Source organism: Elephas maximus, chromosome X (assembly GCF_024166365.1).
Source record: "Elephas maximus indicus isolate mEleMax1 chromosome X, mEleMax1 primary haplotype, whole genome shotgun sequence".
Lineage (NCBI taxonomy): Eukaryota > Metazoa > Chordata > Mammalia > Proboscidea > Elephantidae > Elephas > Elephas maximus.
This window is the reverse complement of record NC_064846.1, coordinates 112362306-112506484: the sequence shown is the minus strand read 5'-3', so window position 1 is coordinate 112506484 and position 144179 is coordinate 112362306. Positions and strand designations below refer to the sequence as shown.

At 40.7% G+C, this 144179-nt stretch overlaps 1 protein-coding gene across 3 annotated transcripts; it reads right to left on the bottom strand.

Moving 5' to 3' along the window:
• Positions 1–43440: 43440 nt before the first annotated feature.
• On the bottom strand, positions 43441–136412 carry LOC126069349 (uncharacterized). 3 transcript variants are annotated; one of them, XM_049872640.1, is made up of 4 exons: positions 136115–136412; positions 134563–134629; positions 90401–90544; positions 43441–43522 (listed from the first exon to the last, which is right to left on the bottom strand). In XM_049872640.1, exons 1-4 carry the CDS (start codon positions 136341–136343, stop codon positions 43519–43521), a joined length of 444 nt encoding a protein of 147 aa, XP_049728597.1. In that variant the 5' UTR covers positions 136344–136412; the 3' UTR covers positions 43441–43518. The 3 variants fall into 3 exon arrangements, 2 of the variants coding, with proteins under 2 accessions (XP_049728597.1, XP_049728596.1); XR_007515913.1 differs by lacking the exons at positions 43441–43522; positions 136115–136412 and adding an exon at positions 92837–92996 and having other exon boundaries at positions 90041–90544; positions 134563–135438; XM_049872639.1 differs by lacking the exon at positions 43441–43522 and having other exon boundaries at positions 90041–90544.
• Positions 136413–144179: the final 7767 nt, after the last annotated feature.

The window sequence follows — 144179 nt, the reverse complement described above, 5'->3', positions numbered from 1 at the left end:
TGGTTTGGTTTTTGCAGATTCCCTAAACTTCTGTTTATCTGGAAATGTCCTAATTTTGCTTCATATTTAAGAGACAGTTTTGCTGGATATGTGATTCTTGGTTGGCAATTTTTCTCCTTCAGTTCTTTAAATATGTCATCGCATTGCCTTCTTGCCTACATGGTTTCTGCTGACTAGTTCAAGCTTATATTATTGATTCTCCTTTGTAGGTGACTTTTCACATATCCCTGGATGCTCTTAAAATTTTCTCTTTATCTTTGGTTTTGGCACGTTTGATTATGATATGTCTTGGTGACTTTCTTTTGGGATCTACCTTCTATGGGGTTTGATGAGCATCTTGGATAGATATCTTTTCATCTTTCACAACGTCAAGAAGTTTTCTGCCGACAAATCTTCAACAATTTTCTCTGTATTTTCTATTATCCCTCCCTGTTCCGGTATTCCAATCACTCATAGGCCATTCTTCTTGACAGAGTCCCACATGATTCTTAGGGTTTCTTCATTTTTAAAAATTATTTTATGTGATATTTCTTCAACTATATGGTTGCCAAGTGTTTTATCTTCAGTCTCGCTAATCCTGACTTCCATCTCCTCAATTCTGCTGCGCTTTCTATTGAGTTGTCTAATTCTGACATGTTATTGTTAATCTTCTGAATTTCTCCTTGCTCTCATATGGATTCTTATAGCCTATTAATTTTTCATTATGTTCTTGAATAATCTTATTTTTCTCAACTGCTTTATCTGTGTGTTCCTTGGCTTGTTCTACATTTTGCCTGATCTCCTTCCTGATGTCTTGAAGAGTTCTGTGTATTAATATTTTGTATTTTACATCTGGTAATTCCAGGAATATACCTTCACCCGAAGAGTCCTTGATTCTTTTTTTTGGGAGTTTGTTGAAGCAACCATGGTCTGCTTCTTTATGTGATTTGATATCGAGTGTTGTCTCCAAGCCTTCTATAAGTTATTGTATTAATTTATTTTGTTTCCTCACTATGTCCTAGCTTCTTGCTTTGTTTTGTTTTGATATACCCAAATAGGCTACTAGAGTGAGCTAATTTGATTATTGGAGTCTTTGAAGCACTAATGTCTTGTCACCATCTGGTATATGGCTAGAGCTGTTACCAGGTATATGGGCCTAGGAGTCCATTTACTATTCTTGTATAGATTCAGCTCAGGTGTCCTGGTAGTCGGTCACCTAATGTGTGGTGCAGGCTCTCACCTATGATCTTAGAGGAGCAGTGGTGACTGGTGTATACACAGGTTTCTTGTAGCAGCAGGGGTCACACTCTGAAGAAGGCAGGGGGCTGACAACCTTCCCCCAAATATCTGTGAGGAAGGCACATCCCTGTTCTCTGGATGGCTCTGTTGAGTGGGTTCTGCAGCCATACCATAGGCATCCACTGCTTTTATCTGTAAGGACTGGTAGGCACCACTTATCCTTGGATCCCTGTCACAGGTGGCTAGGGTGCATAGGTGTAGCCTCCAGTCCTCAGGACACTGCTGTGGGTAGGCAAGGGCCCTGAGTAATAGGCAGCGTGTTACCAAAGTCAAAAACCTGCCTCTCCACCACACAGCTGAAACAGTTACAATCAGACCTAAAACAGATTCATCCTTGCAATATAACAGCCAGATCCTATCTGGTGTAGTGGAGTCACCTGGATCTATGCAGGGGTGAAAGACAAAGTCTGTAGACCACTTGTGCCTTGACTGGAGCTACTTCTGATCTGAGTTTTGTGATTAGTGGAGTCAGCAGAATGTTTTTACCCCATTTGTTAATTTGTTCCTTTTCCACGGCCAGGAGAATGGCTCAGGGAGCGCAGCAGGACCTATCTCAGGCTCAGGGAAATAAACTGTTAATGAAGGCAGCTGGGGCAGAGGGAGGAGGGATCAGATAGATAGGAGAGAGTTCTTTCAAAAGGAGAGGCTATTAGATCTGTGCAGTAAACTAGAGAAAATCACTTATCTTGTGCTGAGGATGCTGTTTTATCTCAGATTCCAAAGATGTGTGTAGATTATGTATTCTGGCTCAGCCTCTGCCGTGGTCGCACCAGTGGGCTGGGGCTGCAGCACCTCGCTTGCCTTCTTTTGCTGACACAGCTGCATCCTATACACCACTGCCAGCCACACCACAGGGTAACAGGGGCTGAGGTGTTGCTGCTGACTTGGCAACTCCTTGCTTCTCCTGCACCATCTCTCCCTCCCCATCACTCAGTCCGATTTCTTAACTTTGCCTTTGATGCTCAGAGTTCCTAGCTTGTCATATATATAATCGATTCACTTTTTTTTTTGTCTTTGTTGTAAGAGACACCACCGGAAGCGTCTGACTACTCTGCCATCTTCGCCCTGCCTCTAATTTCTGAAATTTTATTAATGTTCTGAATTTGTTTGTTGTTCTCTATGAATTCTTGCAGCCTATTCACTGTGGTCTTGTCTAATCTGCTCAAGTTCCTCTAGTGCTTTGTATGTGTGCTGCTTGGCTTCTTCTGTGTTTTGCCTGATCTTCCTGATCTCTTGAAAAGTTCTGTATATTAATCTTTTGTATTCTACCTCCTGTAATTCCAGGAAGTTTTTGTCATCCGGAAGATTTCTTGATTCTTTGTTTTGGGAGCTTACTGAAGCCATCATGGTCTGCCTCTTTATGTGATTTGATATTGACTGTTGTCTCCAAGCTATCAATAAGTCATTATATTTATTTTGTTTGCTTACTCTGTGCTAGCTTCTTGTTTTCTTTTGTTTTGATATGCCCAAATAGGCTGCTCGAGTGAGCTAGTTAGATTATTGGCGCCTTGGAAGCTCTAACATCCTGTTGCCAGTGGTTATGCTGCCACTAGGTATGTAAGCCCAGGAGTCTGTTCACTTTTCTTGTATAGATTCAGCTCAGGTGTTCAGGTAGTCAGTCACTAAGTGTGTGGTGCAGACTGTCACCTACAGTCCTGGATGAGCAGGGGTGATCGGTGTAGGCACAGGTATCTGTGTGTACTAGGGGGTCACATGCTGAGCAAGGCAGGGGGCCGAAAACTGCCCCTGCGTGTCTGTGAAGAAAGCATGTCCCTGTTCCCTACAGCACATGGGTGGGTTTTGCAGCTGGACTATGGGCACCCAATGCTGTTGGCTGTAATGACTGGGAGGCACCACTTTTTCTTGGACCCTTGTCATGGGTGGCTAGGTCTCATGGGTGGAGCCACCAGTCCTCAGGCCCCTGTTGTGGGTACGTGAAGACCCTGCTTAATAGGCAGGGCAGTGTCAAATGTCACAAACCTACCTCTCTACCATATAGCTGAAACAGTTGAAGTTAGACTTCAGGTATATACCCTGTTGTACCGTGCTAATGAGGGCCTATGCTGTTGAAATGAGCCCACACAGATCTATGCAAGGTTGAGAGGCACTCAAAGTCCATGGTCCCCTTATGCCTGTGCATAGACAAACAAGCCTTTCTTCCCTGAGTTCCCAGCTTAGGGGAGCCAGCTGATTATTTATTCCCCCTGTTTGTTAATTCGTCCCCTCTCCAAGGCCAGGAGAATGGCTCAATGTGAGTGTAAGGTCCTTCTTCCAGCCCAGCGGATGCAACCTCCTGGGACCCAGTGTAGAGCTGGAAGGGAGTAGGTAAGTGGGAGAGAGATTTTTCCCAAAGGGCTATTTTAGGATCCACGAGGTAGGTTAAACGCAGGTACTTTATTTATCAGTTGAGGGCTGCTTTTCTCTTGTGCTGGAGAGTTGAACAGACTCTCTGCCGCTTGTTCTTTCCTGATGTGGAAAACACATCCTGAATGGCAGTGCTTGCCTTACAGCTCTCGCACCAGTGGAATTGGCCTGCAGGGTGCCAGTTCCTGCGGGGTCAGTTCTAGCAAGTCCTCGCTGCTTCTGAACCGTTTCTCCCTCCCCCTGCTGCTCATTCCAATTCCTCAACTTTGTGTTTGATGTTCAGGGCTCCTAGCTTGTCATACTTAATCAATTCACTTTTTTTTTTCCTGGTCTTTTATCGTAAGAGGGACAACAGGAAGCATCTGACTACTCTGCCATCTTGGCCCTGCCCCTTATTGGCTAAAGTTTTGTTGAGAATTTTTGCATCTCTATTCATGGGAGATATTGGTCTGTAATTTGCTTTTTTTTTGTGGTGTCTTTGCCTGGTTTTAGTATCAGGGCTATGCTGGCTTCATATAATGAATTCGGAAGTATTCTTATCTTTTCTATGTTCTGAAATAGTTTGAGTAGTACCGTTGCAAGCTCTCCTCTGAATGTTTGGTAGACTTCTCCAGTGAAGCTATCTGTGCCAGAGCTTTATTTTGTTGTTGTTGGGAGTTTTTTTTTTATTATCTTTTCAATCTCTTCTTTTGTTGTGGGTCCTTTTAGATTTTCTACCTCAGGTTGTGTTAGTTTAGGTGGTTGGTGTGTTTCTAGAAATATGTCCATTTTCACTAGGTTTTCAAATTTGTCAGTGTACATTTTTTCATAGTGCTGTGTTCTGATCCTTGCCATTTCAGTTAGGTCTGTTGTAATGTCTCCCATTTATTTTTTTATATGGGTTATTTGAGTCTACTCTTGTTTTTCTTTTGTCAACTTGGCCATTGGTTTGTTGATTGTATTGATCCTTTCAAAGAACCAAATTTTGGTTTTGTTGATTGTTCCTATTGTTTTTCTATTCTCTATTTCATTTATTTCTGTTCTGATCATTATTATTTCCTTTCTTCTGGTGGCTGTGGACTTTTTTGCTGTTCTCTTTCTATTTGTTCAAGTTGTATAGCTAACATTTTGATATTGTCCTTTCTTTTTTGATGTGTTCATCTATTGCTATAAATTAACTTCTGATAACTGCCTTTGCTGACCCAGAGGTTTTGGTATGATGTTTTTCATTCTCGTTTGAGTCTAGGAATTTTATGATTTTGTCTTTGATTTCTTCTAGAGGCATTTTTCAGTTTCCATTTTGTGATTTTTTTTTCCATGCTCTTCCTGTTATTAATGTCTACTTTTATGGCATTGTGATCTGAGAAGATGCTTTGCATTATCTCAATGTTTTGGATTTTGTTGGGGGTTGCTTTGTTTTCTAAGGTGGTCTATTCTGGACAATGTTCCATGTGCATTGGAAAAGAATGTATACTTTGCTGCTGTTGGGTGGAGTGTTTTATATATGTCTATGAGGACAAGTTGGTTGATTGCAGCCTTTAAATCTTCTGTATCTTTGTTGAGTTTCTTTCTCGGTGTTCTATCCTTTACCAAGAATGGTGTTTTGAAGTCTCTTAGTTTTTTACTGTGGAACTGTAGATTTATCTTTTTAGTGCTATTAGAGTTTCTTTTATGTATTTTGGAGCCCTGTCATTGGGTGCTTAGATATTTATTAAGGTTATGTCTTCTTGGTGGATTGTCCCTTTAATCATTATATAATGTCCCTCCTTGTCCTTTATGGTTGATTTTCCCTTAAAGTCTTTTTTATCTGAGATTAGTATTGCCACTTCTGCCCTTTTTGGTTACTGTTTGCTTGATATATTTTTCCATCCTTTGATTTTAATATATTTATGTCTTTGTGACTAAGGTGATTCTTGCAGACAGCATATTGATGGTTCTTGCTTTTTTATCCATTCCACCAATCTGTCTCTTTACAGGTGCATTTAGGCCATTTACATTCAGTGTGATTATTGATAGGTGTGAGTTTATTAGTGTCAAATTGTTTTGCTTTTTTTGTGGTGCTTACATTTTCTTTTGGTATTATAGATTTTGTGTTTACTGAGACTTTATGTTTTTCTTCTTTTTTATTCAGTTGAATAGGTTTCTTAACTTTCCTTGGGGTTACCTTCAAATTTACCCTTATCTTCCTGAGATATCTGCTTGACTTCCTCTTCCTTTGAAAGTTCTATATCTACACCATTTATTCACTCTTTTATTTTTTTTGATGTTGTTGTCATCTACAGATTGATGTCTCTGTTCCCTTTTTTAAGTCTTTCTGCTTTGTTTTCTTTACCTAGGTTGGTATCTGGCTGATGCTGTCCTGCGTCCCAGACTTCAGTTGTCCGATGTTGTTTGTTCTGTAACTGAAGATATCCCTTCAATATTTCTTCTAAGTTTGTTTTGGTTTTTATGAATTTCATTCATTTCTGTTTATCTGGAAATGTCCTAATTTTGCCATCATATTTGAGAGGCAGTGTTGCAGGATATATTATTTCTGGCTGGAAGTTTTTTTTTCTTTCTTTCATCTCATTGTCTTCTTGCCTGCATAGTTTCTGACAAGTAACCAGAGCTTAGTCTTGTTGTTTTACTTTGTAAGTGACTTTTCGTTTTTCTTGAGGTGCTCTCAGGATTCACTCTTTTTCTTTGGTTTTGGCAAGTGTGATTATGATTTGTTTGGGTCACTTTCTTTTGGAGTCTATCCTATTTGGGGTTTGTTTGAGCTGCTTGAATGATCAGCTTTTTGTCTTTCATGATATTTGGGAAGGTTTCTGCCCAAAAATCTTCAACAATCTTCTCTGTGTTTTCCATTTTCTCCCTCTGTTCTGTAGCTCCGATCATGCATCATTTTTTTCTTGATTGTGTCCTACATAATTCTTAGATTTTCTTCATTCTTTTCTTTGACTTTTTCCTCATACAAAGTGGCATCCATGGATTTGTCTTCAATCTCACTGATTTTGTATTCCGTTGTTTCAAATATGCTTCTAAACCCTTCTATTGAGTTATTCATTTCTGAAATTTTGTTGTTTATCTTTTGATTTTCGAGTAACTTTTCTTGTGTGATTTCCAATTATATTGACATTTTGTTCTTGTATTATTTTCCTGAATTCTTCTATTTGTCTTTGTTTTCCTTCATTTTGGCTACATTTTCCTTGGTTTTGGCTGTTTTCCATTATTTTGTCTACTTTTTCCTTGGTTTTGTCTGTGTTTTCCTTGATCTTTTTCTTAATCTCTTAGAGAGCCCCAAGTATTAGTCTTTTGAATTCCACATCAAGTAGTACCACTGTCTTTTCTTCTTCTGAAAGGTCATATGATTCTTTATTTTGGTCACTTGCTGGAGCCACCTTGTCCTGCTCTTTTATGTTGTTTGATATTGTCTTCTGTCTCTGAGAAATTGAGGTGTTATTTTCTTTATTTACTGATTCTATGTCCATTTGTTTCATCCTGTTTCTTTGTTTTGTTTTTGATATGTCAGGGACGGTGGGCCAGACATGCTTTGCTGCTTGCTTGTCTGTGGGCATGATAACTCTCACCCTTTTTTCTTGGTGGGTAGGACAGCAGCAGGCCAGGTGAGCCCACTTTGCTGTACACTGGTTTTGCAAGGTGGCTGAAGGCAGACTGGTGAGTCACTGTCTGCCTCCTGATGTCGGTCCAGGAGTGTGAGAGCATTCACAGCCCCTCATCAGATAGGTGTGGCTGTCACCATTCAGTAGCTGGTCGAGTGGAAATAGTGAAAGGGCAGTGCAAGCGCAGTGTGGCAGTGGGTCTGAGCTGGGGATGCTTTCACTGCAGCATCATGGTGAGGGCTGGAGGGAAAGGGGGGTGGTATAGTGGACTAGGTGGGGGGAAGAAAGAAAAGAGAGAGAAATAAAGAAAGAAATAAAAATTAGATGGTGGGTGGGGGTGGGGTGGACCTGGGAGCCTGCAGCAACTGGGGAGGTGGAGTATGAGGCTGGGTGCGAGGTAGAAAGGAGTATGATAGTGGCTCTCTAGCTACAGTGCTCTCGTGTGGGCCACAAGAAGGGGGGAGGTAGAGTATAGTGCTAGGTTGGAGGGAGAAAAGGAAGAAAGGAAAAAAAATGATGTGGTGGGAGCCAGCGGGTCTGAGTAGGGCAGGCCTGGGATGGTGGTGGCCCAGTGGCTTTGTAGCTGTGGTGGTGGATGTGCCTTGGCAGAACGGGGTAGAGATGGCACACAGGACTAAGTGGGAGAGAGAATGAAAAGGAAGAAAATGAAAAAGAAAAAAAATTATGTGGTGGGTGGGCATGGCAGACCTGGGGTGGCAATGGCCAGTGTCTCTCTACATGTGGCAGTGCAGTATGGCCCAGCGGGAAAGGGTAGAAGTGGCTTACAGTGCACATTAGGGGAGAAAAAAGGAAAGAAAAGGAAAAAATTGGTGTGGCAGGAGCCAGCAAGGGGGGGGAGTGGAACCTGATTGGTGGTGTGCCAGTGGCTCTCTAACCAGGGCGGTGCTGTGTGGCCTGTCAGGAAGGTGTTGGGAAGGCATACAGGGCTAGGCAGGAGGTAGAAAGAAAGGTAAAATAAATGACCCAGCAGGAGCAGGTGGGTGGGGGCAGGGTGGACCCAGGGTAATGGCGGGCCAGTAGCTCTCTAGCTGAGGGGCATAGCATGGCCTGTTGGGAAGGGGTGGAGGTGGTGACCAGGGCTAGGTGGGATGGAGGAAGAAAAGGAGGAAAGGAAAAAAATGAAATGGCAATATCCAGCAGGTGGGGGCAGGGCAGACCTGGGGTGATGGCAGGCTGGTAGCTCTCTAGCTGAGTGGTTTGGCACAGCCTGTTGGGAAGAGGTGAGTGTTGTGTATGAGGCAGAAGGGTGAGGGATAGGAAACATGTTTTTTCAGTTATAGGGTGCTCTATCTCCTGTTGGGAGCTCCGTGAAGTTGCCTTCCTGTACTCCCTGTCTGGGGTCATTGCTACTTATGCTCCAAAAGGGCGATGCTGCGTCATGCTATTGGCAGGGAATCTCCACTCTGTATCTCTTCTGGTTCTGTTTTCCTTCAGTTTCTTCTTCCATTTCGTGTTTGATCTAGTTCTTTATCCCTTCATTAGATGCTTAGGCTTCCAGGATTGATGTTTGTATCTGTCTTACTTAGATTTAGGGTCTTTGCTGCAGAGGGATGGCATGGTGCATCTGTCTAGGGTGTTGTGATGATTAAGATTGTGTGTCAACTTGGCTGGGCCATGATTCTCAGTGTTTATATGTGATCACTCCCATGATGGGATCTACTGTGATTAGCAAATCAGTTTGAAAGGGAGTTTCCTTGGGGGTTTGGCCTGCATCTGAATATAAGCAGACATTCTGCCTTCTTGCTTGCTGTGGATCCTGTGACTGCTTCCTGTTTGTCTGACCACTGGTGATTGGGACAGGAGCTATCAGCTTATCTGCTGATCTTGGGATTCATTGATCTTCATAGCCTGTGGGTGGAGCCCTGCTCTCCAACCTACTGATCTTGGGTTTGCCAGCCCCTACAGCTACTTGAATCAGGAGAAGGCTTGCGGTCTTGCCTGCCAATGTTGGGATTCATCGATAGTCATGGCCTGTGAGCAAGAGCCCTGCTTTCTGACCTGGCAATCTTGGGTTCACCAGTCCCTGTGGCTACATGAATCAGGAGAAGCCTCTATCCTAATCCATGGACTTGGAATGTTCCAGCCTCTACAATCACGTGGGCCATTTCATTGATATAAATCTCTATATATTTTGGAAACCCTGGTGGTGTAATTGTTAAGTGTTATGGCTGCTAACCAAAAAGTTGGCAGCTCGCATCCACCAGGCGCTCCTTGGAAACTCTATGGGGCAGTTCTACTCTGTCCTATAGGGCCTCTATGGTCAGAATTGACTCAACAGCAATGGTTTTATATATATATATGCATATGTATATGCGTATATATATATGCATATATATATATATATATATAGAAACCAAACCAAACCCAGTGCCGTCGAGTCGGTTCTGACTCATAGCGACCCTATGGGACAGAGTAGAACTGCCTCACAGAGTTTCCAAGGAGCACCTGGTGGATTCGAACTGCTGACCCTTTGGTTAGCAGCTGTAGCACTTAACCACTATGCCACCAGGGTTTCCATATATATATATACACACATATACGTACATACATACATATATGTATATATATATCCTTTACTGGTTTTGCTTCTCTAGAGAACCCAGCCTAAGACATTTGGTACCGAGAGTGGTTCTAGAGAAATAAAATTGTAAGGATGATTTTTCTAAATTGGTTCTCAAGTCTGGTTAGTTTTAAAGATGTTGATGACACTGCTTCGAGCAGTAAAGAGGGCACTGGTAACCCATAGAATGAGGTGGCGATACCAATACATGAAATATCACCACCAATAGATCAGATATTAGTGAAAGGCAAGGCTCTGAGTGAGTACCTGTGTCATATCTTTCTACAGTTTTGTCAGAATAAGAAATATAAAGCAGCTGTCTGGTTGGTCCTACTTTCACTAGACAAACTGGTGAAAGAAAAAGGTGTGCTCAGGGATGCAGAGTCAAAGCTCAAGTGCCACATAAATGACCTCAAAGTTTCCAGTTGTGCTTTGAAAGAAAGTCACACTGGCTCATTACATTGATGACATTATGCTGATTGGACCTAGTAAGGAAGAAGTGTCGATGACTCTGGACTTACTGGTGAAACATTTGCATGCTAGAGGGTGGTAAAACAATCCCGCAAAAATTCAGTCACCTTCCACCTCAGTGAAATTTCTAGGGGTCCAGTGGTGTGAGGCATGTCGAGATATTCCTTTTAAAAAGTGAAAGATAAGTTATTGCATCTGGCTGTTCCCACAACTAAAAAGGAGGTACAATGCCTAATGGATCTCTTCAGATTTTGGAGGCAACATATTCCTTATTTGGGTGTGCAACTCTGGCCTATTTGTCAAGTGACCCAAAAAGCTGCTAGTTTTGAGTAGGGCCCAAAGAAGAAGCACAAAGAAGAGAAGGTTCTGTAACAGGTTCAGGCTGCTATGCAAGCCACTCTACCACTTGGTCCATGTGATCCAGCTGATCCAATGGTACTTGAAGTGTCAGTGACAGATGTAGATGCTGTTTGGAGTCTTTGGCAGGCCCGTATTGGTTAATCACAGAGCAAACCCTTAGGGTGTTGGAGCAAAGCCCTGCCATCCTTTGGAGATAAATACTCTCCTCTTGAGAAACAGATTTTGGCTTGTTACTGGGACTTAGTGGAGACTGAATACTTAACCATGGGACACCAAGTCACCATGCAGCCTGAGCTGCCCATCATGAACTGGATGTTGTCTGACCCACAGAGTCATAAAGTTAGATGTGCACGGCAACACTCCATCATTAAATGGAAGTGGTATAGTACGAGCTCGGGCCCGAGCAGGACCTGAAGTTGCATGATGAAGTGGCCCAAATGCACATGGCCTCCACTCCTGTCACATTACCTTCCATCTCCCAGTCTGCACCTATGGCCTCATAGGGAGTTCCTTATGATCATTTGACTGAAGAAGGTGGTCTTATACAATATTTGTCCTTTTGCCTCTAATTTCGCTCAGCATAATGCCTTCCAGGTTCCTCCATGTTATGAAATGTTTCACAGATTCGTCACTGTTCTTTATCGATGCGTAGTATTCCATTGTGTGAATGTACCACAATTTATTTAACCATTCATCCGTTGATGGACACCTTGGTTGCTTCCAGCTTTTTGCTATTGTAAACAGAGCTGCAATAAACATGGGTGTGCATATATCTGTTTGTGTGAAGGCTCTTATTTCTCTAGGGTATATTCCAAGGAGTGGGATTTCTGGGTTGTATGGTAGTTCTATTTCTAACTGTTTAAGATAACGCCAGATAGATTTCCAAAGTGGTTGTACCATTTCACATTCCCACCAGCAGTGTATAAGAGTTCCAATCTCTCCGCAGCCTCTCCAACATTTATTATTTTGTGTTTTTTGGATTAATGCCAGCCTTGTTGGAGTGAGATGGAATCTCATCATAGTTTTAATTTGCATTTCTCTAATGGCTAATGATCGAGAGCATTTTCTCATGTATCTGTTGGCTGCCTGAATATCTTCTTTAGTGAAGTGTGTGTTCATATCCTTTGCCCACTTCTTGATTGGGTTGTTTGTCTTTTTGTGGTTGAGTTTTGACAGAATCATATAGATTTTAGAGATCAGGCGCTGGTTGGAGATGTCATAGCTGAAAATTCTTTCCCAGTCTGTAGGTGGTCTTTTTACTCTTTTGGTGAAGTCTTTAGATGAGCATAGGTGTTTGATTTTTAGGAGCTCCCAGTTATCTGGTTTCTCTTCATCATTTTTGGTAATGTTTTGTATTCTGTTTATGCCTTGTATTAGGGCTCCTAACGTTGTCCCTATTTTTTCTTCCATGATCTTTATCATTTTAGTCTTTATGTTTAGGTCTTTGATCCACTTGGAGTTAGTTTTTGTGCATGGTGTGAGGTATGGGTCCTGTTTCATTTTTTTGCAAATGGATATCCAGTTATGCCAGCACCATTTGTTAAAAAGACCATCTTTTCCCCAATTACCTGACACTGGGCCTTTGTCAAATATCAGCTGCTCATATGTGGATGGATTTATATCTGGGTTCTCAATTCTGTTCCACTGGTCTATGTGTCTGTTGTTGTACCAGTACCAGGCTGTTTTGACTACTGTGGCTGTATAATAGGTTCTGAAATCAGGTAGAGTGAGGCCTCCCACTTTCTTCTTCTTTTTCAGGAATGCTTTGCTTATCCGGGGCTTCTTTCCCTTCCATATGAAGTTGGTGATTTGTTTCTCTATCACCTTAAAAAATGACATTGGAATTTGGATCGGAAGTGCATTGTATGTATAGACGGCTTTTGGTAGAATAGACATTTTTACTATGTTAAGTCTTCCTATCCATGAGCAAGGTATGTTTTACTCCTGCTGTTTTTTGATTGTTGTTTGCTTGATATATTTTTTCCATCCTTTCAGTTTTAGTTTATCTGTGTTTCTAAGTCTAAGGTGTGTCTCTTGTAGGCAGCATATAGGCAGATCGTGTTTTTTTATCTAGTCTGAGACTCTCTGTCTCTTTATTGGTGCATTTGGTCCATTTACATTCAGCATAATTATAGATAAGTATGAGTTTAGTGCTGTCGTTTTGATGCCTTTTTTCTGTGTTGTTGACAATTTCATTTTTCCACTTTTTTGTGCTCAGAAGTTTTTCTTTGTAAATTGTGTGTTCCTCATTTTCATAGAGGTTGGATTTATTTTTGCTGAGTCATTGTTTATCTTGTTTTATTTCAAGGTATGGAATTGTTAGACCTCTTTGTGGTTACTTTAATATTTACCCCTATTTTTCTAAGTAAAAACCTAACTTTTATCATCATATATCACCTCACCTTGTTTTCTTCTCCATATGGAAAATCTATGCCTCCTGTATTTAGTCCCTCTTTTTTGATTATTGTAATCTTTTACACAATGACTTCAATGGTTCCGTGTTTTGAGCATTTTTTCTTTTTTGAATTAATCTTATTTTGTTTTTGTGATTTCCCTATTTGAGTTGATATCCGGATATTCTGTTCTGTGACGTTCTTTTGTCTTGGTATCTGATATTATTGAGTTTCTGACCAAAGAATTTCCTTTAATAGTTCTTGCAGTTTTGGTTTGGTTTTTGCAAATTCTCTAAGCTTGTGTTTATCTGTAAATGTCTTAATTTCACCTTCATATTTGAGAGAGAGTTTGGCTTGATATATGATTCTTGGCTGGCAGTTTTTCTCTTTCAGTGCTCTCTATATGTCATCCCATAGCCTTCTTGCCTGCATGGTTTCTGCCGAGTAGTCTGAAGTTATTCTTATTGATTCTCTTTTGTTGGTGACTTTTTGTTTATCCTTGGCTGCTTTTAAATTTTTCTCTTTATCTTTGGTTTTGGCAAGTTTGGTGATAATATGTCTTGGTGATTTTCGTTTGGGATCTATCTTGTATGGTGTTCGATGAGCATCTTGGATAGATATCCTTTCATCTTTCATGATGCCAGGGAAGTTTTCTGCCAACAGATCTTCAACTATTCTTTCTGTATTTTCTGTTATCCCTCCCTGTTCTGGAACTCCAATCACACGCAAATTATTGTTCTTGATAGAGTCCCACATGATTCTTAGGGTTTCTTCATTTTTTTTAATTCTTTTATTTGATTTTTCTTCAACTATATTGGTGTCAATTGCCTTATCTTCTATCTCCCCCACTCTGCCTTCCAGTTCCTCTATTCTGCTCCTCTGACTTCCTATGGAGTTGTCTAATTCTGTAATTTTATAGTTAATCTTTTGGATTTCTGAATGCTGTCTATGTATTCTTGCAGCTTATGAATTTTTTCACTATGTTCTTGAATAATCTTTTTGATTTCTTCAACTGTTTTATCAGAGTTTTCCTTGTCTTTTTCTGTAGATTGCCTTATTTTATTTCTGGGTTCTAGGTATACCTATTTTATTGACAGCTTTTATCAGGAATGGTTGTTGGGCTTTCTTGAATGCCTTTTCGGCATTGATTGAGATAATCATATGATTTTTTAATTTTATTGATGTGGTGGATATATTGATTCATTTTCTAAAGTTAAGCCATTCTTGTATACATGGTATGAATCCCAGTTGGTCATGGTGTGTTATTGTTTTTTTTAATAAGGTGCTGAATTCTATTGGCTAGAATTTTTTTGAGAATTGTTCCATCTATATTCATGAGAGGTATCAATATGCAATTTTCTTTTTTTATGGTGTCTTTGCCTGGTTTGAAACCCTGGTGGTGTAGTTTTTAAGAGCTGTGGCTGCTAACCAAATGGTCAACAGTTGAAATCCACCAGATGCTCCTTGGAAATACTACAGGGTAGTTCTACTCTGTCCTATAGGGTTGCTATGAGTCAGAATCGACTCGATGGCAACAGTAATGTTTTTTTTTTTGTTTTTGTTTTTGGTTTTTTGCCTGGTTTTGGTATCAGAGTTATGCTGGCTTCATAGAATGAAGTTGGACGTATCCATTCCTTTTCTATGTTCTGAAATAATTTGAGTAGTACTGGTGTAATCTCTTCTCTGAATGTTTGGTAGAAGTCTCCACTGAAGCCATCTGGGCAAGAGCTTTTTTTTTTTTTGATGAGTTTTTTTTTTTGATCTCTTGTTATGGGACTGTTCAGATTTTCGACATCATATTGTGTTAGTTTGGGTAGATAGTGTGTTTCTGGAAATGTATCCATTTCCTCTAGATTTTCAAATTTGTTGAAGTATAGTTTTTCATATTACTCTGTTATAATCCCTTTTATTTCAGTTGCTTCTGTTGTAATATCCCCCATTTCATTTCTTATTTGGGTTATTTGTGTCCTCTCCTGTTTTTCTTTTGTAAATTTGGCTGCTGGGTTGCCGATTTTCTTGATCCCTTCAAAGAACCAATTTTTGATTCTCTTGATTCTATTGTTTTCTATTCTCAATTTCATTTATTTCTGCTCTGGTCTTTATTTCCTTTCTTCTGGTGGCTGTGGGCTTCTTTTGCTGTTTTCACTCTTTTTTTAGTTGTGTAGCAAATGTTTTGATTTTGTCCCTTTCTGTTTTGTCGTGTGCCTCTATTGCTATGATCCGAACTCTGCACACTGCCTTTGCTGTATCCCACAGTTTTTGGTATGATGTGTTTTCATTCTCATTTGATTCTAGGAATTTTTTTATTCCATCTTTGATTTCTTTTATTACCCAGTGGTATTAAGCAGGGTGTTATTCAGTTTCCATGTAATTGATTTTTTTTCCTTGCTCTTCCTGTTGTTAATTTCTACTTCGATGGTGGTGTGGTCAGAGATGATACTTTGTATTATCTCAATTTTTGGATTTTATTGAGTGTTGCTTCATGGCCTAAGGTGTGGTCTATTCTGGAGAATGTTCCATGTGCTTTGGAAAATAATGTGTACTTTGCAGCTGTTGGATGGAGTGTTCTATCTATGTCTATGAGATCAAGCTGGCTGATTGTGGCCTTTAGATCTATATCTTTGTTGACTTTCTTTCTAGATGTTCTGTCCTTTACGGAGAGTGGTTTGTTGAAATCTACTGCTATTATTGTTGAACTGTCAATTTCTCTTTTCAATTCTGCTGGAGTTTGTTTTATGTATTTTGCAGCCCTGTTATTCAGTGCATAGATATTTATCATGGTTATGTCTTCACAATGGATCATCCCTTTAATCATTATGTAATGCTGTTCTTTGTCTTTTATAGTGTATTTTGTTTTAAAGTCTATTTTATCTGACATTATTATTGCTGCTCCTGCTCTTTTTTGGCAGCTGTTTGCTTGATGTATTTTTTTTCTATCCTTTGATTTTTAATAAATTTACAACTTTGTTTCTAAGGTGTATCTGTTGTAGAGAGTGTATTGATGGAGCCTGTTTTTTTATCCATTCTGTCACTCTCTGTCTCTTTATGAGTGCATTTAGGCCATTTACGTTCAGTGTAATTATTGATAGGTGTGTGTTTATTACTGTCATTTTGTAGTGATTTTTTTGTGATGCTGACTGATTCTTTGTTACTTTTACTCTTCTGTGCTGAATTCCTTTGGTTTGTGGGTTTTTTCCTTTTGTTTTCATAGATTTTGTGTTTAATGAGACTTTATTGTTTTGCCCTTATTTTGATGACTAGTTTTGTTAACTTTCTTTGTGGTTACTTTGAAATTTACCCTTATCTGGCTAATTTTGAACCAGTATTTTATTACTTGGTACTTCCTTGATTTCCTTTTCATTTCAAAATTCTATACTTACAGTGTTTATTCCCTCTTTTGTTGTTCTGGTGTTGTTGACATTTACAGATTAACCTCTCTGGTTCCCTGTTGTAAATCTTTCAGCTTTCATTAATCCTTGAGAGTTTTCTACCTGGGTTGGTGTCTGGCTGATATGGTCTTGCTTCCTAGATTCAGGGTGTGGTCTGATGTTGTTTGTTCTCAAACTGAAGAACTCCCATTAATAATTCTTGTAAGTCTGGTTTGGTTTTTACATATTACCTTAATTTGTTTATCTGGAAATGTCCTAATTCCACCATCATATTTTATTGAGGATTATGAAGGATATATTATTCTTGGTTGGCAATATTTTTCTTTCAATGTTTCATATGTGTCATCCCTTTGCCTTCTTGCCTGTATGATTTCTGCTAAGTAATGAGAGCTTAGTCTTATTGTTTCCCCTCTGTATGTGACTTTTTGTTTTTCTAGAGCTGCTCTCAGGATTCTTTCTTTGTCTTTGGTTTTAGCTAGTGTGTTTATGATATGCCTGGTGATTTTCTTTTGGGGTCTATCATATTTGGGTTTTGTTGAGCTTCTTGGATGGCCAGCTTTTCATCTTTCATGATATTAGGGAAGTTTTCTGTCAGCAATTCTTCAATGATCCTCTCTGTGTTTTCTGTTTTCTCGTCCTGTTCTGGAACTCCAATTACTCACCAATTTTTGCTTTTAATTTTATCCCACATCATTCTCAGTGTTTCTTCATTTTTCTTCATTCTTTTCTCTGATTTTTCCTCGAAAAAGATGGTATCCATGTATTTGTCTTCAATTTTGCTGATTTTGTCTTCCAATTTTTCAAACTTGCTTCTCAGACCTTCTATGACACTATCCATTTCTGAAATCTTGTTGTTTATCTTTTGAATTTCTAATTGCTGTTTTCGTATGATTTCTAGTTGTCAATTTATTTTGACATTTTGTTCCTGTATTATTTCACTGAATTCTTCCATTCTTTTGTCTGTCTTTTCCATGATTTTGTCTACCTTTTCGATGATTTTGTCTATTTTTCCTCATTTTTGTCTGCCTTTTCCTTCAACTCTTGGATAGCCCTGAATATTAGAAGATTTGAATTTCCTATCGGGTAGTTCCAGTGCCTTTTGTTTTGCTGGAAAGTCATCTGGTGTTTTATTTTTGATGCATCCTAGAGCCATCCTGTCCTGTTTATATATATATATATATATATATATATATATATATATATATATATATATATATATATATTTTATATTGTCTGCTGTCTTCAGGACATTTGGTAGTTATTGTCTTCATTTATTGATTGTAGATTCATTTGCTTCATCCTGTTTTTTGGTTTCATTTGGTTATGTCTGAGTACATGGCCTGGACATTCCTTGTTGTTTGCTTGTCTGTGGGCACAATACCTCTCACCAGTTTGTCCAATGGGCAGGACCAGTTGCTCAGCTATGTTGCAGCAGGGCAGGTCCAGTGGAAGGGGAGGGGCTGGGATGGGTTGTTTGTGGCACCTATTGGGGCTAACAGGGTGGGGCCAGGGGTTAATGCAGGGCAGGTTCTGGTAGGCTGTGCCTGTGCTGCTTAAAGTTATGGTGTTCAGTGCACAGTGCAGATAGGCAGGAGGGAGGGGTGAGGTTGTGGTGTGTGGAGGTAAGCAGATGTGGGAAAGAAGAGAAAGAGGAGTGAGAAACAGGAGTCAAAAAAAGTGCTGATGGAGGCTGCCATTAGAGTGGTGCAGACCCAGGGAAGCCATGTTCCAGTGGCTTTCTAGCTAGGTTGTGAGGCACAGCCATCAAGAAGGCACATGCTGCTAGATGGGTGGGGGAAAGGAAAGGAAGGGAAAGAGACGTAAGAAACTAGATAAACAAAAGGAGATAGAAAGGCACATGTGGCTGTGTGATCAGGAGAAAGGGATGGAAGGAATGTAGAGAGAGTCAAGAAACTGAGAAAAAAAAATACCAGGTGGTTGGGAGGAAGAAAAAGAAGGGATGTAGAGAGAGACAGGAAACGAGGAAATAAAAGGAAGAAGGACCAAAAAGAATGCCCCAAGGGAGTCCACTCAAAGCAGGTCCCCAGATGAATGGCCCTTCACAGCCCATCCAGAAGGAGCATAAATGGCATGTAGCTTGAGGGGTTCAGTAGAAAGGTAAGGAAGGGAGGTAGAGACAAGAAACTGAGAAAAAAGGAAATACAGAAGAGTAAAATGCCCAAGAGAACCCACCAGAAGTAGGTTCCCAGCTTAGCAGCATTGCACAGCCCATCAAGAAGGAGCAGAGATGGAACACAGCCCCAGGTGTTCAGGAGAAGTGAAAGAAAGGAAGATAGAGGGAGACAAGAAACCAAGAAAAGAAAAGATGCCTCAAAGGATCCCACTGGTGTGGTGGCAAAGACTGGGGAGGTGGGTCCTCAGCTAAGCAGCACTTCACAGCCCATCTAGAAGGATCAGAGATGGCACACGGTGCCAGGCGTTCAGGAGAAAAGAAGGGAAAGATGGTAGAGAGAGACAAGAAATTGAGAAAAGAAAAAAAATCCCCAAGGAAGCCCGCTGGTGTAGTGGCACAAACCAAGGAAGTGGCTCCCAAGCTGCTAGGCACTGCACAGCCTGACTAGATGGGGTGGAGATGGAACACAGCACCAGGTATTCAGGAGACAGGAAAAGAAGGAAAGTAGCGAGAGATGAGAAATGGAGCAATGACGGAAAACAAAAAGAATAAATAAATAAAAATTAACAAAAAAATGCCCCCAGGGGCCCCACTGGCATGGTGGAGTGGACTGGGGAAGTGGCTCCCACGTCAAGTGGCACAGCCCATCTAGAAGGTGGGGAGATGGCATACAATGCCAGGTGTTCAGGAGACAGGAAAAGAAGCAACGTAGAGACAAGAAACTGAGAACTGAAGAAAACCAAAAAGGAAAAAAAAATGTCCCCAGGAATCCCACCAGCATGGAGGCTTGGACTGGGGAAGCGGTTCCCCAGTTGAATGGCACTTCACAGCCTGTCAAGACGCAGCAGAGATGGCACATGGAGCCAGGTGTTTGAGAGAAAGGAAGAATGGTGAGAGAGGGAAAGAAAAAACCAAAAAAGCCAGATAAAGCAACAACAGTATGAAAAAAATGGCACTGAAGGACCTGGCCAGTGTACCCACCACTGCTGTCGAGTCAATCCCGACTCATAGCGACCCTAGAGGACAGAGTAGAACTGCCCATAAAATAGGCAGGGCAAATTCAAGCAGCAGGGAGCCGGTCCCTTCTCAGCCAAGAGACTGCAGCCCTCCAGGAAGCTACCAAGACCAAGCAGGGTGAAGAAGGATAGGGGTTGGGAAAGTGTGTATCACTGGTTACCGGGTGCTGTGTATCCTGCTGGGAGCTCCGTGAAGCTGCCTTCCTGTACTTCCTGTCTGCGGATCTCCGTGGCTGAGTAGTCCAAGATGGTGAATCCCAGCGGCATTAGCTGATAGGAGACCTCCACTTCATATATCTCCTCGCTCTTTTTGTCAGTTTCTTATTCCATTTGGTGCTTGGTTGAGTTCTTTATCTCTTCATTTGATGCTTAGGGCTCTGGGATTGCCCTTTGTCTCTGTTTTACTTAGTTTTTCAGGTCTTTGCTGTGCAGGGATGGCGTGGTGCTTCTGTCTATAGTGACATCTTGGCTCCCTTTTTTCGTTATTGGTGTCCAGCTTCACTTCATTGTGGTCAGAGTAGATTATATGATTTCAATTGTTTTAAATTTATTGAGACTTACTTTGTGACCTAACATGTGGTCTATCCTGGAGAATGATCCATGTACACTGAAGTATAATGTATACTGTGCTGCTGTTGTGTGGAGTGTTCTACATATGTGTGTTAAGACTAGTTGGTTTACAGTGTCATTCAGGGCCTCTGTTTCCTTGTTGATCTTCTTTCTAGATGTTCATCCAATATTGAAAGCTGTGTGTTGATTTCTCCAACTATTATTGTAGTGCTATTTCTCCTTCAGTTCTATCAACGCATGTTTTCTATACTTATGTGCTCCAAAATTGGGTGCATATATATATTTATGATTGTTAAATCTTATTTGATTAATTAACTCTTTCATCACTACATAATATCCATCTTTATTTCTTCTGATATATTTTGTCTTAAAGTCTACTTTGATATTAATATTGCCACCTCACCTAACTTTTTGTTAATATTTGAATGGAATTTTTTTCCATCCTTGTTTTTTTCATTCAACATAATTGTTTCCTTGGGTCTACAGTTTGTCTCTTGTAAATAGCATATTGTTGGTTCATGTGTTTTCATCCATTCTGCCACCCTCTGCCTTTTGACTGAGGCATTTAGTCCATTTACACTGACTGTAATTACCGATAAAAAGTGACTTACTTCTGCCGTTTTCTTGTTTGTTTTTTCTGCATTTTTTGCCTTCTGTCCTTGTTGTTTATGAATATTTGCTTTTGTGTTTTGTTGGTTTATTGTACTGAGGCATTTTGGTTCCCTTTTTCTTTCAGTTCGCATATGTTTTTTAGATATTTTCTGAGTGGTTATCTTGAATATTATTTTTAACAGCTTGTATTTATAACATCTTAGGGTGAGTTGATACAAATTTAACTTTAATAACATTCAAGAAATTCTATATCTATACATTTCCTCCTCTTCTCCTTTCCCATTTTGTTGTTACTATCACTAATTACATCTTTATATTTCATGTGCCCTGTGACATAATTTTATCCCTGCTTATTATAGACTTGTCATTAAAAAGAATGAAGGACAAAACAATTATAATTGTCAAGCATGAATACCTTATTGTTGTTGTTAGGTGCCGTTGAGTTGGTTCTGATTCATAGTGACCCTATGCACAACAGAACGAAACACTGCCCAGTCCTGTGCTATCCTCACAATTGTTGCTGTGCTTGAGCCCATTGTTTCAGCCACTGTGTCAACCCATCTTATTGAGGGTCTTTATCTTTTTTGCTGACCTTTTGGTTTACCAAGCATGATGTCCTTCTCCAGGGACTTATCCCTCCTGACAGCATGTCCAAAGTATGTGAGACACAGTCTCACCATCCTTGCTTCCAAGAAGCTTTCTAGTTGTACTTCTTCCAAGACAGATTTTCTCTGTCTTTTGGCAGGCAATGGTATATTAAATATTCTTCGACAACATCACAATTCAAAGGCATCAACTCTTCTTTAGTCTTCCTTATTCACTGTCCAGCTTTCACATGCATATGAGGCAATTGAAAACACCATGGCTTGGGTCAGGCACACCTTAGTCCTCAAGGTGACATCTTTGCTTTTGAACACTTTAAGGAGATCTCTTGCAGCAGATTTACCCAATGCAATGCATCTTTTGATTTCTTGACTGCTGCTTCCATGGCTGTTGATTATAGATCCAAATAAAATGAAATCCTTGATAACCTCAATCTTTTCTCTGTTTATCATGATGCTGCTTATCGGTCCAGTTATGAAGATTTTTGTTTTTTTTATGTTGAGGTGTAATCCATACTGAAGGCTGTGGTCTTTGATCTTCATTAGTAAGTGCTTCAAGTCCTCTTCACTTTCAGCAAGCAGGGTTGTGTCATCTGCATAACGCAGGTTGTTAATGAGTCTTCCTTCAATCCTGATGCCCCGTCCTTCTTCATGTAGTCCAGCTTTTCTGATTATTTGCTCAGCGTACAGATTGAATAGGTATGGTAAAAGCATACAAGCCTGAAGCCCACCTTTCCTGACTTTAAACCATCCAGTATCCCCTTGTTCTGTTTGAATGACTGCCTCTTGATCCATGTACAGATTCTTCATGAGCACAATTAAGTGTTCCAGAATTCTCATTCTCCACAATGTTATCCATAATTTGTTATGATCCACACAGCCAAATGCCTTAGCATAGTCAATAAAACACAGGTAAACATCTTTCTGGTAGTCTCTGCTTTCAGCCAGGATCCATCTGAGATCAGTAATGATAACCCTCGTTTCACGTCCTCTTCTAAATCCGGCTTGAATTTCTGGCAGTTCCCTGTCGATATACTGCTGCTGCCACTTTTGAATGATCTTCAGGAAAATTTTGCTTGCATGTGATATTAATGATATTGTTCCATAATTTCTGCATTCGGTTAGATCACCTTTCTTGGGAATAGGCATAAATATGAATCTCTTCCAGTCAGTTGGCCAGAAAGCTGTCTTCCAAATGTCTTGGCATAGACAAGTGAGCACTTCCAGTGCTGCGTCTGTTTGTTGAATTGGTATCTCAATTGGTATTCTGTCAATTCCGGGAGACTTGTTTAAAACCAATGCCTTCAGCTCAGCTTAGACTTCTTCCTTCAGTACCATCAGTTCTTGATCATATGTTACCTCCTGAAATGTTTGAACATTGACCAATTCTTTTTGGTATAGTGACTCTGTGTATTCCTTCTATCTTCTTTTGATGCTTCTTGTGTCATTTAATATTTTCCTGGTAAATATAGCAACTCGATGCTTATCATAATACTTTACTTTGTCTTCTTGATTTGCCCTTTGAAATCTTCTGTTCAGCTCTTTTACTTCATCATTTTTTACTTTTGCTTCAGCTACTCAGTGTTCAAGAGCAAGTTTCAGAGTCTCTCTTGACATCCATTTATGTCTTTTCTTTCTCTTCTGTCTTTTTAATGACCTCTTGCTTTCTTCATGTATGATATCATTGATGTCATTCCATAACTCATCTGGTCTTCGGTCATTAGTGTTCAACATGTCAAATCTATTCTTGAGACGGTATCTAAATTCAGCTGGGATATACTCAAGGTCATACTCTGGCTCCCGTGCATTTGTTCTAATTTTCTTCAGTTCCAACTTTAACTTGCATATGAGTAATTGATGGTCTGATCCATTGTCAACCCTGGCCTTGTTCTGACTGATGATACTGAGTTTTTCTATAGTCTCTTTCCACAAATATAGTCAATTTGATTCTTGTGTATTCCATCTGGCTAGGTCCATGTGTATAGTGGATTTTTATGTTGGTGAAAACTGTATTTGCAATAAAGAAGTCATTGGTCTTGCAAAATTCTATCATGCGATCTCCAGCATTGTTTCTATCACCAAGGCCATATTTTCCAACTACTGATCCTTCATCTTTGTTTCCAGCTTTTGCATTCCAATCACCAGCCATTTTCAGTGCATCCTGATTGCATGTTCAGTCAATTTCAGACTGCAGAAGTTGGTAAAAATCTTCAGTTTCTTTGTCTTTGACCTTAGTGGTTGATGCATAAATTTGAATAATAGTCATATTAACTGTTCTTCCTTGTAGGTGTATGGTTATTATCCTATCACTGACAACGTTGTCCTTAAGGATAGATTTTGAAATGTTCTTTTTATCAATGAATGCAGTGCCATTACTAGCCCTCTAATTGCCCATACAATTCCTTTTATTAAGGAGCTTTCATTTTATGTATGTCTTTTTTTTTTTTTGAATTACTTTCTAGTGGTTTTTCCCTTGCATCTACAGAACTCCCATGAGTATTTTTTGTAGGGCTGGTCTTGTGGATATAAACACTCTCAGCTTCTTTTTGTCTGGGAGTATTTTAATTTTACCCTCATTCTTTAAGGACAGTTTCACTGGCTGTAGTATTCTTGGTTGACAGTTTTTTTTTTTTAAACACTTTAAATATTTCACTCCATTGCCTTCTGGCCTACAATGTTTCTGAGGAGAAATCAGCAATTAATCTTATTGGGGATCCTTTGTGTGTGACTGTTTGCTTATCTCTCACTGCTTTCAGGATTCTGTTTTTATCTTTTAGAGAACCTATGATTTGTCTTGGTGTAGGTTTTTTTTTTTTTTTTTTTTTTAATCCTGCTTGGGGTTCTTTGTATTTCTTGGATTTTTAGATTCATGCCCTTTGTTAGATTGGGGACATTTGCTGACATTATTTCTTCAAATATTTTTTCTATTTCTCTCTCTCATCTCCTTTGGGAATTCTTGTGATGCATATATTAGGTCTCTTGTTGTTGTTGTCCCATAATTCCATTAACTGTGTTCAGCCTTCTCGAGCCTCCATCCTTGTTGCTCTTCAGCCTTGGAAATTTTAACTATCTCATCCTCTAATTTGCTGGTTCTTTCTTCCACCTGATTAAATCTGTTGGTAAATCCTTCTATCGTGTTCTTCATTTCATTTATTATCCCTTTCAGTTGCAATCTTTCTTTTTTTTAGATCCTCGTTTTGTCTTTGCATCATTTTCTTTATTTCTTTGAGATCTTTAGGTTTTCCCTTAACTCTTTAATTATGTTTAACATTGTTGTAGAATATTCCTCCATGTTTTTCATTAGTTTGTCATCCCTAGATGTGCTGTCACTCCATCATGTTCATTTGGCTGGGCCATCATTTCTCTGCTCTTTGTCTTGTAATTTTTGTTGTTGAGGCATTGGAATTTTTAAGGGTGTTAACTTCAGCAGTTCTTCCCAGTATTTGGTGTTTTTTGCCGGCACTACTTTCTGCAAGAAACTCTTAAGTGTGCAGAGTCTTCAGCCTTTGCTTATTATTTTCTCTCTCTCTGTGATAGCTCCTTCTCCCTCCCTGGTTCCATTAGGATCCAATAGTTCTAGGTCCTGGTTTTCAAATTTCAATATCTCCCAAACACACCAGAGAACTCACTGTGGTCAATCTGTCTGCCAGTGGGCACCACCACTCAGGTGAGATATTGTACACTAATCAATTTGTCTGCCAGGGGACACAATCCTCTCTCTCTGGTTTTTACCCCTTTCTTTCTCTGTTTCTGCAACCACATTTTCAGTCAGAAAACCCATACTCATCACGTCCTCTTCTGTACTTGCTGTTGCCCTTGGTTTTGCCTGAGGCTTCCTTTGTTGCTCTGTAGCACCTGCTTATATCTGAGCAGGCATTCAGGGGAAGTACGGGCAGACTCTCCTCCATTTATGGAAGAAGAGGGGCTGGAACTCCCCAGAAGGACCTCCAAAAAACCTGTCTTGTTGTTTTCAGAGCCCCAGTGGCCCTGTGGTGGGGGGCGGAGCAGTATCCACTCAGGTGACCCTCCTCCTGGCTCCATTGTAAGGAATCTTCTTTTAAAGTTTGTGTCAGTCCAGAATCCAACTGTTACCACATGGAGTAAGCGTTGTCATTCTCTGAAAGGATGCCCAGGGAGGCCTAACTTGTTGCTATCAGAGCCTGCCTCATAGTATGTTGACTGTAGGTGTAGCCCCCCACTCAAGATGCCTGCTTCCTAGCACACAGCAGCCTTAGTCAGCAGTATTCAGCACAGAGCAGAAGGGGGGAACAGACAGATCCTAATTGTTCCCCATGAGCTCTGGCCTGTTGGTTTCAGAGGCCTGATCTATGCAATGAACAGGGAGGCAGGTGGAGTGCTGATTATGGGAGCAGATTCCACTGCAAAAGCTTTCTGTAGCAGTTTGCAACAGCCTGGCAATCAACAGTTACCAGATGGGGGATGGGATGTCATGCTCTGGTCAGATCCTCAGAGAGGTCTGCCTTGTTGATTTTAGAACAGAAGGTTGGAGTCCTGTCTCTTTGTACAGGCAGGGGATGTCGTGGTTAGGGAAGGTGCGGTTTTGCTAGGGCATCTTTCTCAGTTCACAGCAGCTGGTGTCCCATGTGCTTGGGAGGAGGGGCAGAGACAGTGGGTGAAGCAACTCATTGTTGATCCTTTCCCTTCTGCTGTTCCCTTGCTACTTTCCTCTGCTCCCTGATTCAGAGTCCCTCAGAGTTGAACACCATTTCCTTGTTGTACTTCTTGTATTTGTGGGGGAAGGTCTGAACTCTGGCCTGTTTATGCCACCTCTTCCCAGAATCCAGACCTCATAATTTGAAGTACACAGCAGGTTTTCATGTCAGGGATGTGACCTTCACATGTATTTCTGTCCCTCTTCCAGAGGTAAGGCTTTTTTTTCTCTCTGCCCCCTAATCCCCTCTTGTCTGTAGTGAATATCCTTCAGTATTCACTGTTTATGTCTTTGAACCTTCTCCCTTGTCATTTAAGTCTTTTGTTTTTTCTTTAGGTGAGACAGAGGGGCTGGACAGGGTTGAGTTTCCTGCCTCTTCCCCATCTAGGATGGAATTTCCCTAGTGACTTCGGGGATGATCTCCCTGCGGAAATTAAGCACTTTGTTCCATAAGAGAGAAGGGCCTGGGCCTTCAGCCACGTTGAGCAAAACCTGGGGTTTCCATCTGGTAACATTTCTGGTGAGTCAGCCACCTTGCCAAAGCAAGAAAAGGAACATGATTGCCTAAAGACCATTGACCTGGTGTATGTCAGTTGGCATGACCTCACTTATCAGCCACTCCAAAACCCAGATCTTGAAATGATCACTGATGGAAGCAGTTGCATGGATCAAGGAGAAAGAAAATCTGGATATGCTGTGGTCACTTTGGAGGAGGTTCTAGAAGCTAATGCATTTCCTTCAGGTACCTCTACCCAGAAGGCTGAGCTCATTGCCAACTGCAGGCCATTAAAATCATGAAAGGTAAGCAAGCAACTGTTTATACTGATTCCAAGTACATATTTGGGGTATTGCATGCACACGGGGAAGTCTGGAATGAAAGTGTGTCCCCAACAGCAGGAGGTTAAAACATTAAATATTCTCCAGAGATCTTACAACTTTTACAAGCCATTCTCCTACTCACCCAAGTTGTGGTAGTACGCTGCAGAAGGCATCAGAAAGGGGACACCACGGTAACCAAGTGTAATCACAAAACAGATGCAGCAGCAAAGAAAGCTGCAATCCAACAGAAACCTATCATAGTACCACTCCTAATTCCCCATTTGGAGTTACCACCACCTGACCTTCACCCAGACTATTCCCAACAAGATAAAGACATTGCCAAAACCTGGGGCGGGGGGGGCACTGTAAACAAGGAAAGATGGCTGTACACCCTCATGGAAAGATTTTCATTCCATCAAAACTCATGCACCCTATCCTACAAAGAGTACACCAGTCCACCCACTATGGGTGCAATGGACTATATGATTGGGGTAAGAAATATTTAATTGGACCAAAGGTCCACGTTGCTATTTCAGCAGTGGTAAAGAGCTGACCCACCTGCATGAAAAATAATCCCAGAAACACTGCTGAAGTGCCCTCAGGGGTCCAACAAACTGGGGCAATGCCTGGAGACGACTGGCAGGTAGATTTCACTGAGATGCCTCAAGGAATTACAAATATCTGTTAGTCTTTATTGAAACCTTCACTAACTGGGTTTAAGCTTTTCCTTGCTGGACTGAAAAGGCCACCGAGGTTGTGAAACACCTCCTGAATGAAATCATCCCTCAACTTGGGCTTCCTGTCTCCACTGGAAGTGACAGTGAGCCTCATTTTGTGGCCTTGGTGGTGCGATCAGTGGCAACCACCCTGGACATTAATTGGAATTTACATATAGCCTGGAGACCCCAGTCCAGTTGTAAAGTAGAGTGGCTTAATCAGACTCCAAAGAGACACTTAGCAAAGCTGTGCCAAGAGACCACGTTGGTATGGACAAAGGCACTGCCTATGGCCCTCTTGGGTGGAAACCCTGCTCTCGTAGTGGTTAAGAGTTACGGCTGCTAACCAAAAGGTTGGCAGTTTGAATCCACCAGATGCTCCTTGGAAATGGAATGGGGTAGTTCCACTCTGTCCTATAGGGTCGATATGAGTAGGAATTGACAGCAACAGGTTTGGTTTTTTGTGTCTGTTTTTTGTTTTTTATGGCTCTCTTGAGAGTTCGGTCTGCCCCTAGAGGCAAACTGAAACTTAGCCCATTTGAGCTATTATACAGGCACCCCTTTATTAGAGAACCCCAATATGACCAATACAGCTTGTCTTAACGATGACAAACCTCCCCACTCCACAAAGTTGGAGATGTTCAAGTTATTAAGTACTTGCAGTTCCTTTGGGTGACTCTGTCTTCTCTTCACAGATACACTCATCTGAGGAGTCTACCTGAGCCAGACGTGTCCCTCCATTCATTACAGCCTGGCGATTGGGTCCTTCTAAAGGTGTGGAAAGCCAACCCCCTTCAGCAGAAGTGGACCAGCCCCTCTGAAGTCCTTTTGGATACCCTGATGGCTGTCAAACTCAACAGACTCAAAGCTTGGATCCACCATACTCAAGTAAAGAAAACCACCCTGCTGAATAACCGAGAGACAAACTTGCCAGAACCGTGAGAACTGGACTTGTGAACCAGTCAAGGACCTTGTTTTCCTGACACACTCTTACATGGGTGAGAACCCCCAAAGACTCTTAACACTACTAATAACTTTGGTGTCACTATTCTTTTTCCCATACCTATATACTCTAATGGATTGGATTGCTGTAGACTTTTGAGTGAGCAGAATCAACCATGAACAGGGTGATGTGATTATTCCTAGGAGTCACCTTATGTGTGAATGCTGGATGGGATTTCAAAGTTCTTAATAGGTTGCACCAGGCAGTTGTAAACCATACTGTATGGGCTAACAATTGCTGCATTTGTTCACACTCCCTTTCGTATGTAGGGCAAGGATTACCCATAATCCCTGTACCTCTCCATCCAACTTACTGGCTAAAAGAAGAAGAGGCGCAATTAATAAATAAAAGCAGAACCCTAGACAGAGTCCAATAACCCACTTTGAGGTCTGACTATCCCACAGCTTCATGCATACAGTGGCATCCTCCCTATAATGCCTCAACAGTGAGACAGTGGCCACAATGCAATACTACCTGGGTCTATGCTAACCAAACATGGACTAAATTCAACATCAACATCTATTTTAAATGGGAACAGCACTAGTATGGTTATGTCAGAAAAACTAGAGTACAATGTAACCAATCAAAGCATTATAAAAGCAGTCTTCCAATTTCCCCCTACGGCCTATTCATTAAGACACGAAGGACTTTATTGGTTATGTGGGCATTCAGCCACATAACCATGACCAGCTAATCATACCGACACATGTAGGCTGGGCTGGATATGGGCAGGAAGCATACATTTACTCCCCCTAAAAGTGGTTCTATATTCCACCAGAAGTATCCATAGGTTTAAAAGAGAAACTATAGATATTACTATGATTGCTTGGGGAAAGGCAGAAGGTGCTACTCCCAATGCTTGGGGTTGGAAAGAATAATGATGACATTCATACTCTGTACCAGTTCATTAGGAATGTATCTCAGTCACTTGAGACAGTAGCCAATACCACCAAAAGCTTGACCCAGACTATGCAGTCTGAAGTAAACTCCACTGACACCATGGTCACACAAAATTGAGTTGCCTTGGATCTAATATTAGCTTCTTATGGAGGAATTTGTATACATATCAATGCTAGCTGTTGCTCTTTAGTCAGTGCATTTAGACAGATAGAACATGACAAAGAAAAGCTGAGTTCAGTAGTCAGATAACTACAACAAGATCATGTGACCTCTGAACAATTAATGATGGCTTCAGGTCCTGATTTTAGTTGGTTGACATCATGGTTACCCAACCTAGGATGGTTAAAATCATTGGTTACTTTTACAGCGTTAATAATGGTCGTACATGTAATGCTACTGCTCTTGTGTATCCCTGGCTGCATGTCCTGATTAAAAAGGCCAACTGTTCAAGCTTATGTCCAATATTTACCCACTCCTGGAGAACATGCCAAACAATTCCGAGCTGAGGCTATAGTTCAGAATGGACACTGATCCTGAATGACCAATGTCCAAAAAAAAAAAAAAAATGAGAAAATAATACAGAGGTCTCCAGGCTGCAGAAAATTTCACTGCAGCTTGCTTGGCTGGCCTCAACATTTCCAGTTCCATTGCTTGGCGAGCCTTGCAATTTGCATCAGAATTGCAGTTCCTTTGCTTTGCCTGCCCTATTAAAATCCTGGTGCCTGTGAGGTATGATTAAGGATGTTGTTAACATAACTCCTAAGAACTCCCTACTTATAAACCCCTTAAATGTAATTTTTTTCCCTTACCCTCTCGAAGCAGTCTTGGCAGCAGCAGCCCCGATTGCTTCCTTCCTTGTGCAACAAGATAAAGGCACTTTTACACTCTTCCACCTCTCATTTGTTGGTTGACACCAGTCACGCTGAGCAAAACCTGGGGTTTCCACCTGGTAACATCTTTATCACAACGTTTTATCTACCTAGTAAATATCCAAGCTCTTTAGCAATGTTTTCCTAGGCTTATCCTATGCTTCCTTTTTCATACTCTGAAACTACATGTTTTACTTTAAGAAAAAACTATTCTCTTTCTTTAAATAAAACACATTTCATATAATATCTGGTTTAAGTTACTCAAAGTTTTTGTCTTTAAGACTGATACAGTATAGAATATAAAGATCTTGGTGTACTTTTCAAATAGACCAATTTATATCAAAGTTTCTCCAAGTAGCTACTAAGAGTCTAAATCATAAGACAGACACAAGACACAGTTTATCTGGACAAGGAGAGAACTGAGGCTCTAAGACAGCCTTCAACAATACCACACAAAACAAGGAGCCCTGGTGGCATAGTGGCTAAGAGCTCAGCTGCTAACCAAAAGGTCAGCAGTTCCAATTCACCAGCCACTCCTTAGAAACTTTATGGGGCAGTTCTATTCTGTTCTATAGGGTTGCTATGAGTTGGAACCAACTCGATGGCACCTAACAACAGTTTCTTAAAGCCTATCTAGAAATTTTTGGTAAGATCAACTAAATTCAACAGAAAAAACCAGTTCTAGACAAAATTTATTAACCTGACAGTGCCGCAGATGGAGAAATATTAGACCTTTTGACAAAACTTGAGCATCAAGTAAAGGTTCTCCAGAGGAGGTGGGGCCAAGATGGCAGAGTACGCAGACACTTCCAGTGAATCCTCTTACAACAAAGACCTGAAAAACAAGTGAAAAGATTATGTTTATGACAAGCTAGAAGCCGTGAACATCAAAGGCAAAGGTAGAAAACGGACTGACCAGCAGGGGGAGGGAGAGACAGTTCAGAAGTGGAGAGGAGTTGCCAGGCCTGAATTCCTGGGAACCCTCAGGCACTATTTCCAGGAGTGGTTGTGGTGGGCTGCAGGTAGTATTCGGCCACAGTTTCCTCAGAGAGAAACATCCAGCCACACAGCCTACTCACACCTCTGGAACCAGAGAAGAATGGCACTCTTGGCAAAAGCTAAGTACTTGCGTATATTTTACTGTGCTCTCTGCCCCGAAGCCGGCTTCAGCGTCTGTCAATTTCCCTGGGCCTGATATAGGTCCTGTTGGGTGACCTGAGCCATTCTTCTGGCCTTGGAGAAGGAATAAATTCACAACTGGGGAAAAGATAATCTGCCAGCTCCACTAACCTGGGGAGCTCAGGACAGAAGTGGCTCCTGTCCAAGCATAAACAGTCCATGGTCTTTGAATACATTTCTCCCCTACATGGACCTGTGCAGGCCTATTTCAGAAGAATATGCTCTTGTTAGCAGACTTCAACTGTTTCAGCTGTGCAGGAGAGCAGTGGGTGTTTGGTGTTTGACACCACTTTGCCTATTAAACAGGGTCCTCACCTACCCACCTCACGCGCCTAAGGACTGGTAGCTCCACTCAGGCCACCCAGCCACCTGCGACTGGGGCCCAAGGATAACTGGTACCTCCCATTCCCTACAACCAAAAGCATTGGGTGCCCAAGGTCCATCTGCAGAACACACTTACCTGTGTGCTTTCCTCGCAGCACTCGGTGAATGGTTGTCAGCCCTCTCCCTTGTTCAGTGTGACCCCTGCTGCAACCAGATACCGGTACCTACACCAATCACCCCTGCACCTCTAAGACTGTAGGCCAGAGCCTGTACCACACACTTGATGACCAACTACCTGGACATCTGAGCTGAATCTGTACAAGTAAAGTGAATGAACTCCTGGGATCATATACCTGGTAACAGGTCTAGCCATCTCATGACATGACATTAGAGATTCAAAGCAAAAATATTCAAGCTACCTCACTATTTGGGCACATCAAAACAAAACAAAGCAAGAAGCTATGATACAGTAAGCAAACATAAAATAAACTAATAACTTATAGATGTCTTGGACAACAGTCAATATCAAATCACATAAAGAAGCAGACCATGATTGCTTCAACCAGTTCTCAAAACAGGGAATTGAGGGATCTCCTGGATGGAGGAGACTTCCTGAAATTACCAGATGCAGAATACAAAAGATTAATATACAGAACTCTTCAAGACATTAGGAAGGAGATCAGGCAATACACAGAATAAACCAAGGAACACACAGATAAAGCAGTTGAAGAAATTAAAAAGCTTACTCAAGAACATAATGAAAAATTTAATAAGATCCAAGAATCCATAGAGAGACAGCAATCAGAAATTCAGGAGATTAACAATAAAATTACAGAATTAGACAACTCAATAGAAAGCCAGAGGAGCAGAATTGACCAAGTGGAAGGCAGAATTGACCAAGTGGAAGGCAGAATTTGTGAGATTGAAGATAAAGCACTTGTCACCAATATACTTGAAGAAAAATCAGATAAAAGAATTTTTTTTTAAGTGAAGAAACTCTAAGAATCATGTGGGACTCTAAAAGAGAAATAATCTACAAATGATTGGAGTACGAGAACAGGGAAGGATAACAGAAAATACAGACAGAATTGTTGAAGATTTGTTGTCAGAAAACTTCCCTGATAGCAGGAAAGGTGAGAAGATATATATCCAAGGTGCTCCTTGAAATCCACATAAGGTAGATCTTAAAACAAAGTCACCAAGGCATTTTATGATCAAACTTGCCAAAACCAAAGTTAAAGACAGAATTTTTTAAAATAATTTTTATTGAGCTTTAACTGAATGTTTACATATCAAGTCAGTCTGTCACATATAAGCTTATATACACCTTACTCAATACTCCCACTTACTCTCCCCCTAATGAGTCAGCCCGCTCCCTCCTTCCAGTCTCTCCTTTCACGACAATTTTGCCAGTTTCTAACCTTCTCTACCCTCCTATCTCCCCTCCAGACAGGAGATGCCAACACAGTCTCAAGTGTCCACCTGATACAAGTAGCTCACTCTTCGTCAGCATCTCTCTCCAACCCATTGTCCAGTCCCTTCCATGTCTGATGAGTTGTCTTCGGGAATGATTCCTGTCCTGGGCCAATAGAAGGTTTGGGAACCATGACTGCCGGGATTCCTCTAGTCTCAGTCAGACCATTAAGTCTGGTCTTTTTATGACAATTCGGGGTCTGCATCCCACTGATTACCTCCTCCCTCAGGGGTTCTCTGTTGTGCTCCCTGTCAGGGCAGTCATTGGTTGTGGCCGGGCACCATCTAGTTCTTCTGGTCTCAGGATGATGTAAGTCTCTAGTTCATGTGGCCCTTTCTGTCTCTTGGGCTCATAGTTATCGTGTGACCTTGGTGTTCTTCATTCTCCTTTGATCCAGGTGGGTTGAGACCAATTGATGCATCTTAGATGGCTGCTTGTTAGCATTTAAGACCCCAGATGCCACATTTCAAAGTGGGATGCAGAATGTTTTCATAATGGAATTATTTTGCCAATTGACTTAGAAGTCCCCTTAAGCCATAGTCCGCAAACCCCCACCCTTGCTCCGCCGACCTTTGAAGCATTTAGTTTATCCCAGAAACTTCTTTGCTTTTGGTCCAGTCCAGTTGAGCTGACCTTCCGTGTATTGAGTATTGTCCTTCCCTTCACCTAAAGTAGTTCTTATCTACTAACTAACCAGCAAATAGCCCTCTCCCACCCTCCCTCCCTCCCCCCCCCGTAATAAAGAAAGAATTTTAAGAGGAGCTAGAGAAAAACAAAAAGTCACCTACAAAGGAGAGTCAACAAGAATAAGCTCAGACTACTGGGCAGAAACCATGCAGGCAAGAAGGCAATGGGATCACTTATATAAGTATAGAAGGAAAAAAAATTGCCAGCCAAGAATCATATACACAGCAAAACTGTCTCCCAAATATGAAGGCGAAATTAGGATATTTCCAAATAAACAGAAGTTTAGGGAATTCATAAAAACCAAACCAAAACTACAAGAAATACTAAAGGGAGTTCTCTGGATGGAAAATCAATAATATCAGATATCAACCCAAGACTAGACCACTGGACAGAGCAATCAGATGTCAACCCAGATAAGCAAATCACAAAAATAAATCAAGATTAAAAAAAAAGCTGAAAACAGGAAAACAGCAATGTCATTATGTAAAAGAAGAGCATATTAAAACAATAAAGAGGGACTAAGAAATGTAGTCATAGATCTTTCATATGGAGAGAAAGACAAGGCCACATAAAGAAATAAAAGGTAGGTTTAAACTTAGAAAAACAGGGGTAAATATTAAGGTAACTACTACAAAGGAGACTATCAATCCTATTCATCAAAATAAAATGCAAGAAAAAAATAGAGACTCAGCAGGAACAAAATCAAGAACAAGAAATGAGGAAAAGACAATATATAAACATAAGCTACTCAGCATAAAAAATTAAGTGGGAAAAAGAAAATGTCAACAACATACAAAAGATGACATCAAAATGACAGCACTAAACTCATACCTATCCATAATTACAATGAATGTAAATGGACTGCATGCACCAATAAAGAGACAGAGAGTGGCAGAATGGATTAAAAAACATGATCCGTCTATATGCTGCATAAAAGAAACACACATTAGAGACATAATCAAACTAAAATTCAAAGGATGGAAAAAAATATATCGAGCAAACAACAAGCAAAAAAGAGCAGAACTAACAATATTAATTTCTGACAAAATACACTTTAAAGTTAAATCCAGCACAAAGGATAAGGAAGGACACTATATAATGATTAAAGGGAAAATATACCAGGAGGATACAACCATGTTAAATATTTATGCACCCAATGACAGGGCTGCAGGATACATAAAACAAACTCTAACAGCACTGAAAAGTGAAATAGACAGCTCCATAATAATAGCAGGAGAATTCAACACACCACTTTTGGTGAAGGACAGAACATCCAGAAAGAAGCTCAATAAAGACACGGAAGATCTAAATGCCACAAGCAACCAACTTGACCTCGTAGACATATACAGAACACTCCACCCAACAATAGCCAAGTGTACTTTCTTTTTCAGTGCACATGGAACATTCTGTAGAATAGAGCACATATTAGGTCATAAAGCAAGCCTTAACAGAATTCAAAACACTGAAACATTACCAAGCATCTTCTCTGACCATAAGCCCATTAAAGTAGAAACCAGTAACAGAAAAAGCGGGGAAAAGAAATCAAACACTTGGAAACTGAACAATAACCTGCTCAAAAATGACTGGGTTATAGAAAACATTAAGGATGGGATAAAGAAATTCATAGAATCCAATGAGAATGAAAACACTTCCTATCGGAACTTTTGGGACACAGCAAAAGCAGTGCTCAGAGGTCAATTTATATCAATAAATGCACAGAAAGAAAAAGAAGAAAGGGCCAAAATTGAAGAATTATCTGTACAACTTGAAAAAATAGAAATAAAGCAACAAAAGAAACACTTAGGCACCAGAAGAAAGCAAATAATAAAAATTAGAGCAGAATTAAATGAAATAGAGAACAGAAAAACAATTGAAAGAGTTAACAATACAAAAGCTGGTTCTTTGAAAAAATTAACAAAATTGATAAACCATTGGCCAAACTGAAAAAGAAAAACAGGAGAGGAAGCAAATAACCCGAATAAGAAACAAGATGGCCCATATCACAACGGACCCAACTGAAATTAAAACAATCATATCAGATTACTAAAAAAAATTGTACTTTAAAAAATTCAAAAACCCAGAAGAAATGGATGAATTTCTAGAAACACGCTGCCTACCTAAACTAACACAAACAGAGGTAGAACAACTAAATAAACCCATAATAAAAGAAGCAATTGAAAAGGTAATCAAAAAACTCCCAACAAAAAAGAACCCTGGCCTGGATGGCTTCACTGCAGGATTCTACCAAACTTTCAGGGAAGAGTTAACACCACTACTACTAAAGGTATTTCAGAGCATAGAAAAGGACGGAATACTCCCACGCTCATTCTATGAAGCCACCATATCCCTGATACCAAAACCAGGGAACGGCACCACAAAAAAATAAAATTACAGATCTATATCCCTAATGAACTTAAACACAAAAATCCTCAACAAAATTCTAGCCAATAGAATTCAACAACATTATGAAAAAATAATTCATCTTGACCAAGTGGGATTCATACCAGATATTCAGGGCTGAAGGCATTGGTGAAAAACAAGGCTCCAGGAATTGATGGAATATCAATTGAGATGTTTCAACAAACACATGCAGTGCTGGAGGTGCTCACTCATCTATGCCAAGAAATATGGAAGACAGCTTCCTGGCCAACTGAATGGAAGAGATCCATATTTATGCCTATTCCCAAGAAAGGTGATCCAACCGAATGTGGAAATTATAGAACAATATCATTAATATTACACGCAAGCAAAATTTTGCTGAAGATCATTCAAAAACGGCTGCAACAGTATATCGACAGGGAACTGCCAGAAATTCAGGCCGGTTTCAGAAGAGGATGTGGAACCAGGGATATCATTGCTGATGTCAGATGGATCCTGGCTGAAAGCAGAGAATACCAGAAGGATGTTTAAAAAAAATGTTTACCTGTGTTTTATTGACTATGCAAAGGCATTCGACTGTGTGGATCATAACAAACAGTGCAAAGAATGGGAATTCCAGAACACTTAATTGTGCTCATAAGGAACCTTTACATAGATCAAGAGGCAGTTCTTCAGACAGAACAAGGGGATACTGATTGGTTTAAAGTCAGGAAAGGTGTGCGTCAGGGTTGTATTCTTTCACCATACCTATTCATTCTGTATGCTGAGCAAATAATCCGAGAAGCTGGACTATATGAAGAAGAAGGGGGATCAGGATTGGAGGAAGACTCGTTAACAATCTGCGTTACACAGATGATACAACCTTGCTTGCTGAAAGTGAAGAGGACTTGAAGCACTTACTAATGAAGATCAAAGACCACAGCCTTCAGTATGGATTACACCTCAACATAAAGAAAACAAAAATCCTCACAACTGGACCAATGAGCGACATCATGATACACGGAGAAAAGATTGAAGTTGTCAGGGATTTCCTTCTACTTGTATCCACAATCAACAGCCATGGAAGCAGCAGTCAAGAAATCAAAAGGTGCATTGCATTGGCAAATCTGCTGCAAAGGACCTCTTGAAAGTGTTGAAGAGCAAAGATGTCACCCTGAAGACTAAGGTGTGCCTGACCCAAGCCATGGTATTTTCAATCACATCATACGCATGTGAAAGCTGGACGATGACTAAGGAAGACCGAAGAAGAGTTGATGCCTTTGAATTGTGGTGTTGGTGAAGTATATTGAATATACTATGGACTGCCAAAAGAACAAACAAATCTGTCTTGGAAGAAGTGCGGCCAGAATGCTCCTTAGAGGCAAGGATGGCGAGACTGTGTCTTACATACTTTGGACATGTTGTCAGGAGGGATCAGTCCCTGGAGAAGGACATCATGCTTGGCAGAGTATAGGGTCCGTGGAGAACAGGAAGATCCTCAATGAGGTGGATTGGCCCAGTGGTTGCAAAAATGAGCTCAAGCATAACAACGATTGTAAGGATGGCACAGGACTGGGCAGTGTTTCGTTCTGTTGTGCATAGGGTCGCTATGAGTCGGAACTGACTCGACGGCACCTAACAACAACAACATGCAGGGCTGGTTCAACATCAGAAAAACAATTAATGTAATCCGTCATATAAATAAAACAAAAGACAAGAACCACAGGATCTTAGCAATTGATGCAGAAAAGGCATTTGACAAAGTTCAACACCCATTCATGGTAAAAAAAAAAAAAACTCTCAGCAAAATAGGAATAGAAGGAAAATTGCCCAACATAGTAAAGGGCATTTATACAAAGGCAACAGTCAACATCATCATAAATGGAAAGAGTCATTGGGAACCAGACAAGGATGCCCTTTATCACCACTCTTAGTGAATATTGTGCTGAAGGTCCTGGCCAGAGCAATTAAGCTAGATAAAGAAATAAAGGGCATCCAGATTGGCAAGGAAGAAGTAAAAGTACCTCTAGCTGCAGATGACATGGTCTATATATAAAGGGCATCCAGATTGGCAAGGAAGAAGTAAAAGTACCTCTATTTGCAGATGACATGGTCTTATACATAGAATACCCTAAATAATTCTCCAGAAAACTACTGAAACTAATAGAAGAGTTCAGCAGAATATCAGGATACAAGAAAAACATACAACTCAGTTGGATTCCTCTACACCAACAAAAAGAACGTGGAAGAGGAAATTACCAAATCAATACCATTTACAGTAGCCGCCAAGAAGATAAAATACTTTGGAATAAATCTTACCAGAGACATAAAAGACTTATACAAAAAAAACTATAAACACAACATTTCTCCAAGAGAGCAAAAGAGACTTATAGAAGTGGAAAAACATACCTTGGTCATGGATAGGAAGATTCAACATTGTAAAAATGTCTTTTCTACCAGAAAGGATCTGTAGATACAATGCAATTTCAATCCAAATTCCAACGACATTTTTTAATGAGATGGAGAAACAAATCATCAACTTCATATGGAAGGAAAAGAGGCCCCAGATAAGTAAAGCATTACTGAAAAAGAAGAACAGAGTGGGAGGCCTCACACTACCTGATTTTAGAAGCTATTATACAGCCACAGTAGTCCAAACAGCCTGGTACTGGTCCAACAACAGATACATAGACCATTGGAACAGAATTGAGAATCCAGACATAAATCCATCCACATATGAGCACCTGATATTTGACAAAGGCCCAATGTCAGTTAAATGGGGAAAAGACAGTCCCTTTGTCAAATGGTGTTGGCATAACTGGGTATCCATCTGCAAAAAAATGAAAGAAGACCCATACCTTACACCATGTACAAAAACCAACTGAAAATGGATCGAAGACCTAAATATAAAACCTAAAATGATAAAGATCATGGAAGAAAAATAGGGACAACATTAGGAGCCTTAACACATGGCATAAACAGTATACATAACATTACTAACACTGCACAAACACCAGAAGAGAAACGACAACTGGGAGCTCCTAAAAATCAAACACCTATGCTCATCCAAAGACTTCACCAAAAGAGTAAAAAGATTACCTACAGACTGGGAAAAAGCTTTTAGCTATGACATTTCTGATCAGCATCTGATCACAAATCTACATGATACTGCAAAAACTCGACTACAAAAAGACAAATTACACAATTAAAAATGGGCAAAGGATATGAACAGGCCCTTCACTAGTGAAGATATTCAGGAGGTGAAGAGATACATGAGGAAATGCTCACGATCATTAGCCATTAGAGAAATGCAAATCAAAACTACAATGAGATTTCATCTCACTCCAACAAGGCTGACATTCATCCAAAAAACACAAAATAATAAATGTTGGAGAGGCTGTGGAGAGACTGGAACACTTATACCCTGCTGGTGGGAATGTCAAATGGTACAACCACTTTGGAAATAAATTTGGCACTTCCTTAAAAAGCTAGAAATAGAACTACCATAGGATCCAGGAATCCCACTCCTTGGAATATATCCTAGAGAAATAAGAGCCTTTACATGAACAGATACATGCACACCCACGTTCATTGCAGCATTGTTTACAATAGCAAAAAGATGAAAGCAACCAAGTTGCCCATCAAGGGATAAATGGATAAATAAATTATGGCATATTCACACAATGGAATACTACACATCGATAAAGTACAATGATGAATCCGTGAAACATTTCATAACATGGAGGAGTCTGGAAGGCATTATGCTGAGTGAAATTATTCATTTTCAAAAGGACAAATATTGTATGAGACCACTATTTTAAGAACTCAAAAAATAGTTTAAACAGAGAAGAAAATATTCTTTGATGGTTACGAGAGGGGGGAGGGAAGGAGGGAGGGAGAGGGGTATTTACTATTTAGATAGTAGATAAGAACTATTTTAGCTGAAGGGAAAGACAACACACAATACAGGAGAGGTCAGCATAACTAAGCCAAAATCAAAGAAGTTTCCTGAATAAATTGAAAGCTTCGAAGGCCAGCATAGCAGGGGCAGGGGTTTGGGGACCATGGTTTCAGGGGACAAAAACGAAAAACCAAACCCAGCGCTGTCAACTCAATTCCAACTCGTAGTGACCCTATAGGACAGAGTAGAACTGCCCTGTATAGTTTCCAAGGAGCACCTGGCAGACTCAAACTGCCGATCCTTTGGTTAGCAGCTGTAGCACTTAACCACTACGCCACTAAGGTTTCCAGGGGACATCTAAGTCAATTGGCATAATAAAATCTATTAAGAAAACATTCTGCAACCCACTTTGGAGAGTGGCATCTGGGGCTTTAAATGCTAGGAAGTGGTCATCTAAGATGAATCAATTGGTCTCAACCCACCTGGAGCAAAGGAGAACAAAGAACACCAGAGACCCAGGGTAAGTATGAGCCGGAGAGACAGAAAGAGCCACATAAACCAGAGACTACCTGAGCCAGAGACCAGAAGAACTAGATGGTGACTGCCCTGACAGGGAACAGAGCAGAGAGCCCCTGAGGGAGCAGGAGATCAGTGGGATGCATACCTCAAAGTCTTATAAAAAGACCAGACTTAATGGTCCGACTGAGACTAGGAGGACCCCAGAGGTCATGGTCCCCAGATCTTCTGTTAGTCCAAGACAGGAACCATTTCCAAAGCCAACTCTTCAGACAGGGATTGGACTGGACTATGGGATAGAAAATGATACCAGTGGAGAATGAGCCCTTGGGTGGAGTAGACATATTAGACTATGTGGGCAGCTTCTGTCTGGAGAAGAGATGAGAGGGCAGAGGGGGTCAGAAGCTGACTGAATGGACATGAAAATAGAGAGTGACACCAAAAGTATCATCCACAAAGTAAAAAAAGTGAGAAATTGAATTTCATCAAAATTAAAACTTCCTCTTTGCAAAAATCCCTGTTATCAGGATGAAAGACAAGCTAGAGGCTGGTAAAATATATTTGGAAACCACATATTTAACAAAAGACTCTGTAGAACATATGAAGAACTCTCAAAACACAATAGTAAAGATTCTAATTAGAAAATGGATGAAAGACAAGGACATTTCATCAAAGAGGATATACTAATGGCAAATGAAGATAAGCATATGTGGACATTTGTTATAAGACCTAGCAATCACTCATCTGGGTGTTTATCCCAGAGAAATGAAAACTTAGGTCCGCATGGATGTTCGTAGCAGCTGTATTTCTGATAGCCCAAAACATAAAACAACCAAAATGTTTTTTAACACATGTATAACTAAACAGCCTGTGGTTCCTCCATACTATGGAATTACAGTGATAAAATATAAAGGAAAAAAAAACACTATTGATACATGCAAGAACTTAAATGGATCTCAAGGCCACTATGCTGACTGAAAAAAGCCAGTCTCAAAAGGTCACATACTATATGATTCCATTTACATAATATCCAGTAATTGGCAAAATTATAGCATTGGAGAACATATTAGTGGTTGTCAGGTTACAGTTGGTGGGGAGAAGAGGGCCAAGTATGACTATAAAGGGGTAGAATGAGGGAGCTCTTTGTGGTGAAGGAACTGTACTGTATCTTGATTGTGGGGGTGGTTACACAAATATATACAAGTGATAAAATGGCATAGAACTATACACATACATTGTACCACCACCCACTGCCGTCTCTACCAATGTTAATATCCTGGTTTTGATATTATAACCAGTTGCCACCAAGTCAATTCTGACTTACGGCAACCCCATGTTTGTCAGAGTAGAACTGTGTTCCATGGAATTTTCAATAGCTGATTTTTCAGAAGTAGATTGCCAGGCTCTTCTTCTGAGGCACTTCTGGGTGGACTCAAACTGGCAACCTTTTGGTTAGCAGCCGAAAACATTAACCATTTGCACCACCTACAGAGTCTTTGAAATTATCCTATAGTTTTTAAGATACAGTCATTGGGGAAACTGGGCAAAGGGTACACTGGATCTCTCAGTACTAGTTTTGTAATTTCCTGTGAATCAATAATTATTTCAAAACAAAAAGTTAAAAAGAAAAAAAAAACTTCTCCAAAGAGGAAAAGATAACACAAATCAAAGTTCATTTTCCCAAAGTAGTCACTGAAATTCCAAATATTCTAGTATATTAAGTTTATAGTGTTTTTAAATATGAATCCCAAACCAGTGTCTCGGTAGCAGGGGGGAAATTCAGGCTCATTTATCGAAGATGTTAAGCTCTAAAGCTCAAGCTTTTTGTGTCCTTCTTTTTGAACTTAATTCATTCTGCTGGCTAGAGACCTAGTTTCTTATCTTAAACCTTAAATATACTAGTTCCTCCAGTTTGGAAAGTAGCTACTGATGATTTCAATTTTAACATTGCGATTCTTTATTGAGAAACTATATCATAAAACAGGTATGGCGCTACCACTTCTCCCCATGAATTTCATAAAACAGATCAGGAGCTACCACCTTCTCCCTGAAAATTTGGCAAAACAGGTCAGGAGCTGTCACCTCCCCCTGAAAATTTGGCAAAACAGGGCATCATTTCCAGATTCTCTGAGTTGCAAAAAGAACCCTAATAAGGAATGTCTCCGGGTTTTGAACACTGTTTTGCTTAGACCAATGTGTACCTGAGTTTGCTTGTGGGTGGCAGGCAGCCTAGTGCTCTAGTCTGTCTCTACCACCTTATCCTGTCACAGGAGTCTTTAGCACTCATGATGAGTGCTGGTGACTGCCCTAATGGCTGTTACTGGTTGACACATGCCCAAATTTTGCAGCTCATAGAGACCAAGAGCTCTTTGAAAATAGAATTACCTCTTTAATGTTTCAAATGCCTGAATTTGGACACTAAACTGCAGTTCACCAAAAGAGTTACTAGGTATCACTCTTAACCAAACGACCAAGCAAAAATCTTAAAAAAGATTCTCCTTACTCAAACAACCAATTTTTCAAATAAATATGTGTACCAAAACTTAAGAAACCATGAGAAAGAGAACAAAAAAGAATAAGAAAAGGCTTATTTTCTGAGAGCACTTACCCCGTCGGTGTGGAAGGGACAAGGAGTGTGAATGCTTGAGTCCCGAAGATAGGACCTCTCTCTGCCCGCTTCGCTCTGCAGTCCAGGTCTCCTCAAAGTCGACTGGACTCATGGCTTCAGAAATTCTTGTTGATTATGCCATTAACTGTTGTAAGGTAAAAACATTACAAAGTTTAGTAAAGCAAGAAGAAAGTTTTATTTCGGCATATATTCAAACAGGCAAAAGTGGGAAGCGGACAAGCATGCTGCCAGAGCTAATGTCTGCCTGAATCCAAGGAAATATTACAGAATAGGCAAGAATGGGAAGATGGGCAAGCATGCTGCCACAGCCATGTCTGCTCAAGTCCCAGGGACATTATAGAATCATCAGTATATATTAACATCACAAATGGGTAAAATCATTGAAACCTTCACCTTTTCATCGAATGGCTAGAAACTGTGATTCTACATTTTGAATTGTCTTCCTAACAATCATTGCTACAGGTTTCGGTAACGACAGTCAAGAGGGTCTTCACTGGTCCAACAAATTTTACTATTCATTTATAGCTAATAAAGATATGAGTGGAAAGTATGTGGGACATTTGTGCTGTTTATGCTTTGTTTATGTGAAAGGTTCACTAAAAGATGTTTTCCATGATTGTCCTAGCTACTGTAAAGACAGTACCCAATTGTCAGGACCCAGTTAATACATCCTTGCGGGTCCTTGTGAGTCCAGCTCCAGCTGGGTCACATTTTAGGATGGGGAATAATGGCACCAATATTACCTCCTAAATCATTCTTACATGGTGTTTTTTAACTTCTGGGCAGGAGTAGGGTGTCAAATGAAATTGATCTATTACCACAAAAATCTGACAAACCTGTTGCCATGAGTAGATTCTGACTTATAGCAACCCTGTAGGACAGAGTAGAACCGTACCCACAGAGTTTCCAAGGCTGTAATCTTTAGGGGCGCAGACTGCCACATCTTTCTCCCGCAGAGCTGCTGGTAGGTTTGAACTGTCAACCTTTCAGTTAGGAGCCAAGTGCTCAACCACTGCACTACCAGCTATCTTTAAATTTCTGCTATAAGTAAATTTGAAGAGTACATTTTATTACACTCAGTCCTGTAGCTTGAAAATCTGTACCTGCTACACACATTATAGCAAATATTAGAGACAATAATGTTAATATTGAATTTTACCTGAACCCCGTGATACTGGAAGATAACAATGGTTAAAGAAACCTCCATCCTTTGTTTCAGGAAAACAGCTTGCTGCAGAAAACCACCTTTTCCCATATGACTTAGATAAGACTCCAGGATGCCCCCTTGATTACCTATGACAAGGCCAGACACAAACCCTCCAAATTGCCATCATTTCCCTCATAAATAGGTAACTGAATTGCTTGTTCCCACTGATCAATCAGAAACAAAGCGCTTGTGAACCAAACTTTGGTTAAGCTTCTCTCCTTCCCCCCAAGTCCCTGAACTATGAGCCATCCTCAGGCTGAGCCAACATACTACCCCTCTTTAAGGGCCCCTTCCTGGAGAATAGACTGACCTCAGGGTAAAATATTCTGATCTACTATCCCATGATGGCACCAGCTCATCCTACATCCCCACACCTGGGATTTTTCTAGCCTGTTTACTCTCAGTCTCTATTAAAAAAAAAAAAAAAAGCTTTTCCCCTAATGCTTTGAGACATTTGCAGATCTTATGGTGGGAGTGTTCTCCCTATTGTAGCAGTCCTCCTTCTCTGCTACTACAACAGTCCCTTTCCCTTTTTCTTACTGAATAAAGCTTCTCCTTATCAAAGTCTGGATTTGCTTTTTATTTGAAGATAACAACAATAATAATATAATACTTATGACTGCCAGGCCTCAAACTGTTGTGTTATTTATGCTGGCCACCACCCCAAGATGCAGATACTGTTACTACCCTCCCTTTACACCTGTGGAAACCATGGCACACCAAGGTGGGGTAAATTGCCAAGGGTCTCAAAACCAAAAAAAACAAACCCATTGCCTTTGTGTGGTTTCCAACTCATAGTGACCCTATAGGACAGGGTAGAACTGCCCCATAGAGTTTCCAAGGAGCACCTGGTGGATTTGAACTGCACTTAACCACTACACCACCAGGGTTTCCCAAGTGTCCCAAGGATCCTCAAAGAGGGCACCAAATGTTCAGGTCCCTGCACTTTCAGACCCTGGATTAAATGCGGGTTTGCAGGATGCTTTCCTGCTCAGTGTACAAGGATTACATAAATGATGCACTGGGAAAAGACTATAAGACAGTCAACAAACTTTTTTTTAAATTTTAATAGCATAGTTACTGCTCACAAGAAAGTGTTAAATGGGGGAGAGGAATGTAGGAAACAGCTCTATAGTAGGATTGCAGTATTGTGCAAAGATACATTATATTTACAAAGGCAGCACCTGGAATAAATCAGGTACTTTTTTCCTTTATTCGAGAAATATATATTGAGAACCCACTGGTAGGCGCTGTTTTGTTCAGTGTGCTGAAAATACAACGGAGAGAAACACAAAGCAAAACAAACTTGTTGTTGTTAGGTGCCGTCGAGTCGGTTCCGACTCATAGTGACCCTACGCACAACAGAACGAAACACTGCCCAATCCTGAGCCACTCTTACAATCGTTGTTATGCTTGAGCTCATTGTTGCAGCCACTGTGTCAATCCACCTCGTTGAGGGTCTTCCTCTTTTCCGCTGACACTATACTCTGCCAAGGATGATGTCCATCTCCAGGGACTCATCCCTCCTGACAACATGCCCAAAGTATGTAAGACGCAGTCTTGCCATCCTTGCTTCTAAGGAGCATTCTGGCTGTACTTCTAAGACAGATTTCTTCGTTCTTTTGGCAGTCCATGGTATATTCAATATGCTTCGCCAACACCACAGTTCAAAGGCGTCAATACTTCTTTGGTCTTCCTTATTCATTGCCCAGCTTTCACATGCATATGATGCGATTGAAAATACCGTGGCTTGGGTCAGGCACACCATAGTCTTCAAGGTGACATCTTTGTTCTTCAACACTTTAAAGAGGTCCTTTGCAGCAGATTTGCCCAATGCAATGCGTCTTGATTTCCTGACTGGTGCTTCCATGGCTGTTGATTGTGGATCAAACTAAAATGAAATCCTTGACAACTTAGATCTTTTCTCTGTTTATCATGATGTTGCTCGTTGGTAGGGTTGTGAGGATTTTTGTTTTATGTTGAGGTGTAATCCATACTGAAGGCTGTGGTCTTTGATCTTCATTAGTAAGTGCTTCAAGTCCTCTTCACTTTCAGCAAGCAAGGTTGTGTCATCTGCATAACACAGATTGTTAATGAGTCTTCCTCCAATCCTGATGCCCCATTCTTCTTCATATAGTCCAGCTTCTCGTATTATTTCCTCAGCATACAGATTGAATAGGTATGGTGAAAGAATACAACCCTGCACACTTTTCCTGACTTTAAACCAATCAGTATCCCCTTGTTCTGTCCAAACAACTGCCTCTTGATCTATGTAAAGATTCCTCATGAGCACAATTAAGTGTTCTGGAGTTCCCAGTCTTCCTAATGTTATCCATAATTTGTTATGATCCACACAGTCGAATACCATTGCATAGTCAATAAAACACAGGTAAACATCCTTCTGGTATGATCCTGTCTTTTCTAAGGTTTACCTTGGAGAAAGGAGGTCACCTGGTATTTCTGCTTTTTGTCTCGATTATTAATGTTTTCACTTCTCTACACTGTGCATTGTTTTATGAACAGAAATGAATAAAAATCTTTAAAAGTCTTTTTCAAACTTTTTTTAAATTAATTTTTATTGTGCTTTATGTGAAAGTTTACAAATCAGGTGTGTCTCTCATACAAAAATGTACATACACCTTGCTATACACTCCTAATTGCTCTCTCCCTAATGAGACAGCACAGTCCTTCCCTCCACTCTCTCTCCTCTTGTCCATTCTGGCAACTTCTGGCCCCCTCTGCCCTCTCATCTTGCCTCCAGACAGGAGCTGCCCACATGGTCTCATGAGGTCTACTTGATCCGAGCAGCTCATTCTTCACCAGTATCATTTTCCATCCCATATTCCAGTCCAATCCCTGTCTGACGAGTTGGCTTTGGGAATGGTTCCTGTCTTAGGCTAACAGAAGATCTGGGGACCATGGCCTCTAGGGTCCTTCTAGTCCCAGAATGACCATTAAACCTGGTCTTTTCATGAGAATTTGGGGTCTGCATCCCACGGCTCTCCTGCTCCCTCAGGGGTTCTCTGTTGTGTTCCCTGACAGGGCAGTCATAGGTTGTGGCCGGGCACCATCTAGTTCTTCTGGTCTCAGGTTGATTTAGTCTCTGGTTTATGTGGTCCTTTCTATCTCTTAGGCTCATAATTACCTTGTGTCTTTGGTGTTCTTCATTCTTCCTTGCTCCAGGTGGGTTGAGACCAATTGATGCATCTTAAAGGGCCACTTGCTAGTGTCAAACGATTTTTAACACAGACGTAAACAAAAACCAAAACCAAACCCATTGCCATCATCGGATTCCGACTCATAGCAACCCTATAAGACAGAGTAGACCTGCTCCACAGAGTTTCTAAGGAGCGCCTGGTGGATTTGAACTGCAGACCTTTTGGTTAGCAGCCGTGGCACTTAAAAAAAAAAATCAGGGTAAGTAGTGTTAAACGCCTGAGCTTAAAAAGCAGAATGTTGAAGTCAAGATGCATTATCAGTCTCATTAAGATCAAAATGCACCTTTATGAGTAAAAAAACTCTTAAAAAGTTTATCACAAAATATAATTAATGATCATCGCTGGGTGGTGGGGCTGTAGATAAAAGTAGTTTCGTTTATTGTACTTTTATCGGTCTTCCAAATGTTCTACGGTGCAGTTGAGCAAGTTCTATAATAAAAAGACTTTGTTGATGCAGGGCCATAAAACCCCAAGACAAACGGGGAAAGAGAATGATCAGCGCGCCCACAGACCCAGAAGTACCAGTTGCTAAGGGCCCAAGCAGCTTTTCAAACGTCAATCTGAAAAGCCAAAGGGCTGGCTTTGTCCCCAGGCGGTGAGGTTTTGCTAGCCACCCGCTGGAAGTCTCAGCCCCAGCTCCGCCAGTGCCCCTGGCGGGCGACGGGCAGAAGCTGCCTCTTCTCCCTGGAAGGGCTCCGCAGCATTTTTTTCAAGCACAAGGGGCGGGGGAGGCTCGAAGCACGCGGCCCGGATGGCGCAGCACTGCCATCTACAGGTAGAAGACAGCAGAGTCGACCAGAATCTGGGGGTGGGGTGGGGGGTGGGATGTGGGAGGTTCTTTCCGCCGGTTTTCTGCCTGTAGCCCTGGAAACCTGGCTAAGGAATCAAAGAGGGAGGAGCGTGGAGGCGCGAGAACAGATGGCTGGGGCGAATGGTCCCAGGTACAGGAAGCCTCCCCTAGTTCCGCCCCCGGAACCATAACAACAGCTCGGGGATGGGGGGACATGGTTCCACCCCGCGCGGGACTCTGTCTCGGGGGCGGGGCCGCCTGGGATTGGCGGGTTCTGGGTCTGCGCGTGGAAGCGGAGGTGGCCCATGCCCAGGTCCTTCCTGCTGTCCCCGTGCATGTGAGTGACTTTATGGAGGCCTCTGTGAAGTGACTGGTAAGCGTCAGACCGGGTGGTCCAGCTCTTGCTGCCCGATGGTCCCCGGTGTGGGACCGCCAGCAAGCCCTTGTCACTCTCCTTCAACCCAGCCACCCACCCCAGCCTTGGGACAAGTTGCTCTCCTGGCACACTGAGCGTCTACCTCTCCGCCTTCCCTCCTCTCGTCCTTCTTGGGGATCTCTTTGTCCCGAAGCTGACCGGGCTATCATCAGAGGCTCTCAATCCTCGGGGATGTTCTCCATGCCACCTGAGCCTCCCGCGCTCATAGTCATGCACCCCTCCGTGATCTCCATTTGTTGGAACCCTCCTTTCTCATCACCACCACCACCACTTCCTTTCCTCCCAGCTCACTCCCTTTACTGCTCTTGCATCCACAGTCTTCAACCTCATGGAGACCCCACTCCACACCACGTTCCTCACCATCCCCAGGTCCTTCCTTACCCTGCCTACCCAGAGCTATTTACTCGCCAGCTCAAACACACCTCTTTGGCTCCTTTCTCTCTCCTCTCCTGGCAACCCCCCAATAACTCTGCACTCTCCACTGCTCAAAAACCATCACCCACTCTTCTCATGATATCCACTGATAATTTGTTCAAAAGACAGAAATGATCAGACAGGAACACACACCACTTCACCAAAACCCTGAATCTGCCCTTGGATTCTATGTTGCCCCTCTGGAGGAAGTGAACAGATCCTACTTGAGGCTGGGCTCTTCACCTCTGCTCTGGATTCCATGCCTTTCCACCTCCTCAAAACCAAACCAAACCAAACCCATTGCCTTTGAGTCTATTCCAACTCATAAGGACCCTAGAGGACAGGATAGAACTGGCCCCGTAGAGTTTCTAAGGAGCGCCTGGTGGATTCGAACTACTGACGTTTTGGCTCGCAGCCTTAGAACTTAACCAAGGGTAGGCTTTTGCAATTATCATTCCATCCTCCTGAATCATCACAATCTCCAACTCCACTAGATCATCCCATCATCTACTAACATGCTCTTGTTTCTCACAACTTAAACAACATGAAATAAAATATAAAGCCTTATCCCATTTTCCTCCAAGGTGCTGCCATATTTCCCTGTTGCTCCAAACAGCAAACATGCCTCCACTTAGTCTATAACCATTCTGTTTTTGCAGTTGAGCTTCTAGCCCACCCCCGCCCCCACCACCCTCCCCCCACAAGGAAAGTGCTTTTTTCATGGGCACCCAAGACGTAATTAATCCTCATCATACTATATCACCTAAGTGCCTTTGGTACATTTGACAATTCCTTCCTTCTGGAAGCCTACTCTCCTTCCCTCCATTCCCCCACCCCTCCCTTCCTCCCTTCTTTCATTTCATTTTTTATTTTTGGATTTGTGGCAGTATATTCTCCTGATGTTTCCCCAACCACAATGGCCTCTCCACTCTTTCTCGGTATCCATTGTTTACTCCTCTGTTGCTTCATGAGTTTTAACCAGGCCCCCTTCTCATGCTACACTCTCTGCCTGGGTGATTTCATCTGTTTTGCCATCATACAGTATGTACACAGTGTGATCTTCCAAATTTCTCTCTCATGCAACAACCTGTCTGTTTCCTAAGATCCAGACTTGCCTGTCTCTTTGTTTGAATCACCCAGAGGCATCTTAAGTTTAACATGTCCCAAACACACCTCTTGGATGTGTTTTGTTTTCCACTGCAATCCCTCGGCGAGTCCTCTTGATTGGATCTTTTGAATATATCCTGTTTCCAGCCCCTTCTTTCTTTATCTACTTCTACTGCGTTTGAGAAAGGTCTGGGGTCCTGAGGTAGAATTAACCCTCTTGTTTACAAAGGCTGTAAAAATTCCAAAGCGAACAAGATATGGTGTAGGCCAGACAAGGGGAAACCAGTATCTCAACCTGAGGCTAAATTTTAAAGGATAAGCAACCAGATTTCCCTTAACGCTCCTCTTAGGATTGTTTTTCAGGCAAATCAGCTAAAACCAGAATTCCGTGCAGGCACAAAAAATGATTTGGTTGACCATTGGATGACCCCATCCCGTAATGAGTCCTGCCTAAGAACCAAGAAACTCATGTCAGGGAACTAAAAACGCCAGGCATAAGTCACCAGACAGAAGCCAGACCCAATTCAGAAGCGAGAGGTCCGACACTCACTTCTGTGCTAAGTCTCAGCCCAGCCCTTCTTTTAAATATGCGTGTTATTTCCCAGAAGTTTAATGAATATGTATAACTTTCCCTTGACTGCATAGTATGAAACCTCTCCCAGCCCACTGTTCTGAGAGAGTGCTTTGAGAGTGATCTCCTTGTCTCCTACTCGCTGTAAGTATTAAACTATATCTACTTTAAATCCACTTAACTCTTATTCTTTTTTTGTTGTTTTTTTTAATAGTTTTTATTGAGCTTTAAGTGAACGTTTACAAATCAAGTCAGTCTGTCACATATAAGCTTATATACACCTTACTCCATACTCCCACTTACTCTCCCCCTAATGAGTCAGCCCTTCCAGTCTCTTTTCGTGACAATTTTGCCAGCCTCTAACCCTCTCTACCCTCCTATCTCCCCTCCAGACAGGAGATGCCAACACAGTCTCAAGTGTCCACCTGATGCAAGTAGCTCACTCTTCATCAGCATCTCTCTCCAACCCATTGTCCAGTCCCTTCCATGTCTGATGAGTTGTCTCCGGGAATGGTTCCTGTCCTAGGCCAACAGAAGGTTTGGGGACCAAGACCGCTGGGATTCCTCTAGTCTCAGACAGACCATTAAGTCTGGTCTTTTTATGAGAATTTGGTGTCTGCATCCCACTGATCTCCTGCTCCCTCAGGGGTTCTCTGTTGTGCTCCCTGTCAGGGTGGTCATCAGTTGTGGCCGGGCACCATCTAGTTCTTCTGGTCTCAGGATGATGTAAGTCTCTGGTTCATGTGGCCCTTTCTGTCTCTTGGGCTCATAGTTGTCCTGTGACCTTGGTGTTCTTCACTCTCCTTTGATCCAGGTGGGTTGAGACCAATTGATGCATCTTAGATGGCCGCTTGTTAGCATTTAAGACCCCAGATGACACTTTTCAAAGTGGGATGCAGAATGTTTTCATAATAGAATTATTTTGCCAATTGACTTAGAAGTCCCCTTAAGCCATAGTCCCCAAACCCCTGCCCTTGCTCCACTGACCTTTGAAGCATTCAGTTTATCCTGGAAACTTCTTTGCTCCTGGTCCAGTCCATTTGAGCTGACCTTCTGTGTATTGAGTATTGTCCTTCCCTTCACCTAAAGTGGTTCTTATCTACTAACTAATCAGTAAATAACCCTCTCCCACCCTCCCTCCCTCCCCACCTCGTAACCACAAAAGCATGTGTTCTTCTCAGTTTATACCATTTCTCAAATCTTATAATAGTGGTCTTATTTTTTTTTATATACAATATTTGTCCTTTTGCCTCTGACTAATTTCACTCAGCATAATGCCTTCCAGGTTCCTCCATGTTATGAAATGTTTCACAGATTCGTCACTGTTCTTTATCAATGCGCAGTATTCCATTGTGTGAATATACCACAAATTATTTAACCATTCATCCATTGATGGACACCTTGGTTGCTTCCAGGTTTTTGCTATTGTAAACAGAGCTGCAATAAACATGGGTGTGCATATATCTGTTCATGTGAAGGCTCTTATTTCTCTAGGGTATATTCCGAGGAGTGGGATTTCTGGGTTGTATGGTAGTTCTATTTCTAACTTTTTAAGAAAACACCAGATAGATTTCCAAAGTGGTTGTACCATTTGACATTCCCACCAGCAGTGTATAAGAGTTCCAATCTCTCCGCAGCCCCTCCAACATTTATTATTTTGTGTTTTTTGGATTAATGCCAGCCTTGTTGGAGTGAGATGGAATCTCATCGTAGTTTTAATTTGCATTTGTCTAATGGCTAATGATCGAGAGCATTTTCTCATGTATCTGTTAGCTGCCTGAATATCTTCTTTAGTGAAGTGTGTGTTCATATCCTTTGCCCACTTCTTGATTGGGTTGTTTGTCTTTTTGTGGTTGAGTTTGAACAGAATCATGTAGATTTTAGAGATCAGGCGCTGGTCGGAGATGTCATAACTGAAAATTCTTTCCCAATCCGTAGGTGGTCTTTTTACCCTTTTGGTGAAGTCTTTAGATGAGCATAGGTGTTTGATTTTTAGGAGCTCCCAGTTATCTGGTTTCTCTTCGTCATTTTTGGAAATATTTTGTATTCTGTTTATGCCTTATATTAGGGCTTCTAAGGTTGTCCCTATTTTTTTCGTCCATGATCTTTATCATTTTAGTCTTTATGTTTAGGTCTTTGATCCACTTGGAGTTAGTTTTTGTGCATGGTGCGAGGTATGGGTCCTGTTTCATTTTTTGGCAAATGGATATCCAGTTATGCCAGCACCATTTGTTAAAAAGACCATCTTTTCCCCAATTAACTGACACTGGACCTTTGTCAAATATCAGCTGCTCATATGTGGATGGATTTATATCTGGGTTCTCAATTCTGTTCCACTGGTCTATGTACCAGTACCAGGCTGTTTTGACTACTGTGGCTGTATAATAGCTTCTAAAATCAGGTAGAGTGAGGCCTCCCACTTTCTTCTTCTTTTTCAGTGATGCTTTACTTACCCGAGGCTTCTTCCCCTTCCATATGAAGTTGGTGATTTGTTTCTCTATCACATTAAAAAATGTCATTGGAATTTGGATCAGAAGTGCATTGTATGTATAGATGGCTTTTGGTAGAATAGACATTTTTACTATGTTAAGTCTTCCTATCCATGAGCAAGGTATGTTTTTCCACTTAAGTAGGTCCTTTTTAGTTTCTTGCACTAGTACTTTGTAGTTTTCTTTGTGTAGGTCTCTTACATCTTTGGTAGGATTCATTCCTAAGTATTTTTACCTTCTTGGGGGCTACTGTGAATGGTATTGATTTGGTGATTTCCTCTTCGATGTTCTTTTTGTTGATGTAGAGGAATCCAAGTGATTTTTGTATTTTTATCTTATAACCTGAGACTCTGCCAAACTCTTCTATTAGTTTCAGTAGTTTTCTGGAGGATTCCTTAGGGTTTTCTGTGTATAAGATCATGTCATCTGCAAATAGAGATAATTTTACTTCCTCCTTGCCAATCCGGATGCCCTTTATTTCTTTGTCTAGCCTAATTGCTCTGGCTAGGACTTCTAGCACAATGTTGAATAAGAGCAGTGATAAAGGGCGTCCTTGTCAGGTTCCTGTTCTTAAGGAAAATGCTTTCAGGATCTCTCCATTTAGAGTGATATTGGCTGTTGGCTTTGTATAAAAAGTATAGATGCCCTTTATTATGTTGAGGAATTTTCCTTCAATTCCTATTTTGCTAAATGGGTGTTGGACTTTGTCAAATGCCTTTTCTGCATCAATTGATAAGATCATGTGGTTTTTGTCTTTTGTTTTATTTATATGGTGGATTACATTAATGGTTTTTCTAATATAAAACCAGCCTTGCATACCTGGTGTAAATCCCACTTGGTCATGGTGGATTATTTTTTTGATATGTTGCTGAATTCTATTGGCTAGAATTTTGTTGAGGATTTTTGCATCTATGTTCACGAGGGATATAGGTCTGTAATTTTCTTTTTTTGTGATGTCTTTATCTGGATTTGGTTTCAGGGAAATGGTGGCTTCATAGAATGAGTTAGGTAGTATTCCGTCATTTTCTATGCTTTGAAATACCTTGAGTAGTAGTGTTGTTCACTCTTCTCTGAAAGTTTGGTAGAACTCTGCAGTAAAGCCATCCGGGCCAGGGCTTTTTTTTGTTGGGAGTTTTTTGATTACTGTTTCAATCTCTTTTTTTGTTAAGGGTCTATTTAGTTGTTCTAGTTCTGATTGTGTTAGTTTAGGTAGGTAGTGTTTTTCCAGGAATTCATCCATTTCTTCTAGGTTTACAAATTTGTTAGAGTACAATTTTTTGTAATAATCTGATATGATTCTTTCAATTTCAGTTGGGTCTGTTGCGATGTGGCCCATCTCATTTCTTATTCGGGTTATTGGTTTCCTTTCCTGTATTTTTTTAGTCAGTCTAGACAATGGTTTATCAATTTTGTTAATTTTTTCGATGAACCAGCTTTTGGCTTTGTTAATTCTTTCAATTGTTTTTCTGTTCTGTAATTCATTTAGTTCAGCTCTAATTTTTATTATTTGTTATCTTCTGGTGCCTGATGGATTCTTTTGATGCTCACTTTCTATTTGTTCAAGTTGTAGGGACAGTTCTCTGATTTTGGCTCTTCTTTTTGTATGTGTGCATTTACCGATATAAATTGGCCTCTGAGCACTGCTTTTGCTGTGTCCCAGAGGTTTTGATAGGAAGTATTTTGCTTCTCATTGCATTCTATGAATTTCTTTATTCCCTCCTTAATGTCTTCTATAACCCAGTCTTTTTTCAGGAGGGTATTGTTCAGTTGCCAAGTATTTGATTTCTTTTCCCTAATTTTTCTGTTATTGATTTCCACTTTTATTGCCTTGTGTTCTGAGAAGATGCTTTGTAATGTTTCGATGTTTTGGATTCTGCAAAGGATTGTTTTATGATCTAATATGTGGTCTATTCTAGAGAATGTTCCATGTGCGCTAGAAAAAAAGTATACTTTGCAGCAGTTGGGTGGAGAGTTCTGTATAAGTCAATGAGGTCAAGTAGGTTGATTGTAGTAATTAGGTCTTCCGTGTCTCTACTGAGCTTCTTACTGGAAGTCCTGTCCTTCGAAAGTGGTGTGTTGAAGTCTCCTAGTATAATTGTGGATGTGTCTATCTCACTTTTCAGTTCTGTTAACGTTTGTTTTATATATCTTGCAGCCCTGTCATTAGGTGCATAAATATTTAATATGGTCATATTTTCCTGGTCCATTGTCCCTTTAATCATTATGTAATGTCCTTCTTTATCCTTTGTGGTGGATTTAACTTTAAAGTCTATTTTGTCAGAAATTAATATTGCTACTCCTCTTCTTTTTTGCTTATTGTTTGCTTGATATATTTTTTTTCCATTCTTTGAGTTTTAGTTTGTGTCTCTAAGTCTAAGGTGTGTCTCTTGTAGGCAGCATATAGACAGATCGTGTTTCTTTATCTAGTCTGAGACTCTCTGTCTCTTTATTGGTGCATTTAGTCCATTTACATTCAGCGTAATTATAGATAAATGTATAGTGTTGTCATTTTGATGCCTTTTTATGTGTGTTGTTGAGAATTTCATTTGTCCACTTACTTTTTTGTGCTGAGACATTTTTCTTTTTAAATTGTGTGTTCCTCATTTTCATAGTATTTGACTTTATGTTTGCTGAGTCGTTACGTTTTTCTTGGTTTTTATTTTGAGTTATGGAGTTGTTATACCTCTTTGTGGTTACCTTAATATTTGCCGTTATTTTTCTAAGTAAAAACCTAACTTGTATTGTCCTATATCGCCTTGTATCCCTCTCCATATGGCAGTTCTATGCCACCTGTATTTAGTCCCTCTTTTTGATTATTGTGATCTTTTACATATTGACTTCAATGATTCCCTGTTTTGAGCATTTTTTTTAAATTAATCTTAATTTGTTTTTGTGATTTCCCTATTTGAGTTGATATCAGGATGTTGTGTTCTGTGACCTTGTGTTGTGCTGGTATCTGATATTATTGGTTTTCTGACCAATTTCCTTTAGTATTTCTTGTAGCTTTGGTTTGTTTTTTGCAAATTCTCTAAGCTTGTGTTTATCTGTAAATATCTTAATTTCGCCTTCATATTTGAGAGAGAGTTTTGCTGGATATATGATCCTTGGCTGGCAGCTTTTCTCCTTCAGTGCTCTGTATATGTCATCGCATTGCCTTCTTGACTGCTTGGTTTCTGCTGAGTAGTCTGAACTTATTCTTATTGATTCTCCCTTGAAGGAGACCTTTCTTTTCTCCCTGACTGCTTTTAAAATTTTCTCTTTATCTTTGGTTTTGGCAAGTTTGATGATAATATGTCTTGGTGATTTTCTTTTTGGATCAATCTTAAATGCGGTTTGATGAGCATCTTGGATAGATATCCTTTCGTCTTTCATGATGTCAGGGAAGTTTTCTGCCAGCAGATCTTCAACTATTCTCTCTTTGTTTTCTGTTATCCCTCCCTGTTCTGGGACTCCAATCACACGCAAGTTATCCTTCTTGATAGAGTCCCACATGATTCTTAGGGTTTCTTCTTTTTTTAAATTCTTTTATCTGTTTTTTTTTTCAGCTATATTGGTGGCAATTCCCTCGTCCTCCAGATTTCCCACTCTGCATTCTAATTGCTCGAGTCTGCTCCTCTGACTTCCTATTGCGTTGCCTAATTCTGTAATTTTATTGTTTATCCTTTGGATTTCTGCGTTCTCTCTCTCTATGGATTCTTGCAACTTATTAATTTTTCCACTATGTTCTTGAATAATCTTTTTGAATTCTTCAACTGTTTTATCAGTGTGTTCCTTGGCTTTTTCTGAGCTTGCCTTATTTCATTTCTGAGGTCATCCCTGATGTCTTGAAGCATTCTGTAAATTCATTTTTTATATTCTCTATCTGGTAATTCCAGGATTGTATCTTCATTTGGGAAAGATTTTAATTCTTTAGCTTGGGGGTTTGTAGAAGCAGTCATGGTCTGCTTCTTTATGTGGTTTGATATCGACTGCGGTCTCCGAGCCATCACGAAGATATTGTAGTGATTTATTCTATAATTGCTCACTGAGTCTTATCCTGTTTTGTTTTCTTTCAATATACGTAGATGGGCTACTAGATTGCGCTGTCTTGATTGTTGTAGCCCTTGACTCACTTATGACCTATTACCAGCTGGTTTGGGCTGTTACCAGATATATATGCCTGAGTCCATTCACTATTCTTGAGTAGAATCTGATTTTGGGTCAAGTGTGTGATGCACCCTATCACCTATCCACCTTGAGAAGTAGTTGTGATAGTTGTGTGCACCAGATTCTAGTAGCAGCTGGGGTTCACACTCCGGGGGGGGCAGGATGCTGACAGGCTTCCCCCAAGTGTCAGTGAGGTAGGTGTGTCTCTATTCCTAAAGCACCTTGGTGGGTGGGCTCTGCAACTGTACCTTAGGCCCCCAATGCAAGTACCTCTACAGATTGGTAGGTGTCACCCTCCTTAGACCCCTAAGGCAGGAGGCTAGGTGGTCTGGGTGGAGCTTCAGCCCTCAGTTCCCTGTTGTGGGTCAGTGAGGGCTCTGTTGAATACGCAGAGATATCAGACCTGGGAAACTTGTCTTTCCAGTAAATCCGCAAAAAAAAAATGGAGTCAGATCCCTATCAGAAATGCCTTTGCATTATAATAGCCACCTTGTTCCCTGTAGGGATGAAAGCCCGAGACTGTGGATCACATATGCTTGGCCGGAGCTGGTTCTGTGTTTTTAGTCAAATTAGGGAAGTATTTTTGGTCCCTGGGTTTTTTGTGGTTGCTTCTCTCAGGCCAGAAGAATGGGTTAGGAAAAGACCAAAAAAAAAAAAAAAAAGGAAAAGGAAAACCGCGGAGCAGTTCTCCCTCTGGCTCAGGAAATTCCAATGTTAATGAAGCTGCCTGGGAAGGGGAGGGGAGGGTTCAGAAAAACAGGAGAGAGTAGCACCCCGGAATATAGACAAAGTTACTTATCTTGCTTGGGATGACTGTTTTATCTGAGATTCCTGAGGGGCGTGTCACCTATGTGTGCTGGGTGGGTAGAGATTTCCCCCGAGGTTCAGGCCCGCATCCCGTGCTTGCGCTGTCTCAGAAGCCACGGTCAGTTCCTCTGCTGCCAGTCCAAAGCCCACCGTCAAGGTTCCCCGGATGGGACGCTGCACTCGCAGCTCCAAAAACAGTTGCTGCCTCCTGGTGACTTCTCCTGCCAGCCGTGTCGCCGCGCCGCCTGCGCGGACCAGATGGCCCCCCCCAGGTCAGTTCAGGGGGCTGGGGCTGCGCCCCGTGTTTGCACCGTCACAGGATGTCGTGCTCAGCTCCCCTATGCGCAGTCCAAAGCCCCGTGGCAAGGTTCCCCGGCTGGGACGCTGCACTTCCGGCTCCAAAACCAGTCGCTGCCTCCCGGCGACTTCTCCTCCAGCCAGCCGCGTCTCCACACCGCCTGTGAGGACCAGCTGGGCCCCCTCCTAAGGTCAGTTCAGGGGGTAGGGCTGCGCCCCGTGTTTGTGCTTTCACAGGATGCCGTGTTCAGCTCCCCTGCACCCAGTCCAAAGCCCAGCGCCAAGGTTTCCTGACTGGGACGCTGGCTCCAGGCTCTGAAAACAGTCACTGCTTCCCCGTAGTTGTTCGTTCTCGGTCTCTGTCACTCAGATCAACTCTTTAAATCTGTGTTTGTTGGTCACGGTTCGTAGATTGTCATGTATGTGATCGATTCACTTGTTTTTCTGAGTCTTTGTTGCAAGAGGGATCCAAGGTAGCGTCTACCTAGTCAGCCATCTTGGCCCCCCACCTCAGTTGTACTTTTTAACTCCAGAATTGCAGTTCTTTTTTATTATGTAATTATATATAATTTCTATCTCTTTAGTGATATCCTGTCTTTGGTGAGAGATATTTCCTTTAGTTAATTAGGCATGATTCCATGTAGTTGTTTGAACATACTTAAGATAACTGATGTAAAGTATTTGTCTAGTAATTCCAACGTCTGGACTTCCTCAAGAGAAGTTTCCATTGATTTTTTTTCCTGTGCATAGGCCATATTTTACAGTTTCTTTTCATAAATTAATTTTTTGTTGAAAACTTGACATTTTAGATAAACATTAAAATAATATAATGTGGCAACTCTGGAATTTAGATTTCCCCTTCTTCTCCAAATGTGAGAGGCCAAATCATTGCTATGCAAAAATGGATACACTCTAATACACAGAACCTCTGATTATCCTAGATTACATAGCAAATGGAAATTATGAAGGCACATAGAATCAAGCTTGATAATCTACAGGCCTTAGGTTAGAAAGGTTATTCTGAATTGGCTGATTGGATCTAATGTAATAGCAAGGGTGTGTAAAATTGGAAGAGGGAATCAGAAGGAAAAACCAAAAGATGGCAGTATGAGAGGTACTCAGCCTGATGTTGCTGACTTTGGAGACGGAGAAATGAGACCACAAGACAAGGAATGCAGGTGGCCCCTGGAAACTGGAAAATCTAAGGATGTGGATTCTTCCCTAGAGTCTCCGGAAGGAACAAGTTGTTGACAACTTCATTTTAGCCCGTCGAGACCCAGTTCAGACTTCTGACACCTTAAACTATAAGTAATAAATTCTTTTTTTAAGCCACTAAGTTTGTGATTATTTGTTGCAGCAGCAATAGAAAACTAATATACCATATTTTGTTGCTGTTACTGCTTTTGTCATTTGTGTTGTAACTTATCTGGGCCAGTTCTACAAACTCTGCATTCTTTCTCATGTATAGTAACTGGATTCTGTACTCAGTTTAGTAGTAATCTAATGATTGGGTAAAGATTTCCTTGAATGTTTTGAACCAATAAATCTCTAAGCCTTTGTTAAAAAAGTGTGTGTATGTGTTCAGTTACAACTTCAATGCTCTGGCAGGTAGCTTACATCTCTGCCTTTCACTTCGAGCTTGTGCAGATCCTCAAGGTAAGTCACAGGTAAAAAATTAGGACTTCCTGAGGTATTTCCTGAGCAGGCACCCAGCCCTGCACGTGTGCATGGCTTTCTAGTGTCCCAAGAATATGTTATAAATTTTCCAAGCCCCCTATGGAAATCTCATTTCTGTTTTTCCTTTTAAGTTTTTTGGTCAGACTCTTATTATCCCCAAATTCTAACACATCCCCTCACACAGTTGCTATGTTGAGCAATTTTCAATGATTATTGTTTTAAAAAAATGCCCTGGGTATAAGGTTGTTCTCACGAAGATCTGAGTCATGCAAAAAAAGAAGAAGAAGAAGAAGAAGAAAATTCATGAGAACGGAGCTTTTCAGTGAGCTTTCAGGCATTTCAAATTGTGTCAGTTCTCTGCAGGGAGGTTTTGGCAAGCTCCAAATGCCTTCTTTCCCCTTCAGTGGCGGCTAGGCTGCTGGTGTTCACATATAACATAACTTTAAGGCTGCTGATTTTCAAGGCTATCACAGAGATGGAGACAGGGAGATAGAATTAGGGCAACTTAAATTAACACAAAAGTCACTGTTTTCCTCAAGATCCAGCCATGTTTCTTGATTATACAGATTATTACAAATATTTAGTTCATTTTCAGGGTTATGAAATTCTTTATTTTAACATATTTTCCCTTGTTCTGGTTTTTATGGAGGAGTTTTTATTTTGTTTTGCTATTACAGATTCTCTTGTCTTTATTTTTATTTATGCTGAAATTTTCTTTGTTCTTGGTATGACAAGCGGTTTTGATTGAAACCTGGTCATTTTGGGTATTATGCTTAAGACTTTAGGTCTTATATTTAAATCTCATGGTTCTTCTGTGCTGGCTTGAGAAGGGGAACACCTCTTCAGTGTTGAAAGATGGGGGTGGAAGTCCAGGTTTCCTACTTGACCTCCATTGAAATCCAAGGGAAAGAGCTCATTGCTACTGCTTGGATGGGTTGGGGTGGATAGCCCAAGATGGTGGCTTAGTTAGACACACTGTGCTGTGTCCCTACAGCAAAGACCTGTGAAACAGATGTAGCTCACAGTCCTGGAAACTGGAAACCTGAGCATCAAAAAAAGGATGAAGAATTAGATTGAACATCGATTGGAAGGAGAAACTGAATGAAAACAGCAAATGAGGGTTACAGATTGGTTGGGTTGGGAGTTCACTCTCTGCTCTATGCCTCCACTGATACCATTCAATCAAGAAATACATTGGAAACCTTGGTGGCGTAGCAGCTAAGTGCTATGGTTGCTAACCAAATGGTCGGCAGTTCAAGTCCATGAGGCGCTCCTAGGAAACCCTATGGGGCATTGCATAGGGTCGCTAAGAGTCGGAAATGACTCGATAGCACTATTTTTTTTTACATCTATTACTGAACTCCTTCTCACAAAGAACACCCCAGGCCCAGAAATCTACCAAATGTTTAAGAAAGTAATGATATGATTCCACACAAACTGTTCTATCCAATTGCACAGGAAGAAATAATTTTCTATTATTTTCTGAGGTAAGCACCACATTAATACTATATATTTATAATTTATATATATGAAAACCATGCAAAGATGCTAACCAATATTTTAGTATATCATATCACAAAATGCAAAAGTTATCATATACAAAGTATATAATACATCATGACCAAAAATTAAAGGCTGGTTTAACATTCGAAAATTTATCAACTGGATCTGGAGGAGGCGGAGCCAAGATGGCAAAATAGACACTTCCGGCGAGCCCTCTTTACAACAAAGACCCGAAAAAACAAGTGAAAAGAGTATATTTATGAAAAGCTAGGAGCTCTGAGTATCAAAGGAAAGCTTAGAAAATGAACTGAGGGACGGGGGAGGAAGAGACAGTTCAGAAGCAGAGAGGAGTTACCGGACCTGAATCGCGGGGAGCCCTCAGGCACCATTCCCAGGAGCAGTGGTGGCTGGCTGATACTAGCGTTTGGCAGCAATTTCCTCAGGGAGAAGCACCCACACACACAGCCTACTCACACCTCCGGAACCAGAGAAAAACGACACTCTCGGCAAAACCTGAATACTTGCGTATATGTTACCAGGCCTTCCACCTCAAGCAGGCTTCTGCAGCTGACTTCCCTGGGCCTGAGGTAGGCCCTATAGAGTGACTAGAGCCATCCTCCCGGCCTTGGAGAAGAAATAAATTTGCAATGGGGGAAAAGATAATTTGCCAGCTCCACTAACCAGGGGAGCTCAGGACAGAAGCAGCTCCTGTCCAGGCATAAATGGTCCATGGGCTTTGAGTACCTTTCCCCTCTGCATGGCCTTTTTCAAGAGAATAGGCTCTTGTTGGCAGACTGCAACCGTTTCAATTGTGCAGCTGAGAGGTGGGTGTTTGATGTTTGACCTTACTTTGCTTATTAAACAGGGTCCTCAGCTACCAAAATCAGGGGTCTAAGGACTGGTAGCTCCAATCAGGTCACCCAGCCATCTGTGACATGGGTCCAAGGATAACTGGTACTTCCCAGTCCTTACAACCAAAAATATTTGGTGTCCACGGTCCATCTGCAGAAACCACCCACCTCTACGCTCTAGGGAACAAGTACATGCTTTCCTTGGAGACACGTGGGGGATGATTCTCACCCCATGACATTGTTCAGAGTGTGACCCCCTGCTGCAATCAGATATGGTACCTATACCAATCACCCCGCCCCTCTAAGACTATAGGACAGAGCTTGTACCACACACTTGATGATCAGCTACCTCAACACCTGAGCTGAATTCATACAAGAAAAATGAATGGACTCCTAAAATGATACAGCTTATAACAGCTCTTGCCATCTGGGTACAGAACGTCAGAGCTCCAAAGGTGAAAATAATCAAGCTAGCTCACTCAAGCAAACCATTTGGGCACATCAAAACAAAACAAAGCAAGAAGCTACAACACAGCAAACATAAAATAAACCAATGCAATAACTTATAGATGGCTTGGAGACAACAGTCAATATCAAGTCACATAAAGAAACAGACCATGATCTCATCAACAAACTCTCAAAACAAAGAATCCAGGGACCTTCTAGACGAAAGTGCATTCCTGGAATTACCACAGGCAGAATACAAAAGATTAATATACAGAACCCTTCAAGACATCAGGAAGGAAATGAGGCGATACGCAGAACAAGCCAAGGAACACACAGATAAAGCAATTGAAGATATTAAAAAGATTATTCAGGAACATAATGAAAAATTTAATAAGCTGGAAAAATCCATAGACAGACAGCAGTCAGAAATTCAGAAGATTAACAATAAAATTACAAAAGTAGACAAGTCAATACAAAGTCAGAGGAGCAGAATTGAGCAAGTGGAAGGTAGAATTTCTGAACTTAAAGATAAAGCACTTGGCACTAATATATTTGAAGAAAAATAAGATGAAAGAATTTTTAAAAATGAAGAAATCTTAAGAATCCTGTGAGACTCTATCAAGAGAAATAACCTACAAGTGATTGGAGTACCAGAACAGGGAGGGATAACAGAAAATAGAGACTCGTTGAGAGGGGAGAGGGAGTTTGCAACGGAGGGGACTTTCACTAATTTCATAGTAGATAAGAACTACTTTAGGTGAAGGGAAAGACAACATACAATACAGGTGAGGTCAGCACAACTGAACTAAACCAAAAGAAAAGAAGTTTCCTGAATAAACTGAATGCTTCGAAGTCCAGTGTAGCAGGGGCAGGGGTTTGGAGACCATGGCTTCAGGAGACATCTAAGTCAATTGGCATAATAAAACCTATTAAGAAAATAATCTCCATCCCATTTTGGAGAGTGGCATCTGGGGTCTTAAACGCTAGCAAGTAGCCATCTAAGATGCATCGATTGGTCTCAACCCACCTGGAAAAAAGGAGAATGAAGATCACCAAGACACATGGTAATTACGAGCTCAAGAGACAGAAAGGGCCACATAAACCAGAGACTACATCAGCCTGGGACCAGAAGAACAAGAAGGTGCCTGGCTACAACCGATGACCACCCTGACAGGCAACACAACAGAGAACTCCTGAGGGAGCAGGACAGCAGTGGGATGCAGACCCCAAATTCTCACAAAAAGGCCAGACTTAATGGTCTGACTGAGACTTGAAGGACCCCAGTAGTCATAGTCCCCAGATCTTCTGTTAACCAGTACAGAAACTGTTCCCATAGCCAACTCTTCACACAGGGGTTGGACTGGACAATGGGATAGGAAAAGATGCTGGTGAAGAATGAGCATCTTGGATCAAGTAGACACTTGAGACTATGGTGGCATCTCCTATCTGGAGGGGAGATGAGAGGGCAGAGGGGGTTAGAACCTTGTGTAATGGACATGGAAGACAGATTGGAGGGAAGAAACAGGCTATCTCAGTAGGAGGAGAGCAATTAAGAGTATATAGAGGGCACAGCCAAGATGGTGGAATAGACATACACTTCTGCCTAGCCCTCTTTACAAGAAAGACCCCCTAAACAAGTGAAACGAGTATATTTGTCACAAGCTGGGAGCCCTGAGCTTCAAAGGAAAGTTTAGAAAACGAACTGAGGGGCAGGGGAAGGAATAGACCACTCAGAAGCAGAGAGGAGTTACTGGGCCTGAATCCTGGGGAGCCCTCAGGCACCATTCCTGGAGACGCGATGGCAGGCTGGTACTAGTGTTTGGCAGCAGCTTCCTCAGGGATAAGCAGCCAGCCGCACAGCCTACTCACACCTCCGGAACCTGAGAAGAACAGCGCTCTTGGCAAAAGCTAAGTACTTGCGTATAATTTACCAGGCCCCCCAACCCCAGGCCAGCATCAGCAGCTGAATTTCTTGGGCCTGAGATAGGCCCCGTTGAGCACCTAGAACCATCCTCCCGGGCTTGAGGAAGGAAAAAATTTGAAATTGGGGAAAAAGATAATTTGCTAGCTCCACTAACTGGGGGAGCTCAGGACAGAAGCGGCACCTGTCCAGGCATGAACTGTCCGTGGACTTTGAGCAACTTTCCCTTCTGCATGGACCTGTGTGGGCCTATTTCAGGAGAATAGGCCTTTGTTGGCAGACTCCAACCATTTCAGCTGTGCGGTGGAGAGGTGGTTGTTTGATGTTTCACATTGCTTTGCCTATTAAACAAGGTCCTCACCTACCCACATCCAGGACCTAAGGACTGGTAGCTCCACTCAGGTCACCCAGCCACCCACGACAGGGGTCCAAAGATAACTGGTACCGCCCAGTCCTTACAACCAAAAACATTGGGTGCCCATTGTCTGTTTGCAAAACACACCCAACTGCATGTTCCAGGGAACAGGGAGGCTTTTACCTCAGAGACACCTGGGGGTTGGTTCTCAGCACCCTGCCTTGTTCAGAGCATGACCCCCTGCTGCAATCAGATACCAATATATACGCCAATCACCCCTACCCCTCTAAGACTGTACGAAAGAGCCTGTACCACACACTTGATGATCAACTACCTGGAAACCTGAGCTGAATTCATACAAGAAAACTGAATGGACTCCTGGACTGCTATACCTGATAACAGCTCTAGCCAGCTGGGGACAGGACACCAGAGCTCCAAAGGTGAAAATAATCAAGCTAGCTCACTTAAGCAACCCATAGGGGTATACCAAAACAAAACAAAGCAAACAGCTATGACACAGTAAGCAAGCATAAACTAATACAATAACTTATAGATGGCTCCGAGACAACAGTCAATATCCAGTCACATAAAGAAACAGGCCATGATCACCTCAACAGGCTCTCAAAACAAAGAATCCAGGGATCTTTTAGATGAAAGTGCATTCCTGGAATTACCAGATGCAGAATACAGAAGTTTAATGTACAGAACCCTTCAAGACATCAGGGAGGAAATGAGGCAATATGCAGAACAAACCAAGGAACACACAGATAAAGCAACTGAAGAAATTAGAAAGATTATTCAGGAACATAATGAAACATTTAATAAGCTGGAAAAATCCATAAACAGCCATCAGAAATTCAGAAGATTAACAATAAAATTATAGAATTAGACAATTCAGTAGACAGTCAGAGGAGCAGAGTTGAGCAAATAGAAGCCAGAATTTCTGAACTTGAATATAAATCACTTGGCACTAATATATTTAAAGAAAAATCAGATAAAAGAATTTTAAAAAAATGACAAAACCTTAAGAATCATGTGGGACTCTACAAAGAAAAATACTCTACGAGTGATTGAAGTACCAGAACAGGAAGGACAACAGAAAATACAGAGAGAATTGTTGAAGATTTGTTGGCAGAAAACTTCCCTGATATTGTGAAAGATGAGAAGATATCTACCCAAATTGCTCATCGAACTCCACATAAGGTAGATATTAAAAGAAAGTCACCAAGACCTATTATAATCAAACTTGCCAAAACCAAAGATAAAGAGAGAATTTTAGGAGCACCTAGGGATAAGCGAAAAGTCACCTACAAAGGAGAGCCAATAAGAATAAGCTCGGACTACTTCTCGGCAGAAATCAGGTAGGCAAGAAGGCAATGGGATGACTTACATAAAAAATTGAAGGAAAAAAATTGCCAGCCAAGAATCATACATCCAGCAAAACTGTCTCTCAAATATAAAGGTGAAATTAAGACATTTCCAGATGTACAGAAGTTTAAAGAATTCATAAAAACTAAACCAAAACTCCAAGAAATAGTAAAGGTAGTTGTTTGGTTAGAAATCAGTATCGGGTACCAACCCAAGACTAGAACACTGGGCTGAGCAATCAGAAGTCAACTCAGACAGGGAAATAAAAAAAATAAATCAAGAATAAAAAAATGCTCAAAACAAGGTAACAGCAATGTTAGTGTGTAAAAGAAGACAATATCAAAACAGTAAAGAGGGGCTAAAAAAGTGTAGTCATAGATCTTCCATATGAAGAGGAAGATACAGCGATACAAAGAAATAAAAGTTATAAATTTAGAAAAATAGGGGTAAATAATAAGGTAACCACAAAGGAGACAAACGATCCTACACATCAAAATAAAAAACAAGAAACAAATAGACTCAGCAGAAACACAGTCAAGAACAGTGAATATGAGGAAAGGACAAAATGTAAAGATAACCTAACTCAGCACATAAAATTAAGTGGGAAAAAGAAACTGTCAACAACAAACAAAAAAGACATAAAATGATAGCACTAAATTCATACCTATCCATAATTATGCTGAATGTAAATGCACTAAATGCACCAATAAAGAGACAGAGAGTGGCAGAATGGATTAAAAAACACGATCCATCTAAATGCTGCCTACAAGAGACACACCTTAGACTTAGAGACACAAACAAAATAATACTCAAAGGATGAAAAAAGTATATCAAGCAAACAACAATCAAAAAAGAGCAGGAGTGGCAATATTAATTTCTGAAAAATAGATTTTAAAGTTAAAATCCATCAGAAAGGATAAGGAAGGACACTATATAATGATTAAAGGGACAATACACCAAGAAGATGTAACCATATTAAATATTTATTGAACCCATTTCATATGGAAGGGAAAGAGGCCCTGGATAAATAAGGCATTACTGAAAAAGAAGAACAAAGTAGGAGGCCTTACTCTACCTGATTTTAGAACCTATTATACCGCCATGGTAGTCAAAACAGCCTGATACTGGTACAACAACAGATACATGGACCAATGGAACAGAATTGAGAATCCAGACATAAATCCATCCACATACGAGCAGCTGATATTTGACAAGGCCCCAAAAGAGTCAAATGGGGAAAAGACAGTCTTTTTAACAAATGGTGCTGGTATAACTGGATATCCTTCTGCAAGAAAATGAAACAAGACCCATACCTCACTCCATGCACAAAAACGAACTCAAAATGGATCAGAGACCTAAATATAAAATCTACAACGATAAAGACCATGGAAGAAAAAATAGGGACAACGTTAGGAACCCTAACACATGGCATAAACAGTATAAAAAACATTATAAAGAACGTAGAAGGAAAACTAGATAACTGGGAGCTCCTAAAAATCAAACACTTGGAGGCGGTGCCAAGATGGCGGGCTAGGTAGACGCTACCTCGGATCCCTCTTGCAACAAAGAAGCGGAAAAACAAGTGAATCGATCACATACATAGCAATCTACGAACCCTGAACAACAAACACAGATTTAGAGATGGAAAACGAACAAATACGGGGAAGCAGCGACTGTTTTCGGAGCCTGGAGCCAGCGTCCTAGTCAGCTGATTTTCTGCAAAAACAAGTTTCCCAGTGATGGCTCGGAGACAGCAGTCGATATCAAATCACATAAGGAAGCAGACCATGACAGCTTGTACAATCCCCCAAACAAAAGAATCAAAATCTTTCCCAAATGAAGATACAATCCTGGAATTATCAGATACAGAATATAAAAAACTAATTTACAGAATGCTTCAAGACATCAGAAACGAAATAAGGCAAACTGCAGAAAAAGCCAAGGAACACACTGATAAAACAGTTGAAGAACTCAAAAAGATTATTCAAGAACATAGTAGAAAAATTAATAAGTTGCAAGAATCCATAGAGAGACAGCATACAGAAATCCAAAAGATTAACAATAAAATTACAGAATTAGACAACGCAATAGGAAGTCAGAGGAGCAGACTCGAGCAATTAGAATGCAGACTGGGAAATCTGGAGGACCAGGGAATTAACACCAACATAGCTGAAAAAAAATCAGATAAAAGAATTAAAAAAAATGAAGAAACCCTAAGAATCATGTGGGACTCTATCAAGAAGAATAACTTGCGTGTGATTGGAGTCCCAGAACAGGGAGGGAGGACAAAAACACAGAGAGAATAGTTGAAGATTTGCTGGCAGAAAACTTCCCTGACATCATGAAAGACGAAAGGATATGTATCCAAGATGCTCATCGAACCCCATTTAAGATTGATCCAAAAAGAAAAACACCAAGACATATTATCATCAAACTTGCCAAAACCAAAGATAAAGAGAAAATTTTAAAAGCAGCCAGGGATAAAAGAAAGGTCTCCTTCAAGGGAGAATCAATAAGAATAAGTTCAGACTACTCAGCAGAAACCATGCAGGCAAGAAGGGAATGGGACGACATATACAGAGCACTGAAGGAGAAAAACTGCCAGCCAAGGATCATATATCCAGCAAAAATCTCTCTGAAATGTGAAGGCGAAATTAAGATATTTACAGATAAACACAAGTTTAGAGAATTTGCAAAAACCAAACCAAAGCTACAAGAAATACTAAAGGATATTGTTTGGTCAGAAAACCAATAATATCAGATACCAGCACAACACAAGGTCACAAAATAGAACATCCTGATACCAACTCAAATAGGGAAATCACAAAAACAAATTAAGATTAATTAAAAAAAATGCTCATAACAGGGAATCACTGAAGTCAATATGTAAAAGATCACAATAATCAAAAAGAGAGACTAAATACAGGTGGCATAGAACTGCTATATGGAGAGTGATACAAGGCGATATAGAACAATACAAGTTAGGTTTTTACTTAGAAAAATAGGGGTAAAGATTAAGGTAACCACAAAGAGGTATAACAACTCCATAACTGAAGATAAAAGCCAAGAAAAACGTAACGACTCAACTAACATAAAGTCAAACCCTACGAAAATGAGGATCTCACAATTTACTAAGAAAAACATCTCAGCACAAAAAAGTATGTGCAAAAATGAAATTGTCAACAACACACATAAAAAGGCATCAAAATGACAACACTAACCGCTTATTTATCTATAATTATGCTGAATGTAAATGGACTAAATGCACCAATAAAGAGACAGAGAGTCTCGGACTGGATAAAGAAACACGATCCGTCTATATGCTGCCTACAAGAGACACACCTTAGACTTAGAGACACAAACAAACTAAAACTCAAAGGATGGAAAAAAAATATATCAAGCAAACAATAAGCAAAAAAGAAGAGGAGTAACAATATTAATTTCTGACAAAATAGACTTTAGACTTAAATCCACCACAAAGGATAAAGAAGGACACTACATAATGATAAAAGGGACAATTGATCAGGAAGACATAACCATATTAAATATTTATGCACCCAATGACAGGGCTGCAAGATACATAAATCAAATTTTAACAGAACTGAAAAGTGAGATAGACACCTCCACAATTATAGTAGGAAACTTCAACACACCACTTTCGGAGAAGGACAGGACATCCAGTAAGAAGCTCAATAGAGACACGGAAGACCTAATTACAACAATCAACCAACTTGACCTCATTGACTTATACAGAACTCTCCACCCAACTGCTGCAAAGTATACTTTTTTTCTAGCGCACATGGAACATTCTCTAGAATAGACCACATATTAGGTCATAAAACAATCCTTTGCAGAATCCAAAACATTGAAATATTACAAAGCATCTTCTCAGACCACAAGGCAATAAAACTAGAAATCAATAACAGAAAAACTAGGGAAAAGAAATCAAATACTTGGAAACTGAACAATACCCTCCTGAAAAAAGACTGGGTTATAGAAGACATCAAGGAGGGAATAAGGAAATTCATAGAATGCAAAGAGAATGAAAATACTTCCTATCAAAACCTCTGGGACACAGCAAAAGCAGTGCTCAGAGGCCAATTTATATCGGTAAATGCACACATACAAAAAGAAGAAAGAGCCAAAATCAGAGAACTGTCCCGACAACTTGAACAAATAGAAAGTGAGCAACAAAAGAATCCATCAGGCACCAGAAGAAAACAAATAATAAAAATTAGAGCTGAACTAAATGAATTAAAAAAAAGAGAACAGAAAAACAACTGAAAGAATTAACAAAGCCAAAAGCTGGTTCTTTGAAAAAATTAACAAAATTGATAAACCATTGGCTAGACTGACTAAAGAAATACAGGAAAGGAAACAAATAACCCCAATAAGAAACAAGAAGGGCCACATCACAACAGACCCAACTGAAATTAAAAGAATCATATCAGATTATTATGAAAAATTGTACTCTAACAAATTTGCAAACCTAGAAGAAATGGATGAATTCCTGGAAAAACACTACCTACCTAAACTAACATGATCAGAAGTAGAACAACTAAATAGACCCATAACAAAAAAAGAGATTGAAACGGTAATCAAAAAACTCCCAACAAAAAAAAGCCCTGGCCCGGATGGCTTCACTGCAGAGTTCTACCAAACTTTCAGAGAAGAGTTAACACCACTACTACTTAAGGTATTTCAAAGCATAGAAAATGACGGAATACTACCCAACTCATTCTATGAAGACACCATCCCCCTGATACCAAAACCAGGTAAAGACATTACAAAAAAAGAAAATTACAGACCTATATCCCTCATGAACATAGATGCAAAAATCCTCAACAAAATTCTAGCCAGTAGAATTCAACAACATATCAAAAAAATAATTCACCAAGATCAAGTGGGATTTATACCAGGTAAGCAAGGCTGGTTTAATATCAGAAAAACCATTAATGTAATCCACCATATAAATAAAACAAAAGACAAAAACCACATGATCTTATCAATTGATGCAGAAAAGGCATTTGACAAAGTCCAACACCCTTTTAGGATAAAAACTCTCACCAAAATAGGAATAGAAGGAAAATTCCTCAACATAATAAAGGGCATCTATACAAAGCCAACAGCCAACATCACTCTAAATGGAGAGAACCTGAAACATTTCCCTTGAGAACGGGAACCAGACAAGGATGCCCTTTATCACCGCTCTTATTCAACACCGTGCTAGAAGTCCTAGCCACGGCAATTAGGCTAGAGAAAGAAATAAAGGGCATCCGGATGGGCAAGGAGGAAGTAAAATTATCTCTATTTGCAGATGACATAATCTTATACACAGAAAACTCTAAGGAATCCTCCAGAAAACTACTGAAACTAATAGAAGAGTTTGGCAGAGTCTCAGGTTATAAGATAAAAATACAAAAATCACTTGGATTCCTCTACATCAACAAAAAGAACATCGAAGAGGAAATCACCAAATCAATACCATTCACAGTAGCCCCCAAGAAGATAAAATACTTAGGAATAAATCTTACCAAGGATGTAAAAGACCTATACAAAGAAAACTACAAAGCTCTACTACAAGAAATTCAAAAGGACATACTTAAGTGGAAAAACATACCTTGCTCATGGATAGGAAGACAACATAGTAAAAATGTCCATTCTACCAAAAGCCATCTATACATACAATGCACTTCCGATCCAAATTCCAATGTCATTTTTTAAGGTGATAGAGAAACAAATCACCAACTTCATATGGAAGGGAAAGAAGCCTCGGAAAAGCAAAGCATTACTGAAAAAGAAGAAGAAAGTGGGAGGCCTCACTCTACCTGATTTCAGAACCTATTATACAGCCACAGTAGTCAAAACAGCCTGGTATTGGTACAGCAACAGGCACATAGACCAGTGGAACAGAATTGAGAACCCAGATATAAATCCATCCACGTATGAGCAGCTGATATTTGACAAAGGCCCAGTGTCAGTTAATTGGGGAAAAGATAGTCTTTTTAACAAATGGTGCTGGCATAACTGGATATCCATTGGCAAAAAAATGAAACAGGACCCATACCTCACACCATGCACAAAAACTAACTCCAAGTGGATCAAAGACCTAAACATAAAGACTAAAACGATAAAGATCATGGAAGAAAAAATAGGGACAACCTTAGGAGCCCTAATACAAGGCATAAACAGAATACAAAACATTACCAAAAATGATGAAGAGAAACCAGATAACTGGGAGCTCCTAAAAATCAAACACCTATGCTCATCTAAAGACTTCGCCAAAAGAGTAAAAAGACCACCTACAGATTGGGAAAGAATTTTCAGCTATGACATCTCCAACCAGCGCCTGATCTCTAAAATCTATATGATTCTGTCAAAACTCAACCACAGAAAGACAAACAACCCAATCAAGAAGTGGGCAAAGGATATGAACACACACTTCACTAAAGAAGATATTCAGGCAGCTAACAGATACATGAGAAAATGCTCTCGATCATTAGCCATTAGACAAATGCAAATTAAAACTACGATGAGATTCCATCTCACTCCAACAAGGCTGGCATTAATCGAAAAAATACAAAATAATAAATGTTGGAGAGGCTGCACAGAGATTGGAACTCTTATACACTGCTGGTGGGAATGTCCAATGGTACAACCACTTTGGAAATCTATCTGGCGTTATCTTAAACAGTTAGAAATAGAACTACCATACAACTCAGAAATCCCACTCCTCGGAATACACCCTAGAGAAACAAGAGCCTTCACACAAACAGATATATGCACACCCATGTTTATTGCAGCTCTGTTTACAATAGCAAAAAGCTGGAAGCAACCAAGGTGTCCATCAACGGATGAATGGGTAAATAAATTGTGGTATATTCACACAATGGAATACTACGCATCGATAAAGAACAGTGACGAATCTGTGAAACATTTCATAACATGGAGGAACCTGGAAGGCATTATGCTGAGCGAAATCAGTCAGAGGCAAAAGGACAAATATTGTATAACATCACTATTATAAGATCTTGAGAAATAGTATAAACTGAGAAGAACACATACTTTTGTGTTTATGGGGGGGGAGGAAGGGAGGGAGAGGGTTTTTTACTGATTAATTAGTAGATAAGAACTGCTTTACGTGAAGGGAAGGACAATACTCAATACATGGAAGGTCAGCTCAATTGGACTGGACCAAAAACAAAGAAGTTTCTGGGATAAAATGAATGCTTCAAAGGTCAGCGGAGCAAGGGCGGGGGTTTGGGAACCATGGTTTAAAGGGACTTCTAAGTCAATGGGCAAAATAATTCTATTATGAAAACATTCTCCATCCCACTTTGAAGAGTGGCGTCTGGGGTCTTAAACGCTAGCAAGCAGCCATCTAAGATACAAAAATTGGTCCCAACCCACCTGGATCAAAGGATAATGAAGAACACCAAGGACACATGGTGGTTACGAGCCAAGAGACAGAAAGGGCCACATGAACCAGCGACTACATCATCCTGAGACTAGAAGAACCATATGGTGCCCGGCTACAACCGATGATTGCCCTGACAGGGAACACAACAGAGAACCCCTGAGGGAGCAGGAGAGCAGTGGAATGCAGACCCCAAATTCTCATAACAAGACCATACTTAATGGTCTGACTGAGACTGGAGGGCCCCCAGTGGTCACAGCCCCCAGACCTTCTGTTGGCCTAGGACAGGAACCATTCCCAAAGCCAACTCTTCAGACATGGATTGGACTGGACAATGAGTTGGAGAGGGATGCTGGTGAGGAGTGAGCTTCTTGGATCAGGTGGACACTTGAGACTATGTTGGCATCTCCTGCCTGGAGGGGAGATGAGAGGGTGGAGGGGGTTAGAAGCTGGCGAAAAGGACACGAAAATAGAGAGTGGAGGGAGAGAGCAGGCTGTCTTATTAGGGGGAGAGTAATAGGGATTGTGTAGCAAGGTGTATATGGGTTTTTGTGTGAGAGACTGACTTGATTTGTAAACTTTCACTTAAAGCACAATAAAAATTATTATTTTTTTTAAATTCTGCATCCCACTTTGAACTGTGGTGTCTGGGATCTTAAAAGCTAGCAAGCGACCATATAGGATGTATCAATGAGTCTCAACCCACCTGGATCAACCGAGAATGAAGAACACCAAGCTCAGAGGTAATTTACGAGCCCAAGAGACAGACAGGGTTACATGAACTAGAGGCTACATCCTGAGACCAGAAGAACTAATTGGTGCCCAGCCACAACGGATGACTGCCCTGACGGAGAACACAACAGAGAACCCCTGAGGGAGCAGGAGAACAGTGGGATTTAGATCCGAAATTCTCATAAAAAGACCAGATTTAATGGTCTAACTGACACTAGAAAGACTTCGGCGGTCAGGGTCCCCAAACCTTCTGTTGGCCCAGGACAGGAACCATTCCCGAACCCAACTTGTCAGACGTGGATTGGACTGGACAATGTGTTGGAGAGAGATGCTGATGAGGATTGAGCTACTTGCACCATGTGGACACTTGAGACTATGTTGACATCTCCTTTCTGGAGGGTAGGTGGGAGGGTAGAGGGGTCATAAACTGACAAAATGGTCATGAAAGGAGAGCCTGGAAGGAGGGAGCGGGCTGACTCATTAGGGGGATAGTAAAAGGGAGTATGTAGTAAGGTGTATATAAGTTTATATGTGAGAAACTGACTTGATTTGTAAACTTTCACTTAAAGCACTATAAAAATTATTTAAAAAAAAAAACAAAAACACCAGACTTAATGGTCTGACTGAGACTGGAGAAACCCCCGAAACCAGGACCCCAGATGCTATGCTAACCCAGAACTAAAACCATTCCTGAAGACCACTCTTCAGACAAAGATTAGACTGGACAGTAAAACATAAAATAATACTCATGAAGAGTGTGGTTCTTAGTTCAAGCAGATACAGGAGACCAAAGGGGCGGCTCCTATCTGGAGGCAGGATGAGAAGGCAGGAAGGCACAATAGCTGGCTGGATAAAATAAAAAAATTATTTTATGGACACAGGAAACTCAGGGTGGAAAGTTGGAGTGTGCTGTCGCATTGTAGGGACTGCAACTAGTGTCACAGGACAATATGTGTATAAAATTTTTTGTGAAAGATTAACTTGAGCAGTAAACTTTCACCTAAAGTACAATTTAAAAAAAGAAAAAAAAAAGACTATCTTTTCCCCACTTAAATTTTTTTGTGCCTTTTTCAAATATCATCTGCTCATATGTGGATGAATTTATGTCTTGATTTTCAGTTCTGTTCCATTGTTCTATGTATCTGTACTTGTACCAGTACCAGGCTGTTTTGAGTACCGTGGCGGTATAATAGGTTCTAAAATCAGGTAGAGTGAGACCTCCCACTTTGTTCTTCTTTTTCAGTAATACTTTACTTATCCGGGGCTTCTTTCCCTTCCATATGAAGTTGGTGATTTGTTTCTCTATCTCATTAAAGACTGTCGTTGGAATTTGGATTGGAATTGCATTAAATCTGTACATCACTTTTGGTAGAATAGACATTTTTATAATGTTAAGTCTTCCTATCCATGAGGAGGGTATGTTCTTCCACTTATGTAAGTCTCTTTTGGTTTCTTGCAGAAGTGTACTGTAGTTTTCTTTGTAGAAGTCTTTTACATCTCTGGTAAGATTTATTCCTAAGTATTTTATCTTCTTGGGGGCTACTGTAAATGGCATTGATTTGGTGATTTCCTCTCCAATGTTCTTTTTGTTGGTGTAGAGGAATCCAACCGATTTTTGTATGTTTATGTTATATCCCGATACTCTGCTGAACTCTTCTATTACTTTCAGTAGTTTTCTGGAGGATTCCTTAGGGTGTTCTGTGTATAAGATCATGTCATCTGCAAATACAGATACTTTGACTTCTTCCTTGCCAATCTGGATGCCCTTTATTTCTTTATCTAGCCTAATTGCTCTGGCTAGGACTTCCAGCACAATGTTGAATCAGAGTGGTGATAAACGGCATCCTTCTCTGGTTCCCAATCTCAGTGGGAATGCTTTCAAGCTCTCTCCTTTTAGGGTGATGTTGGCTGTTGGCTTTGTATTTTTTTTTTTTTATAAATGCCCTTTATTATGTTGAGAAATTTTCCTTCTATTCCTATTTTGCTGAGAGTTTTTATCATGAATGAGTGTTGAACTTTGTCAAATGCGCTTTCTGGATCAATTGATAAAATTACGTGATTCTTGTCCTTTGTTTTATTTACATGAGGGATTACGTTAATTGTTTTTCTAATGTTGAACCATCCCTGCACACCTGGTATGAATCCCACTTGGTCACAGTGAATTATTTTTTTGATATGTTGTTGAATTCTAATGGCTAGAACTTTGTTGAGGATTTTCGCATCTGCATTCATGAGGGATATAGGTCTATGATTTTCTTTTCTTGTGGTGTCTTTACCTGGTTTTGGTATCAGGGATATGCTGGCTTCATAGAATGAGTTGGGTTGTAATCCATTCTTTTCTATGCTTTGAAATACCTTTAGTAGTAGTGGTGTTAACTCTTCTCTGAAAGTTTGGTAGAACTCTGCAGTGAAGCCGTTCAGGCCAGGGCTTTCTTTTGTTGGGAGTTTTTTGATTACCTTTTCAATCTCTTCGTTTTTATGGGTCTATTTAGTTGTTCTACCTCTGTTTGTGTTAGTTTAGGTAGGTAGTGTGTTTCTAGGAATTCATCCATTTCTTCTAGGTTTTCAAATTTGTTTGAGTATAGTTTTTCCTAGTAATCTGATATGATTCTTTTAATTTCAGTTGGGCCTGTTGTAATATCACCCATCTCATTTCTTAATTGGGTTATTTGCTTCGTCTCCTGTTTTCCTTTTGTAAGTTTGGCCAATGGTTTATGAATTTCGTAGAGTTTTTCAAAAAAACCAGCTTTTGGTATTGTTAATTCTTTCAATTATTCTTCTGTTTTCTATTTCATTTAGTTCAGCTCTAATTTTTATTATTTGTTTTCTTCTGGTTCCTGTGGGTTTCTTTTGTTGCTCTCTTTATCTTTGTTCAAGTTGTAGGAATGGTTCTTTGATTTTAGCCCTTTCTTCTTTTTGGATGTGTGCATTTATTGATATAAATTGACCTCTGAGCACTGCTTTTGCTGTGTCCCAAAGGTTCTGATAGGAAGTGTTTTCATTCTCATTGGATTCTATGAATTTGTTTAGTCCATCCTTAATGTCTTCTATAAACCAGTCTCTTTTGAGCAGGGTATTGTTCAGTTTCCAAGTATTTGATTTTTTTTCCCTGATTTTCCTGTTATTGATTATGGCTTTGTGGTCAGAGAGGATGCTTTGTTATATTTCGATGTTTTGGATTCTGCTAAGGCTTGCTTTATGACCTAATATGTGGTCTATTCTAGAGAATGATCCATGTGCACTAGAAAAGAAAGTATAGTTGGTTGCTGTTGCATGGAGTGTTCTGTATATGTCCACGAGGTCAAGCTGGTTGATTGTGGCATTTAGATTTTCCATGTCTTTATTGAGCTTCTTTCTGGGTTGCCCAGTTCTTTACCAAAAGTGGTGTGTTGAAGTCTCCTACTATTATTGTGGAGCTGTCTATCTGACTTTTCGATGCTGATAGTGTTTGTTTTATGTATCTTGCAGCCCTGTCATTGGGTGCATAAATATTTAATATGGTTATATCTTCTTGGTGTATCGTCCCTTTAATCATTATATAGTGTCCTTCCTTATCTTTTCTGATGGATTTAACTTTAAAGTCTATTTTGTCAGAAATTAATATTGCCACTCCTGCTCTTTTTTTGATTGTTGTTTGCTTCATATATTTTTTCCATCCTTTGAGTTTTAGTTTGTTTGTGTCTCTAAGTCTAAGGTGTGTCTCTTATAGGCAGCATATAGACGGATTTTGTTTTTTAATCCATTCTGCCACTCTCTGTCTCTTTATTGGTGCATTTAGTCCATTTACATTCAGGGTAACTATGGATAGGTATGAACTTAGTGCTATCATTTTGATGTCTTTTTTTGTGTGTTCACAGCTTCTTTTTCCCACTTGATTTTATGTGCTGAGTAGATTTTCTTTGTATATTGTCCTTTCCTCATATTTGTTGTTGTTGATTTTGTTTCTGCTGAGTCTGTATTTTTCCCTCGTATTTTATTTTGATGAGTAGGATAGTTTGTTTCCTTTGTGGTTACCTTATTATTTATCCCTATTTTTCTAAATTTATAACTAACTTTCATTTCTTTGTATCTCCGTATCTTCCTCTCCTTATGGAAGGTGTATGATTACATTTCTTAGTCCCTCTTTATTATTCTAATGTTTTCTTCTTTTATATAATAACATCGCTGTTACCCTGTGTTGGGCTTTTTTTTTTTTTTCCCTGTCTGGGTTGACTTCTGGTTGCTCTGTCCAGTGTTATAGCCTTGGGTTGATACCTGATATTATTGATTTTCTAACCAAAGAACTCCCTTTAGTATTTCTTGTACTTTGGGTTTGGTTTTTACAAAATCCCTCAAATTGTGTTCACCTGGAAATGTCTTAATTTCACCTTCATATTTAAGAGATAGTTTTGATGGATATATGATTCTTCGCAGGCAATTTTTTTCCTTCATTTTTTTAAATATGTCATCCCTTTGCCTTCTTGCCTGCATGGTTTCTACTGAGTGGTCCGAGCTTGTTCTTATAGGCTCTCCCTTGTAGGTGACTTTTCTTTTATTCCTTGCTGCTCTTATAATTGTCTCTTTATTGTTGGTTTTGGCAAGCTTGATAATAACATGTCTTGGTGACTTTCTTTTAAGATCTACCTTATGTGGAGTTCGATGAGCATCGTGGGTAGATATCTTCTCATCTTTCACAATATCAGGGAAGTTTTCTGCCAACAAATCCTCAACAATTTTCTCTGTATTTTCTGTTATCCTTCCCTGTTCTGGTACTTCAATCACTCGTAGAATATTTTTCTTGGTAGAGTCCCACACGATTCTTAAGGTTTCTTCATTTTTTAAAATTTTTTTATCTGATTTTTCTTCAAATATATTAGTGAGAGTGATTTATCTTCGAGCTCAGATATTCTAGCTTCTAATTGCTTAATTCTGCTCCTCTGACTTTCTATTGAGTTATCTAATTCTGTAATTTTATTATTAATCTTCTGAATTTCTGATTGCTGTCTATGGATTTTTCCAGCTTATTAAACTTTTCATTATGTTCCTGAATAATCTTTCTGATTTCTTCAGTTCCTTTATCTGTGTGTTCCTTGGCTTGTTCTGCATATTGCCTCATTTCCTTCCTGAGGTCTTGAAGGGTTCTGCATATTAAAGTTTTGTATTCTGCATCTGGTAATTCCAGGAATGTACTTTCATCCGAAAGATCCCTGGATTCTCTGTTTTGAGAGCCTGTTGTGATGATCATGGCCGGTTTCTTTATGTGACTGGATATCGCCTGTTGTCTCCGAGCCATCTATAAATTATTGTATTAGTTTATGCTTGCTTACTGTGTCGTAGCTGTTTGCTTTGTTTTCTTTTGCTATACGCATATGGGTTGCTTGAGTGAGCTAGCTTGATTATTTCACCTTTGGAGCTCTGGTGTCCTGTACCCTGTTGGCTAGAGCTTTTATCAGGTATATCAGTCTAGGAGTCCACTCAGTTTTCTTGTGTGAATTCAGCTTAGGTTTCCAGGTAGCTGATATCAAGTGTGTGGTACAGGCTCTGTCCTACAGTCTTAGAGGGGCAGGGGTGATTGGCATATATACCCATATCTGATTTCAGCAGGAGTTCACGCTCTGAACAAGGCAGGGGGCTGAGAACCGAACCCCATGTGTCTCTGAGGAAAACGCGTCTCTGTTCCCTAGAGCATGCTGCTTGGTGGGCTCTGCAGAGGGACCATGGGTACCCAAAATTTTTGTTGTAAGGACTGGGAGGTACAAGTTATCCCTGGACCCCTGCCGCGGGTGGTTGGGCGACCCAAGTGGAGCCACCAGTCCTTTGGTCCCTGTTGTGGGCAGGTGAGGACCTTGTTTAATAGGCAACAGAATGTCAAACGCCAAACACCTCCACCTGTCCATGGCACAGCTGAAATGGTTGGAGTTTGCCAACAAGGGCCTATTCTCCTGAAATAGGCCCACACAGGTCCATGCAGAAGGGAAAGTTGCTCAAGGTCCACAGACGGTTTATGCCTGGACTGGAGCCGCTTCTGTCCTGAGCTCTCCTGGTTAATGGAGCTAGCAAATTATCTTTCCCCCCAAGTTGCAAATTTTTTCCTTCCCTGAGGCCGGGAGGACGGCTCCAGGTGCTCACCAGGGTCTATTTCAGGCCTAGGGTTTCAGCTGGTAAAGGTGGCTTGGGGGTGGTGGGGAGCAGCATGGTAAAATATACGCAAGTACTTACCTTTTGCCAAGAGCGCTGTTCTCCTCAGGTTCCGGAGGTGTGAAAGGGCTGTGTGGGTGGCTGCTTCCCCGTGAGGAAACTGCAGCCAAACGCTAGGACCAGCCCACTGCTGCAGCTCCAGGAATGGTGCCTGAGGGCTCCCTGCGATTCAGGTCCAGCAACTCCTCTCCGCTTCTGAATGGTCTCTTCCTTCCCCTGCTCCTCAGTGCATTGTCTATGCTTGCCTTTGATGCTCAGGGCTCCCAGCTTGTCACAGATATATTCGTTTGACTTGTTTTTTCAGGTCTTTGTTGTAAAGAGGGCTTGACGGAAGCGTCTGTCTATTCCGCCATCTTGGCTCTGCCTCCCAGAAGTTTTTTTAATAGATTTTATTTTGCCAATTGACTTAGATGACCCCTGAAGCCATAGTACCCAAACACCTGCCCCTGCTTTGCTGACCTTCAAAGCATTCAGTTTTTTAAGGAAACTTCTCTGCTTTTTGCCAAGTCCAGTTGTGCTGACCTCCCCTTTATTGAGTGTTATCTTCCCTTCACCTAATGTAGTTCTTATCTAATAGCTAATCAGTAAATAGCCCTCTCCCACCCTTCTTCCCTCCCTCCCCCCTCTCATAACCACAAAAGAATGTGTTCTTCTCAGTTTAAACTGTTTCTCAAGATTTTATAATAGTGGTCTTATACAATATTTGTCCTTTTGCAACTGACTAACTTCACTCAGCATAATGCCTTCCAGGCTCCTCCATATCATGAAATGTTTCACAGATTCATCACTGTTCTTTATCAATGCATAGTATTCCATTTCATGAATATACCATAATTTATTTATCCATTCATCTATTGATGGCCACCTTGGTTGCGTCCATCTTTTTGCTATTGTAAAGAGTGCTGCAATAAACATGGGTGTGCATGTGTCTGTTCGTGTAAAGGCTTTTATTTCTCTAGGATATATTCCGAGGAGTGGAACTGCTGGGTCATACGGTAGTTCTGTTTCTAGCTTTTTAAGGAAATGCCAGATCGATTTCCAAAGTGGTTGTACCATTTGACGTTCCCACCAGCAGTGTATAAGTGCTCCAATCTCTCCACAGCCTCTCCAGCATTTCCTCATGTATGTGTTAGCCGCCTGAATGTCTTCTTTAGTGAAGTGCCTGTTCATATCCCTTGCCCAATTTTTAATTGGGTTGTTTGTCTTTTTCTGGTTGAGTTTTAGCAGAATCATATACATTTTAGAGATCAGGCGCTGTTCGCAGATGTCATAGCTGAAAATTTTTTCCCAGTCTGTCGGTGGTCTTTTGACTGTTTTGGTGAAGTCTTTAGATGAGCATAGGTGTTCGATTTTTAGGAGCTCCCAGTTATCTGGTTTCTCTTCATCATTTTTACTAATGTTTTGTAATGTTTATGCCTTGTATTAGCACACCTATTTTTTCTTCCATAATCATTATTGTTTTAGACTTTATGTTTAGACCTTTGACCCATTTGGAGTTAGTTTTTGTGCATGGTGTGAAGTACGGGTTCTGTTTCATTTCTTTGCAGGTGGATATCCAGTGATGCCAGCACCATTTGTAAAAAAGACTATCTTTTCCCCAATTAACTGACACTGGGCCTTTGTCAATTATCACCTGCTCATATGTGGATGGATTTATATCTGGGTTCTCAATTCTGTTCCATTGATCTATGTGTCTGTTGTTGTACCAGTACCAGGCTGTTTTGACTACTGTGGCTGTATAATATGTTCTAAAATCAGGTAGAGTGAGGCCTCCCACTTTCTTCTTCTTTTTCAGTAATGCTTTACTTATCCAGGGCTTCTTTCCCTTCCATATGAAGTTGGTGATTTGTTTCTCCATCACATTAAAAAATATCATTGGAATTTGGATCGGAAGTGCATTGTATATATAGATGGCTTTCCTATGCACGAGCAAGGTAGGCTTTTCCATTATGTAGGTCCCTTTTAGTTTTTTGCAGTAGTACTTTGTATTTTTCTTTGTATGGGTCTTTTACATCTTTGGTAAGATTTATTCCTAAGTATTTTATCTTCTTGGGGGTTACTGTGAATGGTATTCATTTGGTGATTTCCTCTTTAATGTTCTTTTTTTTGATGTAGAGGAATCCAACTGATTTTTGTGTGTTTATCTTGTAACCTGAAACTCTGCTGAACTATTAGTTTCAGTAGTTTTCTTAAGGATTCCTTAGGGTTTTTTGTGTATAAGATCATGTCGTCTGCAAATAGAGGTAATTTTACTTCTTCCTTGCCAATCCGGATGCCCTTTATTTTTTTCTGTACCTAATTGCTCTGGTTAGGACCTGCAGTACAATGTTGAATAAGAGCGGTGATAAAGGGCATCCTTGTCTGGTTCCCGTTCTCAAGGGAAATGCTTTCAGGCTCTCTCCATTTAGGATGGTGTTGGCTATTGGCTTTGTATAAATGCCCTTTATTATGTTGAGGAATTTTCCTTCTATTCCTATCTTGCTGAGAGTTTTTATCCTAAAAGGGTGTTGGACTTTGTCAAATGCCTTTTCTGCATCAATTGATAAGATCATGTGGTTTTTGTCTTGTTTCGTTGATATGATGGATTACATTAATTGTTTTTCTAATATTGGACCAAGTTTGCATACCTGGTATAAATCCCACTTGGTCATGGCGAATTATTTTTTGGATATGTTTTTGAATTCAATTGGCTAGAATTTTGTTGAGGAATTTTGCATCTAAGTTCATGAGGGATATAGCTCTGTAGTTTTCTTTTTTAGTGGTGTCTTTACCTGGTTTTGGTATCAGGAATATGGTGGCTTCATAGAATGAGTTTGGTAGTATTCCATCCTTTTCTATGCTTTGAAATACCTTTAGTAGTAGTGGTGTTAACTCTTCTCTGAAAGTTTGGTAGAACTCTGCAGTGAAGCCAAGGCTTTCTTGTTGTTGTTTTTGGGAGTTTTTTGATTACCTTGTCAATCTCTTTTTTTGTTTTGGGTCTATTTAGTTGTTCTACTTCTGATTGTATTAGTTTAGGTAGGTAGTGTGTTTCTAGGAATTCATCCATTTCTTCTAGGTTTGCAAATTTGTTAGAGTACAATTTTTCCTAGTAATCTGATATGATTCTTTTAATTTCAGTTGGTTCTGTCCTGATATGGCCCATCTGATTTCTTATTTGGGTTAGTTGTTTCCTTTCCTGTATTTTTTCACTCAGTCTGGCCAAAGGTTTATCAGTTTTTTCAGAGAACCAGCTTTTGGCTTTGTTAATTCTTTCAATTGTTTTTCTGTTCTCTAATTCATTTAGTTCAGCTCTAATTTTTATTATTTGTTTTCTTCTGGTGCCTGACAGATTCTTCTGTTGCTCACTTTCTATTTGTTCAAGTTGTAGGGATAGTTCTCTGATTTTGTCCCTTCTTTATGTATGTGTGCATTTATCGAAATAAATTAACCGCTGAGCACTGCTTTCGCTCTGTCCCAGAGGTTTTTATGGGAAGTGTTTTCAGTCTCTTTGCATTCTATGAATTTCTTTATTCCCTCCTTAATGTAGTCCATAACCCACTCTTTTTAGGGCAGGGTATTGTTCAGTTTCCAAGTATTTGATTTATTTTCCCTGATTTTTCTGTTATTGATTTCCACTTTTATGGCCTTATGGTCTGAGAAGATGCTTTGTAACATTTCTATGTTTTGGATTCTGCACAGGTTCGTTTTATGACCTAATATGTGGTCTATTCTAGAGAATGTTCCATGTCCACTAGAAAAAACAGTACACTTTGCAGCTGTTGGATGGAGTGTTCTGTATATGTCTATGAGGTCAAGTTGGTTGATTGTAGCAATTAGATCTTCTATGTCTATATTGAACTTCTTACTGGAAGTCCTATCCTTCTCTGAAAGTGGTGTGTTGAAGTCTCCTACTGTAATTGTGGAGGTGTCTATCTCACTCTTCAATTCTGTTAAAGTTTGTTTTATGTATCTTGCAGCCCTGTCATTGGGTGCATAAATATTTAATATGGTTATATCTTCCTGGTAAATTGTCCCTTTCATCATTATGTAGTGTCCTTCTTTATCCTCGGTGGTGGATTTAACTTTAAAGTCTATTTTGTCAGAAATTAATATTGCCACTCCTGCTCTTTTTTTGATTGTTGTTTGCTTCATATATTTTTTTCCATCCTTTGAGTTTTAGTTTGTTTGGATCTCTAAGTCTAAGGTGTGTCTCTTGTAGGCAGCATATAGATGGATTGTGTTTTTTATCCAGTCTGAGACCCTCTGTCTCTTTATTGGTGCATTTAGTCCATTTACATCCAGCGTAATTATAGATAAGTATGATTTTAGTGCTGTCATTTTGATGCCTTTTTTTGTGTGTTGTTGACAATTTCATTTTTCCACTTACTGTTTTTGTGCTGAGAAGTTTTTCTTTGTAAATTGTGTGTTCCTCCTTTTCATAGTAGTTGAATTTATTTTGCTGAGTCGTTAGTTTTTCTTGGTTTTTATTTTGAGGTATGGAATTGTTAGACCTCTTTGTGGTAACCTTAATATTCACCCCTATTTTTCTGAGTAAAAACCTAACTTGTATTGCCCTATATCACCTTGGTTTCCTCTCCATATGGAAGGTCTATGCCTCCTGTATTTAGTCCCTCTTTTTTGATTATTGTAATCTTTTACATAATGACTTCAATGATTCCCTGTTTTGAGCCTTTTTTCTTTTTTAAATTAGTCTTATTTTGTTTTCGTGATTTCCCTATTTGAGTTGATATCAGGATGTTCTGTTCTGTGACCTTGTGTTGTGTTGGTATCTGATATTATTGATTTTCGGACCAAAGAATCTCCTTTAGTAATTCCTGTAGCTTTTGTTTGGTTTTTGCAAATTCTGTAAGCTTGTGTTTATCTCTAAATGTTTTAATTTCACCTTCATATTTGAGAGAGAGTTTGGCTGGATATATGATTCTTGAGTGGCAATTTTTTTCCATCAGTGCTCTATATATGTCATCCCGTTGCCTTCTTGTCTTCAGGGTTTCTGCAGAGTGGTCTGAACTTATTCTTATTGATTCTCCTCTGTAGGTGACTTTTCATGTATCCCTGGCTGCTTTTAAAATTTTCTCTTTATCTTTGGTTTTGGCAAGTTTGATGCTAATATGCTTTGGTGATTTTCTTTTGGGATCTATCTTGTATGGGGTTTGATGAGCATCTTAGATAGATATCCTTTCACCTTTCGTGATGTCAGGGAAGTTTTCTGCCAACAGACCTGCAACTATTCTCTCTGTATGTTCTGTTATCCCTCCCTGTTCTGGAACTCCAATCACATACAAATTATTCTTGATAGAGTCCCACATGATTCTCAGGGTTTCTTATTTTTTTTTAATTCTTTTATCTGATTTTTCTTCAACTATATTGGTGTCAACTGCCTTATCCTCTAACTTCCCCACTCTGCATTCCAATTCCTCGTTTCTGCTCCTCTGACTTCCTATTGAGTTGTCTAATTCTGTAATTTTATAGTTAATCTTTTGGGTTTCTGAATGCTGTCTCTCTATGGATTCTTGCAGCTTATTAATTTTCCCACTATATTCTTGAATAATCTTTTTGAGTTCTTCAACTGCTTTGTCAGTGTGCTCCTTGACTTTTTCTGTAGATTGCCTTATTTCATTTCCAAGGTCATCTCTGATGTCTTGAAGCATTCTGTATATTAGTTTTTTATATTCTACATCTGGCAATTCCAGGATTGTATCTTCATTTGGGAAAGATTTTGATTCTTTAATTTGGGGATTTGTAGAAGGAATCATGGTCTGCTTCTTTATGTGATTTGATATCGACTCCTGTCTCCAAGCCATCTATAAGATATTGTAATGGTTTCTTTTATATTTGCTCACCTTGTCTTATCGTATTCTTTTGTTTTGTTTCAGTATACCCAGATGGGCTACTAGATTGCGCTATCTTGATTGTTGTAGCCTTTGAATCACTTATGTCCTGTTACCAGCTGGTTTGAGCTGTTACCAGATATATGAGCCTATGAGTCCATTCACTATTCTTGAATAGAATCAGCTTAGGTGTGCTGATTGTGTGTCACCTAGTGTGTGGTGTAGACTGTCACCCATTACTTTAGAGGAGTAGTGGTGATGGTTGTATTCACCAGTTTCTAGTAGGCAGGGGGTCACACTCCAAGGAGGGCAGGATGCTGACAGTCTTCCCCTATGTACCAGTGTGGTAGGAGTGTCTCTATTCCCAGAGCACTTTGGTGAGTGGGCTCTGCTGCTGTACCTTAAGCACCTAATCAATGCTTGTACCTCTAAAGATTGGTAGGCATCATTATCCTCAGACCCCTTTAGCAGGTGGCCAGGTGGTGTGGGTGGAGCTTCAGCCCTCAGTTCCCTGCTGTGGATCAGTGAGGGCTCTCTTTAATAGGTAGAGAGATATCAGACCTCCAAAATTTGTCTTTCCACTGCTTCGCTGAAACAATTACAGTCAGATCTCTATCAGAATTGCCTTCGAGTTATAATAGCCACCTGGTTCCCTGTAGGGATGAAAGCCAGAGACTGTGGATCTCTTTTGCTTGGCTGGAGCTGGTTTTGTACTATTATTCCAGTTTAGGGAAGTCAGGGAAGGATTTTTCTCTCCATAATTGTTAATTGCTTCTTCCCTCAGGCCAGGAGAATGGGTTAGGAAAAAAAAAAGCTGCAGAGCACTTCACTCCCTGGCCCAGAAAATTCCGATGTTAATGAGCTGGCTGGGGCAGGGAGGGGAGGGATCAAATAGATAGGAGAGAGTAGCAAGGCAATATAGACAAAGTTGCTTATCCTGTTTGGTGAAGACTGTTTTATCTGAGATTCCGGAGGGGAGTGTAGCCTGTGTGTGCTGGCTGGGTCGAGATTGCCCCCAAGGGTCAGTCCTGTGTCCGGTGCTTGTGCTGTCTCAGGAAGCCATGATCTGCTCCTCAGCACTTAGTCCAAAGCCCAGTGCCAAGGTTTTCTGACTGGGACGCTGGCTCTAGGCTCCAAAAACAGTCGTTGCTTCCCCGTGGGTTCTCGTTCTCCTGTCAGCTGCGTCAGTGTGCAGCCTGCTTGCGCTGGCTAAGTCTTTGCCGAGGTTACTCTAGGGGGTTAGGGAATAGGGCTGCGTCCCATGCTTGCCCCATCTCAGTAAGCCGCGATCAGCCCAGCCACTCTGGCACCAGGGAACTGCAAGGGCTCAAGGCTGTGGCGGGGGACGCTGGATCCAGCACCAGTCGCTACTTCACCGCACGGCTTTTCATTCCTCTGTCGCTCAGGTCAACTCCTTAGTTCTGTGTTTGATGGCCAGGGTTTCTAGATTGTCATGTATATGATCAATTCACTTGTTTTTCCAAGTCTTTCTTGCAAGAGAGATCTGCCGTAGCATCTACCTGGTCGACTATCTTGGCCCTGCCCCCAAAAAGATAGTCTTTTTAAGAAATGGTGCTGGCATAACTGAATATCCATCTGCAAAAAAATTAAAAAAAGACTTTACCTCACTCCATGCAAAAAAATGAGCTCAAAATGGATCAAAGACCTAAACATAAAATCTAAAATGATAAAGAGTACGGGTGAAAAAATAGGCACAATGTTAGGAGCCCTAATTCATGGCATGAACAGTGTACAAAACATTACTAACAATGCAGAAGAAAAACTAGATAACTGGGAGCTCCTAAAAATCAAACACCTATGCTCATCCAAAGACTTCACCATAAGAGCAAAAAGATTACCTACAGACTGGAGAAAAGTTTTTAGCTATGAACTTTCCAATCAGTGCCTGATCTGTAAAATCTACAAGATACTGTAAAACTCAACTACAAAAAGACAAATGACCCAATTACAAAATGGGCAAAAGTTATGAATAGACATTTCACTAAACAAGACATTCAGGTAGCTAACAGATACATGAGGAAATGCTCACGATCATTAGCCCTTTGAAAAACGCAAATCGAAACTACAATCAGATTTCATCTCACTCCAACAAGGCTGGCATTAATCCAAAAAACACAAAACAATAAATATTGCAGAGGCTGTGGAGAGATTGGAACACATATATACTGCTAGTGGGAATGTCAAATGGTACAACCACTTTGGAAATCGATTTGGCGCTTCCTTAAAAAGCTAGAAATAGAACTACCATATGGTCCAGCAATCCCACTCCTTGGAATATATCCTAGAGAAATAAGAGCCTTTACATGAACAGATATATGCAAACTCATGTACATTGCAGCACTGTTTACAATAGCAAAAAGATGGAAGCAATCAAGGTGCCCATCAACGGGTGAATGGATAAATTATGGTATAGTCACACAATGGAATACTACGCATCGATAAAGAACAATGATGAATCTGTGAAACATTTCATAACATGGAGGAATCTGGAAGGCATTATGCTGAGTGAAATTAGTCAGCAGCAAAAGGACAAATATTGTATAAGACCACTATTATAAGAACTTGAGAAACACTTTAGACTGAGAAGAACACATTCTTTTGTGGTTATGAGAGGGGGGAGGGAGGGAAGATGGGAGGGGGTATTCACTAATTAGATAGTAGATGAGAACTACTTTAGGTGAACGGAAAGGCAGCACACAATACAGGGGAGGTCAGCACAATTGGACTAAACCAAAAGCAAAGAAGTTTCCTGAATAAACTGAATGCTTTGAAGGCCAGCGTAGCAGGGGCAGGGGTCTGGGGACCATGGTTTCAGGGGACATCTAAATCAATTGGCATAATAAAACCTATCAAGAAAACATTCTGCATCCCACTTTGAAGAGTGGCGTCTGGGGTCTTAAACGCTAGCAAGCAGCCATCTAAGATGTATCAATTGGTCTCAACCCACCTGGATCAAAGGAGAATGAAGAACACCAAGGACACTAGGTAATTATGAGCCCAAGAGACAGAAAGGGCCACATAAACCAGAGACTACATCAGTCTGAGACCAGAAGAACTAGATGGTGACCAGCTACAACCGATGTCTGCCTTGAGAGGGAACAAAACAGAGAACCCCTGAGGGAGTGGGAAAGCAGTGGGATGCGGACCCCAAATTCTCATAAAAAGACCAGACTTAATGGTCTGGCTGAGACTAGAAGGACCCCGGTGGTCATGGTCCCCAGACCTTATGTTAGCCCAAGGCAGGAACCACTCCCAAAGCCAACTCTTCAGACAAGTATTGGACTGGACAACGGGTTGGAGAGGGATGCTGGTGAGGAGTGAGCTTCTTGGATCGGTGGACACTTGAGACTTTGTTGGCATCTTCTGCCTGGAGGGGAGATGAGAGGGTTGAGGGGGTTAGAAGCTGGCGAAATGGACATGAAAGAGAGAGTGAAGGGAGCTAGCGGGCTGTCTCATTAGGGGGAGAGCAATTGGGAGTATGTAGCAAGGTTTATATGGGTTTTTGTGTGAGAGACTGATTTGATCTCTAAACTTTCCCTTAAAGCACTGTAAAAATTTTTTTAAAAAAGCACTGCAGGTAAAACTTCCTAAAAATATGTTAAAGTTAAAACATTCAAATATATAAAATAGTAGATAAAATGTTGCATACATGTTGCCATCAAGTCTATTTCAACTCATAGAGGCTCTATAGGACAGAGTAGAACTACCCCATAGGGTTATCCAAGGAGCAGGTGGTGGATTTGAACTGCCGACCTTTTGGTTAGCAGCTGAATGCTTAACCACAGCACCACCAGGGCTCAAAGTTTAGAACTTTTGGGTCCTGACAAATTCACAATTTGGGGAGAAAAGTAAAAAATATTCATTGCTATAGGTAAAAGAAATTCTCAATGGGAAAAAAAGTTACAGAAATTAACTATGTTACTAAATGTACTTGTGGTTTGGGAGAAAAAGTAACAAAACTACCCCTTAATGCTGAAAATATAATTTCTAAAAAGTGGGGGAAAAAAGGAATGACTGTGTATTATTTTTATTTTGAAATTTTCTTTTTAAGAAATGTGTTTTCACCTTCCTGATTTAGAAGTCCCCATTTATGTCCTACAGTGCTTTCATGATTTGCCCCAGCAGGATTCTAAGTGACATCAGGTACAGTGATACCCTTGCAGGTCAGTATATGTGTAATACAAGACAACCAAGTCTTCCTCTAGGAGGCCAGTTGTTGGAGAATCTCTAGGTGCCTACCTGCTATGCCTAGAGATGTTTCCATTATAAAGTAACTCAGGAGACTGCTTCTGGCCTCCCATGTGCTTATTGTGGGTCTCCAGCTAAACCCACTGCCGCTGAGTCAGTTCTGACTCATAGTGACCCTACAGGACAGAGTAGAACTGCCTGGTAGAGTTTTGAAGGAGGACCTGGTGGATTCCAGCTGCTGAAGTTTTGGTTAGCATCCATAGCTCTTAACGATCATGCCACCAGGGTTTCCAGGCCTCCAGCTAAGAAAAAAAAATTTTTTTTAGAGCACAGCAAATACCCTCCATTACAGTGTAAATTGTGAATGGTGACTATGATCTTTTTACATGAGCATGCTCCTTCATTCATGAAGGGTTGTTTGTGCAGACTAAATGTAAACCCCATGTTTGCTATCCAGACATGCAGACTCTTGTTTTAAACCAGCCCCAACCTTCAAACAGGAATAAGGACATTTCCAGAATAATTAACTGACACCCAAACAGTGAGTGAAGATTTAAGAAAGGGGATGATGTCTATTCCTCAGTGCTTTACTGGAAAAATCTGTATTAGCCCCATCTCCTCTCCCAAGATTTTCTTTTGTTTGTAGACAGCAGGATTCCCATCTGTCTCTATTCTTCTTCCCACCAGCCTCTTAATATCCTTGGATATTTCCCTACTTGGTTATCAGCCACCACCATGATAGAGTGGTTATAAATAAAAGTTAGGCATCTTCCAGTTTCTAAAGCTATATTTGAACACCCACTGATTAGTGAGTACTATCTTGAAATATGTAAAAGGTCATTTAGTATCTTGAGGCTGAATATGGCAGTCATGAAAAAAACAATCTCCAATTGCTAGGGCAGTTAAGAGCTACAGATGCTAACCAAAAGTTTGGCAGTTTGAATCCACCAGGCACTCCTTGGAAACCCTATGGGGCACTCTGTCCTGTACGATCGCTATGAATCAGAATCAACTCGACAGCAATGGGTTTGTTTTTTTGTTTTGTTTTGTTTTTCGGTTTACCTTCCTTAAAAGGCAGTAGGGTGTTTTAAGTAACCATATTTTTTTCCTACTGATGCATATACAATATAAATGAGCCTGTTCATTGTTTAGAATGGAGACATTGAGTTTTATGTTATTTTGTTAGCAGTTACAGTGGGCTAGCCATTGACAGGTATCACCTAGGAGCAAATAGAAACTTTAGCAAATAAAATGTAAAATATGTACAGCATAATGTCACTCCGCAAGTGATTAAGGTCACTTAGACTCATGGAAACGGGCATTTAGGCCATTTGGAATGTATTGTTTAGCATTTCCCTGACTGATTACAAGATAATTATAAACATAGAATTGCATTTTAGCTTTATACTAGTTATCAAAACTAGCTAACTCAACTCTAGTAGGAGTTGATGTAGCACTTTTAAACTCTTACCAGTATATTAGGGTGGTTTGCTTCAGAAAGAGGTATGTTTTGGAAAGATGTTTTTTCACCACCTGCCTTCTTTTTTAATGACACAGATAATAATTATTGGGCCATCATTAAGTACTGGATGCATTTGCACATACACCGACTTTAATCAAAGTGAATAGCTCTGTTTGATAAAGAAAAGAAAGGTAGATTTGTTTATAGAGGAAAATAACTTTTAAAGATGTATTAATACAAAATTTCTACGTGTTACAATGAAGTTTTAATTCTAACAGTCTGTGAGCAATTATTTATTTAAAATGCACTGATTTCCTGGATTATTTGTATCGCGAGCAGTGTTGATAACGATAATTATGATAATGCCTTGTATTTTCAAAACCTCTTGATTTATTTCACCAGATGTTCCCAAGAGCTGTGCCTTTACTCTTGAATGTTAAATGAGTTCATGCCTGGGACCACAGTGTCCCGTTGCCATGGTTTCACTGGATTTCATAAATTGTTGCTTAGCAATCCCATTCATCACCCAGCTATTTTTTCCTCTTTGTACTTTCTCCACATTATGTTCCTGGTAAAATGTAGCTAAGCTTCTCGGGAAGGTAGAATATTAGTCTACAACCAAAGTGTAGCTTCCCTACTTTGGATTTTCTCTTTTTTTTATAAGGATGCCAGATGTCATAGAGTTTTATAGTCTAGTGGTAAAAACAGGATTTATGGACTCAAGCAGACCTTGATTTACATCCTGGGCCTGCTGACTTCTTAGCTGTTTGACTTTTGGTCAGTCACTTAATCTGTCTGTGTCTTATATTCCTTATCTGTAATAATGTAATAATTATACTCACCTATTGTGAGTCATTTGTCCTCTAAGTTTTTTAACAGTCTAAGTACTGTTGAGTGCATCTCAGCAGGGTCATTAATTTTTCCTCTGTCATTTGTATTTTCTGTGTATTGGCAGATGGATCTAGATGCTTGATAAGATTCAGGTTAGTTTTTGTTCAGGCAAGCATACTTCATAGGTGGTATGTGCACTTCCATCAGGAGACACATGAAGATTAGCTGGTTGCCATTTCAAGATGGTGACAGCCATTTATAACTATTGCTTAGATTCATTAATTCATTAAATGTTGCAAGTCGTGATGGCATTTATATCATTTATTCACTAACTGGAATACTTATATAAAGGAAATCATCACCTCATCAACTATTTGATTACCATGAGGTATATTTTGTATAGGAAAGGTAGGATAAACCTTGATATTCTTCCCTTTCTTTTCCAGTTTTCAGAAGAATTAGTTCTAAGGGAGCGTTCAGTTGAGAATTCAGCCTGGTCCCACACTCACATAAAATAAATCATTACTCCACCAGAAACAGTATATTTGTGAAATGTTTTGTACCTCCAAAGAAAATCTCTACACCAGCGCGGTGACAATAATCATAATAGCTACTTTTACTGAACACTTACAAATAATTCTTCTCTGAGTTTTGCCTGTTTTAAAAACATTACATCTAGAGGCAGAGCCAAGATGGCGGAATAGGCAGACGGTTCTGTCGAGCCCTCTTTACAACAAAGACCCAAAACAACAAGTGAAACAAGTATATTTGTGATAAGCTGGGAGCCCTGAGCATCAAAGGCAAGCTTAGACAAGGAACTGAGGGGCAGGAGAAGGAAGAGACTGTTCAGAAGTGGAGAGGAGTTGCTGGACCTTAATCGTGGGGAGACCTCAGGCACCATTTCTGCGGCGGTGGTGGCGGCAGGCTGGTCCTAGTGTTCGGCAGCAGTTTCCTCAGGGAGAAGCAGCCACCCACACAGCACACTCACACCTCCGGAACCTGAGAAGAAGGGCGGTCTCGGCAAAAGCTAAGTACTTGCATATATTTTACCCTACCCCCACCCCCAAGCAGGCTTCAGCGGCTGAATCTCTAGGCCTGAGATAGACCCTGGTGAGCACCTAGAGCCATCCTCCCAGCCTTGGGGAAGGAAAAAATTTGCAATTGGGGGAAAAAGATAATTTGTTAGCTCCATTAACCAGGGGAGCTCAGGACAGAAGCAGCTCCTGTCCAGGCATAAACCGTCCATGGACCTTGAGCACCTTCCCCTTCTCCATGGACACGTGTGGGCCTATTTTGGGAGAATAGGCCCTTGTTGGAAAACTCCAACCATTTCAGCTATGTGGTGGAGAGGTGGGTGTTTGATGCTTGACATTGCTTTGCTTATTGAACAGGGTCCTCACCTACCCACGTCAGGGACCTAAGGACTGGTAGCTCCACTCAGATCGCCCAGCCACCCACAACAGGGGTCCAAAGATAACTGGTACTGCCCAGTCCTTACAACCAAAAACTTTGGGTGCCCATGGTCCCTCTGCAGAACCCAACCACCAGCACACTCTAGGGAACAGAGATACGTTTTCCTCAGAGACACGTGGGGTTCGGTTCTCAGCCCCCTGACTTATTCAGAGTGTGACCCCCTACTGCAATCAGATACCAGTATATACGCCAATCACCCCTGCCCCTCTAAGACTGTACGACAGAGCCTGTACCACACACTTGATGTCAGCTACCTGGAAACCTGAGCTGAACTCATACAAGAAAACTGAATGGAGCTTCTCTTTTTTAGAGAGAAACTATAAGTAATACAAATGGTCTGAGCACCCCTACAATCTAGAGGTGGATCTGGGACCTTCCTCTAGTTTTATACCAAATTTAGGGCATTAGGCTTCTTGGATATTGGGCCCTTGCACCAAAGGTCTAGATGATATGCCTATGAAGTCCCAACCATTACTAGTATCTGAAGACATGGCAGCAGGTCACCCTGTCTTGGGAGTGAGCATGGTCATCAATCACCTTTAGGTATGAATTGGGGATGGGAAGACTGTCAATACTCTCTCAGTGGCTACTATAATCCAAAACAGAATATTCACTTTTCCCCAGGTTCTGAGCTTCTCCTGGCTGGAATCCTTGCACCATGTGATCTTCTGTTGAACCTTCATACTTCCCTTCCCTTCCAAGTCCTTTTGCAGGCATTGCCTGCAGGCCACGCTTTCTACTTGTCTTGCAGAGGCCTCGTGCTCTTTGTCAGCTGGAACTGAAGGCTGCATCTCTTCATCCATTAACCCCTAATTTTCTAGAATATTTCAAAGGAAACTGAGTGTCTATAAAAATGGATACTCACATCCATATTCAGTAGGACAACAAAGGAAAAGAAGCCTTCCAGACACGTTTGAGGATCAAATGACAGCCTTTGTCCTATTTAATGCCTACATCATCTCTCTGGGCTTTGTGAGTTATACATGCACCTAGACCCACATGTTTGCATCCTAAGTAGCTAGCTGACTCAGAAAACTGAATCTTGGAGCTAGCAGTAGATTTGCATTAATTCAAAACTCTACTCAGGAGTGACATCATGCAAAATGATAGAGTAGGAAGTTCTAGAGGTATGTTCCAACACTGTAACAATACATGCAGGAAAGAACAATTTCAATAAACTATTTTGGAACTATAGAATCTGATTGTACACTTAAATAAACCAGGGGAGTTCTTGAGGAAGTGACCAGCTGCTGATATTTCCTAGGTGTGCCATCTGCACCAACCATTTACCATTGCCATTCTGCAGCCCTGTCATGATAGTGGGAATTGAAGCCTATGTTCTTAAAGTGGCTGACTAGTGCCAGTGTTGGAAGTGGGGATCTTATCATCCAAGGATTTGGGGTTGCATAGTTTGCACAGCTGGTATGATCTGGCAGTGCCCTGAGGGAAGGGTACAAATCATTGCAGTGGTTTGGCTCTCTTGCATAAGCGGTTTTTCCCAGCAGGAGATTTAAAGAGCCAATGTGGCTTCTTTTTTAAAGAATTATTTATTTATTTATTTTGTGAAATCTGTCCAGCCACTGACTGACTGCAGAGATAACAGAATTGGAACACACGCTTTGGAAAAATTAGCTTGAATAAGCCATTAAACAAACAGTGAACTACAGCCTTGATTAAAGTAACAGTAGCAATCCCCGGGGAGTGAGAGAATCTCATATTTTCTGTTTTTTGCTTTTTTCTCCCAAACTACAAGAGTCCTCCTTCACCACACTATTTGGGCATGGAATGTGGAAGAAAGTCCTCATTATCCATGCATGTTTTGGAAAGCAGTCTTGGCAAAACTAGTTAACAGGTTTGCTTAGCACATAAACTATTGCAGTTTTCAACAACTAAAAAATATAATCCATGGGGAAGGGGAAGAATGTAAGTTCCAGAGTTCTCACATTAAAATATTCAGATGACTCAGTACGAGCAAAAAATAACAAGGCATACAAAGAAACAGAAAAGGATGGCCCAATCAAAAGAACAAAATGAAATACAGAAATCTTCCCTATGAACAGATTAGACGACTTCAAAACAACAGTATTAAATATGCTCAAAGACCTAAAGAAAACACAGACACTGAAAAAAGAAAATCAGGGAAATGATACAGGAACAAAGTGAGAATTTCAATAAAGAGATAGAGACTATAAAAAATAACCAAATGGAGAACTTTAAGATGGTAGCATGAACAGATCTACAATCCCAACCCTCCCCACAAGAACACCAATGAAAGCAACTTGAATCTTGTATTCAGCCCTGTAAAAAAAATCCAAAATGAAGAACAAAGGACAGCAGCAAGGTACTGAAAATTGAATAAAGAAAATGATGAATCATACAGTATGAAAAGTGCTGCTTCCACCATCCCCAACCTTCCATCTCTTAGTGCAATAGATGTACGCACCCAGTGGCCCATTAGCCACCTGGCACCACAACTCAGTGCATGGATTTCCACTGCACAGGGAAGGGCCCCTGATCTCTCATCCAAAACTGAGACCACAGATCTCCTGGACTGATTGTTCTGGGTTCTCTAACCCTTTCCAGCCCAGTGCAGCAGAGGGATGCTTGGGAGCTACCCTGAATTACCAGCCAGCATACTGATCTCTGGTGCACAAAACTAAAAGCACAGGTCTCTCAGATAGACTTTTCAGGATGCCCCCACCACTTCCCCTCCCAGCATGGCAGAGGGATGCCAAGGAGCTGCTCTGCACCATCAGTATGTGCATAAATATCTAGTGAACAGGGAAGGGCCCCGACCTCTGGTGTTGATATTAAATACACATATCTCTCAGAAGGACTATTCTGTGTGGCCCTGCCCCTTCCACTCCCATTATGGCAGAGAGAAACCCAGGAGCTTGAATGGATCACTGGTGCACAGGAAAGGGTCCCTGACCTCTGTATCTGAATCTAAAAGCACAGATCACCTGGGTGGACTGTTCATGATGCCTCTGCCCATTCCACTTCCAGCACAGTAGAAGGATGGCCCCAGGAGCCTGGGAGCCACCCCACACCACTGGCAAGTGTAAGGAGCTCCTGTGCAGCAGGAAAAGCCCCTGATCCCTGGCTCTGTAACTGAAAGCACGTATCTTCTGGGCAAATTAAGGAAGTCCTCACTCCTCCCCCTCCCAGCCTGTTGGAGGGATAGTCCCAGTGGCCCAGCCTCTGCTCTGCACCACCAGTCAATGCACAGATCACTTGCACATTCGGAATGGCCCCTGGTTTCTGGATCTGACTCTAATACCATAGAACTCCCAGGTGAACAGTTCAAGGTGTCCCTTTCCCTCCTCCTCCCTACATGGCACCATCATACAGCAGGGGATGGATTGGTAACCAAAAGACTAAAGATTTTGTCCCTTAGAGCAGAGTGATTACCCTGTATTTGGGTCTGTCTGGAAGCCTCTGGAAAGTTTAAACTTAGGACTCACTTCAGTTGGAGATATCATAGACAGTGACAGGGAACGGCACTCAGAGTCCAAAAAGAGTGACATCTTAAGAGTATCTTGCAGAAATTTGCAATGCCTAAGGCACTGCATAATTGGGGGTATTTAGAAAGTCAGCACACTGTAACATTCCATTGCCCTGGTTTCAACAAATTATCACAATGCCCACAAAGAAACTGGAAATGATGGCCCATTCAAATGAATAAGATGAAGGGAGAGAAATTGTATTGATGAAAACCCAAATAATAATTTAAAAAAAACTAGAAGAACATAGTACAAAAATATTAAACAAGCTCAAAGAACTAAGTAAAAGACAAAGAACAGAAATTAGGAAACCAATGTATGAACAAAACAAGAATATTAAAGAGAGAGAGAAACTATAAAATGAAACCAACAGAAATGCTGGAACTATAAGACACAATTACTGAAATAAAAAACTCAATGGAAGGATTTAAAAAAACAAGCTTGAGCTGGCAAAGAAAGAATCAGTAATCTAGAGAATAAGGTAATACCAACCATGGAGGCTGAGTATCAGCTCAAGACTGCTGAGTATAGGCTAATAGAATTGAGAGGCAATAACAAGCACTCTAACATGTACATCATGGGAAGCCCAGAAAGAGATCTCAGACACAAAAGGATAGAACATTTGAAGAAATTATGCAAAACTTTCCAAATCTGATGAAGGACATGAATTTATAAATCCAAGAAGCTTGATAAATTCCATCAACTGAAAGCACCACACTATGGGACTCATTATAATCAGGCCCTCACTAAATAAAGATACCGGGAGATCCTGAAAGCAAGAGAGAAGTGAATAGTAGCACACAAAGGAGCCCCAATAAGATTAAGTGTTGATTTCCCCTCAGAAAACTTGGAGGCCAGAAGACAATGTACTGACATATTTAAAGTGCTGGAAGAAAAGAATTTTGAACCAAGAATACTATATCTGGCGAAACTGTCCTTCAAAAATGAGGGCAAAATTAAGACATTCCCAGAAAAAAAAAAGGTGCCAGTTCAAATCCACTAAAGTGACCCTATAAAAAGTCCTTTGGATGGAAAAGAAAGATCACTGGAGAGTAACTCAACATTGTATATAGAAAGCAAGATATCTACTAAAGGTAATTGCATGGGCAGGTATAATGGCAAGTTTTGAGATATTATTGTTTGATAATTCAAATTGTTATATACTTCACGAATTATGATGACAATTCCATTAAAAAACTATAAATTGTAAATTTATGTTACAGGGCAGATGATCTATAAATATGTATTAGGTGACGACAACAAAATCAATGGGAAGGGGGGAAGAACAGCATAGGTATAGAAGTTTTGTTTGTTACTGAAGTTAAGTTGGTATCAATTTAAGGCAGGTAGTTAAACGGCAAGGTGTTAAATGTAACCATCATGTTAAGAACAAAGAAAAAATCTAAAAAAATATATGCAGAAGGAAAGGAAAATGGAATCAAAATACCTCACTACAAAACACAAAATTTGTCAATATCTAAGGAAATGGGGGACAAAAAAGGAATAAGATACGCATAAAAGCAAAGAAGAAAAAGACAGAAGTATTTCCTTATCACTCCTTACAGGAAAGTAAATGGAGTAAATGCTCCAATCAAAAGTCAGAGAGTGGCAGAATAGATTAAAAAAGACACAACAATATACTGTCAACAAGAGACACATCTTAGACACAATGACACAAATAGTTTCTTAGTGAAAAGATGGGAAAAAATGTTCCTTGCAAAACCAAAAAAGAGCTGGCATAATGATAAAAAACCCGATGCTGTTGAGTCAATTCTGACTCATAGCAACTCTATAGGACAGGGTAGAACTAACTGCCCCATAGAGTTTACAAGCACTGACTGGTGGATTTGAACGGCTGATCTTTGGGTTAGCAGCCAAGTTCTTAATCACTGCACTAGCTGGGCTCCAGCATAATGATATTGATATCATAAAAAAAAAACAGACTTAAAGTCAAAACCTCTTATAAGCAACAAAGAAGGACGTTATGTAATGATAAAAGGGTCAATTCATCAAGAATATATAACAATTATAAATATATATTCACCTAACATAATAGGCCCTAAATATATTAAACAAACACTAATAGAATGAGAGAATTAGGCAACTCTACAATAATAGTTGGAAACTTCTATACACCACTTTAAAAAAATGGACAGAACATCTAGAAAGAAGATAAATAAGGATATAGAGGACCTAAATGACACTATAAATCAACATGTGCTAGAACACTCCATATATAAAAAATAGAACTCCATATATAGAACACACCACCCAACAAAAGTGCAATATATATTCTTCTTGAGCACACATGGATCATTCTCCAAGACAGACCTTATGCTAGGGCAAAAAGGAAGTATCAATAAATTATTGAAAACTGAAATCATGCAAAGTATATTCTCTGAAACAATGGAGTAAAATTAGAAGCTAATAACAGAAGGAAAATACACAAGTATGTGAAAATTAAACAACACATTGTTAAAAACCCAATGATTTAAGAAGAAATCAAGGAAGAAACTAGTTAATATTCAGAATCAAATAAAACTACAAGCACAACATACAAACTCTTGGGACACAGCAAAGGCAGTGCTCAGATGGAAATTCATAGCAGTAAATGCCTATATTAAAAAAAGAAGGAAGGTGGAGGAACCTGGAAGGCATTATGCTGAGTGAAATTAGTCAGTTGCAAAAGAACAAATATTGTATGAGATCACTATTATAAGAACTCGAAAAATTGTTTAAACAGAGAAGAAAATATTCTTTGATGGTTACGAGAGCAGGGAGGGAGAGGGGTTTTCACTAATTGGATAGTAGACTGGACTATAAGATAGAAAATGATACTAGTGAGGAGCGAGATTCTTGGCTCAAGTAGACACGAGACTATGTGGGCAGCTTCTGTCTGGAGGCGAGATGAGAAGGCAGAGGGGGACAGAGCTGGCTGGATGGATGCAGGAATACAGAGTGGAGAGAAGGGTTGTGCCTTCTCATTAGGGGAAGAGCAGCTAGGAGTATATAGCAAGGTGTATATAAATTTTTGTATGAGAGACCAACTTGATTTTTAAACTTTAACTTAAGCACAATAAAAATAAAAAATTGAAAAAAAACAGAAGTTGCATAATCAGATTTAATGACCTTTCAAGTTCTTTTTATCTTTCAAGAGGAAGGTGAAGATGCCCATTAATTTTAGCTTCATTGATCCAGTATGCTTGTATAAAATTCCAGGGTAATTTTTAACAGAATAGGAATAGACTTTCAAGTTCCAGACCGTGATGAAGTAGATCCCAAAAACGAACTGCCATCAAGTCAATTTTGACTTATAACGACCCTATAGGACAGACTAGAACTGCCTCATAGGGTTTCCAAGGTGTAAATCTTTATGGAAGCAGACTGCCACATTTTTCTCCTGTGGAGTTACTGGTGGATTTGAAGGGCTAACATTTCGGTTAGTGGCTAGTGCTTTAACCATTACTCCACCAGTGGTCCTCCAGATGGAGTAGACACACTTCTTATTCTTTTCACGAAGTACAGCTATAAACACTGGACATTATGTATAGAACAAATATAAGAAGTCTCTGAACGGTGGAGAAAAGAAGGCAGACTAGCTAAGGAAGAACATGGTGGTGAGTCACCTGGATGTTGGAAAGCTGGTAATCAGGAAATGCTATTGGAGCAAACAATAAATGCCACGACTGAAGAAAAGCCTGCACTCCCTAGCCAAAATACCAGAAAAGGGACGACCTAGCAAAACAGAAAAATTTTAGACAATAACATTCCTACTCCATCCATGTTGTTACTTGTTAGGTGCCGTCAAGTCAGTTCTGACTCATAGTGACCCTATGTACCACAGTAAGAAACACTGCCCTGTCCTGCGCCATCCTCACAGCCGTTATACTTGAGCCTATTGTTGCAACCATTGTGTCAATCCATCTCCTTGAGGGTCTTCCTCTTTTCCTCTGACCCTGTACTTTACCAAGCATGATGTGCTTCTCCAGGGACTGATCCCTTCTGACAACATGTCCAAAGTATGTAAGACGCATTCTTGCCATCATTGCTTTAAGGAGCATTCTGGTTGCATTTCTTCCAAGACAGATTTGTTTATCATTTTGGCAGTCCATGGTATGTTCAGTATTCTTCGCCAACACCACAACTCAAAGGTGTCAATTCTTCTTTGGTCTTCCTTATTCATTGTCCAACTTTGACATGCATATGATGCAATTGAAAATATCATGACTTGGGTCAGGCGCACCTTAAATTTCAAGGTGACATCTTTGCTTTTCAACACTTTAAAGAGGTCCTTTGCAGCGGATTTGCCCAATGCAACCCGTCTTTTGATTTCTTGGCTGCTGCTTCCATGGGTGTTGATTGTGGATCCAAGTGAAATGAAATCCTTGACAACTGCAATCTTTTATCCATTTATCATGATGTGCCTTATTGGTCCAGTTGTGAGGATTTTTGTTTTCTTTATGTTGAGGTGCAATCCACACTGAAGACTGCGGTCTTTGCTCTTCATCAGTAAGTGCTTCAAGTCCTCTTCACTTTCAGCAAGGAAGGTTGTATTAATGAGTCTTCCTCCAATCCTTATGCCCCGTTCTTCTTCATATAGTCCAGGTTCTCGGAATATTGCTCAGCATACAGATTGAATAGGTATGGTGAAAAGATACAACTCTGATGCACACTTTTTCTGACTTTAAAACACTCAGTATCCCCTGTTCTGTCCGAACAACTGCCTCTTGATCTATGTACAGGTTCCTCATGAGCATAATTAAGTGTTCTGGAATTCCCATCCTTCGCAATGTTATCCATAATTTGTTATGATCCACACAGTCAAATACCTTTGCATAGTCAAAACACAGCTAAACATCTTTCTAGTGTTCTCTACTTTCAGCCAGGATCCAATTGACATTAGCAATGATATTCCTGGTTCCACATCCTCTTCTGAATCCGGCCTGAATTTCTGGCAGTTCCCTGTTGATATACTGCTGCAACTGCTTTTGAATGATCTTCAGCAAAATTTTGCTTACATATGATATTACTGATATTGTTCGATAATTTCCACATTTGGTTGGATCACCTTTCTTGGGAATAGGCATAAATATGGATCTCTCTCAGTCAGTTTGCCAGGTAGCTGTCTTCCAAATTTCTTGGCATAAACAAGTGAGCACTTTCAGTGCTGCATCTGTTTGCTGGAACATCTCACTTCATAGCTTGTCAATTCCTGGAGTCATTTTTCGCCAATGCCTTCAGTGCAGCTTGGACATTTTCCTTTAGTGCCATTGGTTCCTGATCATATGCTACCTTTGAAATGGTTGAACATTGACTAATTCTTTTTGGTATAATGACTCCGTGTATTCCATCTTCTTTTGATGCTTCCTTCATTGTTTAATATTTTCCCTATAGAATCCTTCACTATTGCAGCTTGAGTCTTGGATTTTTTCTTTAGTTCTTTCAGCTTGAGAAATGCCAAGTATGTTCTTCCCTTTTGGTTTTCTATCTCCAGCTCTTTGCACATGTTATTATAATACTTTACTTTGTCTTCTCGAGTCACCCTTTGAAATCTTCTGTTCAGCTGTTTTCCTTCATCATTTCTTCCTTTTGCTTTAGCTGCTCGACTTTCAAGAGCAAGTTTCAGAGTCTCCTCTGACATCCATCTTGGTCTTTTCTTTCTTTCCTGTCTTTTCAGTGACCTCTTGCTTTCTTCATGTCTAATGTCCTTGATGTCATTCCACAACTCATCTGCTCTTCGGTCATTAGTGTTCAATGAGTCAAATCTATTCCTGAGATGGTCTCTAAATTTGGGTGGGATATATTCAAGGTCATACGTTGGCTCTCGTAGACTTGCTCTGATTTTCTTCAGTTTCAGCTTGAACTTCATATGAGCAATTGATGGTCTGTTCCACAGTCGGCCCCTGGCCTTGTTCTGACTGATGATATTGAGCTTTTCCATCGTCTTCACAGATATAGTCAATTTCATCCCTGTGTATTCCATCTGGTGAGGTCCATGTGTTTAGTCGCTGTTGATGTTGGTGAAAGAAGGTATCTGCAATGAAGAAGTCATTGGTCTTGTAAAATTCTATCATTTGATCTCTGGCATTGTTTCTATCACCAAGGCCATATTTCCCAACTACCGATCCTTCCTCTTTGTTTCCAACTTTCACATTCCAATCACCAGTAATTATTAATGCATTCTGGTTGCATGTTCCATCAATTTCAGACCACAGAAGATAAAGATGAAGAAATCTTCAACTTCTTCATCTTTAGCCTAAGTGGTTGGTACAGAAATTTGAATAATAATTGAAATAACTGGTCTTCCTTGTAGGCATATGGATATTATCCTATCACTGACAGTGTTGTACTTCAGGATAGATCTTGGCATGTTCTTTTTGACGATGAATGTAACGCCACTCCTCTTCAAGTTATCCTTTCCGGCACAGTTGAGTATACGATTGTCTGATTCAAAATAGCCAATACCAGCTCACTAATGCCTAGGATATCAATGTTTATGCATTCCATTTCATTTTTGGCAATTTCCAATTTTCCTAGATTCTTACTTCATACATTCAATTTTCCAGTTATTAATGGATGTTTTGAGCTGTTTCTTCTCATTTTGAGTCATGCCACATCAGTAAATGAAGGTCCCGAAAGCTTGACTCCATCCACGTCATTAAGGTCCACTCTACTTTGAGGAGGCAGCTCTTCCCCAGTCGTCTTTTGAGTGCCTTCCAAACTGGGAGGCTCATCTTCCAGCACTATATCAGACAATGTTCCACTGTTATTCATAAGGTTTTCACTGGCTAGTTCTTTTCAGAAGTAGACTGCTGGGTCCTTCTTCCTAGTTTGTCTTAGTCTGGAAGCTTAGCTGAAACCTGTCCTCCACGGGTGACCCTGCTGGTATCTGAATACCAGTGGCATAGCTTCCAGCATCACTGCAGCACACACGCACCCACAGTATGACAAACTGACAGACACATGGCGGGCTCCATCCATACTCCGTGGAAAATATGACCTATCTCCACACTTGACAACAAAGTCTGAGTCTTGATAACGAGGTACCCCAACCCCTTGCTGGGGTGGTGTCTGTGAAGGCCAAGCAGGAAGACAGGACTTTCATCACTACAGAGTAGTAATAAGTCCCCTACCTCAATTGTCAGTGAGAGAAGACCTTGAACTTCCACCCCCACTAAGCAGTAATGGGGCGTCCATTCTCCCACTCCCTGGTATATTGTTAGAAAAAATCTGAGTGGGAAACAATAACTTTGGCCACCACCCAAGGATAATGAAGTCTAAGCACTCCAGGTGTCAGGGGAGGTCAAGTGAGAAGCCAGGTTAGTGTCAGCTTAGGTCTAGTGGGGAAACTGAAATCTCACCGCTGCTTAGAATTAATGAACCACCCCTCATACTCTGCCATGTCATAAGAGCCAAGTGGAGAAACTCGACTTTCACCCCCACGTGGTAGTAATAAGATGGTACTCCCTCCTTATTCCACTGGCATGGAGTCAGAGGAAGCCTACCAGAAAGGAAAGATTTAAATAGGACTCAGAGTCTCTTTACATAGTACACAGAATGTCCAAGACATAATAGAAAATTACTCATTATTCCATGAACCAAGAAATTTTAACTTGCGTGACCAAAGTCATGCCAACATTGAGCTGACGCAGACGTTGAAGTTATTTGAAAAAGATTTTAAAGCAGCTGTCATAAAAATGCTGCTGTGAGCAATTATGGGTTGGTTGAAACAAACGAAGAAATAGAAAGTCTCAAAAAAGAAATTGAAGTCTCATCAAAGAAATAAGAGATATAAAGAGAAAAAACTGGAAATTTTAGAACTAAAAAGTACAATAACAGAAACAAACAAACATCGATGGATGGGCTCTGTGATGGTTAAAGTGTGCCAACTCAGATGGGTGATGGCTTTCAGTGAATTGGCAGTTACGTAATGATGTAATTTGGCAGCAATGTAATGGTATAGTCATCCTCCATGATGTGATCAACCAATCAGTTGTAGGGGAAGTTTCCTTGGGGTTGTGACCTGCATCAAATATATGTTAGTATGTTCTAGCAAAGCTCACTGGCTGCTCTGGATCCTACATCCTGCTTATCATCTGACCTCCAGTTCTTGGGACTTGAGCCAATGCCTGCCATATTGCCTGCCAATCTTGAGATTCATTGGTCTCCACAGCCTGTCAGCCAGCAGCCTGCCATCTACCTGCTGGTCTTGGATTCATCAGCCTGTGCAGTCCAAGAGCTAGTAGCCTGCCATCTGACCTACCAATCTAGGGTTCATCAGCTCCTGCAACTACGTGAGTCAGGAGAAGCCTCCATACTGATGCCTGATCCACAGATATAGGACTTGACAGCCTGTACAACCGTGTGAGCCATTTCCTTGAGATAAATCTCTCTCTCTCCATATATATATATATAACAAACAGTAGGGTCGCTATGAATTGGAATTGACTCGACGGCACTGGGGTTTTTTTCATATATGTATATGTGTATGTATATACGGCACTTGGTTCTGGGTATATATATACGTATATGTGTGTGTGTGTGTATACATATATATGTTTTACTGGTCTTGCTTCTCTAGAGAACCCAGCCTAAGACATTTGGTACCAGGAGTGGTTCTAGAAAAACAAAATCATAAGGATGAGTTTTCTAAATGGATTCTCAACTCTGACTCATATTAAAAGCACTGATGACTCTGCCTACAGTAGTAAAGAGGGTGCTGCTAATCCATGGTGTGAGGTGGCAACATTAACACGCGAAATATCACCACCGATAGATCAAGTATTGGTGAGAAGCAAGGCACTGGGCAATTGCATGTTTGATACTTTTTTTTATAATTTTGTTAGAATGAGAAGTATAGAGAAGCTGGTTGGTTGGTTCTACTTTCACTAGACAAAGTGGTAAAAGAAAGAGATGAACTCAGGGTTTCAGAGCCACAGCTCAAGCAGTGCATAAATGACCTCAAATTTGCCACCTGTGCCCTGAAAGATAACCTTATTTCTTGTAGTAACAGAGCTGACATTTCTGAAAACCAAACCCAGAGACTTATCATAAGAGTAGCTGAATTACAACACCAACTGAATTCCCAAATTCAAGTGGTGTCTGAAGTTAAAGTGAGGGCATTGATTGGGAAGAAATGAGACCCTGACACTTGTGATGGGGACATATGGGCAGATAATGAGGAAGCTGGGGACACTGAGCCCCTAAATTCCGTTGAACCACTCCAGCCAACAGAACCAGCCCTCTCCCTCCCATATAGAGATTAGTCCATCTTTGTCTGCTAAGCCACCCTCTCAAATAAAGCTATTATCCACGCCACCCACTTCTGATGAGATTAACCTAGCTGAGTTCAAAGAGCCTTTGTTTAAGTTGTTGCCTGGAGTGACACCTGGGTCATCGCTATGAGTCAGAATTGACTTGAGGGAGCCAAGGTGGTGGAATACACACATGCTTCGGTTGAGCGCTCTCTACAACAAAGACCAGAAAAAAAAGTAAAACGAGTATATTTGTGACAAGCTGGGAGCCCTGAGCATCAAAGGCAAGCTTCGACAACGAACTGAGGGGCAGGGGAAGGAAGAGATTGTTCAGAAGCAGAGAGGAGTTGCCGGACCTGAATCATGGGGAGACCTCAGGCACCCTTTCCGGAGCGGTGGCAGCGGCAGTCTGGTCCTAGCATTTGGCAGCAGTTTCCTCAGGGAGAAGCAGCCACCCACACAGCACACTCACACCTCCGGAACCTGAGGAAAAGGGCACTCTCGGCAAAAGCTAAGTACTTGCGTATAGTTTACCACGCTCCCCCCACCCCCAAGCCGGCTTCAGCAGCTGAATCCCTAGGCCTGAGATAGACCCTGGTGAGCACCTGGAGCCATCCTCTCGGCCTTGGGGAAAGAAAAAATTTGCAACTGGGTGGAAAAGATAATTTGCTAGCTCCATTAACTGGGGGAGCTCAGGACAGAAGTGGCTCCTGTCCAGGCATAAACCATCCATGGACCTTGAACAACTTTCTCTTCTGCATGGACCTGTGTGGGCCTATTTCGGGGGCATAAGCCCTTGTTGGCAGACTCCAACCATTTCATCTGTGTGGTGGAGAGGTGAGAGTTTAACATTTGACATTGCTTTGCCTATTAAACAATGTCCTCACCTACCCACAACAGGGACCTAAGGACTGGTGGCTCCACATGGGTCACCCAGCCACCCGAGAAAGGGGTCCAGGGATAACTGGTACCTCCCAGTCCTTACAACAAAAAAATTGGGTGCCCATGGTTCCTCTGCAGAGCCCACCCACCAGCACACTCTAGGGAACAGAGACGTGTTTTGCTCAGAGACACATGGGGTTCGGTTCTCAGCCCCCTGCCTTGTTTAGAGCGTGAACCCCTGCTGAAATCAGATATGGGTATATAAACCAATCACCCGTGCCCCTCTAAGACTGTAGGACAGAGCCTGTACCACCCACTTGATACCAGCTACCTGGAAACCTGAGCTGAATTCATACAAAAAAACTGAATGGACTCCTAGATTGATATACCTGATAAAAGCTCTAGCCAGCTGGGGATAGGACACCAGAGCTCCAAAGGTGAAAATAATCAAGCTAGCTCACTCAAGCAACCCATAGAGGTATACCAAAGCAAAATAAAGCAAGCAGCTATGACACAGTAAGCAAGCATAAACTAATAACGTATAGATGGCTCAGAGACAAGAGCCAATATCAAGTCACATAAAGAAACAGGGCATGATCACCTCAACAGGCTCTCAAAACAAAGAATCCAGGGATCTTTTAGATGAAACTGCATTCCTGGAATTACCAATTGCAGAATACAAAAGTTTAATATACAGAACCTTTCAAGACATCAGGAAGGAAATGAGGCCATATGCAGAACAAGCCAAGGAGCACACAGATAAAGCAACTGAAGAAATCAGAAAGATTATTCGGAAACATAATGAAAAGTTTAGTAACCTGGAAAAACCCATAAACAGACAGCAATCAGAAATTCAGAAGATTAATAATAAAATTACAGAATCAGATAACTCAATAGAAAGTCAGAGGAGCAGAATTGAGCAAGTACAAGCTAGAATTTCTGAACTCGAAGATAAATCACTTGGCACTAATATATTTGAAGAAAAATCAGATAAAAGAATTAAAAAAAATGAAGAAACCTTAAGAATCATGTGGGACTCTATCAAGAGAAATAAGCTACGAGTGACTGGAGTACCAGAACAGGGAGGGATAACAGAAAATACAGAGAAAATTGTTGAGAATTTGTTGGCAGAAAACTTCCCTGATATTGTGAAAGATGAGAAGATATCTACCCAAGATGCTCATCGAACTCCACATAAGGTAGATCTTAAAAGAAAGTCACCAAGACATGTTATAATCAAGCTTGCCAAAACCAAAGATAAAGAGACAACTATAAGAGCAGCAAGGGGTAAAAGAAAAGTCAACTACAAGGGAGAGCCAATAAGAATAAGCTCCAACTACTCGGCAGAAACCATGCAGGCAAGAAGGTAATAGGATGACATATTTAAAAAATTGAAGGAAAAAAATTGCCTGCAAAGAATCATATATCCATAAAAACTGTCTCTTAAATATGATGGTGAAATTAAGATATTTCCAGATAAACACAATTTGAGGGATTTTGTAAAAACCAAACCAAAACTACAAGAAATACTCAAGGGAGTTCTTTGGTTAGAAAATCAATAATATCAGGTATCAACCGAAGACTATAACACTGGACAGAGCAACCAGAAGTCAACCCAGACAGGGAAATCCAAAAAAAAAAAAAACAAAGCAAGATAAAAAAAAAAAGCCCAACACAGGGTAACAGCGATATTATTATATAAAAGAAGACAACATTAAAATAATAAAGAGGGATTAAGAAATGTAATCATACACCTTCCGTATGGAGAGGAAGATACGGTGATACAAAGAAATAAAAGTTAGTTATAAATTTAGAAAAATGGGGGTAAATAATAAGGTAACCACAAAGGAGACGAACTATTCTACTTATCAAAACAAAATACAAGGGAAAGATACAGACTCAGCAGAAACAAAACCAACAACAAATATGAGGAAAGGACAATATATAAAGAAAATCTACTCAGCACATAAAATCAAGTGGGAAAAAGAAGCTGTGAACACACACAAAAAGACATCAAAATGATAGCACTAAATTCATACCTATCCATAATTACCCTAAATGTAAATGGACTAAATGCACCAATAAAGAGACAGAGAGTGGCAGAATGGATTAAAAAACAAAATCCGTCTATATGCTGCCTATAAGAGACACACCTTAGACTTAGAGACACAAACAAACTAAAACTCAAAGGATGGAAAAAAATATATCAAGCAAACAACAATCAAAAAAGAGCAGGAGTGGCAATATTAATTTCTGACAAAACAGACTTGAAAGTTAAATCCATCAGAAAGGATAAGGAAGGACACTATACAATGATTAAAGGGACAATACACCAAGAAGATATAACCATATTAAATATTTATGCACCCAATGACAGGGGTGCAAGATACATAAAACAAACCCTATCAGCATTGAAAAGTGAGATAGACAGCTCCACAATAATAGTAGACTTCAACACACCACTTTTGATTAAGGACAGCACATTCAGAAAGAAGCTGAATAAAGACACGGAACACCTAAATGCCATAATCAACCAAATTGATCTCATAGACATATACAGAACACTCCACGCAACGGCAACCAACTATATTTTCTTTTCTAGTGCACATGGAACATTCTCCAGAATAGACCACATATTAGGTCATAAAGCAAGCCTTAGCGGAATCCAAAACATTGAAATATTACAAAACATCTTCTGTGATCATAAGGCCATAAAAGTGGAAATCAATAACAGGAAAAGAACAGGAAAAGCAGGGAAAAGAAATCAAACACTTGGAAACTGAACAATACCCTGCTCAAAAAAGACTGGATTATAAAAGACATTAAGGATGGACTAAAGAAATTCATAGAATCCAATGAGAACGAAAACACTTCCTATCAGAACCTTTGGGACACAGCAAAAGCAGTGCTCAGAGGTCAATTTATATCAATAAATGCACACATCCGAAAAGAAGAAAAGGCTAAAATCAAAGAACTATCCCTACAACTTGAACAAATAGAGAGCAACAAAAGAAACCCACAGGCACCAGAAGAAAACAAATAATAAAATTAGAGCTGAACTAAATGAAATAGAAAACAGAAAAACAATTGAAAGTATTAACAAGACCAAAAGCTGGTTTTTGAAAAACTCAACCAAATTGATAAAACACGGGCCAAACTGATAAAAGAAAAACAGGAGAGGAAGCAAATAACCCAAATAAGAAATGAGATGGGCGATATTACAACAGACCTGACTGAAATTAAAAGAATCATATCAGATTACTACGAAAAACTATACTCAAACAAATTTGAAAACCTAGAAGAAATGGGTGAACTCCTAGAAACACACTACCTACCTAAACTAACACAAACAGAGGTATAACAACTAAATAGACCTAAACGAAAGAAGAGATTGAAAAGGTAATCAAAAAACTCCCAAAGAAAAAAAGCCCTGGTCCAGACCGCTTCACTGCAGAGTTCTACCAAACTTTCAGAGAACAGTTAACACCACTACTAGTAAAGGTATTTCAGGGCATAGAAAAGGACGGAATAACTACCAAACTCATTCTATGAAGCCAGCATATCCCTGATACCAAAACCAGGTAAAGACACCACAAGAAAAGAAAATTATAGACCTACATCCCTCATGAATGCAGATGCAAAAATCCTCAACAAAATTCTAGACAATACAATTCAACAACGTATCAAAAAAATAATTCACCATGACCAAGTGGGATTCACACCAGGTATGCAGGGATGGTTCAACATTAGGAAAAGAGTTAATGTAATCCACCACATAAATAAAACAAAAGACAAGAATTACATGATTTTAGCAATTGATGCAGAAAACGCATTTGACAAAGTTCAACACTCATTCATGATCAAAACTCTCAGCAAAATAGGAATAGAAGGAAAATTTCTCAACATAATAAAGGGCATTTCTACAAAGCCAACAGCCAACATCACCCTAAATGGAGAGAGCCTGAAAACATTCCCATTGAGATCGGGAACCAGACAAGGATGCCCTTTATCACCACTCTTATTCAACATGGTACTGGAAGTCCTAGCCAGAGCAATTAGGCTAGATAAAGAAACAATTGGCTTCCAGAACGGCAAGGAAGAAGTCAAAGTATCTCTGTTTGCAGATGACATGATCTTATACACAGCAAACCCTAAGGGATCCTCCAGAAAACTACTGAAACTAATAGAAGCGTTCAGCAGAGTATCAGGATACAAGATAAACATACTAAAATCAGTTGGATTCCTCTACACCAACAAAAAGAACATCGAAGAGGAAATCACCAAATCAATGCCATTTACAGTAGCTCCCAAGAAGAAAAAATACTTAGGAATAAATCTTACCAGAGGTGTAAAAGACTTATACAAAGAAAACTACAGTACACTTCTGCAAGAAACCAAAAGAGACTTACATAAGTGGAAGAACTTACCTTGCTCGTGGATAGGAAGACTTAACATTATAAAAATGTCTATTCTACCAAAAGCGATCTATACATTTAATGCAATTCCCATCCAAATCCCAAGGACATTCTTTAGTGAGATGGAGAAACAAATCACCAACTTCATATGGAAGGGAAAGAGGCCCCAGATAAATAAGGCATTACTGAAAAGGAAAAAGAAAGTGGGAGGCCTTACTTTACCTGATTTTGGAACCTATTATACTGCCACAGTAGTCCAAACAGCCTGGAACTGGTACAACAACAGATACATGGACCAAAGGAACAGAATTGAGAATCCAGACATAAATCAATCCACATATGAGTAGTTGATATTTGACAAAGGCCCCAAAAGAGTCAAATGGGGAAAAGACAGTCTTTTTAACAAATGGTGCTGGCATAACTGAATATCTATCTGCAAAAAAATGAAACAAGACCCATACCTCACTCCATGCACAAAAACGAACTCAAAATGGATCGAAGACCTAAATATAAAATCTAAAACAATAAAGATCATGGAACAAAAAATAGGGATAATGCTAGGAGCCCAAACACATGGCACAAACAGTATATAAAACATTATAAAGGATGTAGAAGAAAAACTAGGTAACTGGGAGCTCCTAAAAATCAAATGCCTGTGCTCGACTCGATGGCAGTGCATTTGGTTTTTTGGTTTATGCTCATTCAAAGACTTCACCAAAAGAGTAAAAAGACGACCTACTGACTGGGAAAAGTTTTTAGCTATGACATTTCTGATCAGTGCCTGATCTCTAAAATGTACATGGTACTGCAACATCTCAACTGCAAAAAGACAAATAACCCAATTTAAAAATGGGCAAAAGATATGAATAGACACTTCACTAAAGAAGACATTCAGGTAGCTAACAGATTCGTGAGGAAATGTTCACGATCATTAGCCATTAGACAAATGCAGATCAAAACTACAATAAGATTCATTTCACTCCAATAAGGCTGGCATTAATCCAAAAAGCACAAAATAATAAATGTTGGAGAGGCTGTGGAGAGATTGGAACACTTATACACTGCTGGTGGGAATGTCAAATGGTACAACCACTTTGGAAAACAATTTGGTGCTTCCTTAAAAAGCTAGAAATAGAACTACCATAATATCCAGCAATCCCACTTCTTGGAATATATCCGAGAGAAATAAGAGCCTTTACACGAACAGATACATGCACATCCATGTTTATTGCAGCACTGTTTACAATAGAAAAAGATGGAAGCAACCAAGGTGCTCATCAATGGATAAATGGATAAATAAATTATGGTATATTCACACAATGGAATACTATGCATCGATAAAGAACAGTGAGAAATCTGTGAAACATTTCATAACATGGAGAAATCTGGAAGGCATTATGCTGAGTGAAATTAGTCAGTTGCAAAAGGACAAATATTGTATAAGACCACTATTATGAGAACTTGAGAAATAGTTTAAACTGAGAAGAAAACATTCTTTTGTGGTTACGAGAGGGGGGAGGGAGGGGGGTGGGAGAGGGCCATTCACTAATTAGATAATAGATAAGAACTACTTTAGGTGAAGGGAAAGACAGCACACAATACAGGGGAGGTCAGCACAATTGAACTAAACTAAAACAAAGAAGTTTCCTGAATAAACTGAATGCTTTGAAGGCCAGCGTAGCAGGGGCAGGGGTCTGGGGACCATGGTTTGAGGGGACATCTAAGTCAATTGGCATAATAAAATCTATTAACAAAACATTCTGCATCCCACTTTGAAGAGTGGCGTCTGGGGTCTTAAACGCTAGCAAGCAGTCATCTAAGATGCATCAATTGGTCTCGACCCACCTGGATCAAAGGAGAATGAAGAACACCAAGGACACAAGGTGATTACAAGCCCAAGAGATAGAGAGGGCCACATGAACCAGCGACTACAGCATCCTGAGACCAGAAGAACTAGATGGTGCCTGGGTACAACTGATGACTCCCCTGATAGGGAACACAACAGAGAACACCTGAGGGAGCAGGAGAGCAGTGGGATGCAGACCCCAAATTCTCATAAGACCAGACTTAATGGTCTGACTGAGACTAGAAGGACCCCGGTGGTCATGGCCCCCAGACCTTCTGTTGGCCCAGGACAGGAACCATTCCCGAGGCCAACTCTTCAGACATGGATTGGACTGGACAATGGGCTGGAGAGGGATGCTGGTGAGGAGTGAGCTTCTTGGATCAGGTGGACACTTGAGACTATGTTGGCATCTCCTGCCTGGAGGGGGGATGAGAGGGTGGAGGGGGTTAGAAGCTGGTGAAATGGACACAAAAAGAGAGAGTGGAGGGAGAGAGGGGGCTGTCTCATTAGGGGGAGAGTAGTTGGGAGTGTGTAGCAAGGTGTATATGGGTTTTTGTGTGAGAGACTGACTTAATTTTTAAACTTTCACTTGAAGCACAATAAAAATTATTAAAAAAAAGCCTAATCTTGTAGGTTGTGCCCTCTCTCATTAACATAACTGCCGCTAATGCCACCTCATTAATATCATAGAGGTAGGATTTAGAACACATAGGAAAATCACATCCTATGACAAAATGGTGGACAATCACACAATACTGGGAATCATGGCCTAGCCAAGTTGACACATTTTTTGGAGGACACAATTCAATCCATAAAAGTGACTGTTCCTGTATTTATCGGTCTTCCCTTCCCTCCGCTCACCATCACAACGCACATTGCACTGAATGCTTCATGAAGAAAAGAACTCTGGTTTTCTATATTCCCACGGGCTACCTGTCTGCCACATAGTGTGAGCTCAATAAATGTCTGCCATTGGGCTAACTGATTGATTTAGATTTAGACTGGTAGATGTGGAGATTGTTTTCAAAAGATAAGTGCTCATTAAAATTTGGAGGATTGAATCCTGGGAACTAAAACTACCCTCTCCAACTGATACAGAGCCCCTGTATCAATTTTTTTTTAAACCAAGGATTATGTGACTTTATGCTGAGAATTGTGAGTCAGGGACTTGAGCACATGCTAATGATCAACTGCAGTTTTACAGACATTCTCCAGGGCATGGTATTGGGTTCTCTTCTTTTCTTGGTCCACACTCTCTCCCTAGATAAACTAATATAGTCCCTTGGTTTTAAGCACCAAATATATGCTGATAACTCCAAAAATCCCTGTGTCTAGACCTGCTGTACCCTATGATCTTCTTACTTCTATAGCTATCACATTGGCTATTCACTACCTTCATTTGAATGACTCACAAGCTTCATCAACTTAGCATGCCCAAAACAAAACACTGGACATTTCATTCCAAATATGTCTCTTCCCCCGTCTCAGTAAATGACACCTTAATACACCTAATCATTCAGGCTAAAAAGCCATTAATTATCCTTGGTTCCTCAACCCAGTCATCAGAAAGTCCACTATTTCTAACACCCAAACACATTCCAAAATCATAGTTTTATTTCCCACCCTGGACCATGCTAGTGGTCCCTAGGCAATATCATCTCTCACCTGTAATAGCCTTGTACTGGCCTTCCATCTTTGACTCCTGTCCCTCTAAAGCCTAATATCCACATAGATGCAAGTGGATTTTTTTCCTTTTTTTTATTTTAATTTTTATCGTGCTTTAAGTAAAAGTTTACAAATCAAGTCAGTCTCTTATGCAAAAATTTACATACACCTTGCTATATACACCTAGTTTCTCTCCCTGTAATGAGACAGCACACTCCTTCTCTCCGCTCTCTATTTTCATGTCCATTCGGCCACCTTCTGACCCCCTCTGCCCTCTCATCCCCCCTCCAGACAGACTCCGCCCGCATAGTCTCATGTGTCTACTTGATCCAAGAAGCTCACTCTTCACCAGTATCATTTTCTATCCCATAGTCCAGTCCAATCCCTGTCTGGACAGTTGGCTTTGGGAATGGTTCCTGTCTTGGGCTAACAGAAGGTCTGGGGACCATGACCTCTGGGGTTCTTCTAGTCTCAGTCAGACCATCACTTTGTCTGGTCTTTTTAGGAGAATTTGAGGTCTGCATTCCACAGCTCTCCTGCTCCCTCAGGGGTTCTCTGTTGTGTTCCCTGTCAGGGCAGTCATCACTTGTAGCCGGGCACCATCTAGTTCTTCTCGTCTCAGGCCGAGGTAGACTCTGGTTTATGTGGCCATTTCTCTCTCTTAGGCTCATAAATTACCTTGTGTCTTTTGTGTCTTCATTCTCCTTTGATCCAGGTGGGTTGAGACCAATTGATGCATCTTAGGTGGCCACTTGCTAGCGTTTAAGACCCCAGACGCCACTCTCCAAAGTGGGATGCAGAATGTTTTGTTAATAGATTTTATTATGCCAATTGACTTAGATGTCCCCTGAAACCATGGTCCCCAAACCCCCGCCCATGCTACACTGGCCTTCAAAGCGTTCAGTTTATTCAGGAAGCTTCTTTGCTTTTGGTTTAGTCCAGTTGTGCTGACCTCTCCTGTATTGTGTGTTGTCTTTCCCTTCACCTCAAATAGTTCTTATCTACTATCCAATTAATGAAAACATCTCTCCCTCCCTCCCTCCCCACACTCATAATCATCAAAGAATATTTTCTTCTCTGTCTAAACTATTGGAAAAAATTTTTTGAAAGTTTTGTTGAGATATGCTTTACATATTATACAATTCACCCATGAAAAGTATACAATTCAATGTTTTAAAAAGTTCACATTGTGTGCAAACAACACTACGATCTAATTGCAAAACACTTTCATTACCCCTCCCCAAAAAACCCCAGTAGCGATTAGCAAACACTTGTCATTCTTTCAGGCCTGTTGTTGCTGTTGTTAGGTGCTTCCATGTGGTTTCTGACACATAGCAACCCTATGTACAACAGAATGAAACACTGCCCGGTGCTGTGACATCCTCACACCCGTTACTATGCTTGAGCTCATTTGCAACTACTCTGTCAATTCATCTCGTTCAGGGCCTTCCTCTCTTTTGCTGACCCTCTACTTTACCAAGCATGATGTCCTTCTCCAAGTACTGGTCCCTCCTGATAATATGTCCAAAGTATGTGAGAAAAAGTCCATCCCTAAGCAATTATTAATCTACTTTCTGTCCTAAACCAAAAAAACCAAACCTGTTGTTGTCAAGTCGATTCCGACTCATAGCGACCCTACAGGACAGAGCAGAACTGCCCCATATGGTTTCCAAGGAGCGTCTGGTGGATTTGAACTGCTTTCCTTTTAGTTAGTAGCTGTACCACTTAGCCACTACGCCATCAGGGTTTTAACTTTCTGTCCTAGATATACCTATTTTACACATTTTATATAAATGGAATCATACAATATCTGCTGGGAAACTTTTAAAATGCTTATCATATACTGTCGCTTCCATGACAAAAACATTCCACTGTACATCCATTACACTTAGAATATCATTCAAACCACCTACCTTGTATTAAAAGCCCATGTTGCTCTTTCCCAGTCCCTGTACTTTTGTATTGTGGTCTCAGCTCAAATGTCACCTAACAAGAGAGCCTTTTATTTTCTCCTATTTGAGACGGTATTCTCCCATAGCACAAATACTCTTTATCAGAGCACCTGTGGAATTTGTTCTTAGCACTTAACTATGATATAAAGTTATTTATTATACATATAATAAATATTTTATATAATATTTATATCATATATATGTATATGAATATAACCTCATTAGGTTTATGTCCCATGAAATCATGCTACCTCTTTATTATGCCATTTCAAGGGACTTGGCTATTGCTTGCAGAGAAATGTGTGGGAGGGGAGGGAGAACTTAAGCAGAGGTGTACCATGATCTGACTTAACTTTTAAAAGGATCACTTTGGCTACTTACTATGTTGAGAATAGAGTGAAGACGGGCAAGGGTAGGAGCAGGGAGATGAGGTAGGAGGTGATTGCTGTAGGCCAGGCCAGAAATGGTGGCAGTTTGGACCACCCTGGTAACAGCCAATATGATGAGAACTGCTCAGCTTCCGGATAAATGTTGAGATTGACCCAACAGAATGGATGAAGGGTATCAGAGAGGAGTCAAGGATGACTCCAGGGTTTTTCCCTGAGTGACTAGAAGAATGGAATTGCTATCAGCTGATATGGGAAATGCTGCAGTTAGAACAGGTTTTACAAGTCAGGAGGGGATTAGAAATTCTGTTTTGGACACGTTAAGTTGTCTCTTTGACATCCATATGGAAATGTTGAACAGGCAGTTGTATATACAAGTCAGAAATTTGGCTGAAAGGGCTGTGCATAATATATATAATATATATAGATGGTGTTTAAAAGCCATGAGACTATATGTGGCCTGCTATGGAGTGAGTGTACATGGAGAAGAGCAGAAGATCACTGACAGACACCTGCGACATAAAGAGATCAGGGAGAAGAGGAGATACAGGCAGAGGAGGCTGAGAAGTTGCCATCAGTGAGGTAGGAGGTCAACCAAGACTGTGGTGTCTAGGGAGCCATATGAAGAAAGTATATCAAGGGAGAGGCAGCGGTCAACCATACCAAAAGCTGATGCCAGGTGAAATAAGATGAGGACTGAGGATGGATCATTGGATTTAGCAAAGCAGAGCAGCTACATTGGAGGATTGGGCGATAAAGCCTGATTTGGACGCGTTTACGAGCAAATGGGAGGAGAGGAATCAAAGAGTCTAGACAACGCTTTAAAACAGTTTTGTTGCCAAGGTGAACGAAGAAATCAGGTGGCATCTGGTGTGGGAAGAAGGAGTATACTTAAGATGGAAAAAGGCAATACCATTGCACTGAAGGGAAGTGCTCAGTGGAGAGGGGTGAAATCAATAGCACAGGGATAGCACAGAGAGAATTGTTGGAGCAGTAACTTTGAGTAGGCAAGAGGACACAGGGACCTTGTATGCGCAGGAGGGATATGGAATGCGCAAGGAGTTGCAAATTATGATGACTAGGATGAATTTCGTTACTGGATGGGGAAGAGGTCAGCTAGGCATTCTAGCCCCCTTGAACTCCTCTAGCTTAGGTCAGGCATCTGCCTATTTGTTGAGCCTCTGTGTCTGACGAGCATGTATTATATGTCAAGAACTTTTCTGAGCACCTTACTAACATTTAATATTCCAAACGTCCCAATATGTAGGCTATATCATGATCCCCATTTTACAAGTTAGGGATCTGCAGCACAAGGAGGTTAAATGAATTGGCCAAAGCACTTAGCAAGCGATTGGAGGAGTAAAGTTTTGAGTGCAAACACTCTGACTCAAGGCAGTCATATAATGCTAGGCTCAGACCTGCTGGCAAGTCAGTGTGGAATCATTCTTCCTGCCCTTACTGGTAATAAGCCTACCCACTGAACCCATAGCCACCTTGAATGATCACACACTAGCAATAGTCTGTATGTCTGGCATCTGTCTCTGTTTCCTGTATATCACTGTTCCTTCAGTGCTGGAGCTCTATTCTGAATCTGAGACTGAGTGACAGGGCCCCTGTGATCCTGACTTGCTTAAATTAGACCCCTTCCCTGAAGGCTGTCCCAGCTCCAAGGAGAGCAGGCATCCCAGAACCACAGAACCACCCTCCCACTGACTTTTGGAACGTACTTACGGCCTGAAGGCCTGTTGCCTGACCAAGCCAGGACACTAAGCTCCTTGGAATATTAACAACTCTAATCAAGCTGGAAGGCCACTGTGTCATTTGGGACAGTATCATTTAGACACCTAGGCAGTGGTTAAGCATTAGGCTGTTAACCAAGAGGTCGGCAGTTCAAATCCTCCAGCCGCTCCTTGGAAACCCTATGGGGCAGTTCTACTCTGTCATATAGGGTCGCTATGAGTTGGAATCAAATCAACGGCAATGGATTTTTAGGCTTACTCGCACACATAGTCCGGCCTGTATGTTCTCCATGGGGCTTCCCAGCCTGCTTCATCCTATCTTCTCCCTATTCCATACCAACTTTCTGTAGTGAAAGACCCTATCCAATATGACCTCAAGGGATAAGCCCTATGGTGAGGTGGAGCCCCACCTTCAGGATAAGCCTTGAGGATAGATAGTGCTGATCACAGGGCTGGGTCTCAGGTCACAGGGCCCAGGCATATCCCAGGAAAAAAGGAAACATTTTTCTTTCTTTCTTTTTATCATTGTACTTTAGATGAAGGTTCACAGAACAAACTACTTTCGCATCAGTTAGTACACACATTGTTCTATGACATTGGTTAACAACCCCACGACATGTCAACAGTCTCCCTTCTCAACCCTGGGTTCCCTATCACCAGCTTTCCTGTTCCCTCCTGCCTTTCTGTCCCTGCCCCCGGGCTGGTGTGCCCCTTTAGTCTTGTTTTGTTCCATGGACCTGTTCAATCTTTGGCTGAAGGGTGAACCTCAAGAGTGACCTCATTACTGAGCTGAAAGGGTGTCCAGGGCCCATACTCTCAAGGGTTTCTCCAGACTGTTTGGCCAGCAGGCCTGGTCTTTCTTTTTGAGTTAGAATTTTGTTCTACATTTTTCTCCAGTTCTGTCTGGGACCCTCTATTGAGATCCCTATCAGAGCAGTCAGTGGTGGTAGCCGGGCACCATGTAGTTTTATTGGACTTAATCTGGTGGAGGCCATGGTAGATGTGGTCCATTAGTCCTCTGGGCTAATCTTTCCCTGGTATCTTTAGTTTTCTTCCTTATTCCTTGCTCCCAAAGGGGTGAGACCAGTGAGTATCCTAGATGGCCTCTCACAGGCTTTTAAGACCCCAGACGCTATTCACCAAAGTAGAATGTAGAACATATTCTTTATAAACTATGTTATGCCAATTAAGCTAGATATTCCCTGAGACTATGGGCACCACAGCCTTCAGCCCAGCAATTCGGTCCCTCAGGGAGTTTGGATGTGTCTTTATAATTTTTATTTTAATAGAGCTACCATGACCTCGCCTTGTACAGGTTGTGCTGGCGTCCCCAGTATTGTGTACTGTCTTACCCTTCACCAAAGTTTCCACTTGTCTATTGTCTATTAAGTGTTTTTCTATCCCCACCCCTCCCCTCCCTCGTAACCATCAAAGATTGTTTCTTTTTGTATGTAAACCTCTTCATGAGTATTTACAGTAGTGGTCTCATACAATATTTGTCCTTTTGTGATTGACTTAGCTCACTCAGCATGATGCCCTCCAGATTCATCCATGTTATGAGATGCTTCACAGATTCATCGTTGTTCTTTATCGTTGCATAATACTCCATTGTGTGTGTGTACCACAGTTTCTTTATCCATTCATCTGTTGATGGACATCTAGGTTGTTTCCATCTTTTTGCTATTGTGAACAATGCTGCAGTGAACATGGGTGTGCATATGTCTATTCGTGTGATGATGCTTACATCTCTAAGATATATTCCTGGGAGTAGGCTTGCTGGATCATATGGTATTTTTATTTCTAACTTTCTAAGGAAGCGCCATATCATTTTCCAAAATGGTTGTCTCATTTTGCGTTCCCACCAGCAGTGCATAAGAGTTCTGATCTCCTTGCAGCCTCCCCAACGTTTGTTACTTCCTGCTTCATTGATTCATGCCAGTAATGCTGGGGTGAGATGGTATCTCATTGTGGTTTGGATTTGTGAGCATTTCCTCATGTGTCTGTTGGCCGCTTGAATGTCTTCTTTGGAAGTGTCTGTTCATTTCCTTTGCCCATTTTTTAATTGGATTACTTGTCTTTTTGTTGTAGAGGTGTTGGGTTTTCTTACAGATTTTAGAGATTAGATCTTTGTCTGATGAGTAATAGCCAAAATTTTTTTCCCGGTCTGTAGGTTCTCTTTTTAGTCTTTTGGTGAACCCTTTTGATGAGCATAAGTGTTTAATTTTTAGAAGATCCCAGTTATCTAGCTTGTCCTCTGGAGCTTCTGTATTGCTGGTTGTGGTTTGTATCCTGTTAATGCCATGTATTAGGGCCTCGAGCGTTGATCCTATTTTCTCTTCTACGAACTTCATGGTTTTCTGGCTTTATATTTAGGTCTTTGATCCATTTTGAGTTAGTCTTTGTATATGGTGTGAGGTATGGGCCCTGTTTCATTTTTTTTTGCAGATGGACATCCAGTTTTGCCAGCACCGTTTGTCAAAAAGACTGCCTTTTCCCCCATTTGATGGGCCCTTGTCAAAGATCAGGTGGCCATAGGTGGATGGATTTACATCTGGATTCTCAATTCTGTTCCGTTGGTCAATGTATCTGTTGTTGTACCAGTACCAGGCTGTTTTGACTACCGTAACTGTATAGTAGGTTCTGAGGTCAGGTAGTGTGAGTCCTCCTACTTTATTCTTCTTCTTCAATAGTGCTTTACTTATCTGGGGCTTCTTCCCTTTCCATGTAAAGTTAATGATAAGTTTTTCTATCTCTTTAAAGAATGTTGTTGGTATTTGGATTGGAATTGCATTCTATTTGTAAATTGCTTTGGGTAGAATTGTCATTTTCACAATGTGGAGTCTACCTATCCATGAGCATGGTATGTTTTTCCATTTATGTAGATCTCTGTTGGTTTCTTGCAGTAGTGTTTTGTAGTTTTCTTTGTATAGGTCTTTTGCATCCCTGGTTAGATTTATTCCCAAGTATTTTATTTTTTTTAGGGGCTATTATAAGTGGTATTGCTTTCCTGATTTTCTTTTCATTGTTCTCTTTATTGGTGTATAGGAATCCAACCGATTCTTGTATGTTTATCTTGTATCGTGCTACTCTGCTCATTCGATTGGTTCCAGTAGTTTTCTCGTGGAGCCTTTTGGGTTTTCTATGTATAGTATCATATCATCCACAAATAGGGATAGTTTTACTTCTTCCTTACCAATTTGGATGCCCTTTATTTCTTTTTATTGCCTTGGTGCTCTGGCTAGGACTTCCAACACAATGTTAAATAGGAGTGGTAATAAAGGGCATCCTTGTCTTGTTCCTGTTCTCAAGGGGGATGTTTTTGGCCTCTCTCCATTAAGAACGATGTTAGCCATTGGTTTTGCATATATGCTGTTTATTATGTTGAGAAAATTTCCTTCTATACCTATTTTATTGAGAGTTTTTATCAGGAATGGGTGTTAGACTGTTGAATGCCTTTTCTGCGTCGATTGAATGATCATGTGATTCTTTTCTTTCCTTTTATTTATGTGGAGGGATTGTGTTGATTGATTTTCTAATGTTGAACCATCCTTGCATACCTGGCATGAAACCTACTTGGTTGTGGTGTATCATTTTGTTGATATGGTGTTGAATTCTATTGGCTAGGATTTTGTTGAAGGAGTCATTTTTCTGGTATGAGCCAGTGAGAAGAAGCTCAGACTCCAGGAGAAGAAAGGAAGACAGGAAGAAGAGAGGGCACTCAGGTCATTGGAGACCCATATTTGGAGGGGAGCTGATTTTAGAGTTGAGCTCGTCCTAGGCACCCATCTCCCTTCTACCTGCTACAATTGCCCTGACCCATTAACTGCAATCAAGGTGTCTGGGTGACCTTTTTCCTGCAGATGGACATTTGACATCTTTTTACTCCTTCATCCCTTTAAACAGTGCTTTAGTTAGCATGCTTGAGCGTGTCTCCCTCTTTTCAGAGATGAGCTTCTCTAAGGTGCTCCCCAGCCCAGCTGTAGTGACTGCAGTAAAGGTCAGTGAGCTGGTACTGGGGCATCCTTAGCCCATAGGATGCTGTGAGGTGGAGAACAGTCACGAGAATTGGGCCATCAGCACTTCCGAAGTTCTGATAAGTAAGTGCTGGGCATTGACAGGCTGTGTGGTAGCTGAGTGGAAGTGGAAGGTTGCAAACCTGGGGTGTCCACTTGATAGCTTGGTGACCTAGTCAGAGTTACCTAACTTGTGTCAGCCTCAATTTACATCTCTGAAAAGTGCTTTATAGACATGTCGTGGAAAATAAATCAGTTGATCTTCACAAAGCCCCTAGACTTCTTAAACTATCAGTGGTGAAGGAGGAGTATTTGGTTTTTTTTTTTTGAAATCCATCACGGATAACTACATTTGTATAATACAAGGAAAATGAATTAATAGAAAGAAGAAAAAAATGACAAACACATACAAAATACAAGCCCCGATTTTTTTTATAACATCAAAACAACTCTTTAGACTTTTCTAACCATGTACTCTCAAATTCTGTACTTATTGCAATGCAAATCGGCAGCAACATTTTGCAAAGTGGCAAAAGTCCACAGACTGCACTTTTACTGGTACTGCTCTGGCATAGCGCCTGACCCATCAGAGACATTTGATCTGTGGTTGCTATTACAAGGGAACTATTACAAAATACGGTTTTTACCATGAAGAAGCTTAAATGACAAGAAATTTAAAATAAAAAGAAGAATAAATACCAAATGATTTAATTGTTGACTGAGTCCCAAGAGAGTGTGTGAATGAGTAAAACTGTACAGGAGTTCACAAAAGATGTCACAGTGTTCAAGACTTCTTCTGGGCCTTGAGGGCAAAGAAGGATGGAACTTATTTTGTAGCTTTATGTTTTCTATGATTGTAAGAAAGCTTCATGTTCATTGCACAAATTTCCACAAGCCCCGAAAGTATAAAGAGGCTGGGAAATATTTAGCCTTAATCCCACAATCCAGAGGTTGCTCGTGCTAATATGTGTATTTCTTCAATGCATAATCAAGATAATAATAATCATGTGAATATGAATACCAAGAAGAAGGAAAAGGGTGAAGGAGAAGAATACATACACAGAAGGAGCCCTGGTGGCACAATGATCAAGCACTTGGCTGCTAATTGAAAGGTTCGAGCTTGGAACCCACCAGCTGCTTGGTGGGAGAAAAGACCTGGCGATCTGTCCTCATAAAGATTATAGCCTGGCAAACCCTTTGGGGCAGTTCTACCCTGTCAAATAAGGTCACTATGAGTCAGAATCGATTCAACGGCACACAACAACAAAAAAATACATATACATATATTTATGTATGCCTTGGTGTTGCAAAACAGTTAAGCACTGGGCTAACTAACAAAAAGGCTGGCAGTTCAAACTCACTCAAAGGCACCTTGGAATAAAGGTCTGGTGATCTGCTTCCCAAAGGTAGGTCAACCTTGAAAACCCTATGGAAGGCAGTGCTACTCTGCACACATGGGGTTGCCATGAGTCGTAATTGACTCGAGGGCAACTGGTTTGTATTTAATGCTAAGCACACACTTATAAATATGCACACCAGTTTCCTGTATATCAGTACAATTATTATGACTCAGAGCATCCAGTATTAGGACTGTGAGCCTCATCAGCCCCCTTGGCAAAGACTCCCACAGTTATTGTGTCTGGGAGTCCCCACCCACCGGGTGGCACAAATATGCTAACGAGAGACCTATCTATTTGCTACAGCCTCCAAGCAGCATCCTCCACGTCCCCTAAGAGAGCTTCACTGTAGCCTTCAACTAAGTTGATGACCCCCACGAGGTCAACATTGACCATAAGCAGCTAACGTACCTGCCAGGATCCAGGTGCCTGAGCTGAGCTTCATTCTGTGTGGAGGTGCATGGAAAGGCCCTGTCCTCAACTCTGCACCCAAACATGGACTCAGAAGTAGTGCTGCCAAACCCACACTGCTCCTCTCAGGAAAGTAGCCCCCTCACTTTCTTCCCCCAGATCAAGGCTATCTTTAAGGAAGTCCCCAGTCTCCTACACAATGCACCAGGCAGCATTGCTGAAGCTTCACAGATACTACTTTGATCCTCAAAACAATCCTAGAAGGTAGATCTAATCAATCTCACTTCACAGATCAGGAAACCAAAGTTCAGGAAGGTTTTTAACACCACAGGACTGATAAGAGATAGAAGCTCTGAAACGATGATCTCGGCAGTTTACAGTGCGCGCTCATGCGCGTGCGCACACACACACATGCATACACACATTCTCTCTCACACCTCCTCAGAGAAGGTGAGGCAGGGAAGTGGAGAGGGTCATAGTTCCAGGACAGTTACTGTAAGTAGGTGGTGCCCTACAGCCTTCCTTGAGCCCTGGAACATGGAAGAATACAATTCCTGGCACCCAGCCTGTACAGCTCCAAGGGCCAGAGGCATGGCAACCTGCTTCTCAGCTCCTTCTGCTCTGTGTTCCCTCTCCCTGCTGTGAGGCTTCTCTCCCTCTTGACATGGCCCTCTTGGAATGTAGCTTTGGAAAGAAAGCAAATGTACTTGCTATTCTCTGCAAAAACTAGTCTTAGGGATCCCTCCTCAGAGAGAAAACAAAACGCGTTTGTGCAGGCGGAATGGAGGAATAGGAATAAGCCAGATGCCATGACAGGGAATAGGAGATCAGCACACAAAGCAGCAGCCAAGTATCTGGAAGGAAGGAGAGGATTGAGGAGGGAAGGCAGTAGAGCCCTGCCCTGTGACCTAGAGCTGCCAGCACAGGGAAGGTTTCCTCAGAACTCCTAAGGGGTCCTTTGGCATCTCTTCCTCCCTCCAGCTCAGTAAAATCAGACTGATTCCCTGAGAAAACCCCTGCCCATGGCATGCGGACCATTGATATGAGGCTTGGAAACTGTAGCTAACAAATACTGAAAATTCCTGAAGAACATCAACCTCACAGGACCTCAACACAAGACAGTGGTCATCCAGCCCATGCCACCAACAGAGGAGGAACGGCCTCGCCTTCCCTTCACCATGTGGCTGATGTCCTCCCTCCCCCGTCCCCCAATCCTCTGCCGTCTGTCCGTAGATTCCCTGGGGGCAAGGTACGGGACTCCAGCAACTGAAAGTGGGGGCATCTAGGCCCAACCCTGTGGCCCAAGGACCAGGAAAACCACGACTCCACTCCCACTATTCCCCAGACCCTTGTACCTTCCCAGTCTGGGCAAGAAGTGAGTGGATCACTGGTGAGATTATGTGAGAATAAAACCAGGAAGTGGGTTTTGTAAAAATGTTTCTGAATTATCAGTTTTAAGAAAATTGGCATAACTGAGCATGCCAGAAGAGTAGAAGAGGCTGTACCTAGATCAGGGCCTAGGTGGATCTCTATATGTGAGGGTTTCCCTCAAAGTCACCTGCAGTCTCTCCACATCAGCATCCATGTTCCCATATGTATGCCGAAAACAGTTCCATGAGTGCAGTCGGCACCAAGTTGGAGATGGGAAAGCAATGGAGCAACTAGTGGGATGTACCATATTTACCATACCAAGAAACCATAGACTTACAGTAGCCTTCACCTTCCAGTGCACCCTCCTGTGTACTGCTTTACAAAAAGCTAAAAGCCAAGTTTGCAGTTTTGAGATACCGCGGGTGGTGGTGAATTTGGGTACTGCCATATCTGACTCCTAAGACAGAGAGGTCAAGGTTGGACTGGCTGCCCTGACCTCCTTCTCTATTTCAGCTCCCCACCCCTACCCCAGCTCTGGAAGACTATAAAGGATGTGGATAGGAAATGACTCCTTCTCTGTCGTGATCGAGACTGTGGACCTTGCTGCTAGGGCGATCCTGCACAGCTCTTAGACCAACAGCAGAGAACAGCTCTTGTCCTCTTCCTGTGCCAGATAGGATGGAGGAGGTGAGAGTGTGCCTGAGGAAAGTCACGCATTTTGCCCCCTGATCCTGGGGACATATTCCTGAATTATGAAGGAGTAGAAATCGTAGCTATGGCTATTATTTATTGAACAACTATTATGTCCTAGGCGTGTATTTCTATTATTTAATTTCACCCTCACTACAACCGTATGGGATAGAGTTTATAGTCTTCCATTTCCCAGATTAGAAAACTGGGATTCAGAGAGGTTATATAGCTAATACATGGCCATCCAAGGTCCATGTTAAACGTCAGAGCTAAGATTCGAAACAAGGACTCTCAGAGCCTGAAATATGCGCTTTGCTCTTAAACATGAAGTGACACTGCCTTCCATTTTCTGTGAGCGGGTTCAAAATGCTAATATGGGCTGTGCCAGGTTTTAGATGAAGTTTCAAACCACTAGAGGGATATGAGACACCATAAATTGAAAGGGAGGCACATTTACACAGACTGTCTGTTAGCAGAATCTCACATTTTAATAAACACACTCTGTTGTACAAAGACAAAGCAACTTCTTTGTTTTCCACAGCTAATCCTGCCTTTTAATGGGTATTGAGTGCTCTTCTTTGGATCCTACTTCTATAGCTATTCAACTTGAGGATTGTTACTGGACTCCTCTTTCTGGAATTATGGATGCCCCTGAGATTTGGCTGCAACTCATATTTGACGCCACGGTCAGTGCCCAGTGTAACCTCCCCTACAGCAATGGCCTCTGAACATTTTTGATCACATACCAATAATAAATGATATTGAGCACATGTGTATTTAATAATGGTGAATTTACTAATACAGTAATGAACTGTACTGATATGCAATGCACATTATAAAACATGCACTAAAATAAGACATTTTTAAATGGATGCGATAAAAACAAATATGCACAGAACTTCTAATGTTTTCTTCCCACATCTCAATTGTTCTTCTTGCCCACCCTGTGTGTGCACACACCCCATTTTGTAGACCGACATGCCCCAAGATCCCTCCATTCCAATTAGAGTGGCCCTAGTGCACTCACCAACAAACATTCAGCTGCCTTCTGTACCCTTCCACGAGGCAGGTGAGATAGTCTCCCTCTATTCTAAGGCAAATGAGAAGCTGAGAACAGTTCAGGAGTGCAAACATGGGTCATCTCTCTCTCTCCCTGTTCACTCTAAGTGAAGTATTTTCACACGGTTTGCAATAAATCTTTCACCTTCCAATAGCCATAATGCCCACAGTGTTGTTGGCAAGTGTCCTCTCTATATTTGGCTTTGCCATTCATCTAATACTGCTACTTAGAAGATTTTTTTGGAAGATGTCTCACTCCTTCCTTTTTCTCTTTCCTCCCCACACTTCTTCTAGAAAGAAAGCTTTTTCTTTTACTTCCTCTTCCGATTTGACAGAGATTTAATCTCCCTATATAATGTCACCCTTCTTCTCAAGGAGACATACACCCTATCCTCCACACTGGGTCCATTATGACTGTAGGAAGGCAAAAGATTTATTGCAAAAAGAATGGCAAATACTTACATTTATTATTTTCAGAACGTTGTTGTTAGTTGCCATCGAGTCGGCTCTGACTTGTAACGACTCTGTGTATAACAGAACGAAATGTTGCCCTGTCCTGTGCCATCCTCATGATAATCGCTACGTTTGAGCGCATTGTTGCAGCCACCTTGTCAATCCATCTCTTTGAGGGTCTTCCTCTTTTTTGTTGACCCTCTACTTTACCAAGCATGATGTCCTTCTCCAAGGATTGATTCCTCCTGATAACATGTCCGAAGTAAGCGAGACAAAGTCTCACCATCCTCACCCCTAAGGAGCACTCTGTCTATGTTTCCTCCAAGACAGATTTGTTTGTTCTTATTTTTTTGCCAACACCATAATTCCAATACATCAATTCTTCTTTGGTCTTTTTTATTCACTGTCCAGCTTTCTCATGCATATGAGGCGACTGAAAATACCATGGCTAGGTCATGTGCACCTTAGTTATCAAAGCGACATCTTTGCTTTTTAACACTTTAAAGAGGTCTTTTGCAGCATATTTACCCAATGCAATACGTCATTTGATTTCTTGACTGCTGCTTCCAAGGGCAGTGATTATTGAGCCAAGTAAAATGAACTCCTTAACAACTTCAATATTTTCTCCATTTACCATGATGTTGCTTATTGGCCCAGTTGCGAGCATTTTTTATTTCTTTATGTTGAGATGTAATCCATGCTGGAGGCTGTAGTCTTTGATCTTCATTAGTAGGTGCTTTTTTTTTTTTTTAAGTTGTCTTCACTTTTGGCAAGATTGTGTCATCCGCACATGTTAGGTTGTTAACGCGTCTTCTTCCAACCCTGATGCCACGTTCTTCCTCATGTAGCACAGTTTCTGAGATTGCTTGTTCATTATATAGACTGAATACTGAAGGCCTCTTGATCCGTGTACAGGTCCCGCATGAGCACAATGCAGTGTTCCGGAATTCCCCTGCTGGCGTAGTGGTTTAGAGCTCAGCTGCTAACCAAAAGGTTGGCAGTTCAAATCCACCAGGAGCTCCTTGGAAACCCTATGGGGCAGTTCTACTCTGTCCTATAGGGTCGCTATGAGTCGGAATTGACTCAACGGCAAAGGGTTTGGTTTTGGAAACCCTGGTGGTATAGTGGCTAAGTGCTACGGCTGCCAACCAAAAGGCTGGCAGCTCAAATCCGCCAGGCACTCTTTGGAAACTCTATGGGGCAGTTCTGCTCTGTCCTATGGGGTCGCTGTGAGTCGGAATGGACTCGACAGCAAGGGGTTTGGGTTTTGTTTTATATTCTATGTATATGCATGTTTTATGTAGCTAAAATAATACCGTAAATGGGGTTTTATGTCCTGATTTTTCACTTGACTTTAAAAAATCATTTTTCATGCTATTACATTGTTTTCATAACCCTCATAATTAATGAATCCATAGTAGCCATTGAGTGGGTATAAATAACGTTTTTGTTTATAAATTTAGGCATATGAGCCTTCACAAAGATATAAAAATCAAATCATATTTTCTCACACATTAAACAAATTGCAGTTTTCAAAATAATAAAATTAGATGTAATCAGAACTGACCCTAAAAATACAGAACACTTTATATCCATAAGTCTGATTGACCCTAATGGCAGAGGGAAGGAGCCTCAAGCCTCTCTCAATCGCTGTCAAACTGTGAGATGGGGGCAGGCAGGAACTGAGGCAGAGAAAGTGGTCACCATCTAACAGAGGGGCCACTTGCCCCTTCTACCATCCAGCTATACGGAGTGTGTCAACCCCTGATCCTGGGCACCCAAAACGGTAAAATGATGCTGACATTGGAGAAACCTTAATTAAGAATCCGGGAAGCAACTGAGAGCTGAAGAGAATCTATGCTGATTTCCAGAGCCCCTTCCATCTCTGGATGAGGGCCTACCTGGGGAAGAGAACTTGAGAGCACTCATTTGGATGGATGATATTCAAAATAATTTGCAAATCATGTGGTAATTTAAATCAATACATAAATTAGTACATAAATGAAAAATTATAAATGTACTATTTGTGATAAAACTAACACGGGATAGAAGTTTTAGCTTAAAAGCCAGCTTCTATTAAAACGCATATACAATACTTGATATGATTTCCAAAATCTTTTGCAGATCTATCACTATAAGCAGCCTGTTGACGTCCAAGTATGCTTCCTGTTTCCATTATTTCAGTTTCTACTTTCTCAGGCATTTCATTCTCTCTGCTGGTTATTTGAAACAAGACACTAAACCTAAAGTTTATTGAGAAAATATTTTTAAACGTTTACTTCACGTCTTTTATTGCTCAAGCCAGAGATAATCGAATGTGACTTATAACAAATTAAAACATTTGGAAAGTTTTCTGAAATGTTGGTTATAATTCCAGACTTTCTCCCTAGGGTGGAACTGGCAACATCTTTTCCAATAGATGTTCATGTAAATATTTTCTCATCAACTCTATTCTCTCAAATACAGACTAAATTAAGTTTGGTAAATTATTTCAGATGCTGTTGCTTCCGAATTTCACATTTTAAGTAAATTTTTAAAAAGCTTTTAGGCGAAACAGTTGAAGGGTGGCCAATCGGTGTGTTTTGCCCAGGACCATCCCGATTTTAGCGCTGAAAGTTCGTGTCCCCAGAAACATCTCCGGGGGCACACGAAAAGTCTCAGTTTTCAGAAGTGGGTGCCGAAGGTTGGGGGTAAAGTACAGCACTTTTAGGGTGGCCCAGAAAATAGGGCCTGAGAGCAACGTTGTTTTTAGTGGCAAATGGACACCACATATGTTATCTGCCTTCCGGAGTTGCTATGGCTCTTTTTTCCCCTGACCGCTGATGTTGGTGACTCTAATTTGTGGTTCACAATAATGGGTCATACATTGTTGCATCACTCTCAGTGTTGCAAAGTAAGTGTGCAACTAAAGTGCATTGTAATAGGGAGCTTTAACAGTGTGTGTTTGACTTCGTCCGTGGATCACCTGCTGTGATCCAAGATAGTGCTAGTTTACCTTTTAACATTGTGAATATTGTGACCATGTTTTAAAATTCAGACAATAAAAATGAGAATGGTTACTACACAAATGCCAGCGTAATGGAAAAAGAAGGCCAAACTATTGTGTTTTTTTAATGACAAGTGGAAGAACACATAGAACTAGATTCAAACCAAAACCAAACTGTTGCCCTCAAGTCCATTCCGACTCATATCGACCCTACAGGACAGAGTAGAGCTGCTGCATAGGGTTTCCAAGAAGCAGCTGGTGGATTCGAACTGCCACCCTTTCAGTTAGCAGCCTGAACTCTTAATCACTATGCCACCAAGGCTTCTAGGTAAATAACCAAAACAGAAGATACAATGCAATACGCAGAAAAAAAAATTCTGTTGGGCACGGTGAAGAATGGCACGTGAAAGCAATCAAAATTCTCCCCAGAAGATGCCGATGTTCCGTTAAAAATAGAGTCCACGGGATTAACGGGGGTATACCGCACTGAACTAACAGGCTTTATCATTTCGTTCCAGGATTGCTCAATGAAACTGAGTAAAGTCAAATTGTCTGATTCTGAGATTGCAAATAAGTTGTCCTCTTGTTACCGAATCCTAGAAGGTGGGTCCTTGTCCGGCACACTCGGACTTAACCGATGATCTGGACACCGGTCTTTGAGAAAAAGAAACTAAATTACTGCAATGTGCAGAGCAAGGAGCCGGGAGGAAGTTCCTCAGATCCCATTCTCCCAGCTACGGGGAAACAGGGCTTACATGCGTGTGGTTTGGGCAGCAAGATGATGGCCACACAGGCCTACTGGGCAAGGAAAATTCTGGAAGGTGGCCAGGAAACAGGAGGTGGCGTGGTTCTTGTTGGACCTCTAGCTTCAGGAATAGGGTCCCGGTGACGATTTTTCTTCCGATTCATTCCACCTGTTGCTGCATCCTCTGTCAAGGTCAACTAGTGGTCACAGCTGACCTTTCTGTGCATGTGGGTCGGTCAAATCTGGCCTGGGCTAGTTTAAGGACTAATGGAAATTTACTGGCATTTGTAGGGTCAGATTACACTCTGGGCAAACAAAAGGGGAAAGTTTGATAACAGGTAAGTCAGTCCCTTACAATACAGAGTTGATCCCTTAAGGTCTAACCAACAGTCCTACGTTCTACAACATATCAAGTGGTATGCCAAATCAACTCAACAAAAACATTCCGCCTAGTTCTTATGTAATTTGATTTGAAAAATGGACCTTCAAATAGTCTTCTTGATACCTATGAATATTTTTAAAAAACCGCAGACACATTAAAAAAATCTTGCTGTTATCTTGTCAAAATAAAGTATGTCTAGCACCCAAATACATTTGAAAGCCCTGCACTTTTATCTCCCACCCTGAACCACCCTAGGGGTCCCAAGGTAATATCACTTCTCACCTGCAGTAGCCTTGTACTGGTCTTCCTTCTTCCACTCCTGTCCCTCTAAAGCCAATTATCCACCTCCCTACAAGTGGAAAAAAAATTTTGAAAGCTTTATTGAGATATACTTCATGTACTATACAACTCACCCATGAAAAGTACACAATTCAATCCAGTGTTTTAGTAAGATCATATTGTGTGCAACCATCGCTACAATCTAATGGCAGAACACTTTCATCATCTCCCCTCGCCCAACAACAACAACAAAAAAACCCAGTAGCCATTAGCAGATACTTCTCATCCTCCAGGCCTGTTATTGCTGTTGCTAGGTGCCTCCAGGTGGGTTCCGACTCATGCCAACCCTGTGTACAACGAAACGAAACACTCCCCGGTGCTGTGCCATCCTCACAATTGTTACTATGCTTGAGCCCATCGTTGCAACTACTCATCCCGTTGAGGATCTTCCTCGTTTTTGCCGACCCTCTAATTTACCAAGCATGATGTCCTTCTCCGGTTACTGGTCCCTCCTGATAACATGTCCAAAGTATGTGAGACAAAGTCCAGCCCTAGGCAACTACTAATCTACTTTCTATCACAGATATAACTATTTTAGACCTTTCATATAAATTTCAATATGTGCTGGGAAACTTAAAATGTTTATCCGATCATGTCACTTCCCTGCTAAAAACGTTCCAGTGGCTTTCCACTAAGAATAGCATCCAAACCACCTACCCTGTATTAAAAGTCCAACATGATCTGCTCTTTCCCAGTCTCCGTAGTTTTGTATTGTGGCCTCAGCTCAAATGTCACCTAATCAGAGCGCCTTTTATTTTCTCTCTATTTGAGGCAGTATTCTCTCTTGGTATAAATACTCTTTATCAGAGTACCTGTGGAATTTGTTCTTAGCAATTAACAATGATATGAAATTGTGTATTTATTCTGTGTATAATAAATATTATATATATAATATTTATGTCATATATATATGAATACAAGCCCACCAGATTTCTGTCCCATGAGATCATGCTTCCTCTTTTTTATGCCTCAGTGAGCCCTCTCTCAGAGACCTTCAGCACTGCCGTTCCTGGGAGCTACCCTATATGTGTTTAAAGGCTAACTAAACTTTGTTCACATATCTGCATATTGAGAAGACGGTGAAAAATGTGCAAACTCCATCCAGTCTAAAAGCTTCTGACCAAAGAAAATAAACAGGTCTTACCTGCTAAATGTCCTGCATACCTTGTACACTACACTGGTAAAAAGGCATGTGAGTGAATGTTTTTGGTCACTTTTCAATTTCCTCAAAACATACAGAAGGACTTAATGAGAATTTTTGCGTGTATAGAAACGGAAAGAGAGAGCCTCCATAGACATGTGCCTATAAGGTGGCTATCACTGTTGCCAGCCATAGAAAAGATGTTAACACGTCGACTTGCCATGAAATCATATTCTCAACGTGTAGTACAAGAAGAATGCCCTTCTCTAATTTGGAAATATACTGAGGATGAGCGTGCAGAAAAGGATTATAGTAAAACAGAAATTTATATGCTGTTTCTCCAAAACTACTCACCGCTCTTTGAGGAGGCCGTATGGAACCCAGAAACAAATGAACTGACTGCACCTGAGCTGTTCCATGCTATGTGTAGATAGCAACAAAAAGTCACCTGAAAAATGATATGGCACTTCCTTAGAAAACTAGAAATAGAAATACCATATGATCCGGCAATCCCACTCCTAGGAATATATCCTAGAGAAATAAGAGTCATCACACCAATAGATTTATGCACACCCGTGTTCATTGCAGCATTGTTCACAATAGCAAAAAGATGGAAACGACCTAGACGCCCATCAACAGAGGAATGGATAAACAAACCGTGGTTAAAAAAAAAAAAAAAAACCCAGTGCCATACACACAATTGAGTATTACCCAACGATAAAGAACAACGATGAATCTGTGAAGCATCTCATAACATGGGTGAATCTGGGGGGCATTATGCTGAGTGAAATAAGTCAACCACAAAAGGACAAATATTGTATGAGACCACTACTGTAAATACTCATGAAGAGGTTTACATACAAAAAGAAACAATCTTTGGAGGCGGAACCAAGATGGCAGAATAGACAGGTGCTTCCGGCGAGCACTCTTTACAACGAAGACCCAAAAAAACAAGTGAAACGAGTATATTTATGACAAAGTAGGAGCCCTGAGCATCAAAGTCAAGCTTAGAAAACGAACTGAGGGGCAGGGGGAGGAAGAGACGGTTCAGAAGCGGAGAGGAGTTACTGGACCTGATTAATGGGGAGCCCTCAGGTGCCATTCCGGGAGCAGCGGCAGAGGGCTGGCACTAGCGTTCGGCTGCAGTTTCCTCGGGGAGAAGCAGCCAGCCACACAGCCTACTCACACCTCCGGAACCAGAGAAGAACAGCACCCTTGGCAAAAGCTAAGTATTTGCATATATTTTACCATGTCCTCCTCCCCCCGCCTCCAGGCCAGCTTCAGCAGCTGAATTCCCTGGGCCTGAGATAGGCCCTGCTGAGCGCCTAGAGCCATCCTCCCGGCCTTAGAGAAGGAAAAAAATTGCAACTGTGGGAAAAGATAATTTGCCATCTCCGCTGAACAGGCCCCTGCCTTTTTCAGAGTGTGACCCCCGGATGCAACCAGATACCGGTACCTACACCAATCACCCCTGCCCCTCTAAGACTGTAGGACAGAGCTTGTACCACACACTTGGTGATCAGCTACCTGGACACCTGAGCTGAATTCATACAAGAAAAGTGAATGGACTCCTAGGCTGATATACCTGATAACAGCTCTCGGCATCTGGGGACAGGACGTCGGAGGTCCAAAGGCAAACATGATCAAGCTAGCTCACTTGAGGAACCCATCCGGGCATATCAAAACAAAACAAAGCAAGAAGCTACAACACAGTAAGCAAACATAAAATAAACTAATACAATAACTCATAGATGGCTCAGAGACAACAGTCAATAAAAAGTCACACAAAGAAACAGACCATGATCACCACAGCAAGCTCTCAAAACAAAGAATCAGGGGATCTTCTAGATGAAAGTGCCTTCCTGGAAATACCAGAGGCAGAATACAAAAGATTAATATGCAGAGCCCTTCAAGACATCAAGAAGGAAATGAGGCAACACGCAGAACAAGCCAAGGAACTCACAGATAAAGCAATTGAAAAAATTAAAAAGATTATTCAGGGACATGATGAAAGATTTAATAAGCTGGAAAAATCCATAGACAGATAGCAATCAGAAATTCAGAAGATCAACAATAAAATTACCGAAGTAGACAACTCAATAGAAAGTCAGAGGAGCAGAACTGAGCAAGTGGAAGGCAGAATTTCTGAACTTGAAGATAAAGCACTTGGCACTAATATATTTGAAGAAAAACCAGATGAAAGAATTTCAAAAAAATGAAGAAACCTTAAGAATCCTGTGGGGTGGGACTCTATCAAGAGAACTAACCTATGAGTGATTGGAGTATAAGAACTCCGGGGAGGGATAATAGAAAATAAAGAGAGAATTGTTGAAAATTTGTTGGCAGGAAACTTCCCTGATTTCGTGAAAGATGAGAAGATATCCATCCAAGGTGCTCATTGAACTCCACGTAAGGTAGATGTTAAAAGAAAGTCACCAAGACATATTATAATCAAACTTGCCAAAACCAAAGATAAAGGGAGAATTTTAAGAGCAGCTAGGAATAAACGAAAAGTCGCCTACAAAGGAGAGCCAATAAGAATAAGCTCGGACTACACGGCAGAAACCATGCAGGCAACAAGGCAATGGGATGACTTATTTAAAAAACTGAAGGAAGAAAAAAGCCAGCCAAGAATCATATATCCAGTAAAACTGTCTCTCAAATATGAAGGTGAAATTAGGGCATTTCCAGTTAAACAGAAGTTTATGGAATTCGTAAAAACCAAACCAAAACTACAAGAAATACTAAAGCGAGTTCCTTGGTTAGAAAATCAATAATTTCAGGTATCAACCCAAGACTAGAACACTGGGCTGAACAATCAGAAGTCAACCCAGGCAAGGAAAAAAAAAAAAAAAAAGCCCAAAACAGGATAATAGCGATATTATTATGTAAAAGAAGACAACACCAAAAAATAAAGAGGGACTAAGAAATGTAGTCATAGATCTTCCATATGGAGGGGAAGACAAGGTGATACAAAGAAATAAAAGCTAAGTTTGAATTTAGAACAATAGGGGTAAAAAATAAAGTAACCACAAAGGAGACAAACTATCCTACACATCAAAATAAAATACAAGAAAAAAAAAAATAGAGACTCAGCAGAAACAAAATCGACAACAACGAATATGAAGAAAGGTCAATATATAAAGATAATCTTCCTAGCACATAAAATTAAGCGGGAAAAAGAAACTGTCAACAACACACAAAAAAAGATATCAAAATGATAGCACTAAATTCATACCTATCCATAATTACCCTGAATGTAAATAGACTAAATGCATCAATAGAGAGACAGGGAGTGGCAGAATGGATTAAAAAACACGATCCCTCTATATGCTGCCTACAAGAGACACACCTTAGACTTAGAGACACGAACAAACTAAAACTCAAAGGATGGAAAAAAATATATCAAGCAAACAACAATCTGAAAAGAGCAGGAGTGGCAATATTAATTTCTGGCAAAATAGACTTTAAAATTAGATCCATCATAAAGGATAAGGAAGGACACTATATAATGATTAAAGGGACAATATACCAAGAAGATATAACCATATTAAACATTTATGCACCCAATGACAGGGCTGCAAGATACATAAAACAAACTCTACCAGCATTGAAAAGTGAGATAGACAGCTCCGCAATAATAGTAGGAGACTTCAACACAGCACTTTTGGTGAAGGACGGGACATTTCAGAAAGAAGCTCAGTGAAGACACGGAAGATCTAAATGCCGCAATAAAACAACTTGACCTCATAGATATATACAGAACACTCCAGCCAACAGCAACCAAGTATACTTTCTTTTCTAGTGCACACGGAACATTCTCTAGAATAGACCACATATTAGGTCATAAAGCAAGCCTTAGCGGAATCCAAAACATTGAAATATTACAAAGCATCCTCTCTGACCAGAAGGCCATAAAAGTGGAAATCAATAACAGAAAAAGCAGGGAAAAGAAATCAAACACTTGGACACTGAGCAATACTGTGCTCAAAAAAGACTGGATTATACAAGACATTAAAGATGGAATAAAGAAATTCATAGAACCCAACGAGAATGAAATCACTTCCTATCAGAACCTATGGGACATAGTGAAAGCAGTGCTCAGGGTCAACTTATATTAATAAATGCACACATCCAAAAAGAAGAAAGGGCCAAACTCAAAGAATCATCCCTACAACTTGAACAAATAGAAAGAGAGCAACAAAAGAAACTCTCAGGCACCAGAAGAAAACAAATAATACAAATTAGAGCTGAACTAAATGAAACAGAAAACAGAAAAACAATTGAAAGAATTAACAAGACCAAAAGCTGCTTCTTTGAAAAGATCAACAAAATTGATAAACCATTGGCCAAACTGACAAAAGAAAAACAGGAGAGGAAGCAAATAACCCGAATAAGAAATGAAAAACAGGAGAGGAAGCAAATAACCCGAATAAGAAATGAGATGGGCGATATTACAACAGACCCAACTGAAATTAAAAGAATCATATCAGATTACTGGGAAAAATTGTACTTTAACAAATTTGAAAACCTAGAAGAAATAGATGAATTCCTAGAAACGCACTACCTACCTAAACTAACACAGAGGTAGAACAACTAAATAGACCCATAACAAAAGAAGAGATTGAAAGGGTAATCCAAATTAAAAAAAGTGTTTTCCAAATACTTCCCCCCAAAAACAGCCCTGGCCTGGACGGCTTCACTGCAGAGTTCTACCAAACTTTCAGAGACGAGTTAACACCGCTACTACTAAAGGTATTTCAGAGCATAGAAGAGGACGGAATACTCCCAAACTCATTCTATGAAGCCACCATATCCCTGATACCAAAACCAGGTAAAGACACCACTAAAAAAGAAAATTACAGACCTATATCCCTCATGAACTTAGAGGCAAAAATCCTCAGCCAAATTCTAGCCAATAGAATTCAACAACATATCAAAAAAATAATCCACCACGACCAAGTGGGATTTATACCAGGTATGCAGGGGTGATTCGGCTTTAGAGAATCAATTAATGTAATCCATCGTATCAATAAAATGAAAGGCAAGAATCACAGGATTTTATCAATTGATGCAGAAAAGGCATTTGACAAAGTTCAACACCCATTCATGATAAAAAAGAAAAAAAACTCTCAGCGAAATAGGAATAGAAGGAAAGAAAATTCCTCAACATAATAAAGGGCATTTATACAAAGCCAATAGCCAACATCACCTTAAATGGAGAGAGCCTGAAAACATTCCCCTCGAGATTGGGAACCAGACAAGGATGCCCTTTATCACCGCTCTTAGTCAACATTGTGCTGGAGGTCCTAGCCAGAGCAATTGGGCTAGATAAAGAAATAAAGGGCATCCAGACTGGCAAGGAAGAAGTAAAAGAATCTCTATTTGCAGATGACATGATTTTATACACAGAAAACCCTAAGGAAGCCTCAAGAAAACTACTGAAATAGAAGAGTTCAGCAGAGTATTGGGATACAAGATAAACATACCAAAATCATTTGGATTCCTCTACACCTACAAAAAGAACATCGCACCGAAGAGGAAATCAGCAAATCAGTACCATTTACAGTAGCCCCCGAGAAGATAAAATACTTGGGAATAAATCTGAGCAGAGATGTAAAAGACTTACACAAAGAAAACTACAAAACACTTCTGCAAGAAACCAAAAGAGACCTACATAAGTGGAAAAACATACCTTGCCCATGGATAGGAAGACTTGTTGTGTTGTTGTTGTTAGTTGCCGTCGAGCTGGTCCCGACTCATAGAGACCCTATGCACAACAGAACGAAACACTGCCCGGTCCTGAGCCATCCTTACAATCGTTGTTATGCTTGAGCTCATTGTTGCAGCCACTGTGTCAATCCACCTCGTTGAGGGTCTTCCTCTTTTCCGCTGACCCTGTACTCTGCCAAGCATGATGTCCTTCTCCAGGGACTAATCCCTCCTGAAAACACGTCCAAAGTATGTAAGATGCAGTCTCGCCACCCTTGCCTCGAAGGATCATTCTGGCTGCACTTCATCCAAGACAGATTTGTTCGTTCTTTTGGCAGTCCATGGTATATTAAATATTCTTCGCCAACACCACAATTCAAAGGCATCAACTCTTCTTCGGTCTTCCTTATTCACTGTCCGGCTTTCACATGCATATAATGTGATCGAAAATACCATGGTTTGGGTCAGGCGCACCTTAGTCTTCAGGGTGACATCTTTGCTCTTCAACACTTTGAAGAGGTCCTTTGCAGCAGATTTGCCCAATGCAATGAGTCTTTTGATTTCTTGACTGCTGCTTCCATGGCTCTTGATTGTGGATCCAAGTAAAATGAAATCCTTGACAACTTCGGTCTTTTCTCCGTTTATCATGATGTTGCTCATTGGTCCAGTTGTGAGGATTTTTGTTTTCTTTATGTTGAGGTGTAATCCATACTGAAGGTTCTGGTCTTTGATCTTCATTAGTAAGTGCTTCGAGTCCTCTTCACTTTCAGCAAGCAAGTTGTGTCATCTGCATAACGCAGGTTGTTAATGAGTCTTCCTCCAATCCTGATGCCCTGTCCTTCTTCATATAGTCCAGCTTCTCATATTATTTGCTCAGCATACAGATTAAATAGGTATGGTGGAAGAATAGAACCCTGACGCACACCTTTCCTGACTTTAAACCAATCAATAGCCCCTTGTTCTGTCCAAACAACTGCCTCTTGATCTATGTAAAGGTTCCTCATGAGCACAATTAAGTGTCAGTAGCCGCGGAACATTGTCATAGGAAGACTTAACATTTTTTAAAATGTCTTTTCTACCAAAAGCGATCTACAGATTTAATGCAATTCCCATCGAAATTCCAACGACATTCTTTAATGAGATGGAGAAGCAAATCACCACCCTCATATGGAAGGGAAAGAGGCCCTGGATAAGTAAAGCATTACGAAAGAAGAGGAACAAAGTGAGAGGCCTCACGCTACCTGATTTGAGAACCTATTATACCGCCACAGTAGTCAAAACAGCCTGGTACTGGTACGACAACAGATACATAGACCAATGGAAGAGAATTGAGAATCCAGACATAAATCCATCCACATATGAGCAGTTGATATTTGACAAAGGCCCCCAAACCATTAAATGGGGAAAAGACAGTCTTTTTAACAAATGGTGCTGGCATAACTGGATATCCATCTGCAAAAAAAACGAAACAAGACCCATACCTCACTCTGTGCACAAAAACGAGCTCAAAATGGATCAAAGACCTAAATATAAAGTCTAAAACGAAAAATATCATGGAAGAAAAATAGGGACAACTTTAGGAGCCCTAACACACGGCATAAACAGTATACAAAACATTACTAACAATGCAGAAGGAAAACTAGATAACTGGGAGCTCCTAAAAATCAAACACCTGTGCTCATCCAAAGGCTTCCCCAAAAGAATAGAAAGCTTACCTACAGACTGGGGAAAAGTTTTTAGCTATCACATTTCCGATCAGTGCCTGATCTCTAAAATCTACATGATACTGCAAAAACTCAACTACAAAAAGACAAATAACCCAATTAAAAAATGGGCAAAAGATATGAACAGACGCTTCACTAAAGAAGACATTCACGTAGCTAACAGATACATGAGGAAATGCTCACGATCATTAGCCATTAGAGCAATGAGAATCAAAACTACAATGAGGTTTCATCTCACTCCAACAAGGCTGGCATTAATCCAAAAAACACAAAACAATAAATGCTGGAGAGGCTGTGGAGAGGCTGGAACACTTCTACACTGCTGGTGGGAATGTCGAATGGTACAAGCACTTTGGATATCGATTTGGTGCTTCCTTAAAAAGCTAGAAATAGAACTACCATAGGAGCCAGCAATCCCACTCATTGGAATATATCCTAGAGAAATAAGAGCCTTTACACGAACAGATATATGCACACCCACGTTCATTGCAACACTGTTTACAATAGCAAAAAGATGGAAGCAACCAAGGTGCCCATCAACGGATGAATGGGTAAATAAATTATGGTATATTCACACAATGGAATACTACACATCGATAAAGAACAGTGATGAATCTGTGGAACATTTCATAACATGGAGGAATCTGGAAGGTATTATGCTGAGTGACATTAGTCAGTTGCAAAAGGACAAATGTTGTATGAGACCACTATTATAGGAACTCGAGGAATAGTTTAAACAGAGAAGAAAATATTCTTTGATGGTTACGAGAGGGGGGAGGGAAGGAGCGAGGGAGGGTAGGAGAGGAGAGGGGTAGTCACTAATTAGATAGTAGATAAGAACTACTTTAGGTGACCGGAAAGACAACGCACAATACAGGCAAGGTCAGCACAACTGGACTAAACCAAAAGCAAAGAAGTTTCCTGAATAAACTGAATGCTGTGATGGCCAGCCTAGCAGGGGCTGGGTTTGGGGACCATGGTTT

Coding starts and splice junctions, on each gene's coding strand:
- LOC126069349 (XM_049872639.1), bottom strand. CDS start 136,343: ATGAACACGGGTGTGCATAAATCTATTGGTGTGATGACTCTTATTTCT. Junction 134,630..136,114: donor TACGGCCTCCTCAAAGAGCG/GTGAGTAGTTTT, acceptor TTCCACTTGTAG/GGAGGTGGATAATTGGCTTT. Junction 90,545..134,562: donor CCAGTACAAGGCTACTGCAG/GTGAGAAGTGAT, acceptor TCTCCCCTCCAG/GCAGAAGATGCCAACAAAGT.